The sequence below is a fragment of the Cavia porcellus genome, unplaced genomic scaffold (assembly GCF_034190915.1).
Source record: "Cavia porcellus strain 051 isolate PalLab524CR breed Dunkin Hartley unplaced genomic scaffold, mCavPor4.1 scaffold_14, whole genome shotgun sequence".
Taxonomy (NCBI): domain Eukaryota; kingdom Metazoa; phylum Chordata; class Mammalia; order Rodentia; family Caviidae; genus Cavia; species Cavia porcellus.
Genome location: NW_026947497.1, coordinates 29,086,569 through 29,230,747, shown reverse-complemented (window position 1 = coordinate 29,230,747; position 144,179 = coordinate 29,086,569). Strand labels below are relative to the sequence as shown.

The 144,179-nt window shown below is 34.5% G+C and overlaps 1 protein-coding gene and 2 long non-coding RNA genes across 6 annotated transcripts; 2 read left to right on the top strand and 1 right to left on the bottom strand.

Moving 5' to 3' along the window:
• Window positions 1–33,616: 33,616 nt before the first annotated feature.
• Pcdh10 (protocadherin 10) lies at window positions 33,617–84,128 on the bottom strand. Of its 2 annotated transcripts, none has more exons than XM_003476790.5 (5): window positions 81,498–84,128; window positions 79,858–79,916; window positions 79,232–79,338; window positions 71,679–71,984; window positions 33,617–34,128 (listed from the first exon to the last, which is right to left on the bottom strand). In XM_003476790.5, exons 1-5 carry the CDS (start codon window positions 84,126–84,128, stop codon window positions 34,058–34,060), a joined length of 3,174 nt encoding a protein of 1,057 aa, XP_003476838.3. In that variant the 3' UTR covers window positions 33,617–34,057. The 2 variants fall into 2 exon arrangements, with proteins under 2 accessions (XP_003476838.3, XP_063116841.1); XM_063260771.1 differs by lacking the exon at window positions 33,617–34,128 and adding an exon at window positions 43,240–47,695.
• An 823-nt stretch (window positions 84,129–84,951) lies between these two features.
• Window positions 84,952–96,152, top strand: LOC111753596 (uncharacterized). 2 transcript variants are annotated; one of them, XR_002788367.2, is made up of 3 exons: window positions 84,952–85,239; window positions 86,985–87,058; window positions 87,377–96,152. It is a non-coding gene; the product is annotated as an uncharacterized LOC111753596 (long non-coding RNA). The 2 variants fall into 2 exon arrangements; XR_010051461.1 differs by lacking the exon at window positions 84,952–85,239 and having other exon boundaries at window positions 85,572–87,058.
• A 9,471-nt stretch (window positions 96,153–105,623) lies between these two features.
• On the top strand, window positions 105,624–126,790 carry LOC134478683 (uncharacterized). Of its 2 annotated transcripts, none has more exons than XR_010051462.1 (6): window positions 105,624–105,744; window positions 108,863–108,970; window positions 110,026–110,150; window positions 118,346–118,424; window positions 119,473–119,617; window positions 125,864–126,790. It is a non-coding gene; the product is annotated as an uncharacterized LOC134478683 (long non-coding RNA). The 2 variants fall into 2 exon arrangements; XR_010051463.1 differs by lacking the exon at window positions 105,624–105,744 and adding an exon at window positions 106,187–106,264.
• The last annotated feature ends 17,389 nt before the right edge of the window (window positions 126,791–144,179 follow it).

Here is a 144,179-nt window from a genome sequence, read left to right as displayed (position 1 = left end):
ATGAGATGCATAATATATTTGAGTGTCCAATTGCATTTCTCAGTCTTTGTCAGAACAGAAATTTAGGTGAAGCCTACAACTGAGGAAATGTTTGGAGTCAGTAAAACAAGGTGCCTAGTGTCTCCAGATATGAAATAAGTAAATAAAAGACTACAGAGGGAAAAATGACAATGAGGAATCTGAAGATCTGTACACAGCAGCTCTTCGGTCTGCAGCTGAGTGCACTTCAGCACATGCGTACTAGGAAAAGAGCCAAGGTGGTGTAAAGAACTATCTAAAAAGATTAATAATGGGAACAATACCTGTGTGTCACAGAGAGAAAAGTATAGCTCCTGTTCTCACCAGCTACTACTAAAAGTGAAAAATAAATGAAAAAGCAAAGAAATGAAGACATTATCAATGTGGTGTACAATATCTTTAGTTGACCTCATATGTATATAATTACATTAGATTCCCAGTGGAGAAGAAAGTATAATCACAGGTAAAATGATGGCCAAAAATTTAAACTATAAGGCCACACATCCAACAAAAAATATAAAGAAATCTACATTTAGCGTGTAAAAATCTAATTGCTTAATTAACAACATCAGAATGAGAAACTTTAAACTGAGCATGGTGGCTTATGCTGGTAATCCCAGCTATTTAGGAAGTTTAAGTTAGGAGTTCACAAACTCAAGGCTAATGTTGGAAGTTAAGAGTGTGTCTCAAAAATATATTTTTTTTTTAAATGTCAGAATGTAATTTCATGGTAGAGAATATTTGGTTTGATCTTCAATATACCAGTACTGAAAAAATAAAAATGAAACAATGCAAATCTTATACCAGAAATCATCCAGATAAATGCTTTTTAAAATACTGCACAGCTAGGGGGCTGGGGATTTAGCTCAGTGGCACAAGGCCTTCCTGGCAAGAGTGAGGTTATGAGTTTGATCATTAGTACACCCTCAAAAGTACTCCATGGATGGACACACAGACACACAGCCACGGATGAGAAAAGCAGATTTTATTTTTGTCAGAAAACAAGGGAGTAACAAGTTTTGAATACAAGGTATAAAAAAAAAAAATTATCAAACACCAGAAGCCTGAAGAAAACACCAGCAGCCTGAAGAATACACCAGGATTCCAACAAGTACTAATCACAATGCCATAGAAGAGCTAAGCGTCTGTCACACCCCTGCCCTTGCCGCGTGAGGCACTGTCTCTGTGTCTAGGTGTTGATCAACCTCTTCCAGAATGTTGTACAGTGAAGAACTAGGGACTCTAGAGTTAGAGTTTCTGTTTAGAGCAGAAGGCATATTTCCTTACAGCTTTAAATAATAAGGATGTGTCTCCCTCTGGAAAAAATGGAAGTCTATCTGTGGAATAATAAAAAAAGTTGCATTCACACACATCACTGCAAAGGAATGCTTGCTAACTGTTAAGAAAGATTCAGCGCCACTAAATACAGAATTCCTGGCCTGCAGTGCAGTTCCTCTATTTTCTGCCCCTTGTCATGGAAATGAGGGCTTGGGGAACTAATACAAAAGGGTGACACTCTGGCTACTGCCATTGCTGTTAGTACTAAATCATCTTTTGTCTCTTAACCAACAATATCAAAATATCTGTCAAGGACTACAAAATTGCATTGTCCTAAAGCTTTACTTTGAAAGCATAGCAAAATTGGATGACTTTTTTACAGAACTTCACATTTGAGCACGTGCAATGTGATAATCTATTTGCTCAGTAGGATAATCAGAGTAAACACGGTTAGAAGTTGATCAAATCCTTACATTGGTTCCTTGGCTAGTAGAGTAAGAGATAATAAAATAAAAGATGACCAGTCAGAATCCTTTATACTGAGGGTCTTCACACTTTGACTGTAGCTGCCTGCCTTTCATCTATATTCTATATATGCTTGCATCTCAACATTTCCACTATTAAATAACACTTTTATTTCTGAAATAATTTCATGAGCTCAGATTTTTGTAACAGGCTCCTAAAACTATCATCCCTGGCTCCACTCTTAATCTCAAAATTAGTGGCCAATCAATTCAGAAAACAGAAATGTTATAATTATTCTAAACAAAACAGAAATGATAAAATCCTCTTTGTTTTCAGTCTTCGAAATTTCCAAACTTTTCAGATTTTTAATTTTCGAGCTAGCATAGCAGACAAATTTTGAAGCCAGATTTCTAGATCTGGTTCATTTACACCGTAAAGGGAAACTTGTCAACCACTTTTTGATCTGCAAGTTTCTCTTAATGTTATGTTTAAGTTCAAACGTAGTGGCATTATTTAAGTATTTCATTCCTATTTTTATTGAGATTATTATGAAGTAATAATTTTCTTAGTACATACTATTGATAATATTTTATATTTAAGACTAGCCTAGTCTTATTAATTTAGTTTTAAATTTTTACGAAACTGGGTTTCATTCGGGACTATAGCTGAGTGATAATGTACTTGTTTAGCATATGTAAGGTCATCTGGATTTGATCTGAAGCACAACCAAAAACAATAGAGCAAATGTTAAATCTATCTTTAAAAAAGAAAAAGTGAAAATAGTAATATTAGGCCGGTGAGTAGTACTCACATGCACTAAAAGCAAATATAAACACAAAATGAGTTATTATCATTATTCCAAAAGGTTAGAGAATGATTCAGTGCTCCAGTAGTACTTTTTATAAAGCAGAAATTAAACTTCTTACAAATACATAATAGTCAAAATTAAGGGAAAAACCAAAGATGCAAAAATATATGACTTAGATTTTAAAAAAATGAACACATTCTAAAAGTATTCAAAGGAACAGAAGTATACTAATAACATGGGAAATAAGGATATATAGTAGATATAAATAAGATTTTAACCTAAGCTTGGTAGATGTTTTCAATAAAATATCAAAACATTATAAATAAAATAATACTAAAATTTTACAGAAGAATACTGGAATTGAGAAAAATTATTAATATGTATGTCAGTCTTATTAATGCATCACTGCCAAACAATTTGAAATTCTTTTAGAGAGGCAATCCAAACTGTAGCAATTCATTAACATGAAATAAATTCTAAAAGTGATAAATCATTCACTTATGAATAAATATATTCAGTTGAAATTATTGGAGTTTTAAATTTTGTATACAAAGTCTATATGCTTGGTATTATTAAAAACTGTTGGAGCTGCTAATGATGCATTGTTTCCAGATGATCATACTCTTGTGAGACAAATTCCCTACCACAAAACCACAATATTTTAACAAATTAGCTATATATTTTAAGAGATATATTTTATTGTGCAGAACTGCATATCACTTCAATTTTAAGGGCTTATGATACATATAAGTAGATATCCATAAATTGAAGTTTCCTAAAAGAGATAGTGACACAGTGCAACACAAATGACTGTATATGTTTTCATTGTATGTATATCTTATTTAATTTTTCTTTTCTCTTTTTGATATCAAAGTTTATTTGCGCTTCATGAAATGAGGAAGCATTGAACAATTGTATTTCCATCATGTAGAACCTGTTCCAGCCCATAATATTCAAAAGTCAAAATAGCATAAAAAATGGGAATTTCTAAATTTGAGGACAACACCAAACTATGCATTAAATATATGAATTTTTCTGACATAAGTGTATATAAATGTTTACAAAAAAACGTAAGAGGAGACAAAAATCATAAGCAATGTGCTCTTGTTAAAAACAGTAATTTTCTGATGTTTTATGAAATACATTCAAACTAAATATATATGTTTGAATATATATGTATTCAAAGTGAACATATTTCTTCAGTAAGTGAAAGATTACTCACAAGAAATAAGGTAATACACATCAACAGCATCCAGATACAAGCATAGAAAATGCAATGAATAGCAACAGAGTATTTTGGTTAGTAATTAATTCCATGTTTTACAGGAGTAATAAAGATATAAATGATTACTTCAACTTCCTCTGAAATTATAAATAATATAAAAAGATACAGTATGTGTGTATGTTCAGTTGATGGAAAAACTACTGGTACCAAAAATCAGAGCTGAGAAACAATAAAATACAGGGCTAATTTGCTTCTGTATTGCTATGGGTTGTGTCCCAGGGGTCCCCCAAAGCTTTATGTGGCCATAAGACTTTTTCAGGGATTGAAACTAGTGAGTGATAGAATCATAATGCAATGCTGAGATTAAGGGTTCTGGGATTGAGGGTGGGTGATAGCTGAATCAGTCTGCTGATTGGCTTGCTGCCACCCTAATCCCAGACCCTGCATACCATATAAGAGATAGAAAGAGGCTTCTCTGTGCTTCCTGCCATCGTTGCTTTTTGCTGTCTTCTGCCACCATGAACTATTGTCACTCTGCCATGCCACTGTGTGTTGGATACAGCTGACTATGGACTGAAACTTCTACAAACTTTGAGCTAAATAAATCTTTCCTCTTTTAAACATGGGTGTCAAGTATTTTGTCTCAGCAATGAGAAAAGTAACTAAGACATACATAATTAAATGTAATGACTTTTCTGTCCTAAGCAATGTATTTTGTGTGCATAAAAGACCTAAGTAGAGTATGGAATTATGTCAGAAAGATAAGAAACAACAAAACTGGCAACGTAGGACTATAAACATAAAGATTATAAGAGAGATGAATTGCAAGAAAGGACTTTAAGTAAGACTGTAGCCTATTTCTTTTTCTATTACACTGCCTTCATTGTTTCCTGTGGGAAGGTAGATACTCAGAGCATGCTCCAGTTTACAGGCATGTAAACCTATCCTCTGTATCTACCAGTGCTTACTAGAGTCAGATATCAAAGAGTGCAAGACATCTATCTGAACATTAGAAACCTAAAGGGTCTAGTCAAGGGCTTGGAGCCCAAGGCAACGTCCCTTGCAAGAGGCCAAAGGGTCTGTCATAAAAATTCTCAAAGGTCAGTGCTGGAAGCTGAAGCATTTGTGCCAGAAGGCTAAAGGATTTGCTCTAGACTCCAGGAGACAACATCATAGAGGAAGACAAAGATTGCAGCTCCCATGAAGAAAGACAGTATCCAAAGTTCCTGCAAAGAAAAGCTGCCAAAACTCTCCCAAAGAAAAGAAGCTCTGAGAAAGCCCCTTCAAGAAGAGAAAAAAAAAAAAAAAAAAAAAAAACTGTACAATCACACTTAGGATAGCTAAGATGATTATGCTACAAATTCTGTTTCTTGGAACAAAACAGCTAACATTCATAGGACTGGAACAATTTTGCAAGTTAGTGTCTGGTGATCTGAGGAACTCTTGAAGATCACTATGTAAAATAACAACCCTAGTTATGCTCCTACCACCTTGTTTTGAAGGCTTACATAGTCATTGTTTTGGGCTCTTTGCTATTGTTACTTATTTGTCTTTTTTGTTTGGTGGTTTTCTAGTAATTTGTTTTGTTTTGTTTTTACTTCTAATACAGAAAGGATAGGTATACATGTAGAGGCTAATCTATGCGTAGAACTTCCCCTAAACAGTTTATGAGAATCGACTATATTATGCATGACGAAATGAACAGCTACTTTGAAGGAAAAGAGACATTATGATACCCATTGCTGATATCATATCATCATGCTGTGAAATCCAGTCGTGCTATTATTCTTTGTTCAAAGTGGTTTTAGTGTGTTTTTATCATTTAATTTCAACATACGTGAACTTATGGGCAGCTAATTTGAATAAGAACAAGAGACCTTATGGTAGCTATTGTTGATTTTCCTATTGTCTAGTTCTGAAGGCCTATGATGCCTTCAACCTCTGTTCTGATCAGTTTAATAATATCTTGTTTTGAATGAATTCATTGAATGTGAAGATATGGACAACTGTTTGGAAGAAAACAAGAGGCATTATAGTAACCATGGTACATATACTATTATCTTGCTTTAAAATCTGTGTCACTTACATTGTTTTCTTCTCATCTACTTTGTTCTGTTTTGTTCTGTTTAGTTTTACACTCTTTAAAATAAAAAAAAGAAAAAAAGAAAGATGAGCTGAAATTTTTTCCTCCCATTCTTCTTTTATACCACTCCAGCAACCACCCTGACTCAAATCAGCCAGACATTTCTATTCAGATCGACAGTCAACTAAACCTGAATCCAATGAGCTGATCTCGTCTCTGTTCTGTAACATTGTTTGTACACAAAAGTTTTTATTTTTCTTTGTTTATTTGTTTGGGTTGGGGGAGGACCAAACCCATGACATTTGTCTTACCAGAATGGTGCCTTGCCACTGAGCTATGTCCCCAACCACAAAAGTTTTTAAAAGTTTGTACATTAAAGTAACCCAGTCTTTCACTATTTTATTTGGCATTCTATAATCAAAATATACCTATTTTTTAAAATTTCTATCAAGAAAATTAAATAGAAAATCATGCTGGAGACTCTAGGCATTGCAAAGGGGATTAGTACCTTAGACTGGAGTGTAAGAGGAAAGCTTTTCATAGAGTGAGTGTCATTGGAATTAAGACAATATAATTCTTTCACCATAAAAATATCTAGTGGAGAAATCCAGAGACAATATCCTGAGTATATGAAGAAAAAATTTAGAGTTTGCAGGAAAAAAAAAATAGAGCAGAAATATAGTTAAGGAGATACATAAAATGAGATAAACAGTATCATGTAGTTAAAACCAATCACTCCAAGTGGTAATATAGGAAAAAGCATTGTAGGTACCTTTTGATAAACATTAAAATTAGTTTTCTAAAAAATTGGTTGTATCCTCTGTCGATTTTCCTGGTTAGAAAGCTATCTATTTTGTCTGTACTGAAAGGAGTTCTGCCAATTAGATCCTTTATTTGGAAACAGGAAGCAAAAAGGACACTATTGCCTGCCATTGCTAGATTTTACCAATTAAAAAGTTGGGAATCTTTTGAAAAGTTTTCAATTTGAAGTCTCTTGGGCTTCAGGGCACCAGGGGTAATCTTGATCCAACACCAAACCCCAGTCAGCACATCATGCCCAATCTCCACATTTCCATATTATAGGCATCAATGAGCAGTAATACTTCTCGGAATTTATATAAACTTCAACTCATTATGGGTCATGAAGTTAAATATAAGATGAAAATCTACAAAAATTCAGAAAACAATACTATGAAATTTCCAAGATCTAAGACTAGGCAAATAATTCTTAAGTTATACCACTATAAGTATGCCCTATACATGAAACCAGAAGTTCACAACATCAAAAAGAAAAGACCAAACAAGATAAAGTAGTTGTAAACCATACCTCTGGAAAATGTCTACAATATGTAAAAAAAAAATCCTTACAAACACGAAGTAATAAATATCTAATTAGAAAATAAGCAGAAGAGAAGCAACATTTTTCTTAAAACTATGTAATTGTCAATCAAATTAAAAGATACTCAATGCATTTAACCCATGGGTAAAACAGGAATTAAACTTGCAAAAAATTAAATACATCTATTAAAATTGGTAATAAAAATTGGTGTTACAAACAAGAATTGGTATGTATGCAGAGAAATTATGTCATTATTCCAGTGCTGAGCAGAATATAATATGGTACAGCCTCTCTGGAAAATTGTGTAGTACTTTCTTTAAAAACTAAAAATACAACTATCACACAGAGTTATGAATTTATCTCAGAGAAACAAAATTACATTCATACAAAAACTTATACAAAAATGTTTATAGGGAACTTTGTCAAACACCGTAAAGAGTATAAATACCTTTAAAATGGGCAGTGACTAAACAAACTGTGAAACTTGCATGCAGTAAGGTACAACTCAGAAATAAAGAGAAATGAACAGTTGATACATGACCTAAATTAATCTCCAGAGAACTATGTTGAATGATTAAAAACCAATCTCAAAAGGTGACTACTAAGGAATTCCGTATGTATAACATTCTTAAAATGACATAATTTTAGAAACAGAAATATACTAATAACCACCAGGTGTTAAGAGGTGGTGGAAGAGGGAGAGAGAAAGAGAGAGAGAGAGGAAAACGGGCATGGCTATGGTCATAACAAGGCAAGCACGGGATCTTTTTTTATCTTTGTTTTATTTTATTAAAAAGTAAAATAGAATTTCATAACACAATAACAGTAGGTTAACACATTAAATATTATCATCTGAAAATAGTTACTCATAGTACAACATTTGGGCTCCAAAAAAATCCTGTAATGTGTATAAGCACAGATCTTCCTTCTCAGTGAACTAAGAGACACTAATAGTATAGCTAACTGCATTTTTATCTCTTGCTGTATGAGATCTTTGTGATAACCAAATATGATGGCTAAGCTTAAATTTGAAATCTGATTGGCTTAGCAGTCCTCTGGGAAATAGTAAAACACACTACTGAATATGCCTGGACAGTCAGGAAGTTTGGGATCTAAATAGTATCTTGATTCTGGTTTCTTTGCTTCTGGAACTTTCCTCCTACTATGAATAACATTCATCCCCAGGTTCCTCTGCCTGGTTCCTAACTTGGTGTCAGCTGATCATGAAATGGAATGGCTCAAATCATGAATCAACTAAACTATTTATTACTTTAAATTGTAGTTCTCAAGTATTCAATCCAGTACCAAGAAACCGGAGCAATTCACTAAAGCATTGATGGCAAACTTTCAGAGATTGAGTACCCAAACTGCAACCTAAAACCCACTAATTTATGGCAAAATGATGACGCTGCAATTAAGCCAGAATACTAAAGTTTTAGTTTAGAAAAAAAAAAAATAACTTATATGTCAACACCTTTTATCTTGAAAGAAAAACGGAATAACAGAGATGTCAATGCTACAAATAGCTTTTTTACTGAAAGGTAAACATTTGAACTTGGCTGACTTTCGCACAATCAGTGAGTTGCATGCATGCTGATGACTTGTCAAACTGTGGCTGAGGTGACATGTCTTGCACATTCACGGAGAGGGCTCCTCATGCCTGCTGCACTGTGTTTGCCACAAATTTGGCACCGCAGCATTAAAGTATCCACCGTTGTGACTGTCATTGTCTCTATCTTGGTTATGATACTGTGTGATGGTCTTGCAAAATGTTCACTTTGGAGAAAACTGGATAAAACGTCTGTGGAATCACTTTTGAATAATTTATACAATTTCATCTGAGAGTACAAATATCTCAAAATAGTTTTATTTTTTTTAAGTTAACATTTATAAGGATGCAGAAGAACTCAAGTAGGAATAAATCTAAGAAACAATAAACATGACATCTACAAGTATAGCTGAAGAACATTTGCAAAGAATAACTGAATTAATTGTATAAGATGATTTTCATTACATTGATTTGTGCAATTAAAGCCAGTCAAATAGGCAACATCATGTCTTATGTGGAAACTGAAAATTGGAATTTAAAAATGTATGAAAAAGAAAAGGATAAAGAATTAAGTAAATCATCTTTGAAAGTAATTATTAAGGTCATTATTATCATTTTTCAAAGCTTGTTAAGGAATTATAGTAATTAAGGCAGGTTAAAGTTGCACAAAAAAGATACATAGATTGGCAGAATATATAAGAGATTTTGGAGCAGATTCATTCACATGTGTGCTAATGGCAAAAATTCTCACTGTTGCTCAGTGAAGAAACTTTCTTTTTCCATAAACGCCATTAGATCAGTTGGTTATGTGAAAGTGAAAAATAATCTTGACATCTATCTCACACAGTAATAAGAATTAAAAATAACAATAATACACCAGATGACTATAGGTCTATACAAAGCGAGCTCAACAGTTTTATATATCATGAAAAGAAACTATTAATAAACTATGCTAGGTCACAAGAAACAAATTGTTTACATCAATAAGCATCTTAAAGAGAATGAAAGGCAACCAACACATGGGAGAATGCATTTTCACTTACTCTCTTTGAGGAACAAGTCACAAGAAGAAAATTTTTACAACTCCCTACTAATAACTAGGAATTCAAAGCCCTTCTGAAAAGTGGTAAATCCTTAATAAATGTTTCAGAAAAGGCTATTTACAGATACTATTACTAGTATACATAAAACGGGATGCAACTCATCCAAAAGTTGAAATCAAAACTTTTGTAGATATAAAAACATATAACAGATTAGCAAAATAATCCAACAATTGCAATATCAGCAATGATGGAAGACATCTGAAATTCTCATTTGTCTGTCATCGAGTTCTGTCAGTACCTACTCAGACTGGATTTCTGTAATATAACACAGTGCTGCATGGGACAACAAAGAGGACACAATCCCACAGTGTCTAGTTATTAATCGTCTGTTAAGGAGAACTCAAAAACCTAGGAAACTTGAAGCACGCAGGGCTGTAACACTCAGAAATGAATCCCATCTCAAGAAATTTAGCTGAAAGAGAGAGTCTAAGAAAGGAATACGGCTACGAGCAGAACCCAGTATGATCCACCTAGGTTTGCAGGATAATTTGGAATCATTGTCTTCTCCATATCATGAGATGTATCATTTTACCTAGAAGCCTTTAGAAATGGGGAGGTCACTATCTGATAACTGCAAGAGGTGGCCAGGTATTTACATGTGGACATTTCAAACTGTACCCTGACCCTGATCCTAGTATCAAAAGAACTCTGTAGCTTTTCAAGCAAAAAACAAAAGTTCTAAGCCAAGTGTATTGATCCATGAGACACTATTTTGGTATGCCCTGCTATATTTAATTATTAAAATAAATGTAAGTAGTAATAAAGACATAAAACTAATGATATTTCTTCTAAAATTTTATGTATTAAAATTTTTATAAAAAATAACTTGGAGGATCCAAACTATGCATGAAATAACTATAACCTTTCTATCTAACTCTAAACTACTCAGAAATCAAAGCATTAAATTGTGTTATTGTCATACAATAACTCTAAACGATTGGTGGCAATCACTATAAGTAGAATAAAAAATATTCATACTGTCATGCCATGTATTATTGACTATATTATTGCTCATATAATTATGGAAATAGCATTTTTCATAGCTGTATTTTCCCACTGACATTTTCTAAATAAATGGATTTTCAAAGTGAAATTATCTCAATGTCATGATCGACTAGAAAAGCTAAAATACACATGTAGATCAGCTTTATAAAGTACTGTGTTCACTCTGAAAAATACATCGCTGCCTAGTGAAAATTCAGATACTTCATAATTGCGTTTACCTACAAAAGTTGTTGCTACATACATTTATTGCACTGTAGCAGTAATGTGCTGCATCACAATTGTCTTAGTTACTTTTTACTCATCGCTGAGACAGAATACCTGATGCCCAAAGTTGGGAAAAGAAAGGTTTATTTCTTAGAGTTTTTGGAGGTTTCAGTCCATGCTCAGTTGGCTCCAAGGCAGGGTTGGCATGGCAGGGCTGCAGTTCATGGTGGCTGCAAACAGCGAGGCGGAAACCGGCAAGAGAGAGAGACATACCTTCTTCCTGCCATTACACTGTATGCTGGCTCCTTCCCTAGGTGGATGTAGCACTGACACCATCAATCCAAGCTCTACACAATGAACCAATCACAAATGCATAATGCAAATGCATGAGGCCTTGGGGCCAGCAACATAAACCATGACAACAAGCCTTTATGTCATTATATAAAAACTATTTTAGGAGAGATGCTAGTATCTTTCAAAATCCACCAGTAGAACATAGGAAACTTCATTTTCATTACCTAGCATTGGGTGTAATTGCCAAACTTAAGTTAAGTGGTCATTATCAGATAATCAAATTTTAGAGTTTTGTTTGTCTGTTGTTTTGTTTTGTTTGGTACTAAGAATCAAACTCATGACATTATGCTTATCAAGTAGGCATGGTGCTGCTGAGATATATCCCTGGATCAGAATAATCAATTTTTGAAAAGAAATTATGTAATCAGTAACAAAGAGACAAAATATTGAATGCTTTAAGAGAACTAAAAAGTGATTTTTTTAAACTTTTGAATAGGCATTTTTCTTCTATCTTAATTATTCTGACAGAAACATCATACAAGGTATCTATGAGGAAAGTTACAAATCACATACTGAATACAGTGAAAAACATTTTTTTTTTATTTTTAAGAGAAACACAGATGATAAACTATTAGAATGCCTATTATATAGCACTGCAGAAACAGAATTAAACATAGAGTCATCTTATATTATCTTTCCCCGATAGTATTTCTTGGATTCTCAACTTTTATTCAAAGAAAGAATTACCCAAGAAAGTAATTTAAATTCATTCAGTAAACTATTCAACGTCAATTTAAAGTTGTGGATCATCCTATTAATCAGGTTGCTTTGGACTATAAAGTATAAAACACAACCTCAAATTAATTCAGGATAAAAAAGTTAATCTATTTCACTTGAATACTAAACATTCAATAAATAACATCATCAGTCTTAGAATTCTTCTACGGGCTTAATTTTGCTCGCTTTTAATTTTCTGTGTCTCTTAGTCTCTGTTCTCTCTTCTATAGATAATCCATAGAATCTATAGTCTTCTTGCTGGAGATGGACTTCAGCAACCTCACATTTAGTGTCCTAAACTCCAGGCAATGAGATGCTTTGCAGATAGCGCTACACTCCAGGTCCAGGGTCAACAAACCATAACCCTACGCTGAGGGAACTGAGGAGGAGGCAGAGAGTTATGTAAAAGAGCCACGTTGCTTTCATTTATGAGAAAAATAAAATGAAAAATGGGACTGCTATTTGACTCAATTATTTCTCTTCTCGCTATCTTCCCAAAAGAGTTACATGCATACCCATGTTTACAAAGGCTCAACTCAAAATATCTAAAGCTTGGAAGCAACCTGTATATCCACTAACAGATGAATCGATAAAGAAAGGATGATATTTATACACAATGGAGTTTTGCTCTGCTATAAAGGATAAACATCAGTGGTTTGTAGGAAAATGGGTACTTTGACCATAACGTTAAGTGACATAAATCAAATGCATAAGTTTAATTATCATGTTTTCTCTCTTTCTCTCTCTCTCTCTCTCTCTCTCTCTCTTTTTTTTTTTTTTTTTTTTTTGGTCTTTTTGAGACAGAGTCTTCACTATGCAGTTCAGGCTGGCCTTGAGCTCACTTTGTAGCCCAGGCTGGTCTTGAACTCACAACAATCCTCCTGCCTCAGCCTCCCGAGTGCTGGGATTACAGGAATGAGCCACCACTCTCGGCTCTGTCATGTTTTCTCTTACTTGAGAAATCTATAACATAAAGAGCAAAATAAAAGGTAAACAATAGGAATAAGGGACATTGACCATTTTCAAGAGTAAAGAAGTGGAGGGAGAGGGAAAGAAGACAGAGGAAAAGGGTTGAAAAAGAAGTAATGTGTGCCACGTACATCTGCCAACTCCCCAGTAAATATAGCCATTGTGTATTGCAAACACATACTAGTAAAAATTCAAGTTGAAGAAAATAATAAAATGGATACAGTGCAAAGTAGCAAAGGATTAAAGTAGAGTTGAGAAGAAAGAGATTTGGAAGGAACTTACACAGTCCAGGTTAAAACTGTAAAATATGCTCAATCTGTATTAAGAATGAAACTTTGGTGAACATGCAAGAAAAATAAGTTGATTAATTCTGAACTCTAAGAATTAAATTCAAGTGGAAAAGGAATGTTTCATACAAACACATTCTGATCACGAGGCTGATACTGATGTACTGGATTGCAGATGGGAAAAAATAATAAAGGATGATTCCCAGGTATTTTAAATAAAGAAACTGCGTGGTGGTTTCAGCGAGACAAACAGGAATCAGGTATCTCTAGGTGTTCAAAAAGTTTTCAAGAACTTGGTTTTCAACATGCCATATTTTCAAGTTAGACATGGAAGTGGAGAAAGCCACTTGGTAGTTTTAAAAGTTTGCAATTCTAGGGAAATGTAAAAGGTTGTGTTTCTTTTGCTGTGAATTTGTAATTCAGCAGTGCCTGCGTGATCGTATACAGTCAGTGAACATTTGCTGAGTTAATAAATTAATGAAGCATTTACTTGCCTGATTTTTTATATTAGCTTCCATGTAGCCTTCTAATTATTAATTAACCATCCAATCTTGCACCATATGAGAAATAATGATGACATAAACAGGAAATCTGAATACTTCTCTTACTGCAATCTCCTTAAACAGATTTCTAAATTAAAATATTTCGTATAAATTGAACAGTAACAAAATTTACCTATGACAAGAATATCTCTGGAATAATTAAGAAATTTAAGTTTCTGGTACTAAACCCGATTATTCTGTTTGCCACGATAGGGTCCACCAGTGTTTGGTTTATTTACTCATTTACATGTCATTCCTTCATTGATTTTTGGCAAATATTTACTGAATTTTGCGTCAACCCCAGGAACGCTCCTGTATTAAAGCCATTTGCACAGAAGGCTAATGCATCTGCCTTATAGTCCTGGGCTGGAGCCTAGTCACACTGCAGAAAGAGCAACTAGCATTTGGAATTCAAGAGAATGACAATGATAAATAGTGTAATGATGGAAATACAAAACAATACAATCTAACAACATTCTGGAATTGTTAATAAAATTTCTGTAATATTTTATGTGAAATTGGAGACAATGAATGAAAAGACAAGTCCAGGCAAAGGGAACATCATATTATCTAGTTGGCATATTACCCCCCCCCAAAAAAAAACAAACCTGCAGGTAAACTGAAAATGGTGATTGAAGAGAAAGAAAAGAAAATAAGGAAAAATAAAAGGATGAAGAATTTACACGAATAATCCAAGTGAACTCCCAGAACTGTGGCAGTGACAATTGGGACAGAGTGGCTTCGGAATTTCAGGTTTTGAAATTTGGGAGGCAGACAACACCATTTACCTGGAAGTCTTGAAGTGACCAGAAGCTCAGGGTCATGTACCACGGTGACAAAGAATAAAACCGCAGATGGAGGAGGCAGGGTGCTAGCAAAGTTATGTAAAACAAGGTAAGCCCTAAAGGCCAGACTTAAAAGATATAAAGAAAAGGAAGTAAAAGTCCTGTAAGTCAGAGAGGGCTCTGAGTAGGATACCCAGGAAGGCGTGTCTCTAGATGCCCTCAAGTCTCTTGCAGTCACAGGTGGGAAATTATGCAGGTGCTTGAATGGAGGGTGATGCTAGGATCAAGAATGTGGTATGGGATTGACTCACGGTGGAATGCTGGGATTGAGGTGCCTCGTCCTGGGGGTGAAAATACAACCTCTGCCAAAGGCACACAGCTTAGGTAGAACATAAGGGACAGAAAGAGGGCTGTTTGTCACTGGCTGCTTCTCTGTTCACTGTGCTGCTACCATCTGCCTACCATGAACTATTTCTTCTTTATGATGCCCCTCTTCCATGCCAGCCTGCCTTGGAGCCAGTTAACTATGAACTGAAATCTCTACAAAATGCGAGCTACAGCAAACCTCTCTTCCCTTAACTTTGGGTGTCAGATATTTTGTCTTAGCAATGAGAAAATTAACCAACACAGGGCTTTTTGCTTAGGGGCTTCTAAGCAATTTACAAAGGAGTTTGGGCCTTTGTGAAAGGGACATAATCTATACCCTGCAGAAGATTACATATATTTTAGTATTAGTCTATGTAGTATTTACACAGTTTCCATTCACGGCCCAGATGCCCATGAGCGAATGACCTGCCTAATCATATCTGTGGTGAATATACATAGGAAAATGATCCCTGACAAACATAAAATCTCTGGGTTGAGACAGGTGTGGTGGTGCACACCTGTAATCCCAGCATTCAGGAGACTGAGGCAGGAGGATGGGTGCAGGTTTGAGACCAGCCTGGGCTACAAAGTGAGCTCAAGGCCAGCTTGAACTGCATAGCAAGACCCTGTTACAACAAAGGAAAATAATCCTTGGGTGGACATGGCTCAGCTGACTCCATTTAAGGGTCACTATTCTTAATGCATAATAAAATCTTAAACTCATATTTCACTAATTCCTGTTACATTGAGTGCAAGATGAGAAGGAGATTGGTACTACCAGGCAAAAATGTTTAGTAGGATTCACAGATTTCAGGAAAACTGAGATTTCATCTTTAAACATCATAACACCACTGATAGTTAGGTGTATGACAATGAAAGTAATAACCCAGCAAAAGTGAGAAAATGCTAGGGCAAAGACAGATACTACTAATAGTAATTATTCAGATACAGAGACAAAAGCATGTTTAAGAAATAGTAGAAATAAATATAAAAACAGAAGTAAAGCAATGCAGTTGCATGAAGAGAGAGAGAGGAAGATATTATGAGGAGCTGTGAATTAAGTGTCACATGATACATTTGTATAGTAAAAATGTGTAACATTTTAAACAAATCTTGATGCAGTGAGGCAGAAGAAAGGAAAATATAGTAGCTATCCTGACGTTATTCAGAGTGATTTCCACAATTTTAATAGGACACTGTGTAGATTCTTGAACAATGCAATTCAAGAAAAAGCTCTTAGTGAAAAGTTTGAAAGAGAGTTAAAAAGCTTCAGATTTAGCAACAGGAGATTAAGGAAAGTAGATATCTTCAGTCTATAGAATGGATGAGTTGATGCAGTTTCTCAAGTAGTCATTATCTGAAGGACTCTTAAGTAGAGAGTTTTCTGTGAAGGAAATCCTTGGAAGTCAAGAAGCTGAGACCAAAATATTTCATTGGTAAATGCTATTTTCTACATTAGAAGTCAAGAACATATTTGTGATAAATGGAGCATATGTGTGAGCTTGTTTTGGGTGGGAAAAAAAGTTTAGAAACTAGTGTATCAGGGAACACCAAAGGTTTTCCAACCTAACCTGATATGAGGTGCAGTACAGTTGCAATTTGGCATACTGTTGTTGAAAATCATGAGGTTAATCATTTTTCAATTTAATATGACAGAAATCACACATCATCTACATTAAGGCTGTCATATTATTAGTACTTTGGGAGAATGATCAGTTTACCCAGATTTCAATGCTCAGTTTAAAGGATATCGATATTATCCTTAATTTTGTGGGTTTATTTTCAGAACAAATAAATATGTAAGACTATGTCAGCAGACTACTTACAAGTAACGTCTTATAAGGACTAAGTAATTTTTACTTCTAGTTAGTAAATGAATAATAAAATGCCACTTCAATATTGCTGTGAAGTTTCAACTGTTGTGCACTTTTGTATTTTTAGAAGAAAAAATGGTATGAATAGTATAAACTCTCTTTTCATGTCTGATGGTGTATGAACTTGGACGATAAACTAACAATTAGAATAATTATTTCCTGTTTACCAGGAACTGTGACTTCTAAATTCTGGGAACAAATGAAGAGTGAAGCTCTAATTCAGTAATAAACTTCATCACTAAAGTGCATAGCTATTCTTGTAATCAAAGAAAATTACATAAACTAAACCATCTGATAATTCCGTTGTACTATGTATGTTTACTGACTCCATTAGTACAAAAATTTCAAGAAAATTTTGTCTCATTTGCTATATGTAAACAATTAATCTAGACTGTATAGGAAGATATGATTGATCTTTAATAAATAATGGTTTGTGATTCATTCTTTAACCTTCTTCTATAAAAATGGAATGAGAGAGTGCAGAAGAAAAAGAAACCGAAGGTCTTCCCCCCAGACAGATTTATGATGGACTTTACTATGCTTCCAAGAAAGAAACAAATATCTTCAAGGATGGTCTTCCTGTGTATAAATTTAGACATTATTGATTATATTATGCTCTAGTTGAAGTAACTAATCCCTTAGCTGATGGCAAATGGAAGTAAGACGGTCTGATTATTTCACTTTGAATTTTAAAAGGCATACCGTCAGGATTAAATTTAGCCAGCTAAAAATAAAATAATGGAAAAAGGTGTCATCAGCTGTTTTAATAAAAATAGAAATGTTTTCATTACTTCAAAACTGATGAAAATATGTTTCAGTAAGAAAGGTATCAATATTACATTTTTCAACATTTTTGAAAACATATCATAGAATGATAATATAATCAAACGGAAAACACAGGAAATAAACATTAGAAATTCAAAGCAATTTAGCATAACATATAATAGGGCCTGGAAATTAACTATTTATAAATATTATTATTAATTACACACAAATTTGCCAAAGATTGTTTCCATTAAAGCTTGCATGAAAACAATTGTGGTGTGTATTTAAATCTATACATATATATATATATACTTATGCCCTAAAATATATGAAAATGCAAATCCAATTTATTTATGTTTATTATTGTGTGCAAACCTATTTATTTATAGTGCATATACTTTTTGTAACTTTGTCTCAATGAATTGAACTAAAGAAAATCAGTTGGTGATTTTATAGTTCTAGTAAAAAATGAAATAAACCTTTTATAAATCTTATATGACACTGAATTTAATTAACTATGGCATATTATAAACTTCTACTGAAACACTTGTTACTATGGCTATAAGAAAAATTACTGCAAATGCTGTTTCATTAGAACTTTGTTTTGCACTAAAAAAAAAAAAAATCTAAAGAACAATCGAAACAGAAAAGTGTACTGCCTGATGTGAAGTCCAGCATGAGCTGTAATTTAGCATATTGCTTTTGAAAACTGTATAGCCATTCATTTCCTTTCTGTTCAGTATGAGTAAAATTAATTGTAATATAAACTAGAACAAATGCATCATGAATATTTTGGCTAAACTCAATTGGACCAAATTCCAGTACTCAACTTAAAAATCAGAATCTGTACCATTTTTATATCAAATAATTGAATAAATTTATTTTAAAAAATATTTCCCAGATGTAAAATGATCAAAACTCCATATTTAATGCTAAATCCAAAATTTATTTTGATATCAACCCTAATACAACAATTTAGTTTTTATGTCTTCTTATACAAAACAAAAATTATGAATGAGATATCATGAAAATAGGACTATTGAAAATTAACAGTGGACATTTAAATCTTTAAATAGTATTAGTTATACATAAATCTATACTCAATAAAACTATTATTATTCATGCAATTTTGACCTAAAAGATTTTTTTGAGAATCGCTTACTTATTAAAAAGGATATAATGGAGAACTTTGAAACATTGATGTCAAATGTTACACTTAATACATGCATTTGTTTTTAAAAAATGAAGTTTATAGCTTAGAATCCTGTAAAATACTTAATAGGAAGAGTCATAAAATGTGCTTCTGCAGTCTGAGTGTTCAGGACTCCACACAGATTTCCTCATCTCCCTGCGGTACCTCCAAAGCAATCATCCACGTTGCTCATCTTTCTTCCTCATATCAGGTCACAACAGCTGACCTTGATTCTCCAGATGCATGACGACATTTCCACCTAAGGAGCTTGAAATTTAGGATTCCCAACTTGAGAAACCTGATGTGAAGGGTTCTTCTCTTTCTAGTCGATGGCACCTAAGGTAGTTGCCTTTTCAGTGTACCTGTTTCTGGTCTTACATGCTCAAAGTTTTGTTTCGGGGCAGAGATCATATTTGCATCAAGGAAAATATATTAAAATCAGTCTATACTTTCTTAAAGTTCTTTGCCACTTGAGTGACATAATTCTCAGTTATGAAGATAAAGAGTAAGCAAAAATCTGTTGAGCAGCAAATTAAAGATGCAATTTCTTCACAGAATCTGCTTTAAATAGAGGTGGAAAGAAATTATTGCAGGCAGTTTTGAAAAAGATGAAGGAAGATTCAATCAGGTTAAAAGTGTTTCGGTGAAAAAGGTCAGACATTAAAGACGTATGCAGAGAATCTATTGATAGAAGAAAAAAGACAATAATTTCATGCAAGAATTCCAGAAGAGAAATCACTTTTGGCAGAACAATGAGTTTAGTTTTATTCACATTGATTAAAAGATGCCCATAAAACTGTAAGGGACCAACTGATGATTATTGGGAAATAGTTAACCCTAAGTTGAATTGGATCAAGTAAATTCTTAGAATATGAAAACATATTTAAATACATAGTGGCAAATAAATTTCTTGCAGGTAGAGAACAAGGAGTGGGAAAAAAAAAAGCTTAGGAGACACTTTTAGGAAACTCAAAACTGGAGTAAAGATGGAGAAGCAGGTGAGGAGAAATTACAGCAAAAGATCCAAGAAAATCAGTATAATAATTCCTCAGGTTTCAGGGTATTATTGTATCTTGAGTTATTTTTCTCTTGCTGCTGAGACAAAACACTGAACACCCAAAATTAAAGGGGAAAGGTTTATGTAGTTCAGAGTTTGTAGAGATTTCGGTTCATAACCAGCTGGCTCCAAGGCCAGGTAGCAAAGCAGAGAGGTATCACACAGAGAACAGTTCATGCAGACAAGCTAGGAAAGCAGGCAAGAGATAAGACAAGCCTCTTTCTGTCCCATATGTCATATCCAGGGTACCAGAATTAGGGTGGTGTCAAACCAATAAATGGACTAATCTACTAATCACCTGCTCTTAATCCTAGCAATGCACTAGCTTTTTGAGGCAGGGTCGCTCTATGTAGTTCAGGCTGGACTAGAACTCACTATGTAGCTGAGACTAGCCTTAAACTTGTGGATCCTCCTGCCTCAGTCTTCCAAGTGGTGGGACTACAGGTTTGTGCCACCACACTAAGCTGTTTTTTCTTCTTAATAGGAGCCATCTGTTTCATTGGTGTTATGGCTTGTATCTAGATGTCCTCCCAAAGTTTCATTTAGTCAGAGGTGACTGGATCTAGAGGGCACGATGAGATTAAGGGTATGGATTGCTAAATTAGTCAACTGATTGGTTGGGCATAGTTCTGAGAAGACCACCCTGAGTGTGAGTAAACCTGTCCTAAGGATGTATAGCCTGGATCCAAGGTACAGGACATAAAGAGGGTCATTATTTCCAACTGACTTGCTGTTTGCTTGTTGCCTTCTGCCTGTCCACTCTGCTCCTCTGTGAGGCCACCCTGCCTTGGGAGCCAGCCGACTATAAACTGAAACCTCTCTAAACTGTGAGCTACATAAACTTTTCTTCCTTTAACTTTCAGTGTTGGGTATTTTATCTTAGCCACAAGAAAAATGACTAAGACAATTGATTTTCTTTAGGTTTGTCTTCCTTAGTTGTACATGCAACTATACCTCAACTACATATAGAGATTTTTAAATGTTCTCAAATTTGGACTTTGGTGAATTTGTATAACACCATTTTGGAATTGCTGTGTCCTAAAAGATGCATATGTTGAATTTTGGCTATATTATTTTCTCACAACAGATGAGAGTTTTCCCTTATACCAAATCTTTCTCAAGTACTTACATTATCTGCTTTTAATTTTAGCAATTTAGGGACTTTATAGCATATATCATCGGAGTTTAACCTTACATTTTTTTGATGACAAGTGCAATTCAGTACATTTTCATGATTACTCATATTAACTACTTGGATTTTATTATTTTATTATATGTCCATTTGTTGATATCCATTTATTATATATTCCATTTGTGTATGCCTCTTTCTTTTGGGCTTATGTCATCACTATTAATTTGTAAATGTTCTTTATTAAGCACATAAATTCTGTTTTATTACATCTATTGTATAATGTTCTAACCTGAGTTGCTTTGCATTCTGTGTATGGTATGTTTCAGAGAATGTACACTATTATTCTTAACACATTATATATTATCATTTTTATTTATCGTTACTCAATCTTATATAATCCAATTCATAAAAATACATTTTTTCTAAAATAGTAATTTCATCTGTAAGCGGTTTTTTGTATGTTGTATAGGAGTCTTTACACACACACATACACACACACAAGTTGACCCATTATTTCAGCTTTTTTTTTTTTTTTTTTTTTTTTGTCTTTTTCCTTTTAATCGGTACCAGGGATTGAACTCATGACAGCCTGCTTCCAAGGCAGGCGCTTACGCCGCTGAGCTAAAAAAACATTAATATCGGGCTGGGGATTTAGCTCAGCTACATAAGCACCTGCCTTGCAAGCAGGCAGCCGTGAGTTCAATCCCTGGTACCGGTAAAAAGACAAAAAAAAAAAAAAAAAAATAATAATATATATTTCTTACTATAGAAGTCACTTAAACTTTTGAAACCTTCTCATAATTCTACAAAGGAAATGATATTGCAATAAGTGATGACCATGCCATCCTGAAACTTTCTATAAATAAATAGTTAAAATGGTCCACAGATGATCACTCATTAAATTTGCATTCTCCTTACACAGACCCAGAAAAACAGTGACTCACAAAGAAAACTTACTGTAGATTAAACAAGATATAAAAGTTGTACCAGTCAAGAAACATTTAAAAGAAACGTATTTAGTGTGAGTTTTCTAAAGAAATGAAGTACACTATGTCATAAGATTTTTTGTTTTGTCTATTATTATTTTAGTAAATTTCTCTTTCTTTTTTTTTTTTTTTTTTGTCTTTTTCGTTTTTATCGGTACCAGGGATCGAACTCACAACTGCCTGCTTGCAAGGCAGGCGCTTATGCCACTGAGCTAAATCCCCAGCCCCTATTTTAGTAAATTTCTAACAAGGCTCACATAAATAATAATAGCTTGAAATGATACAAAGTAATTGATCTGAATATAGCAGCTCTATTTGTTTTTCAAATCCTTGTGCTTAATAAAGTGATGTGATCTAAGTGGCCCCAGTAATATTTTTCATATTTTGACTTGTCCTCTGAAAGTGGGCAGCCTACTACAATATCTACAAATAGAATTAAACGTTAAATTAGAAGCAGCATGTTACCAGTAGATTTACATTAATAAATTCAGTAGACTCTTTTATCCAACACTTAAATTAGTCTATAATGTATTTGATGTCTCAAGTTATTTTTATAATAAATAAATTTAGAACATTAAAGGCTTGTTGTGGTAAGTAACATTTGTGGTCTAAGTTATCTATAATACACAAGTAAGTAAAAGGTAAACATTCTCAAAATCTCTTTCTCTAAAGATCCATAGTTAATATTAAAAGAATCAAATGAGTTTAGTAGGCATTTATTTTAACATTTAACAACTTGGAATTTTATTTAACAATATTTTATTTAATTCTATAGATCAGTTAATATTAGTACTTAATTTTTAGCTAGGAATCAACATTTGTAGCCTGAATAATTTAATAAAAATTGTACTAGGTTATTCATATGTTCTCCATTTTATCCTTGATTTCAACAGTGAAAAGTAGTTTGTGTTCTGTGGAGTGCACCATAAACCAAAAGTAGAGAATAGAGAAATATCGTCAGCTCTGTAGTTTGTAAGGAAAATCAGTGAATACACTATTCTTTATTGTAGATAAAAGAAGTTCTTTTAGGATCATGTGCTTATGCTTACATTGTAAGCACAAGGGGTTATGGTTTTATTTATTTATTTATTTGGTCCTACATAATAAAATTTTCTCAGTTCCAAGGTAGTGGTACATTCCTGATTCTGTGGTTTCTAGACTGTGACTGTGGCAGAGAAACAACGTATCTACTTGACATAGAAAAAAACATATTCTCTTAGGTATTTAAGCTTAGCCTTACAGTACAACTTTGAAAGCAATTTTCAACTAAAAATGTCTCTTTAACCCTACCCAAGATTATCTGAGACGCTTAATAACCTGTAATGAATCTCTTTGTGTTTAAAATACTAGAAGGGATGTTTTTTCCTTTCCCATTATTTTCTGAACACAAGCACTGTAGGGCCGGGGTTTAGCTCAGAGGTGAAAGTGCCTGGTTGGCAAACGCTAGGTCATGAGTTTGATCCCCAGCACCAGAAAAACAAAAATCAAAAACAAAAAACACATACTAGTGAGTAGGAGCACTGTAAGAATTAAACACGGTTTAATAGTTTAACACTGTCTTAGTTAATCATTTCTGATTCAAAATACGAACAAGTTAAAGAAAGCAAAGTTCATTTCTGCTCACAGTTTGTAGAGGTTTTAGTCCACAGATGACTGGCTCCAAGGCAAGGTGGCAGGGCAAGGGGGCGTGGTGAGGGGCCATGTCAGAGGCAAACAGTTCATGATGGAGGGAGTACGAGGCAACATAGCAAGTAGTGAATTGCAGCAGCAGCAGAAGCACCCTGCCTTCTTTCTGTCCCTTTGTGTTTTATCTGGGCTACCCACCATTGGACATTGCCACCCACACACAGAGTGGGGTAACCTGAATCCCAGCTTCACACTCTCTGGGTATCACACCCTAGATGTAACCAGCCCTGAAAAGCCCCACCTATGAGTGAATGAGGTTTCAGCAGAACATCTAGATATAAGCTGTAACTAACCACTCACTAACTGGAAAATAGTGTTAGCTACGTTTAGTGAGAATCATGGTTAGAGAGAAGTCTTCAAACATGCTTGAGCCATGAGCTATAGCTCAGTAATTGTAGATGAAATAAGTTTTGAGCAAAAGTGAAGTCAATCTCAATTCCTGGGAATGTTTACATACTACTGGCTAACATTTAAATTTTTATCTTTTAGAATACTTTTATTTTTTTATTCGTACATGTTCATAAAACGCAATGAACACATTCCTCCTGAGGTATAGGTAAAGGACACAGCACATTTAATTCTTCTTTTACCCCTTCACCTCCTATCTCTCCACATTGCCTCCATCTCTTGGTCACTTTCCCACTTGAAAAAGATGTATCTTCTACTTCCTTTGGAACTTAATTTAGTGACAAAGTTGTTATTCTTACTTTAATATTTGAGGCCCTGATGTTGTTTTTCCCTTTCTTGTAATCAGGCAATATCACAACTTCCTTTATGATGGCTGATCTTAAAATAGATCATAGACTATCACCTTTGATGATTGAATGAAAAAGTACAACTCAGCTTCTCTTTGGAAATATCCCAAACGTCTTTATCTCATCATTGACTGAAAGGCAGAAAATATACTCTGTCCTATATAAGGAAAAAGTGAAATTTCCAGACCAGAGGAAGATAATTCATTTCTAGTTCATTCACATCATGGAGTTCTTTACAATTATGAAGACACATTCATACTAGGATTTGAATATGAGGTTGTGAGCATTAGCTCCCCCTTTCTTATAATTGCATAGCATCACCCTAACTAAGATCCTGGTCTGGTGGCTCACAAAACCACCACAGTTTTAAACATTTGTGTTGTCAAAAAAACACACCACAGAGAAAAATGTCTACTGAGTATTGACATTTTATAATTTGCTCATATAACAATGCTTGAGTAAAAGTAGCACAAATCCAAATTTATCCAGGGGTGTGAGATGCATGGTTACGACTATAGCAGATTCCAAAGCCAAACAATGAACCTGGAGTATGGAAAAAAAAACAATTGAATGAGTGAGTAATAGGAAATGTCATTACTATGATTTTTCTTTTTACATTTTACTGTTTTTTGATCTTTTAAAAAAATAGTATGTGGCCAGGTGTACTGTCTCACGCCTCTAATCCCAGCGCTCGGGAGGCTGAGACAGGAGAATCATTGAGAGTTCGAAGTCAGCCAAGGTTACAAAGTAAACTCAAGGCCAGCCTGAACTGCATAGAGAGACCCTATCTTAAAAAGACAAAAAAAAAAAAAAAAAAAAAAAAAAAAAGTACAGGAGTTAAAACTCATGACCTTGCATGTCTAAGTAAGCTGAGCTATACTTCCAACTCCTGAAATACTGGTTTCACTTTGGAATTTCACTGAGTGGTTTCCCCAACCATTTCTGCCGTATTTTCACAAGCTGAGAAAATGGGCATTTCTGATCCTGCTTTTCACAGCTAATGTCATTGTGCCTGATAAAGTCTTCCTTGTGCTCTTCAGAGAAAATAAATGTCCAACAAAAATACCCTGTTTGAAGTCACATTTCTTGCTGTGAGTAATCTGAATAATAGATTTGGAGAAAAAGGTCACTATTAAGAAATGGAGAACTGAGCCCCGCCTGGAAACCAACACCATGCATGGGCTGCTGCCAGAGTGGAGACTGCCACACCCGAGCCTCTCTCCATGAATCAGCGTCATTCATGGACTGTCGATGATGTGGGGAAAGAACAAGGCCTCATCAGGAAGTGATCCCTGCCTAGAAACCATATCATTTTCACTCTTCTGTTGGGTTGGATTTTATTCTTTTTTTGTTTTGTTTGATTATGTTAAATCTAATGGCATGAGCAGCTATTTGAGACGTAGTAGGATATATTATGGTAGCTATTTTGGACTTAGTAATGGCTTCTTTTGAAGTCCTTTATTGCATTCATTGTTTTGTTTTTATTATTTCTATTCTATTCTTTGTTTTTATTTTTACTATGTCAGAGAGTATCTGCAGCTGTTTTGAAGGCATATGGTAACTATTGTTGATTTCATAAGGTTTTGAAGGTCTGCATCATTTATACTGGTTTGTTTTGATTGGTTTTATTCTATTTTCCTTAGTTTTATCCTCTTTAAAATAAAAAAAAGAATAATGGAGAATTGACAAAGAAAAACATTTTCCACATTGTTAATGTAGATTTTATAAGAAAATGACAAATATTTCATGTATTTCTTTTAAATAATCAAATATAACATTAGAATAAAAAACAGTAATTATAGGGGAAAACTCCTGTATGTCTATACAGTTCCATGTACAGGATATATCATTTATTCATAGAATTCATTAAAGATGATTAAGACATGATATGAAGTCAGAATTACAAAGAGTTGAAAAGCTGTCCTGATATCCTTTTGGCTCCAAAGTCAATTTATTTCTACTTTTATAACATGCCAAAAATTATTTCTCAGATTAATGCAGAACATCAACCTGAATTGAGCAGCTTCATTCACAAATCCTTTCAACTTATATTAATCTAAAGTATACTAGCATTGTCATGCAGCCAAAATCCTGGGATAAAAAAATGAATTAGTTTCAGTTCCTGATACTGAGGACATTGCTGTCAAACTAAATTATGGAAATAGAAAATTCCTTTCCTAGTTGTTTAGATTAACATGGAAAAGGAATTTCAAAACATCTTTAGTTTGAATGCTTTAAAATGTCTAGGCATCATTTGGATGACACACAGAGATAAGGGAGTAGCTGATGTTAAGCAACAATAAAAGATTTATTTTTATCAAGTTTAAATTCATTCATGATTTTATATTAAGTTGTTGATTGCATCACCATATTGCTTTCATATGTATTATCAAGTAAAAAGTGAAGTAAGCTCCACAACATTTATATTAAGAATATATATGAATATATATGTATTTATTAGTGATCAATAATAATGGAGATGATCTGTTCATACATCATTAAGGTTCTCTACTTTAATATCCATAAATAAATCCTCTTCAGTAAACTCTACTCATATTTCACTCCACTTGGTTCATGAATACATTTTGCACAATGCTTATATATTATCTCCTATATTCGTAAGCTCTGTGTACAGTTTGAGATGACTCCAAATTATAAATGTCTAGAAGATAGAAGTCTTTCTTCATTTACTTTTGAATCATATTATTCTAGAAGAAATGAAGCAGAATAAAGTAAAAGAAGTGTAGATATTTATCTGAGGAAGTAAAGGTCATCATAGAATAGTCCACTTACAAACCTTTAAGAGGTGAAGGATGAATCTGAGTTCTCCAAATGAAAGGATATCTGAAGATATTCCACATGTAATAAATACCAGGTAGAAGGGGCAAATCACTTGAGAAAGGATTACTCAGTTGGTTGAAAATAGAATTCAAGATTCTTAGACTAAAACATGAAATAAGACAGGGATTTAGCTCAATGGTGTAAGCTCTTGCCTGGCAAGCACGAGGTCATGAGTTCAATCCCTGGGACCAAAAAACAAAATAAAGCAAAGCAAAACAAAGCAAAAAATAAATGTGAAGGAAACTTGGGGAAAAAAGAAGGGTACATGCATGGGTCAGAGTAGGAACTGAAACAATTTATATTTAACCCAATAAGGCAGAGATGTTCAAGGATTTTAGTAGAGAAAATTGTTTTAAAATACATTTGCCATCCTATACATAAAAGAGATAAAAACGAAATTCTAGGAGTTAGAGTGATGAGTCAAATGTACAACTTTTCCTCTTGTAAATTTTTGTGTATCACCCTAGTCACAGTCCAACACAAGTGGCTATTTTTCCTCAAATTAAAGGTTGTGTATGATCCTTGGGTAGTGACTTCACATGCATTTAAAAGCATTAATACATAGACCAGCTTTGGCATTTTTAAAAATTAGCCTTCTCCTTTGGATCTTGAAAAACAGTTTTGAAGATATTTTTCTGCCTCCACGTACAAATGCACTGAACTCTTGGGCAAATATAATTGATGTTCTTTTGCTGTCATGAGTCCTGATTAATACAAACAGTGACAAAATTTTTGCTTTTGAGATGTACGAATAGGTGCAGATGATGGGGAATTATGAGGCTCTTGAAGGATGCAATAGGATCTTCTCTGATGCCTGCATTATTTCTTTGAACTAGGAGGCAATATTATGTACTAGAAGGTGTGGGTGGTGGATGGCACACTTGAGAAAAGTGATAAAAATGATGTAAAATTTCGATAGGAAGGGAGGAAAATAGAATGAAACAACATTGCAGAACAATGCTTGCTCTGTGCAGTAATAGAAATTTAAGCAGAGATGATGATGCCCTCAAGATTATCAAATTTCCTTAAAATCACTCCTCCCTGTATTGTTTTATTATTTAAAATCTATTTTTCTCATATTTTTCGTATCTTCTATTTCTTGAGTTGGGAAAATATTGTTTTATGGTCTGCTATTACTGATAATTACACACATCAAGTATTACACAGGTACATGTTAAAAAGGCTTCTTGTAAAAAAAAGAAAAATCATACTTTCCTCCAATGTTTGTATTCATATCACTATAAAGATATTTTCACTTCTCTTTTAATAAAGAATTAGTGATGGATATAATTTATCAGTCTATAAAATAGTGCTTATTGGCCTTAATTGCAAGCAAAACAACTGAATCAGTTTTTAGAGTATTGCCTTGCACATTACTTCTGAAGGATGGAAGAAACATCACACTTTTAGATGATTAGGTGAAATACCATTATATGAAAATTATGTAGATACAAACCTATATATGTGCTTATAATGGATACATATATATGTATACATATATTTGTAAACACACTCAGCATACTATAATGGTATGCATTTTCTGAATATAACTTTGTAAGAGAATTTAAATTTTCTTGATGTTATAATTAGCAGATATAAAACTATTAAAACATCAAGTAAAAATAAAGTGTATACCTATATTTAATTGTACTTATGTAAAGTAAATTAGTCAAAAATATGTTCCACCACAGTAAAATGTGTGTTTTATCTGTGTAAAGAAAAAGTAGGCACTTACTTAATTTTATTTTCATGTGAGCTATTGAAAAACATTATTTGAAGTCTCTAATTTTCAGAAAAATTCTTAGTAAAAGTGGATTAGATGACTTTTAAACATAAAGAATTTAATTTTCTATGCATATACTTTTTCAAATGTGTTCTCACCATGTAGACTTTGGTTCTACAAGTAGTTTCAAATGTATATGTTAAAAACAGAAAATAATTTTAGAAATGTAAACATTGTCATCAAAAGTTACATCAATTTTCTAAATCTTCCATTATATTGGTATTTAAACACATAGTTTAATAAACTTCAAAATACAGCACTGATTCATAAAACATTGTTCATAATATATAATAAATTTGAAGTCATCTAAAGTGGGCAGTGAAGTTAAGCAATATTTTTCTGAAAAACAAAAGGAATCTATATTGAGAACAAGCATTTAAGTGCTTCAATATTCTTAAAATCACATCATTTTGGATGATACTCTATTGTCAAATATTCTTAAGCTGAAAAATCATTTGATGATCTCTGTGTACATTTAACAATCCGTCTGCTCTTCAATATTTTCCAAGAAAAAATTCAAGTAGGAAATACAAAGAACCAGAGGACCACCAAACTACATAAATGGTCTGATTAACTTTGACTTCTATAATGTAAATTAAAAATGATGATGAAGACTAAGAAATACAGTTTTTATCCAGACTAAACATTCCAGATTACAAATAGATTTATACGGATTTTCAATAGACTTATGAGTATAGTAGTTGATGTCATTATCAATAATGCTGAGTTTAGCTAGAATGTGATGAATTCTGAAGACACATCACCATTTTAAGTATTTCTCACAGGGCATACATGTAATTCATTTATGACAGTGCCCAGAGATTTGCTTTTCTTGAGAGGAAATCTCAACAAGATTGTCTCTTGCTAGCCATGTACAAAAGTGATCCTAAATCTGTGTTTGCAAATCTCAAGAAAAAGATGTGTATAGAACTAGTTGCACATTGTGACAGTATTTCTCCCTTCTTATATAATTCATCTAAACAGATTTAGCATACTGCAACAAAATAGAATAAGTATTATATCTTCCCTTAGTATACATTGTGTTCAATATCAATCCTGTATTAATCATTGGACTGTGCCAATAATCCAATGACGAACGTGAAAGCACTACTCAAAAGTTACCAAAAAGAAAAATAAGGCACAATTTTGTTAGTAATTTTTCTAGACCCAGTGGACTTAGTTCAAATTCTGCAACTGTTTTGGTCACAGTGTTGTAAACCATACTCTTTGGAGCTTAATTTTTCTTCTCTTCAAAATATACTGATTGACATTTCTCAAAACATGTTCTTCCTACCTCATTTTGGATCTTGATTTTACAAGACAAAAAAAAAAAAAAATTTCCCATGGTCATTGGTTAGTAAAAACCTGTTAAGTCACGTTTATTTTTTTCTCCGATTGAAGAGCTTCTGAGAGACTTAGAAAATGCTGAAAAGTTACAAATGTTTCAGAAATGTAAATAGAGTCAAATATCCACTTGGCTGCTAAAGTTTCTATCTGCCAACCCCACCTCAATCCAATCAAAAGGGAACCTCTGTTGGTGAATTTTAGAACAGGAGATCTCTAAATCTCATTTTTCTGCAACTTAATTATACTATACATTTTCTCAATTATTCTTTTTCATTTCCAAGATTGTTACCATTAATTTCCACTGTGTTTTACACAAACAGAAATTCAACATATGAGACATATTCTCATAGTTTGGCAAAGTAGGGAAAGGCATATGATGTACAATTTAAACCTGCAAATTTTTTTATTACTTTCTTTAACTTGAGCCATCCCCTCTCTTTTAATTAGAATACTCTGTGGTTAAAGTGCAGGAGGGATTTGTGTACCTGAAGTAATTTCTCTTTAAATTCCGTATATTGAATATCTATTTTGGATCTCACAAGTGAAGGATTATTCCTTAAGAGTTGGAATTTTACCATGTTCTCCATACTGTCTAAGGGATATAGCACCTAAGGTGCACATGTCAAAGGTCATATCCACGGTCCAATAATCACTAGCCCTTACAATTAAGATATAGGAAAGTTCAATATTCACATAATTGCAGCATTCCTAAATGTGCTAAAGGTATCGTTTTTTCACATGTGTGTTATAAAGATTGGAATAGTGTTTGATACAGATGGAACATGGGATTAATATTAGTTTTCATTATAAGTTTTCCCTTATATTAGTGTAGATTTTAAGATAAATGCTAAAAGTCTATTTATGTTTGTGTATGATTTTTCCTTATATAAAAACTCATTGTAGTTGGGCATAGTGGTACACATCTGTGCTCCCAAGTACTCAGGATAAGAGGATTTCAAGCTTGAGCTCAGCCTGGAGATTGCAGTGATAGTCTATCTCAAAATAAAATTTTAAATAGGGTCTTGGATGTAGATCAGTAGGGGAACATAGAATCTTTTATCTAGTGTGTATAAGGTTCTGTGCTCAATCCTCAGAAGAAGCAAAGGAGGGAGGAAAAGGAGGGAGGGAGGGACAGAAAAAGAGCAAAGGGGACACAGGGAAAAACAGAAAAAGCACGGTAGTGATGCTCTTTTAACTTTAACAAGATAGGGTAACTCATAACACTTACCACAAAAAAGTGGCCATTCTTCATCTGATAATAAGTTAAACCAAATTAGTAGGTCAATAAAAGTGTTGTATGCTTTGGTTTCTTCATTTTTCTTTTATATTTCTACCCAGAATTTCGCATGAATTCACCGAATGGTTATGTCCCCAAATGACAAAATAGTCTTCCTGTAAAATGAAGATTGTCTAGCATCATTGTAACTAAAATCCAATTCATTAAGCATCTGCCTGGCAAATGTGAGGTTGTGAGTTCGATCCCCGGTATGAAAGATAAATAAATAAATAAATAAATAAAACCCAATTGTTCACCAAACTTTAGATGTAAAATTTAATTTGAGGCTCTAAGTTAACTATAAAACTTTGGCCAAGCCGCATGATTTTAAATAGTAAAACTAGTGGATAATCCAGTTGGGAATATGTCAGATCTATCGTGGTATCCTTGATATACTGTCTACATACTTCCTACAGTATCAGTTAACGGGAAGTGATTCTGGCCGATTGTGTATACTGTTACATGTTTGACGTCTTGAATTATTTTCAAATTTATGTCAATTATTTCAGAAAAAAGCATTTTAGTAGATTACAACATTAAAAAGAACTCTATCAGAGCTAATTAAGAATTTTAAGCGGCAAGTTGTGCAAAGCGCCAAACAGTATAAAATTTCTCAGCATAGACTGAATACGTAATTATCACACTCATCAGTTACCCAATTCAACTTGAGTCACTGTTTCAAAATGTGTATTTTCTCTAAATGGTTACCTTTTTCCTCTAATTTTAAAGTTTTCTATTTCATACCTATGTATTCTATAAGCACTGGAATTTAGGGCATTTTTGCCTTGAATTTTAAAATGTTTCTTTTTACTAACAAACTGAGTTGGAGTGGATAGTCCATTTATTTTTTGGAATATAATATCAGAAGAAGATATGCTCTAGACATAGAAAAAGTTTCACTGTCCATAGCTGCTGCAAAAGAAAAACTCTATTATGCACTTGTACTTAATTCAAAACAGTCAGATTAATTGCAGGATATGAAAAATTAATAGTGCCTACGCTTTCAAAATAAAGTTAGATGTTTTAGAATCTATTTTTAAATAAACATAATACTGATTTCAAATTTTGAACATAAAAAAAAAAAATGTTTCTTTGTTTTTTTAGCTCCCTGCTGGTGATAAGAAGCAATGTGTGTGATTTAAATATGCTAGATGTGTCTGTCACTTACAGAGTGAAACTCCTCCTGTGTGGAAAAGACTCGTGTCTGTCACTGGAATCTCTACAGAGCTGAAGATTGCATGTGGCTTTTCTATTGACTTACTGAAATGCAGCCTGATCATCTAGGCTGCCATCTCTCTGGCATGACAGGTTGGGTGAGTGATTCCATCATCAGACCACACTTTGTTTGACCAGTTGGTGCCAGATGTCATCTTTGGGGAAGAGAGGTAAAGCTTTTGTTGGAGAATACTTTTCGTGTTTCATTTAACATGTACCTTTGGTATTGAAAGAATAAAAAAAAAAATACAAACCGATAAGGCTTTCCCCAGGCAGAGTATTTCTGCTATAAGACAGTCTCTGCAGTTACAAAGATCCTTCAATAATCTGTCAAAAACTGACATCACTGTGTAAAGAACTGTTCATTTCTATATCTCATTTTGGATTGATGTACGTGCACTTTTATATCCTTCAGTTCGATATAACATTTGGCCTTTCATGTTCTCAGTTTAAGCTACAGGGAATTCAAAGCTATTTCAAAGTGTAATTATAGGAATCTGCATATAAAAGGCTATATGTCCTACAGAGGGTTCCATGGAAAAGCAAACTCTTTCAAAGAAGAAAATTAGAAGTAATTCCCACAACTGAAACTCACTAAAGTTAATACATCTTTCATCTGATGAGAACAGTTTTATTTTTTAATGCCAAGAGATTAATCCAGAAAATGGTGGGGATTATTTGTGAGGTGGAAGGGAGTAAAGAGAACTGAAAACTGGAGAGAAATGCGAAGGAAAGAGGAGTGTATATTATTCATGTTTTTTGAGACAAGGACAACATCACGCTAATAAAATCAGTTCTTCCTATTACTGTAACACACAATAGTATTCGGAATTACATATTGTATTAGTTATCTGTTGCTGCGTAACGATACTCCCCATAGCATAGCAGCTTAATCCACAACATTTATCTCACAGTTTGTGTGGTTCGGAAATTTTAGCTCAGCTTAGCCGGTGCCTCTGGTTAAAGTCTCTCCTGAGGGTGCAGACAAGCTGTTGGCAGAAGCTGCAGTCTATTCCAAATACTCAACATGGGATGCAGCTAATACGCTCGCTCATGTGGCTGTCGACTGGGCACCATCCCTTGCCACGCAGGCTTCTCCACGAAGATGCCGCCACAACATTTCTGCAAGAATCCAAGAAAATAAAACAGCCATAAGAAGTTGCTCCAGATGGGCCACTTGCCTTTTTTAGACCTGATGTCAGATACTCCCTTCTTTTACCTCTATCACATTGATTTCTTAAGAGCCTTTTATGCTGATATGAATCCCAAAAGGGAGTATTCACTATGCACTATAAGATAGGTCGTCTATCCTACATATTCACATCCAAATTAAATTATCTCTGGTGCTTTTGTATATGACAACTTACATTTCAAACCGCGAGTCTTAGAAAATTCCTTTTTCAACTGAAAGCAATGTTACCCGACTTTTTCAGCTTTGTGCTTTTCCAAATATAATTGTGGTAGTTTAAGAAAGTTTCATAATTTGAAAATAAAGACTTAGAAGTTTAGTTACTTAGAAGTTTAGTCACTGCTTTTATCTTTCTTATGTAAAAACTGGCATTAAAAAGTCACAAACATAATTGTGTAAATTCTCGAGCTAACAAAGTGCTTAGCACAGAAGTTATGTAGCATATGGTTATACTATTCCCAAACAGTAAAGTGTGTCTGTATGTGCCAATTCTTAATTACCAGCTCATTAACACTCAGGTGTCAATTGCTGGTGGCAAAGGCAATACCCACATGGCCCAGTTTCTGTCATGCACTGTGTAATTAAATTGACCTCAAGTACTAGAGCTTGCTAGTTGACTGATACTATTTGGACACTAATTTCAGACACTATTTAAAATGTAGTAATGTGAATAAACCAATGTAACGAGAGGAAAAACTAATTTGGTTTTAAATCTTTCCTTCCTTCCTTCCTTCCTTCCTTCCTTCCATCCTTTCTTTTCTCTTTCTTTCTTTCTTTCTTTCTTTCTTTCTTTCTTTCTTTCTTTCTTTCTTTCTTTCTCTCTTCCTTTTTTGTAACAAGAATTGTGCTTGCCACCCAAGTGCTATGCCACTGAGCTATATCTCTGGCTAAATTGTACTTTCATTTGTAACTATAAAGGTAAAGACAAACGAATAATCATTGCAGCAAACATGGAAATGCACATCATACATTGGATTTTAAAATTATTGTTCTAAAATGCCTTTACATTTCAAGATAATGATAAAATAGTTCCAAAAGAGAAGTGGAAAATACTTTATAATGGTGGCATTTGCGGAAATGATATAGTTTGTGATTTTATTTATTCAAGTGTGATAAAAGAAATGAATTATTTAACTTTAAACATTAGTTAGTAACTACCAGAAATACTTCAGCTTCCCACATATAAATGTTCTATAATAAAGTTTAACAAAATAAAAGCGTATTAACAAGAATCACATATTGAAACTCTCAATAGTGCAAGATTTTCTCTGTTTTCTCATTATGTTAAAACTTGAAATTTCAGCCTTCCGTGTAAAGTGACAAGGGAGATAATACATTTATGCTCTAACTTTTCTTCTAAAGTTTCAATAAAGTGAAAAAATTTAAAGGAAAAACTTACAAGGAATAACAAAAGACAAAAGGAAATAAGTCTGATAACACTTAGAAATTTTGGAGTAGATCAATAAGTTGCAGTTGAATTATTATTATTATTGAAAATATTTACACCTTTGCTGGAAAAAAGGATCCAGTAAAGAAATCCGATTTTTTCCAAATAGAGTTTGAAAGACTCAAGAATTGAAAAGGGAAAAGAGCTCTGCTCTAGAAGTGAGTATAAGATGAAAAGCAGAATCCAACGTGTTGTACAAAGCAGTTATAACTTCTATATGTCTTCAAATACTGCATATGGATAGGTGATCAGCTATTCTGTTTGGTTAGAAGACAGGAGATTTATCCTCTAGTGAATTTAAAGCAAAGAGAATGCCTAGATTAGAAGGCAGTAGCCCTACTTTAATGTACAGTCCACTAAGAAAAGCTTGGATCGCCCCAGATAGACCTCTCCTGATTAGTTTACAGAACAAAAGTGCCCCAGCTTATACTTCTAGACAGAATATCTGAAAATATTTTGCGTCAGTATCTAAACACCTAATGTAGCAATCTTGGAAGTTCTCCAATTAAATGGCCCATTCACAGCTAGACATGGATACTCACAAACCATTTTAGCAGCAGAGATTATCTTTAGCATTGCATAGCACCTTTGCTCCTGATTTTGAGCAGTCAACCAAATACTGCTATTTGTTGCTTGTAGTGCTCAGATCAAACCAGAGCCTCAGGAATGTTAAATGAAGAGCTCTAGTACTGAGCTGCATCCTTAGCCCAGCAATCCAAAAAATCTTCAAAAGATTTCTGGAAAGGCACACTTATCAGCAGAAATAGGTGAATTGAACTATCATCCACATAGCAAGATATGGAAGGAAAAATGATTACATAAAACACATTAAATAAAAATAAATAATAGAAGGTAGGGAGACAAATCTTTTATAAAGTGTGCAGGGACCAAAGATAAAGGGTGGAGGGAGGGAAGGGAGGAGAAGAGCATGAAAAAAGAATTAAAACATGTTATCTTTATGTATCAACCTCCCACAATGAGTGCAATCATTATTCACTGCAAACATATACCGATAAAAAAATTTAAAACCCAGTAAAAGAATTATTAATTTACTGTCTCCACATAATGTATGTTTGAGTTTGGTCAGCTTTTGCAGGTGATCTAGACTTCTGCTCATAAAAGCAGTGATAACATAGCACCTTAAGGTTACACTGGTTCTAGAGTCTCACTTAACCAAGGATAAGCTAGAGACTCTTGTTACTACGTCTAACTTGGTAACTGTAATTAGTGACTTGGGACAGCCAAGTTTATATTATTTGTAATTATGGAACCCATGTACACCAGGAGGAACTCAGGTAATGTATTATAATGTTTGTGGAAAGAAAAGACATAGATATCCTAGGAAGAATTATGGTGCAGAGGTACAGCTATTCTTCAGTACAGGATGATGACTTTTTCCACTCCTATGCAACTGTTTCTCTTGCTGCTGTCTGTCTCACGAGTCCTCCTGACTCCCAAAGATATGAAGGTGCATGTCCACTGTAGCTCACTATCCAAACAGTGATTAAAAAAGATGATGAGGAAAGTTTAGGTGCATTTAGTGTCAGATCCTCCCAACATACTGAAGTAATGCAGAGAATCTAGTGAAAAACCCTGCTGGTGTACTTAGGCTTCTTGTAGCACTGCTGCTTACTTAGCATGACAGAAGGCTGATCTATCACAGGCCTTATCTGCCCCGTAGTCCGAGCGCACACATTTTCTACCTCGATGACATTCAAGTTTCTCAATTTCTCTCACTGTCTATTAAGGGAGATAAGAACCGACTGAAGACTGCCTGACTTTGTAGCCTTCTCTCCCAAGGTTATGTGCCTACTTCACATTCCAAGGAGGCTCTTACATCTCACAAAATTCTCAGTTCATCTTCAATTAATGGCAAGGTTTCAGGGAGTCAACTGTGGTGTAGGGGCTAAAATTAAGACCCAGTATCATGTGTTGACTTTATATCCTACTTACGCAGGCAGTATACGGATGGTATCTCATGTCCTCACACAACCTGGTTTACTCAGCTCTCAAAGATAAGAGTCTCTAATTAGACAACTCTCAACCAGGGGAATCAGCAAGTAGTTCCTTCTTTCCCATTGGCAGGGTTTCTGTCCAGAGTAGCCCCACAGAATTGCTCAAACACTTCAAATCATCTTAGAGCAGAGACCGTTTACTCTATCCAGAGTGCATCCACCTTGTTTGCTAGTCTCTCGCAGGGCATGAGAACATTTGAGACTCGGAGATGGTTTTCATTCTCATCTGTCTTCTTAGTTTTAAGTGTGTGTGTTCCCTGTCCTTGTGACCCTAGGCAGGAATTCCTCACTTTTTATGATGTAAGTAGCTGATAAGCAAAACAATCCTTTACCTCCCTGTACTTCTTTCATTATTTGACTGAATTAATAAAGTAAACTGAGCTCAGTTCAGTGGATTCATTAGGCAGGATGACAGTGATTTTGTGAAGTCAGATTATTTCCTTATACTTACTGAGGCAGCAGTTTATTAAATATGATTTCTGTGTGAGACAGACTCATTTGACTCTAGTTTTGCTTATTCATCGTCAACATAACATGTTGCTGAGCAGGATAAAAATGGACACATTAAAACAACATTAAACTCCTATTTTGCAAATCTATTAAAATATTCAGAACTATCTGGATTTTCTAAGCCAAGTTTAATGATACCTAATATGTGAGAATCATCCCTACAGGAGAACACATGCCATAGGAAGAAAGTTAAATTTTACGTATAGAGTAAGGTTCTGCATGGTACAGTTTTTATGTATGTTTCTGTGTATTTACTCCTGCAATTTTAAATTAAAATAAGACGCAGACGAGAAGCTTACCTGAGACAAATTAAGAATTTAGAGAAAGAGAAGAGTTAGGCAAATTAAGGCTTGTGTTCAAAATTTCCCATGAGTTGGCCTACATGAGTCTCATCTTCTTTGTACATGAGATTATGACTAGAATATTGCAGGCCCTATTCTGTTCTATTATCACAAAGGGCTCATTTTAAGAAAATACAGAAAGTAATAATTTCTAATGAAGGATAGATGACAGTTGATAAATACAGGCACAGATACAAAGGTGTTTTTGATTTTTTAAAAAAACTTGCTAAAATCATTAGAACTCACATGGAAACAAAGGCTAAAGATAAGTTTCTGTAATTTTTGACTGTTATGAATTTTTATTGACATTATTTGTCTTGCTTATGTATTACCATGAGTGTATTACAGAAAACACTACAGGGATTGGCTTAATCTGTAGCCTTTGTATATTGGCGAAGCCACTCTTGCCATACACACTTGTTAAATTTCCTCTAAAAAATGTAAGTATTATAATTGATGTATCATATATTTATAGTTATTGCCAACATAATTGCTGAAAACTTTTAAGAAAAATATTCAAGTAATAAATCTTTAAGTATTATGGAGAAAATAAATTAGAATGCAGAACTGATAATATCATTTGATATTGGAATAAAAATACAAATTTTTCTGGAATTGTTTCAATGTCATGCAGTTTGGGTCCTTCTTGACTGGCAAGCATAGTAATATTTAAGCCACAGGGAAAAATTAGAAAAGTCTTCCACAAACAAGATTAATTCCTGCACAAACTTTTCCCTTTCTTTTACACCATCTTGTTTGAAGGCACCATGTCCTATTTAAGCAAAGAAAATCCTTCGGAGCCACATCTGCTAGCGTCTCTGGCCTCATCGTTAGCCAGCTGACCAACTAATTATCACGGAAATGCTATCTATTTATCCTTTGAAATGGCTCTAGATTTGTCCTTTCCCTTTCAGTTTTTCTAGTCTGGTCTGTAGGTTAATTATGATCAAGTGTTAGCTAGTGAGACATTCACAGCAGTCTTTCTTCTCCCTAATTTCTATTTTGTTTTCTTTAGTGTCATGAGTTATTATCTTACTCAATGTAAATTAGACTTTGCTTAGTTGCTTACATCATTTTTATCTTTTAATTATTGTTATCATATGTGACTCACCCATATAGTGTAAAAAATGTGTTTCTCATATGTAAATATTATATCCTAAACTAAAATTGTGCTTATATCCAATCTTTAAAAATTACTTAATTCACTCTTTTCATTTCCCAGACCGACTTATAGCTAACAACGCGCTTCACATCTCAGCAGAGACATCCTTCACCAAGAATCACAGTGCTGTGATCTCTCAGATCATTTCATGGACGGTTGTGCCGGGGTCACAAGCCTATGGGGGTTCTGAAAGTGGTGCTGGAAATCCTTCCCACTCTATTTCCTCCAATTACCAATCTGTGATCTTGGGACCAGTGCAACATCTTTAAAACAAGTAATATTTTTAAATTTTACTTTTTCATTTTTGCAGTGATAAAGAACAAACCCAAGCCTCCCTGCATGCTGGCAAGTTCTTTACCATTGAGCTATACTGAGCTGCCCTTCGGATCCTGCAAAAGATTTGTTTACTTTGATTTTATCAAAAAAGAAAAAAAAAGCACACATGCATAAGCCATCCCTGTGAAGTTACCTGATATTATATTTTTAAAGAAATATATCTCTTTTCTTTTTTCTTTCTTCTAGGGCATAGCATACCTAACTTTATTTTATTCATCACATTTGAACTAGAATTATTGGATCAGCATGTATTCTTCAGTCTTCTCTTTGTTTTAATTTTAGGTATTAAGATGACATTTTTGTGTCTCTGTCTCTGTTTCTCACACATATGCGTGCACGTGCATGCACACACACACACACACACACACACACACACATCTCTGATTCAACTCGATTTGTTAGGTTTTATTATGATCATTGTGCTGTCTCTCTTGGTGGACTTTCTGATCCTACCTAAGAAAGGAAGGTTTTCACACAATAAAGAAAATACTAATTATTGACTTCATAGTATTAAAAATCCTAAGTTATCATCTTGACAAATAGGTACTACTGCAGTTTTGATATTTAATGTCTAATCTATACAGAGGGTATACAATAGGTGTTTACCTACTAGATGACTGTGTCTTTTCATATCTTCCTTCAAATTTCTACTTTGTGCTTATCAGTACCCTCACTCATCACTCATGAACACTCACACACAAACTTATTTTGAGAGGCTTATATTACAAGATGACCTTGAAATCTGCTGTCCACGGCATTGTTAATTAGGAAAAAAAACAAGAATTAAAAACTCTCTCACTTTTGGAAAAATCAGTGTTTTAGGGTTATTCAATTATCATGCTAATATTTTCAGTCTTCTTTTCATGATCAAGAACTACTCACATTGAGAAGACAAGGCAGAGGATGGAGTTGGTGGTACAAATAAGATGATTATGAAATTAATAAATGTTTCTTACTCAGACAGATTATGCCTACAGATTATCAAAGTCTCAAAAGAAAATGAGAAGTAAAATAAAGCAAAGCAAAACAAAATGTTTCTTGAACCATACAATATTCTCAGTACACATTCTTACATGAATGAATTATATTTAAAATATAAATGCCCCTGTAGGAGCATTAATTTAGTCATAAAATCATATAAACTACCTTATTTTCACTGAAATATTTAAAATTTAAATTTCATGAAAAGGACGTAGAACTTTTAACGGATTGAAAAGGAATAGAAAATTTTAAGAAATATTTTAAGCAGCCAAAGAATAGCTTAAGCAACAAGGACTGCAAACATCAAGCAGTCTAAAATTAGAAGGATTAAAGCAATCCAGTTTTATTGAGAAAATACTAAGTATTGCTCAGTTCATTTCTAAAGTGCATGGTGGCCATAGCAAAAATAATTACAGCATAGTAGTCATTTGAAAACTATCATAACCAAAAACATATGATTCTATATAATATGGAAAGTCCCCCCCCCCAAAATTAATTGTATGGAAATAGATACTCAGAAAAGATATTGGCATCAAGAGAAAAAATTAGGTAAGTGTTTCCAAAGACAATCATGGGAATATGCACCGTTTTCAAATTAGTGCTTTCAAGAGAGGAAGAGGAGGGAGATAACGAGAATATGGGCACCCTTGAGTTGCATTTCTGGGTTTTACACCAACACTGAATGGAGAGTTACAAGTGAGGAGATGCTGTATGAATACCAAAGGGAACGTACTTTCGTCTTAAATTTTGGAAACTAATAGTACTGTTTACACCCACTCTGGAATTGTGAGAAAGGAATTAGTTCCATACCTTAGACTGTATTATATGCACTTGGTACCCAAGAACAGTGGTGAAGAGAAAAGTAGCATTAATAATACCTACCACTCACGTGTTGTTATTATGCTATACATTTCACAAAGTTCAGTTAACTAATTTTGTCTACATCCTACAACTAGCGTATTCATATTTTCCAAAGGAACAAGATATTCTGATGTGAAGCAAACTTTCAGAAATATTTTTCCTAACTTTCCAAAGCATCAAATACATTTAAATGAAAAATAGGGTTTGTAAGCTGTAGTGTTTTTTAAACATTTTGGGAAATGTTTTCCAGTATGAAATATTTGTAAAATGTGATCTGTTTAAACTTGAAAAACTTTTCATGAAGGGTTTACTTTCATATGAATGACATCTTTAATACAGTGCTACCTACTTCTTTATATTACTTCTGTTATCTTCATTTACTAAATTGATCTTATATCCCATTAATGGCTTTTGACCACAGCTTTTCTCACTTAATTATTTAATATTATTGTAGAATTTCTTTGGTCCCCAAAATAAAGCAGAACCTTTTTTTTTTTCTGAAGGCAGATAACATCAGACCTTGTTACATCACCTCACGGTAAGACTTCAACTTGTAATTAATAAAATTTAATTTTACTTCTAAAAATGTAAAATCTTAGTTTAATGAAAGAGTCAATGATGTGGTTCCTTGAAAGTGAGAAACTGACAGGGAGTAGGAGCATACTTGGGAACTGAGATCGTCTGCACTTATAGCTGATGAAATTTCATGAGTATCTTTCATTCTTGTGTATTTTATTCAGATTTTTCCACCAGAAGGTTAGAAATAGTGGATGTTCAAGGCAAAAGAAATACCTACGCTTCCTCTTTGTTGACTTACAGAATAAACATTGCATATGTAGACTGTGTAGTTTGAATGCAAGAAAATTGATTTCACAATTACACATGAGATGAAGAAGCACAGCATTTTTTCTGTTAGCTTTTAGGTATTTTAGAGTCTAAATTGCAGGAGTGGTAATTCAGTTTATATTAACTTTATAAAGACTACTTATACATTAATTTTCATTTTAGTTTTTGAAAATGATACCCAAATGGACTTTAGTTTTTCTTATAGTTCTATCAATTTTGTTTATAAAAAGATATGATTCTAGAATTTCAGATACAATTTTTTATTGCTTGAAGGCATTCATGCATAAACTTATATTAATTTTGTGGAATGTTAGTATTGCTATTAATCAAAAACACCTTTAAAATTATAGTGGAAAAACTAGACACTTAAACTATTCATGTGGGTACCATTGGAATCATATAGAATTAAATGCCTATATGCAAAACTGTAAATATAGTGAAACTCCTCAAAATGCAGTGTATGTAGCTTCAAATGAGAGTCGGTTTTAAACAGATGTCCCCTTAGACCTGTTATATTAAGACTAAAATCAGTAAATCAGCATTAGTTGTTTTTAAGCATAGGGCATTATTTTGCCACTTATTTTTATTCAAAGCTCCTACAGGCGTCAGTGGAAGATCCATCCATGGAAAAAAATGGTATGATATGTATCCTAGTTTTATTTATTTCATATGTATACAGCAGTATAAAATAATATATTACATTTACACTTGTTTTACTAATGTATTATAGCATTCACAGTAACAAACACTATAGTTAAGATTGAAACTCATCTTTTGTTATAATACCCTGTTTTCACTCACAGATAACTGTCTCAAAAGTGTGTTTAGAGCCAAAATTCCCTGCTTAGTTTCAGCTCAAGGATGTATGGATGTATTAGAAGTCTGAGTTCTGCTGTTCCGAAATTTTTGAGTCTAAAGTGAAAACTTTTTTTTTTTTTTTTTTGCATCTTGGATGCAATGTTTTCACACAACTCAAAAATATCTGGAGAGTAAAACTTTAAGCATGTGACAAGTTTTCAAGAAATAAAAGTCAATTTTCCTAGTTATACAAATACTTAGAAAATAACAATGATTAGAAACACATGCATGCACACTAAAGATATTAGAATTTTAGTCATATTATTGCCTGCAATACTCTGGCGGCACCCACCTACCAGCATTCTCACAGAATGCTAAAATCTAAGACCTACGCCGAGTTTTTGAAGAAAAAAATATCCTACTGAACAGTTTCACAAAGTACTGTATAAGGATTTTGTTTGACTCCACAGAGGGATATTCCTTCACCTACTAACAATATATAAAATAAGTTTACTACTCCATGGTGTAAAAAATATGGAATTTTGTTACTTTCTGTTTTTCCTTGTTAAAAAGGAACATAAAAAAGATGTTAAGTGCAAAGCCTTTACCACTACAAAATTAGACTTGAGAAAGATAAAGAACTCAATATATTGTAATATGAAAAATAGATTTTCAGAAAAATCAGGTATACCAACGTTTTGTGTATTTTTTAGTTCCTTGGGTATTAGCACACACAGAGAAATGCAATAGAAAACATATGAGTTGGTGACATAAGTATTGTAAGACAATAACATAAATATTCCCCTTATCCTGCTTAACATTGGTCATGTTCTTGTTAACTGATTGTATCAAAGATCAACTCAACTGGAATAAATAATCTAAGAGAGATAAAATGGTAAAATTAGTTTGCCGTTATGACAGTATGTTGAAAATTGTGAGCCTTTTTCTTGTCACGGGAGAAGCAGTAAGACTGTTAAATTGCAAGTATCTCATGGCAAGTTATAACAAAGTTATGTAAATCTCCTACTATAGTTCTTAATTAGCAAGGTTTGATAAAGGCATTGCATTTAATATCTTCTGAAAGTAAAATGTATGTATTTCCCTAATATTTTCCAAGCAGAGGGGATATACTCAGGTTGTTGACATCATGATACCTTTAAAGTGATTATGATCCAGTATGGTGATATTTGATGGAAAACAATTTCACAAAATTATCTTCACAAGCTTAAAATTAGCATTTTACATGTGGATGAGAGATTTCTAGAAACTGTCATTTGACATACCATTGAAACATTTAAGACACCATTTCCACAGGAAAATTTTTTTAACTTGTACTGTTCTATAACTAATAATGTCAGCAAGTAAACATCATGATTATTATTTCTAAAATAATAATAATATTGATCAAGGAAATGTTTTTAATAAACTGAATATTGTTTTTCTTATATGTGTATAAACATGTAAGATTGTCTATTAAAATGATGAGAACTAGAAAGCTTATACTAAAATTTCTTGACATGCTAACTTAGGAAATGCTTGTTTGGAAAACTTGGTTATTAGTTGACATCTTTCCTGTTTTATAGTTGCATTCACTGATGGATGGCATTTTATCCAGTTCGCTAAGATCATTTTTTTTACTAGAATTTCTGACTCTTTCTGAATACAATAGTTGACCAAAAACCTAATCATTTAGGGTTTTACATTTAAATATGTCTATATCCCCAAAACTAGATAAAAAGTTTCGTTTTTGTTTTTGTTTACAGAGTGATATGTAATTTAAGTAATAAAATGTAAAATTTTACCATGAATTACCAGCATATAGCTTTTAACATAGTCGATACACAAATGTATGATATAATAAGTTTGCTTAAGTGAGTCATACAATGATGTAAAGGAATAAGTAATTAAGGAAAGTGTCTTCATATCAAATGAAGTAATAAAACCTTATTTCGATTCATGTAATAAAAAGGTAGATGTGGATTCCCCCCAAGATTATAAAATGATGTATGAAAGTCCTTAAAGCAGAGTGATTCACCAAGAAAATCATTTTCTTGCTTAAACAGCAAATAGAACAAACAGACTTTTGTAGTTAAATAACATATCAACATTTTCTTACTAAAATAGCCTATCATTCAAAATATTAATGTAGTAAATGCCAGAAGTTTGAGAAAATGTTACTGCACTTAGTGAACATATGTGCTTTTTGTACTACACGATTGATTAGCTTCATCTTTACAGAGTTCCTCAACACATTGCAACATTACATACTTTTTTGTTATATAAACTGACTGCAGTTATGACATGTTATTATCTAATTTGTTAACAGCCAAATGAATGATACCAAGATGTCATTCAAAACATACATCAAGAACTGATGAGTACATTTATGCATTTTAATGTTAAATCTAAGAAGAAAACTGTGATATAAGTTACATAAAATTAGATGGAGAACACCTGTTCCATTTTAGTCTTTTTTTTCCCTTTGTTTTATAGTGCTGCAGATCAAACCCACGTCCTCCAACTACATCCCTAGCTGTAGTCTGTTGTTTAATAAAATTGTGCAGTTCAAACTCCCACTGAACATAAGATTGGTTAGAAAATAAGGACGATACTTCAAAGTACTTCTGCAGTTTGCGCTAGGCAAACATTTTGATGTGATGTTGAAAGCTTTTTTAAGTGGGAAGAGACCTGTTAATATTATTTTCGCTTGGAAGATTACCTCACATTCTCTGATTGTACCTTATTTAAATTGTATTTTAAATAAGCAGTAGACAAAAGTAAAAATTATGTAAAGGACAGGAAGATTTAACCTTGTTGACGTAAAAGTGAAAGCGAAGTTTAAATCCTAGGCTGTCTCATGAAAACTTTTCACCACATTTAAGCTACAAAATTTTCATATAATGATACTGAGACAATAGTGTACCGTGTTCCTATCTCCAAATTTATTTAGTTTAAATTTAGAGATCCTTTATATTTTATATTCTTTGCCAGCTCGAGTATTTATATATCTCTATATATTTATATAGAGTTATAAATATCTTTTATATTCATGTGTAACTGAGGGTCAGAAAACTATGTAAAATAAAATTCTGTGTGAGTTATATGATTGAGGACTTCTTAAAATAATTATCTTCAGTTACATACTTACACCACAAAATGTACAGACACCCAGTTATTTTTTTCTAACAACAAATACAGGTAATTTATAGGCTATAAAATCTTTAAGAGATTCTAAACTTGAAGCCATAGAAATAGAATTAGAATCACGTAGATTGTTAGATACTTTGATAGTACATATTCAGTGCTCCATCAGATAATATGAACAGCTACATCTTTGGCATTGAAAATTCAGTATGAGTTCTTCACAAAATTTTGTAGCTTAGAGCTTTGTTTGCTTTTAAACAAGGAAAAACAAGGTTGAGTAAGAGATGAAAACTGGGAGGAAATATTAATGATTTGTTTCTCAGGAAGTTTATCTTTGGGACCCTGAATTAAGTTTTACTTTATTGTATGATGTGGACTATGAATCCATTTAAAAACCAACTGATTTGTACCACATTTTAGGAAAATTATATAATATAATATATATATTTTATATTTATTTAGAAGCTTTGAAATAGTACAGTAAACACTTTGCAACACGGTGTATAAACTACAGAATGTCTTTGATATTTTGTGGGTCTTCATAATACAACATATTTTATAACCCACATGTGAAAAGAACATAATCACAATCTCTCTTGTAAAGTTGGAATAGTCTGGGGAACACTTGATCACACAAAAATAATATAAAACAGTCAAGTTTAAAACAGTGATATTGCATTTATAATGCACAAATTTCCTTTCTTTATGACTGGCTTCTCGTGGTGAATATAAACATCTAAAGGGCTCAGTGACATTTGGAGAGAGAAAGATATATAGTGCTGTAAACAGGCACACACTGATCGGAGAGGCAAAATCAGCTGCCTCTAAAGTTTCTACAGTTCTGCACATTTCAACTCATTTCTCAGGCCTGCTGAGAGCAATTAGGTCCTATAATTGGCCACGATGACTCCGCCGGAAATCTAATACTCAGTTACACACAACTAACGGGATGGCCAAGATAATGAAGTTGAAAAGTTGATGCTTTTGTTGGTCGACTTTGTGCAAATCATGCTGCTTCAGGTAAGTTCTGTAGAATTGACTAGCATATCCTTTTCCGTGCTGTGAAAAAGAAAGAAAAATACTCTAAGAAAAAAATGGTTGACTTTTGGAGTTTAGAATTGCACATCATTGTACAAGAAATTAATACACTTGAAAATTAGCTCTACTCCCATACCAAACACATGTAGCGTGAAATTAGTTTAGTGCTCCCTTGGTTTGTAGTTTTGCATGGGAAATCTATGTTGTATGTACTAATTACTAATTATAAGGAGAGTAAAGTTATCTACAAAACAATCCCTACCTTACTATTTATGCACAGAGATTAACGGAGAATATATGATTTTTACTTATAGAAGAAATATTTAGAAAATGTACAATTAATTTGTTATATATTTAATATAATAAATTTTAAATAATATACTCATCAATTTAAATAAAATTATACCCAAGTATTTTCATAGGTCAGAATTCAAAGATAACTCGTGTTTTCTAGGTTTACTTTATTTCATCTTTAAAACTACATTACCACATCATTCTATGGCCTAAGATTTTCTTCAGAGTAAATTTATCTCCTAAAAGGAAGCAGGTTCCCCATAAAGAGAAAGCCAAAGGGAAAAAATACATAATTTTTTGGCCCACTCTTGTATTAGTCTTATATTTATGAAGCAGAATGCCGAGATTCAGGGGTTCAGATTTATCATTTAAAATATTTAATGTCTATATAGTAATAAAGGATATTTCTTCCCTACATATATGTCATAAGATCTAACCACGAGTAAAGTGAGAATAAAATTGTATCCTCTGGATCAGTATCTGGTACAAAGCAGATGTATAATTTTTAAAAAGTTTTGGAAATTAAGACAGTTTAATTGACTTAAAAGTCACATATGAATATCTAATTAAAATTTAATGACTACCTTGAACTAATTTAATGTGCTAACAGTTTTTTAATCTTCAAAACTAAGACTGCGTTGATCAGTTTAATCCTCCTCTGAAACTCCTTCGCATTAAATGTAGGTTAATTTAATTATATGGTTTTCATAAATTATTTTACCATACTTCCTCATTTATTATTCTTCAAAAGTTTCAGTTTCTGGTCAATGACACATTTCTTTGTAAGTTCTATATTTAGCAGAAATGTCAACTGAAACTTTAAAAGTCAGGTACTTTTATTACAGATATTAAAGTGAAAATGATTATTTACATGTACTATGTACTGACCAGTGCTGAAAGTAATCAAAATATTATGTTTCATACTATCAGATGCAACAAATTTTAAAACAGATTTGCTAGTGTAGTGAACTATGGGTAACTCTTGTAACGTAATCATCATAAAGCTGTAAAAATTATTCTACAAGTAAATGGAAAGTTTGTTATTTTCACAGAACTAAATCTCATTTGATTATATCCTGGAATTCAAACTCCCTGTTTCACAAAGAGTTTAATTACAAGTAACTCAAATATATGTTTAAATCAATCAGAACTGAAAATTATTCAGTGAATTAGACTAGAATAATCATACAAATTCAAGCATATAAAATAAAAATAATTGCATTGACTAAAATTATGATCCTGATTAAACGCTTTGATGTTTAAAAGGAAACTATTAATAATTATATAAAATTATATGATCTCTTGACTAACCTAGGAAATAGAGTAACTTTACAATTACAAACACTAGTATTTTTTTCAAAATAAGTTAGAGATGTTACTTAATGGTTGAAACTTTTTCTGATTTATAGAACATCAGTTTACTAATTCAAGGACAAAAACTCAAAAGTAATCGGTATTCAATGTATATACTAACTCATGTAAAAAAATGCTGAACATTACACTTCCTAAAATGTAGAAATGGAGCAAACTAGCATGCATTACAATAGTAAAATGTAATTTCTTATTAAGGAGTAAATTAAGGGAAAAGCTATCGACATAGTTATATATTCGTTTAATTCAGTCAAATATAAAAGAAAATTGTATTATTAAAATGGTTTACCACTATGTTTAGAAGTTTATTGCATGTTATACCAAATGCCTTAAATATAAATTTTATTTAATAGATCTATCTTGAATCCTGCTCTGAGGTACATTGTATTGCTTTTGTCTAAAATCTACCTATTTTTGAAGTTGTCTATTAATATAACCACAAATTATAGGCCTCCCAGCTATCTGTCAATTACAAAAAAGCACATCTGAATAATAAAAATATGAAAGCTGAAGTCAAAGGTCAGAAAAATCAAATTAAAGAGAGAAGCTATCCTCTGTCTCAGAAGCTAACATCACATGGGAATATTGCCGAGATAGCAATGCTTTATACTCTTATAAAGTTATTGTCTCACCCACTTTATTTCAATATTGTAAGAGTGTAGTATAAGCACTGAATAATCCTCATGCCTTCAGGGCTAAATGTGTTAATGTTGTACAAATATCAAGCAGTTTATTATACATAAAACCAATGTAATTCCACAGAGTCACTGCCAAGAACAATTATTCCATAGCGTTAAGTGTTATGGTCATGCATTTGCCCACAGACTTAGGCTGGATGGAATGAATCAGATACATTGAGTTACCAAACTTCCTGTTGTAATCTATATAAAATTATCAAAGCAGACTTAGAAAAATTTTACTTCTTTATTTTCAGTTCATAAATGCAGTTTTTCTAGCTATGCACCAGCGTATGTAGGAAATTGAAGAAATGGGTATTTGATATTAGATAAAGATTATTTTCCAGTCAAATTAAAAGCAATCGAAAATGAACTATTTTCCTTTTGAATTCTATTTATTCATTGTATTTTTTCATAGTGCATCACAGAAATGTTAATTTAAAAGATTTATGATAATATCTGAGATATAGTTTAAGTACTCAATGGAAATACATACTCTTATGTCTGTATAATTTAGCATATAGTTTTAATGAAAGCAGTGGTGTCTTTTTCTTGTTATTTTGGAATCATGCTGGCTTTTATAATTTGCAAAGTACATATTAAACTGTGGAAAAATTAAAACATTTAAGTCAATAATGATTTTACATTAAGCTATTTAACTAATGACTTAACTGCACTATAAAATGTTACAAAATAACTGTAAAACATTAATACCAATATACCATTTATACTATACAATTTCCTAGTAAGGCCACCTTTACATGACACATTAAAAATCACAATTTATAATTCAGATATTCACGTTCTCAAACTTGCAAAGAGAGAAACACAGAGATCTCTCTTTATGACAATATAAAACAGAAAAGCTAAAGCAATAGATTATGCTTGTGAAGTAATCTAATTTGTTTCTGCAACTGAAAGAAAGAACAGCCTTCAAATATATCAAATGATTGAGATTCCACTACAGTGAAAAATTTCCAGAGGCTAAGATCAGTAACCTACTCCAGAGCGCATTCAAATGTTTAATGAGCCTCACAGTCAGGGCATTTTTTATACATAAAGTGAATCTAGCACATAAAAATCTGAGCCCATTACCCCCCGTGGAATCCAGAATCACCTGCCCTCTGTTCTCTGTGTAAAAGCTTATCATAAACTTAAAGGTAGTTTGAAAGTAAGCCTCCATTAGAGACTTGCCCAGTTGAATAATCAGTTCTTTCAACTTCCTTGTGTCTTATTCTTGAAACACTTTTGAGGATTCCCTTTAAAATGTTTCCAAGGACTTTTTTTTTCTGCTTAATCTTTTTTCCAGAAATGAGCCCATAATTGTTAAAACTATTAAAAGAAAATAACTACTTTGTCTTGTACCTTCCCATTTAGACGCTTCCACATTAATTTTTAAGATACTGTTTCAAATTTTTCAGACTGGTATGGAAGTCATGTTTTTCACCTCACAAAAACTACAAATTGAGTTAAAATGCGTATGTGTGTGTGATTTCATGTAGATGCTAGTTATGAAACAATAAAAAAAAAAAAACTGAAGCCTTCCCTTAGTATACCAGGTAATCTTCTGCCTAAGAACAGTTATTGTCATGTTAATTTGAGTACTTACTAATTTTTAATGTTCACAGCATCCCTAACGCAAAATTTCTTTCCTCCTTTTCATCACATACTATTCTTTTTTTCTAATTCTACCTAGATATAATATGTATTGGCAACAATAACTATTTGGATGCTGTTGATATTATAGAATATATATTTACATGTTTAAGTCTTTTATAAAGGAAACTTTATGGCATAAATGATACTAACAATTGATTAGACAACTAATGTAAGAAATATTTAGTAAAGCTGTTAGTCTTATTTAATCTGTGTTAGTTTTAGTTTCTATATTTATAAATGCTTACGGCATAATTTTCAATTAACATTTATCAAATTAAAATATAAATTAATGAATATTTTAAAAGATAAAAAAATCGGCAATTATGTTTGTATTTGTGCATGAGAAGATAGTGTGCAAGTAAATAATTTCTCACTAAAACAACAGTAAATGTATAACTAGCTCACTAGCAAATACTGTAAATACTTGGTAATCATATCAACTATCTTTAATATTATTAGCAAGTTTGGTGCAGTTAAAACCATCCAGTTTTTTTGCTTTTAAAATACATCTAGCTATACTAATATAGAATGCATTGGACTATGGAAAAATCTGGTGCTAATACTTGTCTTTTAGACAAATCCTTTAAATAGTACTAGCTAAAGCTAATTTGCACAAGATTTCCAAAAACATATCATAATCATTTTTAACTTTCTCTTTTGAAAAATGAGAACTTTCAATATTCAAAGGAACTTTTTTAAAAACTCAGAGATATTAAATTTTTGAATTGTAAGTTTTATAAATGTTAAGATAATGTGCTTGTGTAGAAGTTTGTAATTCTTCTAGTTAGAATTTCTGTGAAAATGCCCAAAATTATGCCTCAGAAGTTTGAATTTCCAAAAAGGAGGAAAATCCTTTGGCCACCATGGCAATCTCTCTTTAATAAATGACACCCCCTTGCTCCAGTATCCTGAAATCAAATTTGGAGACTGAATTATAATTTACATATATCACCATGTCTTGTTTGGCTAGGAAACAAAATGTAATGTATTTCCCTCTTTGTAAAATATTTTGCCTTTTTTTTCCAAATGCCTGATCATACTTCCCTAAAGTAAAACGCGTGATTCATTCTAGAGCTACTTGAAAACTGCATTATTTGCACTGATAATGTAGAAGTGCACCAGAAACTATTCCAAAAACAATGCACTCAATCATCCCTTACTTTAAAAATGTCAAAGGATAATTTAATTTGAATTAGACAAATATCAGTATTTTATTAGATAACGCCCATATCTGAATTTCTACATGTACTTTAATATTCTTTTAAATAATTTGTTGTTCTTTTTTAAATTAGGGAGTTGATAATATTTACTTACATTTAGATACATCAACCTGTTCCTTTAAAACAACATAAAAAAATCAATTACTTCTCTAAATTGAATTAGCAACAATTTTTCAAAGCAGATAATACATATTACAAATGGCTCCCTGGGATGGGTCACCCTTGTAGAAACAGGGATGGTGCACCTATCTGCAAAACTATACTTGTGTCAGGTGTCTACTTCAGCTTTTCAACAAGCGTATGACTTCATTTTTATAACAAAGGTCCAGCGAAACTTCCAACAAGGTGTGCAGAGAAAGACATCCAGTAATACGAAACAATTTTATCTTAAAAATACAGTCATATCTAATTTGTTGACCACTAAAAACTTGATTTAAAAAGAGTAAGGTTTCCAAATAATTTCACCATAAGTTTAGAGAAATAAGTACTGAAAATCTTTTGAGTTAATAAATAAAATACATGTAGCAGTTTATTAATGCTTATTTGAAAATGGACATAGCACACATGATTAAGAAGCTATGTAAATAAATGGCTATTTTTAAAATATCTTTGATAATATTATTCCCCCAACATAATTCAGTTACTTCTATGTCAAAGCAAGTAAAGATGAAAACCAAGAAGCACAGACTCAGAGAGTTTGAAAACATTTACATAGAATGAGAATTAAGAGAACAAAAGCTTACACTTAAAAGTGGGTTAGAAACTCCAAATCTATACATTTTACTAACCCTCAAGTAGAGTTGCCAGATACAGTGTCCAATAACATTTAAATGTCAGATAAACAACTACTACTCATTAATATACAGGTGCCCATCCACTATTTCAATGTCACATATTTATATTTGTATAGTATGTAAGGGCGCTTCTGTCCCCATGGCATCTGCTTCTTGATAGACACGATAGATGTTACTTACCAGGAAAGCAAGATAAATGCTTTACTATGGTTTCTAGCTACATTTAAGACAATTTCAGTAATATGCTTTCCGTGTATTTCCATTCAAAATCATTTAAATTTTGAGGTGTCTGCTGGGCTATGTCTTACACCAGTCCCAGCACTCTGGCAGGCTGAGGTAGGAGAAGTGAAAGTGTCAGCTAGCCAGGGTAAATGAGACCCTGTCTTCAACTCAAAACTAGAAATCAAACAAGGGCTGGGGAATATAGCTTAGTGCCAAAGCCCTTGGTTCTCTCTCTTGTACCTTGATAATAAAAAAGACAAAAACTAAATGTGTTAGGCTATTATTATTAACTTTTAATGCTGGTTTTTGAGTGAAATCTCTTTTTTTTGGCAGGTGGATTCAACCCATGAAATAAAATGTAATCTTTTTCTCTGCATAATAAACATAGGTTTAATTACTGATTCTACAAAGCTAGATACAAATTTAGCTTGGTTTTATCCTAGGCTCACTTAAGTTACCTTCTTCTTCCTCTATGCCTTAAATCTTTTATCACATAACAAGAGATTTGAAAACTGATGTATGATGAAATGAACAATGATGAAAAATTGAAGAATTCAAAATTCTTGAAGTAATATTATACCATGCTTATTAAAGATTAAATTCATTTTAGTTATACATTAGTTAATTCCAAGATATAGATCTCTACAGGTTATATTATTTTTCATAACTTAAAATTGGGTTCAATTAAGGTTGTTTTTAATTATCACAAATATTAAACCACACAGCAAAGTCAAAAAGTTACACTGTTTTCACAAAATATCACAATAAATTCAATAAAAAGTTCAACTTTTACACAAAGCTTTTTTAAAGGTAGTAAAGAATTTTGGTTAAACAGTAGGGATAATGGTACTGATATCTAAAATATATGCTTAATTATGAAAATCCTACAAATATAGGAACCATGGGTATATCAAAATAATATTCTTGTAAAAATGAAATTTGTAGTATTTTTTAAAAGCAGTGTCCAGGAATATGTATCAGTTAGTATTTTGCCATAAAACAAAAAGCTATCTGAGAAAAAAATTTCAATAGACTCTAAAATAATAATGATAAGAATACTACAGACTTAAAAAATTGTTATGGGAAAAACTTAAAACGTAAAAAAGTTTTAAAAAGTGGCCTCCAGTCATAGTTGCCTATACTATTGACAGCTTTGTATTCATAATGTTAACTTATTTTTATTTACTTTCATTAATATTAATTTATGTTTACTTAACTTTGTATATGCTCATTGATGGAATGGTACAGACCACTGTCTGCACTTCAAAGAAAGAAGTTCTTGAGCATGACAGTGATAGTGAAGCAGAAGGCTTAAGGATTTGTGAAAGAGAAACTAGTACAACAAGTAAAAAAAAAATAAATAAATAAAATGACCACAGTTAAAGTCAGAATAAAAGCATTAAAATTACGTAGGTTTGAAAATGATGAATTCCAGGAGGGACTACCTAGGACAGAAAATGAGGAGGTTTTTCTTTTTTTGCAGTAATGGAGATTGGTCCCAGATTCTTCACACCACTGAGCCATGTTTTCAGCCCTTTAAAAAATTAGTTTTTCTTTGTCAACACAGATTCTCTTAAGATGGAAAATTGCTCAGGCTGGGCTTGAACTTCCAACCCTGCTGGCTCAGTGCTCCAGAGGGGTGGGATTACAGGCATGTGCCTCTATACCTGGCTTCCACGGAGAAGAAATGCTCGCTGCTCCTTGCAGAGTGCTCACTGATTAACACCAATACAGGCTATGAGCATTCAGAGCTGTTCCAGACGCACACACTGCTGCAGACACAGTTCTGGACATGGAACTCTACAGCGAATGCACAGGGCTATTGCCCTAAAAGATTTTTCAGTCTAATGTGCACCTACTTTTTACTATTTCAAAGACAGAAACTATGATAGATTATTATCTATAAGATGTTACAGGAACAAAGTATATATCTCTTTGTCAGGGGAGATTTAAAAGATAAAGTATGCTGAATCTTGTCAGATGAGTAGGCTATGGCCATCCAAATGGGAAGAGCAGTGATGAAAGCATTCATTTTAGAAGTAGAACAGAATGTATAAGCATTTGAGAAAATTACAAAATCAATAAACAGGCAAATCATTAAATGCCATGAAACAGTAAATGTAGTAGTGGCTTAAATAAAAAAAGACTTTAAAATCATATTATTTAGATATAAATATGAATATTTCTTTGGCTATAACAGGCAACCCCTAAAATTCTTTAGAGGGTAATACTGAGTTAGATGTTTTATAGACATATTTGAATTAATTGAAGCAAGGTGGAAACGTAGAGGCGTAATCATTGCTTTCCATGAAGTAGGCAGAGAACCCCAGATTTGGAAATACTATGCATCCCAACGATCTGAATCTTCAAGATATAACAAAATGATCTGTAGCCAAACCCACTGCTGGACTGCTTGGAGGTGAACTTAATCCTAAGGAAAATTGTGAAATAAAAAAATAGCAAAATGAGCTGCTCAAAAAATGATTCTACCCCACTCTCCCAAGCTTTAATGAAGAAAAAAATAAGGCAGATAATGATCACAGTCTAATATTAAATTCATTTTATAACAATGATAGTGAATCTTTTTTATTACAAAAGATTGCTTCTGGGTTTATTCTTTCATACAGCAAAACTTACAAGTAAATCATATCCTATGAAGTTCTGGTCTGTAACTCATAGAATTGTGAAGACATTGAGAATATTTTAATTATAGCATTTCCAATAACATTCAAAGTGATTAAAAATCATACGTATTTGGTCAAATCTATCCTATACAAAATAACCCTTGCTATGTCTCAATCTACTAGTGTTTTTAGTTATCGCCTTTGTCTACTGCTCATTTTCCAAAATTTAAAAAAAAAGTACACTTGTTTTTAATATTGCCTCATAAAAAATCAAACATAATTTGATATCTTTCCCATTATACTGAAATGCATTTCTAAATATGTTCCTAATTGGGTATCAGGTTTTTAATCAGAACTGAGACCATAATGAGTATCCCATTTTCATTACTGTTGTTATTATTAATGCGATCTTTCTTCCATGATACCTTCTCAGGACTACCCTTGATAATTATTTAACTTTGGGTTGCTTTTATAATTCTTTCTATCCTAATACACTAATTCCTTCACCTTGATTCCCCAGCACAGTTATTTTTCTTGAGCTCTCATTGCCACAGTGTTTGACAACTGCAATCATAGTCTTATTAGTAAAACAGAAACACTCTCCCTGAAAACAAATATTTACTGAGTTCTGAATAATGTCCAACTTCATAATCCTGGGATCAAGCAGCAAATTGGTAATAAGCAATTATTCAAAAATTAGATGATCTCAAAAAATTTTTAAACGGTTCTTTTTTGATTTGCCATGAGATTTACAGGGATAAGTGGGGTATCTTTCTTAATTTTTAAAACTCTAACTTGGGGATAGTAAGAATACCTGCATCCTTTGATAAAGTTTAGGTGAATTCATTTCTGAAAAGATCATAAATTAATGTCAGGATCATAACACATTTTCAATCATTATTAGTAAATGTTTCTAAGGGTATTATTATTCACAGCATGTATTCATTTATCCAAAATATAACTTTCAACCCTTAACTCCTCTCTACTTCTGCATTTATCTTGTACTCTTGGTAACCTAGAATAACCACTTTTACATATTTGTTATTTGCTCTTCAGTTCTGTACTTTTCTGGATGTAATTCTCTGCACCTAAAACATCATTTATCTCTGTCAGTTAAAATCATACAGATGATGCTCTAATCTTGGCACCAAAATGAACCCCATAAATCTTGATTCTACTCTAAGAAATATTTACAAAGGATGACTAAACATTCTTTACTCAGATAAAGTAATATCTTGTTCCACTGTGAGATTAGAAACTTTAAAACAACACAGAATCGCCGAAAACTAGTACAGAGGGAGGCAAATCTAATTGTAGTTAAATATGGCAATTTCACCCTCAAGCTAATTAAAGGCAAAACAAATTACATTTGTTTTAAAATTTCATTTCTTTCATAGCATTGTTGCATGCAAGAAGTTTTATCGTTTTTTTCAAAACGAGGAATATTCTTTTCATGAGAATTTAATCAGAAATTAAAAATCAGACTATGATTCTTAAAATTGGCACTGTAACTTAGCTTTAAAATGTGTTTGTTGTTTGAAGCAAAATAATGATACTTAGCAAAACTGATGTAGAAAGTAGAAGACAGAAAACCAAGCGAATCATAAAATCATGAAAATTACATAGCAAGTCCAATGAATAAACCTTAAACAGAAAGTCAAGTTTTTGCAGTGTCTTAAGATTTTTTTCAAATGGGTTACGACACCATTTGCTGGTTCTACTTGATGTTGAAAGAAAATGATACAGAAATACAGACACAAGGAAAAAAGACGTAAGCAAACTGAATTTTTATGTGTTCAAATAGTGATTCTATTGTATACAATGATATCATTTGTATATCTTACAGAAAAATACAGGCTTCATAATAAAAGATTATCAAGTATTTGGGTGATTTTAGGGCATTGTGTCTTTTACACAAGAATATTACATCTCTTTGGGTTGAAAATATCTCCTTAAACCCAGAATTCACACTAATCACCGAGTATAATTGACAAACTATGAATGAGTCAAATTATATATGGATATTTGATTTGTGTAACAGTTTAAACTCTTTACCTGAAAAAATATAAATCCTTATTTTTTACACTCAATAAATATAATATTATATTTCTTATACTGACATACAAATCTGTTGTGTCAAAAATGAGTATTCTTTGTCAGATTATTTCAAGTATCTTTACTCATTAAATATACAAATTAAGAAAAAATAATGAGATTATGAAATTTCAAAAGGCATAATCATGTGTTGTAACTGATATAATCATATAATGAATAAAACTTAATGTTTGCTGTGTATATTGCCTCTGTAATATCTGTCCCACTGACTTTTAATGGATTAAAAAGTAAAAATAGGAATACTGTACTTTTAAAACATATGCCATATGAAAGAATATATTTACTGCAAATGCAAAATAGTGATACATTGTGAAAAAAGAACACTCGGAGCCTCATTTTCTCGGGGAGTAAAAGAGCATAATTCGTTCTTTTTAAGCCCAGAATTTTAATTTTGTCCATACCCAGGCTGACGTCATTGCTCCAATTTTAACTGAATATATGGGCTGCTTTCAGCACTTAATCAGTGCTTCCTCTGAGCCACGCACTCTTTGCTTTAAATACGTTAAATAATTTAATCTCCACAATGAGCTTTTGAGGATCCTTGTCACAGTGAGAAAAGGGTGTCAGAAGAATCCTAAAGAAATTCCAGAGCTCACACAGCCAGCGAGTAGCCAGGTCAGCATCTGACCCACAGCCCGCTGTTCTCCTAAGGAGAGCTCTTCTCTATCACTTCTCAGATGTGGCAGGTGTGGAGTCCACACGTACAAATCAACAGAAGTATAGGAGTTCAAAGAAAGTAAATGCAAGAAAATCAATGATCAAAATTTTAAAAACCAAGTAGGCTGGTGTGGTGACATATACCTACAAGCCCAGGACTCTGGGATGCTAAAGCAGAAGAAGCAAAGTCTGAGTCAAGACTGTGCAAGTTAGTTACTTAATAAGATCTTGTTGCAAAATTTTTAAAACAAACAAACAGGAAAAGAGCTCTGAACGTTGTGGGTTCGATTCTCAGTAGAGGGTGCGGAGGAGTTGAGGTGGGGTAGAGGGATCCAAGTAATAACAAACTCAAAATGAATAAAATTAGTAAGGTTTAAGACAATCTGTTCCAAAAGAAGTAAGATTTTCAAGTATTTAGTAGGATGCCTTATTCCAACCATGTGAGCAGAAAGTGTTTTGTACATTTTAAATGAAACTGAAAACTTAAAAATACTAAACTATGCATCAGAATGGTTGATTCATTTCTACAAATATTACCTCAGAGGAAGCCTGGTAGTTTACATGGGGTCTTCGGTAGAGAAGTGAGATATAATGATAATAATAATAATAATGCTTTTCCACCTTTCTAGGCAGACCCTAAGCAGCTGACACTGACGTGACCAGATCTGAGTACTTTTATCTGGTGGGAGGAATGGCTCACTTATATCAATTGAGGCTACACGAGGCTCTGTGTGATCACCACTAATTAAGTGCATCTAATTTCCTTTACGTTCTCAGCCAGCGTTTTGATAGTATTTTTAATTTTCCCCAGGAGATCTCTCAGGAGTATTTCTGTTTATTTGGTTATTATATTTGTACCTTAATTTAAGTTATTGATCTTTGTATTTACACAGGAGTCTAGTGAGTCTAAAAGCCATGATCATTTTTGTGTGTACCATAGCTTCAGAAAATTACTTTCTAAGATACAGTTTTGGGCCTTACACAGTGAACATCACAGAACCTAGAATACACTGGTGCTCAACACGAAGTTCTTTTTGAACATGATATACACTCTTTTCTTCAGTGTTTTCTGGAGACTTGCTTAAAATATTAGTTACAATTTTTTAAAAAATAATGTTTTTAGTTCTAGGTGCTTCTTTATGCTAAATAATAGTAACAAAAATAATCCGACCCTCTGAAGTTCAATGGAAGTTAAATCATTAGAAAATGGATACAGATTTACAACTGACTTTGCTTTGTTTTCATTAAGGTGAGGTAATCTTTGTGTATATTAGAAGTTTTGGTATACTTTCTATAAGTAAGCATTAGAAAAGATAATATTAATGAAGAAGCAATACAAAACTAACAATTTAGATTATCAAAGTTCATGTTAATAGATCTCAAGCCAAATTTTAATTGGGAGAGATGAAAATTCAATTTTCTATCTCAGTTACTTCCTAAGAATGATTCTAAGCTGAGTCTGAATTAAAAGAATAAGAACAATGAGAACTTTCCCTAGTAATTTCAGTGAGTAAAGAGGTGGTTTTTACAACTAGACAAATAGTGTTCTTCATAAAATTCCAAAAGTGTAGATTCTCAAATTCTTTGATTAATTTAAGCGTTAAGGAATTACAATTGAATTTTTCCACAAAAAAGAGTTTGTACGGTCTACTACCAGACAATCATTTTGATTACACAAAATTAGGTATATAATTACATATTGATATGTAGTACATAAAATATTCACATACTTGTTTCCAAAATTACTTAAAATAGCTTGAGTTTGAGAGGTCTTATTCTATGACCCTTAACTGATGAGATTTGTTACTCTGTAATAATTCATAAGATTAGTGAATTTATTATATTTTATTTCATCTACTCATTCCTATAAAGTGATACTCTATATGTAGTTATCCTTGTTATTATTAAACTTCACATTAAAATACAACTAATACAATTACTCATTTTCTTTTCATCTTAATTTTTCTTAAGTGTGTGATTTAATTCAAACTTCCACATTGCCAAACAAAGACTATATTTTATCTGACTCCCCAAAATATCAATTCAAAATATAATTATGATATATGGCATATTTGACCTGCTTACTATATTTTTCAAAATGATAATTATGTCACATATTACTTTTGGGTTTAACAAGAGCAGGCAATTTGACCTTGAGTATTTCTTTTTTATATAATTCGTGCCATTTCACAGTGCCAGCGTAGATTTTTCTTAAAATTCAGCAGAAGGTAATACAATCTAAAAACTGTAAAAATCTCATAACAGAAGTAACAAAAGACTGGGTATTTGACAATGTAAGATATTTTACATCTCTAACACATCTGCTTTCATTTTATAAACTATTATTTTATTTAGTAACTATCTGAAAGCTTCTTCTCATGCATACTTGTAAAGAATAAAATTTATGCTAATTATCGCACATATACATAATTAACACACGCACACGTAGGTTTTGTACTCTATACAATTTATCCTTGGACATTTTATTCTCCATTTCAACTCCATGAATGAGATGGGGTGAAAAAATGTTAAAAAACCAAAATGTTTTCCTCTTTAGGTGTCTGAAGGGAAAGTATAAAATATCAGACAAACAGACACAGAAAAGAAGGGAAATAGAGAAAAGCCAAGGCTTTCTTAGTGGCTCCCTTTATCCTCTCCTAAGTCAAGTCTCTTCATTCCTTGGCAGATCGGCTTGGAAAAAAAAAAAAAAATTGTGGGAAAAGCAACATCAAAGGCCACCAAGTGTTATTCACCGAACTGCAGGGGCACATGCATACATCCTAGTTAGTCTCTAACACTTTCTAGGCAAAGTGTTTCCCTATCCCCTGGAGTAAATGACAGATCAGGGCCAGGCTACGGTCCCCTACTTGTGTGAGTTCACTCTTTTACAGTTCCAAGTAGATCCTTTTCTTTTCTGCTGTGCTTCAAGGCAGATTAACTGATTACTATCTTATCTGTGTAGCATTTATTTAAATACTTAACATTTATAATGTCATTTCCCCTTTTTTCTTCTCAATTCACAGTTTCTCAATCCTTTTAAACTCTCTTCAGATATGTTATTTCCCAAAATGTTAATCTCTTTAGTCTGTCAAAGACTCTTTAAGTATCAAGGTCACAATTTGTCACAAGGCTCTATAATCTGGCTTCCAAGAAATGGTAAATACAGGCATTTAATTTCCCTATTGTTCTTTAATAATCAAAAGTTATTTATTGACTAAGTACTCAAATTAACTTATTTAGACATTTGATGCTATAAAAACTAGTAAAAAAAAGATCATTTCCATCAATAAGGAACTATAGAGACAAACATCAAGCATTTTTGATAGGTTTAAAACTGAACAGAAATATTTCAAAGATACTAAGAAAACTCGCATCCAGAGTGAACACTCAATAACTAAATTGCCTTTTCAGTTTATACATCATGACGGTTTCCTTATACTATTACATAGATAACTTGGTATTGAATTGTAATGGACCTCAAACGTACTCTATTATTTTATTTATTCTAATAACATAAATTATATAAAGACAAACTAATCTTTGTTTAGAGACCAGAATAGTATTGATGCTTTAAGCCAGGCGTAGGCAGGATGATTCATTTCTTGAAGTACTTCTAATGTTTTGGCTGCTAGACACAGTACCTCGAGATGTTTTGGTCTCTGATAACACAGGTATTCTCATGAAGAGAAGGCTGTTAAAAAATTGGTTAGTATTGGAAGGTTATTTTAATCAAACAACTAAAAGGTAAATAACACGATAAAAGTATGGAATTTGAATAATAACTAAAATATCACTGTGTAAAGAAATTCATTTTGAAGAATAAATATTATTCTTGTTTTGTTAACAATAAACTTTATCTTCAATAAACCTGTGTTATTATATTAATGAATTAATCAATAGCAGTTCAGGATTTGACTGAAAACTTCTGCATTTGTATTTGCATGAAAAAAAATTTAGCCAAGCATTGATGGAAAATAAGGAAAATTTAGTACACCAGCCTCTATATCTGTGTTTTTTTACAATATTCTTATAAGAATGTTTTACAATATAACTTGAACCCTACAGATTCGGTATAATACCATCATTTGTGGCTCTTATTACACTTGAACTTAACCAAAATGCAAAGAAGCAATTTTATCACAAAGATTGATTTAAATTAACAAGCAAGTTACAGATACTGAAACATATCTAGATTTTACACATTTCAGTATAATCATGTGATGCATAATTCTAAAGAAAACAAATTCAAAATGGCATTATTAGAGTTGTATACTAATTTTTCAGATGAATCTCTAGCTTGCATATGCATTTTCTAAGGATACAATATATAGCAACCACAAAATACCACATGAACTCTCATATTTATGGAACTATTTCTAGTGCCTGCCACTCACATTAATTTTATATATAAAACATTGTAGTTTAGAAACAACATTAGATATGTATCATCAGCATAACTTTATCTACTTTGTCTACTGGTGTCATTGTTGACTCTGAAGCTTGTGATATGTCACAGTTTAAGATACAAACCTAATGACAGGTTCAACTTGATCTAAAAAAGGATAAAAAACTCACCATTTTTCTTACTTCCTTATCTAGGGTTCTTTAAAATTTAATCAAGAAACTATTTGCAATTGATTTTACTAATGTATTGTTTTATGTTTAGGTATTTTTAAAAGATATTTATTAGACAATTATGACAAAACACTTATAAGTGTACTGTTATGGAATAAAACACACATTAATTTTCAGGTCCAATATAATTATTAGCATATATGACTATTAAAATGCTTGACAGCAAACTAATTTTCTCTTGTTAGTTGTCTGATAATTAAATACCCAACACAGGTCACACTACAATCTCATGTGAAATTCTGGCTAATACCTACTTTATAAGGGGAAACAAGCCTTGACTACAGCAATATTACTAACAGTTAAAAATAATGTGTTCCTTATAAAACAGAAGTACTAGAGCCACAATCCTATTTCTTCTACAGCATCTTGGTTAATTCACTGCACTGAAACATTTTGAACTTGTCCTTAAAGAGTACAACCAGACTTTAAAAATACAGGAACAGACTAACAAGGATCACGTCACATAACTTTCTCAAGGAGCACCCAGCTGTCACAATAAAAGCTTCTGATGACAAAGTAATCATGATGGAAATAAATTTATTCATGTATGAAACAAAATCACAGTCTTTTCTTTCTATGTAAATAATGGATATACTTAAAAATCAAATTTAATAGACTACAAATACAATGTTTCCTTCTGTGAAGTGTAAGGATGTGTGTGATTGTATCCACAGAACTGAATCATGATACACTCTTCCCACCTAAACAGATGTAAGTCAAGTTTCTAATGCTTACAGAGTATTTTTGGGCCTCAGAAAGCATAAAATTTCAGATATTTTTTGCTCTCTAGATAACTTTAAAATGACTCATGTTATAGTGACTTTAGCTTTCTCTCAGTAATATTATTTAAGTTTAAACAATAAATATCAGAGTCCAAAATAGTTTCCAAACTGCTATCTAAATGACATCAATTCCTACAAAAAATGTCAGAAGATACAGACTCACCCCCCAAAAAAGTCTAGCACATTGAGTATTGCATAATGTTTAATAATTTTTATATGCAGTTCAATTTGTATATTCCACTTTTATTTACAATATTTTTGTAACTTGATGTATTAAAATTTTGACTCATAAATCTTCAGTATGATGAGGCAGGAAAGTAGATATTATTTTTCTCGGGATAACCCTATTTATATTTTAATTTGTAATCTTCCTTTGTTAGTCTCATAGGATGGACAAATGCTTACATGGGTTTACTCCAATGAACAAAATAACAAAGAAGATGAAAATGATCTGTAATATAAAATAAGATATATAAAATATTAACATGCTAAGTATCTTCTCAGTAAAATGAAAGTATACAGATAATAAAAGATAAAGACTGTAAAGTAATAAATAAAAATATAATTTGTCTATGGTTTTCTCTTTATATCCTTAAGCGACAATATTCTGCTTTACTATAAATTTGTCAACTCAAGCATATGATTAAGAGGCATCTACATAGGCATAAAAGTAGAAAAAAGTGAAAAAACCTAGAAGAATATACACATCTACTAGCCTCAAAAAATGCGAAAGGTGAAAGCTAACACGTGGAGTCATTTATATATTAGCTACATAAAAGAAAGGCGGTTTCACACGTTAGGGTTAAAGAAGTAGCAGTTCAAATCCTAAGAGAAGCGAGAAATACAAAGCAATACTTTTTCTGCACAAGATATAAAATAAGCTCTCAGAAAAAATCAAGCTTAAAATTTGAAGATAGCAAAAAATTATCTCATATTTTAAACGCTCATGTTAATGCATTTGAATATCTTGAATTATTTCAAATTCTACTTCCATTATAAAACCCTGTAAGGACTGGTTCCACACCACCCCCCCCAAATTTAAAAGTTAAGAAAAGTTTTGAAAGTAAATAATATATTCAAAGAAAACTGCATTTGTCTGCATGTATTGTCTTGTGTGCTTAAATGAAGGAATGGTGACAGCATTAAAGAAAATCCAGAGACTTTAAAATTTCCCATTCATTCATTACCCATCACACAGTTAGTTAACATTTATAGTATGCATAGCTGGGCAAATGGGTATAAGAGAATAACTGTTTCAAGAAATAACCCATAGTACAGCAGAAATGATTTTGGCAAAATTAATAACTGGTGAAAAAGTACATGCAAAATATGCTCCCTAAAAATGGTCAGGTAAACTTCATTTTTAAAAAATGAAGGTTTGTGTAAACCACCGATCAAACTATTGCAATAAGCTCAGTTCAATTTGATATTATATTAAAATAGCACTTAAATATGGTAGAGAATTAGAAAGTGGGAATGTGGATAAAAGAAAATATGAAACTGTTCCTCAATGGAACAATGGAAAGAACATGAATTTCTTTGGTACTAATTAGTTTCAAATCATCCCAAGCACAACCTTTAAATAAATGAGGTAGGTGATGTCTAAATAAGTTAAACAAAACAAACAGATGGATGGATGGGTGTCTGAATGTAAAGTGAATAGCTCCATTCCATTTCTCATGTTAGCAGGATTCTTAGAGCATAAGTATCACATTAGTTGATTAAATCTTATTAGCTGAGGTGGATCATTACTCAACAACTAAAGAAAAAAGAAAAGCAATATAACATCTTATTTATCTAAAGTTACAGGGAGGCTCCAAGCAACTGCTGTGCCGGATCACTAAAGATAATAGAAGTAGAATACAACACAATTCGGCGAACATTAAAGTCTAACAGTAGATACATAGGAAATATGGTTAGAGTTAGGCTCTTTTCATTTCTTTTTTTTAATGATCCTGAATTATCATTTGTTTGCTTCACACTGAGTTAAAGTGAGTATACTATTTGATGAAGGCTTATTCATAATCTCTCAATAAAGACAGGTAATGGAAAAATAAAATGACTAGTATTATTTTAAACCAGAGATTTGTCACAAGGCGAAAAACTGAAAAAGCAAGGAAATTAGGTTCACAGATCTAGAATGTATACAAAGGATGAGGAAACAGTACAAAGAAAAAAATTTCAAAAATAAGAGAATATAAATAATGGGATGAACTTGAAGGAAAATGAACATAAATTAACATAGTTATTAGAAAAGTAAAAAATAAGATCCTAAAAACTGCTCACTCATTTAATGATGTCTGTATCTAGAGTCAGAATAATTTTTAATAGAACTTAAATAAAAATATTTATTTGGGATGTTTACCATATCTATAATATTAGAGGAAGAGACATATCTCAGGAATAACACTACATAGCTGCTCGTAAATATGAGATTAACATAGCCAGGCACCATAGTAGGTATAACCCCACTGCTCTAGAGGCTGAGGCAAGAAGATTGCAAATTCAAATCCAGCCTGGGTAACTCAGTGAGAACTTGGCTCAAAATAAACCTTTAAAAGAAAATAGAGTTGGCGATATAGCATAGTAGTAAACCACTTACACAGTGTGTACAAAACCCAGGTTCAATCCCCAAAAGGAATAAAGATATTAACAATAAACATGAGAGCAATGTGTATCAATAAAATAAATCATATCCTTGTGAATTTTATATATGCTCTTACCATATTATTGAGCTCAACAAGTTATGAAAACTTATAGAAGCCAAATTGACATAATGAAGAGTTGGGAAGAAACATTACCAAACAAAGCAATCTACAGTTCCAACCAATGAGGGACCTGAAGTGCTCATAGATAAAATTTAGATCGATGTTTCCAACATTATCCCCATAATGAGGTTTATTGAAGAAGTGATCTGGATAAATTGTCAATATATTTAATGCAATTCTTCAAAAATATGATGTACATTTTGTTCTCTTGTGGGTGAGATCTGAAATTTCAAAAGCATTCACAAGCTCACAAAAATAAATATAGGCAACTTAAGTGATTCTTTGGTGTACATAGATTAGTCTCGATGTTAGTTAATATGAAGGCAGAATGGACTGTGACACTATTCAATAATAAATTATTCCCTGTAGCTGTGTGATTCTACAAAATCATGGATTTGGAAATTTTAACATTGTGTCACATTAGTTTTTCCCTTTACTCAGGATCAGTTATTACTGTATAATATTTTATACACCTGAAAAAGTTTCATGAATGTATTTTTGTTGGTAATTTCCTTACTATCTTCAGGGTTGACTATGTTAACTGTCAAGAAATCAACAGATTTCCCAGTAACAATTGCTTATGTCTTTATAATTATATTGTTTAGCCTTACTGGAACTGTGAACATTCATTCACTGTCAAAAATATTGAGATGAAGCTCAAAATGTAAAGAAAAATCATACACCAAAATGACTGCAAAAGTGAGTATGGGTTCAATTATTGGAGCTTTTTAAAATTATATAGATAACTTTTATAAATTATATCACTGAAGCTGCACTTCTTATTTTATGAGACTATTCAGATGTTTTATGTAATACATGATGCCATTTGAAAGATGAAATCATTTTAAATATGATGTCTATAAGTCTAAACAAATCCTAGGCATATTGATGACAAAAATACAATGTTATTTCAAAGCTCCAGAGAATATTCTGTTTCATTTTAAAAGGGCTGCAAACAAATTTTAATTAAAAATTGCAATATTTTACCACCTTTTATTCTAATAAAAATTAAAGGCGAGGAAAGCTAAGATGAACATTTTTATCTAATTTAAATATAATGTTGGGAATATATGGTCATGTTTTATATATTTAAATTTGTTTTCAAATCTTCTCAGTGTATCCTTTTGTTAGAAATTTAAAGCACTGTGCCAAAGATAAGGGAAAGTAAGCTCATAAAATGCCCGTGACTAACTGAGGAAGTACTGACAGATGTGTTCAAAATTACTCTTAATTTTATAAAGGATTTCATAATTAGACACATCATGTATACTTTTCAAAGATCTTTGCTTCTATACCATAAAAAGGAAAAGTGACTCGACATTTTGAGACATTAAGACTTTTAAGCATATTTATGCTTAGTTTTGTGTAAACTTTTATTTTTTGTAGTTTTCAATTTTAACAAATAGTTTAGAAATGGAGAGTTATTGGTATAGACAATGATCTTATTTGTATTTTCAACCGTATTTCCACTTGCTTGTCATCACTGTATGAATGACAGTGGCAGTTTCATTAGGCTTATTCAGAGCTTTCTAAAAGTAACTAAATATACAGCTACTTTCCTGAACATTAAAATGTATATACCATGTTCATTATAAAACTAAATGTATATTTAGCAAAAGAAAAACAGCAACCTCAATAATTATTTAAACATTCTGATTAAAGGCAAGTAATAAGTGTCACTTTTTTAGCTCCTTCAAATACATGAGACGTGCTTTTTAATTTAGAAGTAAGAACATTTCCATTCCTGATGATAAATGACACGAATATTAACAATTATCACCATATGGGGAGGGAGCAAATGGTCAGGAATATTTTTGATTCTCAGTCTATACAATGAGATTAGCAATAAAAGTGACTATGCCTATTAAATTAGAGTGAAGATGTAATTTTAATGATAATTGGATGAGTCCAAAGTGACATTAAATAGTAAAATTTATTTAAAAATTTAGATATGTTTAAAATCATAAACAGAACTAAGGACAGCACAAGTACAAAGAACGTTTTCCTGCTATTTTTTTCATTCAGGTAAGACTCCTCCCCAAAACCTAAATTTTGGGCAATCTTATCTGGCTCAAACAGATAAAAGAAGACAGTTATTTAAAACAAATTTATTTCAACAAATACATCTGGGCAACTGACAAACTAATCTGAATTTATCCGGTAAAAATCAGATACATTCTTTGATTTCTAACAACACACGTATACTGACTAATTTCATCATCTTCGAAATTAAGTCTCCAGATGAATGCACTACATTTTTAAGAAGCAGAGAAACTTGCACTGAAATGTATGTGTCATTATTATCTTATTAATAAATATTGCTGTTTTAATTCTGACTATTTAAAATTCATTCAGTGGAAAAAAATTATAGATGAAGATTCCAGTTAAAAATATGTCAGTGCAATTTACTAAGCTTTGTGTCCACTAAGAATAAAAGAAGGCAAATTCATTTTCTATTATATTTGAAATATTTATCTGATAATATATTCAGAAAATAAGTATTTATATTTATTTAGAATTTTCAACTCCTCTGAATCATATGCTGATCACTGTTTTGTTTTGGAATTATTGATAATATATTTCCACAATCTATGTTCTTATTTTAAGTAAAACAATATTAAAAACTTGGAAAAGTTTTATTTTCAATTACAAGTCAAATCTTAAATCTAGATTTCACCTAAGGGGCATAGAGGTCATTCTAGTCTTCACTGATTGAAATATGATTTTAGGCCATTTTAATTAGGTCATGTACATGAAAATGTGAGTTTAAGACTCTTGTACACAAATTACAAAGTATGGACCTCAATACGACACATAATTGTGTTCTTTGTATAACTCTTTTTTAAGCCAATGAAATATTGGTGATTTATAGAAAATCATCATTATTTGTTTGTGATGTCTTAAATTTCTACGTCATGCTAGGACGATAGTGTTTCTAAATAACTGAAAACGTTAAGCACAATTGTTCACAAAACACAGAATGAACACTGCTGCCCTCACAATGCACACAGCTGATGAAAGCCTCCCTGATTTAATCACATAACACTTTCCTGTTCACATTCTCAACGTCCAAACCAGCAGCCAGGGCCTCCATGAATTCAGCCCATGCCTTTCACATTGTGCATGCACCAGGGCTAAGCTATATGTCTCCTTTGTTTATTTTTTTATGGCTATGGTTTTTCCTTTCCATTTCATCAGTCATAAAAGCAAGGCTTTCTCTATAAATGGTCTCATCACTTGTTTCTACCTTATGCCATTATATTTTTGCACCATATGATGAAAGAAAATATTAAATAGAATGGATTTTCAATACAAAAATCACCTTTTGATTGAGTTGTGATGGGCTTCACCTTTGTCAATTATTATTTTTGTGGTTTGACTAAGACATTGAATTGGAAATAGTCTTTACCCATTAACTAAAAGGAAAGGGTTCCTACTTAGCAGAGAATAAGTGCGATAATTTCATTACCAAGATTCTCAAAGGAAATCTGTTCCAGAACTTGAGACCATTATTATAGTTTATAATGGCTGAAAACTGTAATGCATTCAAACCAATATGTTTCCAAAACTGAAAGATCTGAGTGCAACTATTCCTGTCTCAGAAGAACTCATTTTTGTTGAGAGAGGAATTCCACTTCCCTCATATGCTTCCATCACAAAGCTCCTCTGGCTCTGATCAGAGACGCAAACCCATACAACATGCTATTAATCATGTTGAAAGATAAAAAGATGCCTTCACTGCCTGTTGGACTTGGCATAATGTGTTTAATATCACTGTGGGGTAAGAATGATTAGGCAATAATGTAATCAGCCTTCAGTCAGAAAAATGAGAGCTTTCAGAGACTCAAGGGTTAACTGATACATTATTTCACCTAAATATAACTCTTCAAAACAAACAGAAACCAAATAAGCAAGAGTGCCACATCCTAAGAAAATAGAAAGAACATTTGAAAATGTTCTAAATAAAAGCAAAGTTGTCCTTTATTGCTATGACTATCCTGACAGCAGGCCATCTTATTGTCAAGTATATTCATTTTTTCATATTGAATTGCTACCTGCATCCCAAAGTCACCTTTAGCCTTGTCTCTAAAGTCACCCAGAACTTTGCTTTACCATGAAGAAGGATATATTGAATGTTATTTCCCCAAAAGAAACACTTTTACGTAGCCTTTAGTGCAATACTTACTCAAATATGGTGGTTTGTAAGGCGCTCGTGTATTAGTCAGCAGTCCGTCCAGCTCCTTCCTCTCCAGAGTGCTGTGTAGGGCCTTCTCTTTGCCAAAGGTGGAGAAGGACCGCTCTGCCCCAGGCTGGGCTTCTGGAGCTTCAAACACTTCAGTGTCTGGAACAGAGTCCATGCCAGGAACATGCAGATTGCTGCGATAATCAGCAGCCTGGCGTCCATCAGAAGGGACAAAAGAAGGCATCCAGCACCGATCTGAGTGGCCCAGTGCTTTACATTCCTCAGTGCAGTTGGAGAACAGATCCATACCTGTAAACAACATAGAAAGAAACTACAGATGTGTTTTCACCGACAACAGCTGCTCGGTGGTGAAAGATTGTGGATGTCATCAAGAGTGATGGGTGAATCCGTGTTAACAAATTTCTTTTGTCTTAAACTGAGAAGAACCAAAAATCTCTTTTTATCATTTTCCTCATCGTTTTAAAAAGATAAATGACCTTCAAGTTGCACTGGATAAGATTTTTTTGGCAAAGATGCCTGAGAGAGAGATGATTCCAAACTACTCAGGATACTGGGGGGGGGGGTGTGGAATGCTGGCTCTAAACGATCTTTTTAACTAATATAAAAGGGTGAATAGAAGAAGAATATGTTTAAAAAATTCTCATAAAGTTAATAACAAGAAAAAAGTCAATATGTAAAGTCTTTATGTAGAAAAAATACTAATGATGATACAGATTTTAGAAACTGAGTGGAATTCAATGAAAGTATGACACACACATAAACCAACCAGTAAATAACAGGAATTAAACAGATTTCACTAGGAGCTAAGAGCATGCTTTCTTGGGTCCTGGGAAATGACTTAAAAAGGTACTCCACACTGATACTGTGGTAGTCCATATCATTCATTAGAAATCACTTATTACTTATTACCTTAGACAAATGCAGAGCAAATGACCACAATTAGTGAAGCCAAAGTAAACAAATATACTGTGAATCAGGTATAGATGCTATTGACAAATACCTTATTACTTGTTCTATACTGTAAGTACTCATCTTAGTCAAGGCAAAAATGCTTACTAAACCTAAAATGCCAAGATTTCAAAAGACAACTTCAAATATTGTCTTCTTTAGATTAATAACATTTAGAAATATTTGTTATCTCATTATGATCAAGACATCTCTCCCAGTATCTGGTGCAAGTCTTAACAGTTTTGAAGCACTGCAGAATACTATGTGATCCCATTTCAATATAGAGCAATATACAGAAGAGCAAACAAAGATAACATTTTAGTATTTTTCTAATTTGAGTAACATTTATTGAATATGTTTTGAAACAAGATTGAATTGAAATAACTAAGGTATGATTCATATGTAGAGAAAAAACTCTTGAATATATCCCAGGTTAGGAAAAATTGGAAAGTTTTTTTAACCAACACAATGGTATTTATTTAATGAACATATTTGATTGTTACTTCTATAAATAACATGAGTGATTTGATCTCTGGACCAATTTTTAATTTTTAAACTTCTGATGGTATTGTATATGTACTGATTTATATGAGTTTGTGAGTGCATGTCAATGCTTTTATATGTAAAATAATTTTTCAAACTTAAGAAAATTCTAGTAAGCACCTGCCTAGCAAGCTCAAGGTCTTGAGTTTGATTCCTGTTACAAAAAGTTCTAGATTATACATAAGTATATTTGAGGCAAGAAGAGCTGATTGCATTAATTATTTTTTAAAATAACACCAAGTCTTATATATTAATGTCACTTAGTAATGCCTTTTTGTTTTAAATTAAGTTTTATATAATGTCAGGTCTTCAAGTGTAACATATTTGAAGCTTATAATTGCCATGCATAAGGGTGGATTTGAGTTCCTGCTCAGCGAACCGTTGAGAAGCACAAATGTGTGCCGAAGCTGGGATGAAGGAACCTGAGAACAGCATGTAGAACAAGCAAATATTGCTGTGAACACCAGAGAGCTCAGTCCGTCTTCCCACTCCCGCAAGAAAATATGTAGGAAGAGAAAGAGAAAGGGAAAGTGAAGGCTGGTGAAATGTTTGCACAGTACATAGGGAGACCAGAGAAGAGACTTGTATTTAGACACACTCTGCTTAAACTTTGCCTATTTATTAGTGTGGTGGATGCACAAAGCCTGTTACTTCATAGAAGAACCTGTAAGTAAAATTATTATGAGCAAGTATTTAGCTATTTTTAAAATAAATACAAGATATTTAACTGGAAGAGATGATAGAATTGTTTCATTGGATCCTGGTAAAGTCTGATGGTAATGCAATATTTGTAATCAATACAACTTTTTACATGACTGATACATATTGTTTTAAATATGCTAAATAAGAACATACACAGTATTTCAGGGCATGTTTGCATACATGCTTACTTCTGTAATTCTGAATATTATAATCCTACAAAGAAAGATTTAATAAACTAGTATTGTAACATTAGATACTGCTTCCTGATATGACAGGATACTTGGGTAGGGATTATTTTTATAGGTAGCTTATAATTAATTGTGCCCATTTTATCCTTTTCCAACCAGGTATAATTTTTCTCTAAATTATTATAGGCTTGCAAAAATTTCTTTAGATGATGTAATAAAGTTCAAGTTAAGGGTACATACAAAAATATAGCATGTGTACAAAAAAAGAGTGACGAATATAAAAGATTTTAACTGAAAGAACGATGTCATGTGGAAAAGAAGAAAATTACAAAGTTTTTAATAAGTTTACCAATGGATTTTTCAGAGTAGAATTCTCTCAGCAATAACATAACTAGAGTAAAAAGTAAGATGGTTCCCACTGTGCCTGAATGTTTCACTGGCTTTATTGATAAAATGAGTAGAACTACCTCTTTTGAGGACAAACCAGACACAGAAATGAAAATTAAAAATATAACACAATTGGTATGTTTTAAATAAAACAGACATTGGTTGAATTTTTTTTATTTATAGGTGTATTTTAAACACAAAATAAATGTATGATGCTACTAGTCCTCACTTTAGGGAGTACTATATGACTACCAATACTCTTAATAGTTACCACTAGCTTCTTTAAATATCTTACTTTATTTAAGTAAGTGGAGGTACACCTAAGTCATTCTGTGAAAAATGACTACATGATACATGAGGGTGACAGATGCTACAGTGCCTGTGACAGTTTAAAATGCATTTTTTTTTTTACATTGTCCATGCGATTTCTTAGTGCTTCAAACGGGAGGCTCCAAACTTAATAAGTTTAAATTGAAAAACTTTGTTTTTCTCATTCCGATGTCCTTACTATAAACCTGTGGCATTTATGTAGCAGGAAAAATGCAGAGCAAACCTTATTTTTCAAATTTTGGTAATATTTAAGAAATGTTTCAACCTATATTCTTTACTTGTAATCTCTTTTTCTAGTTATTTATTTTTTCCACTTCTCAGAAATGATCTGTTCTGCAAGGCATGACAGCTGACGTGATAGACTGCCTGTTATGCAAAGATATATTTAGACAAATTTTAAAATATGTATTTTTAAACTTGTCCCTTATAGTCAGAGACAGTTGACATTTCCATTGAGAATAAACTAAAATTTTCAAAATATTAGAATTGTATCCAGTTGGTGCTAGTTTTTGATGTAAATAATAATATATTAAGTATATATTTCTTTTTCATTCAACAAAGCTTTATTAAATTATGATAAATCACCCTTAAAGATAGCAACACTGCATTTTTTGAGCTTTCCAGTCTTTTATTAACTATATAATAATAAAAAATTATGAGATTAATTTTAAGAATTGGTACACATTTTTAAAAAATATGTTTTAGGGGTCAAATGTTTATCTATAAAATTCATTGAAGAAAAAACAAAAATTAAATATCAACATTGTATCCCCACTCATCTTTCAAAATATTTACGGTATTTCCCATTTTCTGTCAGTAGTTTGTCTTACATATTTTTCAACTACAAGTCTCTATACATTATCAAGAGATAACTTTGAGATTCACCAAAAATTTGAATAAATTTTGCAAACAACTGGTGTAAATTCATCTGGAAAATATTAATTCAAGTAATTGTACTTTTTAAGTTTATAGCCAAATTTTCACCAGGCATAATAAAATATCTCATAAATATCTAAGATCCAGTCTTATTTAGAAGATACTGTAACTGAAAAACAATTTTTACAGGAGAAACTTGGCAATTTTCAGTGAAGTACAACAAGTGAATAATTCACTTATCCAATTCTCCTGAACATGGTTTTTTACTAGAATCAGGAATTCAAAACAGAATCATGATTAAATTTCTCATTATTTGTAGCATAGATATTTAATGGAAGATAATATTCTCATTATTGAAAATTTCCTTAAACCTCAAAAAATGTTAAAATATAATGTTAAAATTATTTTAAGAATATTCAGCTAAAATGTTCTCTGCATTCTAAAATAGAAAAATATCTTTCACCTAATAAATTTAACAAATAAGATGAAAAATATATTCTTGGAAAGTCTGCTTTTAGCTCTGTAAACTGTGATTAATTCGTTTTCCCTCCTCTGATGGCTTATGCATGTATTTACCACATCTCCTTGGACTTGTGCCATATCAACCAATACATCAATAGCACACTGAAAAAAACGGAAAGCACCTTGACAAGGCTATAGAAAGAAAAGTGCCACAGAGCAGTGGTCAAGCTGAAGAATTTTACACATGAAGCCAGGTGCAGTGGGAAACGGAAACAGCTTATGTGATTCTCCGTGCAGCTGCCTTGGTGCTTAAAGCCCTTCTGTGCACAAGATTGGTGGCTGCAACTGCAGCTCAGAAAGGAGAGAAGCACAAAGGGGAGAAAAAGCACAAAAACTAAAACTACTCAGAATAAAGAAAAGGCAGAGATAGTAAGTGTGGAGCAATGGGGGAAAAGTGGAAAAACAAACATTTAGGAGGGTTAAACAGGTGAACCACTAAGTTCAATCACGAATATCCTACAGTATGAGACCAATTATAAACTGAGAGAGAGAATGTAGAATGCTTATCTTTTCAATATTATATTCCTTGATAATTTTTAATGTTTCCTTCTAAAATGCAGTTAGGTGAGACTTGCTTATCAGAAAGATTATTTCATAAGCTTAACCTGTAAAGAGATATGCTATGAATAATGCCATCTAATTTGCAAACTTGGAGCTTAATTACTAGCTGGCTTTACAAAGAAATAAAACAGATTTACTTGAAGCAGGCATGACTTCTTTAAAATAGCCTACCTACTTGCTGTAAAGTTTACAACAAATAACATCAGTATGGAATTTTAAAAGTCAGTAATCAATCAAAGACTCTACATTTGGGTTTTATACTTGAGGAAGAAGCCACTTCTTACAGAAAAATTAAGCATACTGGATCTGATTATAATTCAACGCCAAAGGTGCAAATTAATTCTTACCGTAAGTGCTTCACTATAATCCTACAATAGCTATTATTGTGCCTAGCATGTTGCGTTGCTATGTAACTACTAATGAAATAAATAAGTGGGTTAGCAACTCCATGATGCTTTCATGCATCCAAGAATTAGAAATAGGAAATAAATTTCAATATTTTGATTAAGAAAAATGAAAACGAGTTACTTTTTAAAAATGTTTTGCCAGTATACATTTCAGTATTTTAATATTCCTTTAAAGGATATGACATTTCAACTAATTTGAAAGAAATGTTAACAAAACAGCCACACTAAGTACCTGTAAAATAAAATTACCACTGGGAAAGTGCACTGATAGGTATAGAATCCTATGTAGTTTCCAAATTTAGATCTTTGTGCAGATGCTCATTCATTTCTCTTTCTTTAGTTGGACTATTATAGCTCATTATGTCTAAGGACTAAACTAATTGAAATGTTCATTGAGATTAGAGTGCTACAGAAAAAACAAAAGGAGGGTGAGTGAGAAAGGAATCAAATGCATCCAAAGAAACATGTAGCAGTTTTTTTAAATCAAACATTTTGTTTTAAAAGTTTCACAAGGCTGAGAGTTAAATTAGAAACTCTGAAAAAACTCCTAAAATGAACAATTCTACATGTACGGTTTTTAAAAGATAACAATAAATCATATACCATATATAGGCCAAAAATGAAAGGGACTTTGTACTCAGATATAAACTTCTGGCAAGATCTGGTTTGTTGTCAGGTTCCCAGACACTAAATAGATGCTCTGTTCACTTAGCATGAAGGCCCACAAGGGGCAGGGACCTCCGGGGATTCTTGGCAGTTCTCAAGTCTCATTAGGTCTGCATATTAATGACTTGTAGCAATATAAAGAGACCCTTGAGCAGCCTTTTCCCTTCCTCCCGCCTGGGTTTCCCAAAGCTCAGGCAGCCATAGACACAGGGCACATTAGCCAAGGGAGAGGCTTGTGGGGAACACTGCTGACAGATCACCATGGGGTGTAGGCTGCCCTTTGACATAGGGCCACAACACTGTTATACCCAGGGTGCTATGCAGGGTGCTTTGCAAAGAACTTCCCAGTCACTCTATGATGATGCCATTACCGGCAATAAAAGATAAATATTCAGTGAACTGAGTAGAACCCACAGACAGTCTGTTTGAGAACCTACCAAAGTTGACTAGACTGTTGATCTTGTCATGTGTCAAGTAAACACAAATGAATAAAGAAAAAGTTAAAAATTCAGTAAGCATGCCTTCGGAGAAGAAATTTAAAGAAAACTGGAAGTTTCTGAGATTATTTTCATTTTAAGGTACATTTTCAACTTCTTATAGGAGATTTTAGGGTTAGTGGATCTTGTAAAACTTACAGGTTGCACTTACATAGAAAAGTATTAAAGGAAAATAAAGTAAAAAAGAAATCCTATATATACCCAAAAGTGATACATATCGTTGTAATTTTTATCAGCGACTACCAGCATACACACAAATTCACTCATAATTCAACTTCTAACGGATCTTAAATCCTGTCAAAATTATAAAGAACCCTAAAGCTCTAGAAAATATACATCATCTGCTGTTTTTTAGTGTCCTGAAGCCCAAAGACTCATGATGGGAAACTGCTCTCAAGATAGTCATGATTATACTTATCACTCCTGCCTTCACTCAGGACTTTGTGGTATGAAAAACGCATTGCTCTGGAAAGCACACATTTGGATTCCAGTCCCCAATCACTATTTTTTCCCCTGTGCCTTTGGTCAATCAATTTCATTTATCTTCAGTTACTTCATCCATAAATAAGTCTAACAGTGCGAATTAACCAAATGTGTAGGGACTAAAACCAGATTACAGCTCTATAGCTTTTTGTATACAATATCATTCCACTAAAGAATATCGCCGAAAGAAGGTGTATTTCACATTCTTACCTATAACACAAGGAATTTCTAACTTCAACTCTCCAAAGAATCCTGTATCTTTTCAAGACTTAGATCATACTGTTACCTACACAGGATGACACTGTCTTTCTGTAGCGTTGCCAAATTAAACAGACTAGAAAACTACCCAGGATGTCATCCTTTCTAGATTATTTTTTAAAATCCCTACAAAATCAGCACTTAGGATGTCTTTTAATGGCACTTACCAGCTGACTGGCCGCGGTTGGTGGCATCATGGTCACTGTCTCCCTGCTCACTGTCCCCATGACCACTATCCTTAGAGCTTACTATGTCCGCTTCCTGGAATGCAGAACTAGAAGCACAAAAACGGGAATATTAGAATGAAAAAGGTGAAGAAGCAGGCAAAACATTCTTCTGCCACCACATGGTCACAGATGTGCTCTGCAGACTCACAGTCCTCTCAGGTGACTGCATGTCTGCATGAAGCAGTTTTCATAATCCAATGCTACTTTTTTAAAGATTGAGCATTTAGCAGTCAATTTGAATACTTAGACATGAAAAATTTAGGTATTTTTCTGATCAGGACTAAGCATATGTTTATAAGACAAATAAATATATATGGAACAGTTATGACACCTATTAAAATCCATGTAGGAGTATAAACCCACAAAAATTTTATGTAATTTTTGTAAAAATGAAATATACCTTTTAAAATACAGAAAAGACTGTAAATGTTGTAATCTAATTTAAAATATTTTATATACTTTAGCTTGTGCTCTCAAGCATTATACCTGATAAAAAATGTACTTTGTACTTTTACTAGGTAATGAACTGTCTATGCGTCAAGCTAGGGAAATAAAAGAGTTCATACCTGTTAACTCGACGAGGTCTGTCAACTAGATAGCTGAGCTCTGCTCGCTGGTGTTTGGTCTAGGAAAAAAAATAAATATATATCAAGAGCATTTGAATGCTAAAAGTTTCATTTATAATGTTTCTGGTTTTGGAACTACATGTAGTTTAAACTATATGTTTATATTATAAATTTCCAGGCTTTTCTAAGACCTCAGCCTAATGATTGCTGGGTAAAGGCAGGGACTTATGAATTTATTTTTTTTTTTTTTCAGTTAACTGTAAAGGCTTAAACCTATATTGGCAAAATTTAAGTGTGTTTGTTGTTGTTGTCATAAGTTTTAAAGGGAAAATGCTAATAATCCCAGAGCTAAAGCTTCTCAACCACTGTCTCTAAAGAGTCAACCTAATTACATTCTCAGTCTTTTCCTTTGGTGGCCCAAAAAAGTGTTTAGGTGCATACTGGTTGACACAAGAAAAACAGCACGCTCAATAAGCAAAAAGTTTGGATGTTTCATGGAATTATTTTGTTGTTTATTTTCAAAATGTACTTAAGATACAAATGAACTGTACAAATAGTCATGAAAGTCAATGAGTAATATCTAAGACTCAAAGAAATGAGATAAGGAGCTGAAGAGACAGGAGTCCATATTCCTACCCCACAACTCTTCCCCCTTCAAAGGCCCTTGGTGCTCTCCCAACCTCCACCACCCACACACCTTTTTCAGATCCCAGTTTTGTTTCACATAAACCAATTCAGTTCACCATCCCCAATCCAACTTTGCCACTTCTCCATCTTTTAAAAGCAAATTAGAATTGACAAGCCAAATTCTTTGATGTAGGAAGCCAACAGCAGGGATATATCAAAAACAGTGGCAAGAAGGTAATTATTAGCCAAAAGAAATGTTTAAGACAACAATTGTTTAAGCTTTTGGTTATTCTTACAGGGGTCTGTGCCAAAGCAACTTCATTCATATTCACACTGTGTGGGCGTTAGGCTTCAAGAGCTTCTGTAAATGCTGTCCAGAGCAGAACCGAAGGCTTTTTTTTTTTTTTTTCCTTTTTTTTTTTTTGCAACAGGAGTTCAGAGGATAAGGATTTGGTAACTTGTTCACTTACACATGCATTCGAGTTTAAACACTGTGGAAAGTTAAACAGTCTATAGCTTACTTGTACACGGGACTGAAAGCAGCGATCACGAAGCAAAATAGAATAAACTTTATTAACTCCTGGGACAGATGCAGAGAGAACAGGATGCTGGCCAGTGCTGGCAGCCCCTCCCCCACAACTCTCTCCCTCCCCTTATTTTCCCTTCTTCTGTCAGATTTTCTGAACAGGAAAAGGACCCACAGAGAGCTCAGCTTCTAAGGGAAAGATGAGAAGAGAGGAAAGAGGGAGCCTCAAGGTGCCAAAGCACTAAGAGAGGGAAGGAAAATAAATATGGAGGGGTGGAGCCCAGAGGATTAGAAACACAGGAGAGTTAGGTTACACACGAAGGGGTAGGAAAAAGACACCCCACATCCCCGCCCCGCCCCACAATGATACAAATAAGCTAAGATCTTAGAAGTAAATACACAGTGCACCAGAGATACAAGGGCCAGGCTAGAGGAGGCTTTCGGATGGAGGAGATGATAGATGGTGGTCCTTTCGCTTCAGCCTTACCTCGTTGGACAAAATGCTTCCGTTGGAGATGATGTCTGGCTGCTGGTCGCTGTAGCCGGTGACGATGGCCCCGCAGGGATTGTGCTCAGTGTCCGTACTCCGAGAAGGGCTGCAGGGCTTAAGGAACATCAGGTCGGTCTTAGCGGACTCTGGGGTCAGGCAGACCTGGTAGCAGTAATTCTGGTTGTGATGGTGAGAGCCAAAGCCCCCGGACTCCTCCACAGGTACCTGGGCAGGGTTACTCGGGACGTTGGAGCTCTGCACCAGCATAATGTCCGACTTGCTGAGTTTTTTCTTGCGAGCCCGGGCTTGGCGGCCACAGCAGGTCGACCCCCCACTGCCACAGCAGCAACAGCAGAGACAGCAGTCGCTGGCCAGACACGTGTAGATGTTGAGCTTTTTCTCTTTTTGGCAGCGCACAGCCAGCACGATCATGGCCAGCAGGAAGATGAAGGACACCGAGCCCAGCGCTATGATGAGGATGAGGGTGAGGTCCAGCGAGGTTTCCCCGCCGCCCGAGCGGCTGGGGCGCTGGTGCTCCCCTGACCCTCCGCCTCCGCTCCCGCCCCCGCCCTGGGGCTCCACGGCGCCATCCACCAGCTGCACCACCAGCGTGGCCGTGGAGGACAGGGGCGGCTGCCCGTGGTCGCGCACCTCGATCACCAGCTCGTAAGGCCGCTGGGGGTCGCGCTTGGCTGGAACCCGGCGCGCCGTGCGGAGCTCGCCGGTGCGCCAGTCCATGCGGAAGAGGTTCATTTCGTTGCCCCTCACGATGCTGTAGGTGAGCCGGGCGTTCTCGCCGTCGTCCGCATCCACCGCGGCCACGCGAGTGAGCAGGTAACCTGGCTCCGCCGAGCGGGGCAGCACCTCGCGGGCTGGAGTCCCATTGCGCCCGGGTAAGGGCGCCACGATGGCAGGGGCGTTGTCGTTCTGATCCACGATGAGGATGTTGACGGTGGCGTTGCCAGCCAGCGCCTGGGGGCTGCCGGCGTCCCGGGCTTCCACCTGAAAGCTGAAGTCCTTGAGCTGCTCGTAGTCGAAGGATCGCAGGGCGTACAAGTAGCCGTTCTCAGAGTTGATGGACACGTAGGTGAAAACGCTCATGCCCTGGATCTGGCACTCGAGAATAGAGTATTCTATCTTGGCATTGGCCCCCTCGTCGCGATCGGTGGCGCTCACCGCGTAGATGTAGGCGCCTGGCACGTTGTTTTCGGTCACATACACGTCGTAGACCGGCTGGCTGAAGCGCGGCGCGTTGTCGTTCACATCTGACACTTGCACTTGGATCGATTTACTGGTGGAGAGCGCCGGCTCACCCCGGTCCCGCGCCACCACGGTCAGGGTGTAGGAGTCCCCGGCCTCTCGGTCCAGGGGTGCCTCGGTCACGATAGTGTAGTAATTCTTGAAGGAAGACTTGAGGCGGAAGGGCACGTCCCCCAGCAGCTCGCACTGCACCTGCCCATTCTCCTCTGAGTCGCGGTCCGTCACGCTGAACAGGGCCACCACGGTGCCGGGCGCCGCACCTTCACTCACCGCCTCCTTCACGGTGCTGAAGCTGATCTCTGGCGCGTTGTCGTTAGCATCCAACACTCGTACCAGCACCTTGCAGTGCGCAGGCACAGCATTGGGGCCCAGGTCCTTGGCTTGCACGTACACCTGGTACACTGGGCTCTCTTCATAGTCCAGCTCACCGCTCACTTCCAGCCGGCCGGTGCGCGGCGAGAGTCCGAAGAGCTCCCGAGCCCGGGGCGAAATGTGGCTGCTGAAGGAGTACACGACCTCTCCGTTTTGGCCCTCATCCGGGTCGGTGGCGTTGAGCTGGATCACTAACGTGCCCGGGGGCGAGTTCTCGGGTAGGGACACAGTGTAGACGGGTTGGTCGAAAGCCGGCACGTTGTCGTTGGAGTCCAGCACTCGGATGGTGAGTAGGGCCGTGCCCGTGCGCTGCTGCTGGGGGGGCAGGCCCGCTCCCCCTCCGCCTCCCCCTCCTTCGCCGGCGCCTCCCCCTCCTCCCCCGTCCACCGCGGTCAGCACGTAGCGGTGCACCGCTTGCTGTTCTCGGTCCAGTGGCTTCTCTAGCACCAGCTCGGCGAATCGGTTGCCATCCCCCTGGGTCTGAACGTCCAGGGAGAAGTAGCTGTTGGGGGTGATCTCGTAGTCGCGCAAGGAGTTGGTGCCCACGTCTGGGTCGAACGCGCTCTCCAAAGGGAAGCGGGTACCTGGCGTGGCGCTCTCCGAGATTTCCACCGTCAGGTCCGGCTCTGGAAAAGAAGGGGGATTGTCATTTATGTCCAGCACCTCAATCTCCACCCGGAACAGCTCCAGGGGGTTCTCCAGGAAGACTTCTAGGTGCAGGACACAGGAGGGGCTCTGCTTGCAGATTTGCTCGCGGTCGATCTTCTCATTCACGTACAGCACCCCAGTTTCCAGGTTGAGGTCCAAGTAAGGGGTCCGTGAGTTGGGCACTGTCTGAAACCTGCGAGCTGAAAGTTTTGTAATGTCCAAGCCCAGATCTTCAGCGATATTCCCCACGAAAGTGCCATGTTCCTGCTCCTCCTGCACCGTGTAGTGAAGCTGGGAAAAGACTCCTTCCACCATCCAGCGCAAGGCAAAGAATAATAGCACAATCATCTCCAAAAGGAACAGAAGCAGCTTCCCTTAGCCAGTCAGCCACCCAGTCACCTCCCCCACCACCACGAAGAAAATCTCAAAAAAAAAAAAATACAAATAAAAGTGTACTGCATGGGGGGGGGGTTCCTGTAGCTTTGTGTCTTTAAAAATCTTATTCCTTTTGCTTCATTTTAGAGCTTCCTCCAATCCAGCCTCATTTTTCAATCTTAGCTCAGGAAGGGTGACAGATGCCCCTTTCCTCATCTGTAATCTTCCTCTGACCAATTAATAAAATAATGATAATACAATAGTCAGCGTCCTTTATTCCGACAGTCTTGGCGCAACGCGGCGCTGGCAAATCCCAAGGAGGAAATTTCGATGTTTCAAGACTGTCCTCGGTTTGTCTTCTTGCTGATGGGAGGAGAATGAGGAGGAGGGAAAGAAGGAGGAGGAAGACGAAGAGGAAGAGGAGAAGGAAGAGGAGATGCAGCTGGCGCCGCTGAACATGCCTCTTAATGTCAACGGCTGGCAAAGGCAAGAGGGCTTACAAACAGCGAGAGAATACTGTGCCGGAAAAACAAGGAACGGATCTGCAGCATGAAACTTTGGTTCTCTTCATTTCTCCGTTTGAATGTTCTTGACATTGTTTTTCCTTCTTCTTTCGCTCTATTTGTAGTTTTTGGCTTTCACGGTCTTGTTTCTCTCAGTCCTCATCGCCGCCGGTAGTTGTCTCCCTGTGAATGTAACAGGCAACCTTTCTCCTGCTCTTTTCTTCCCAAGCCTATTTCCCTCTAACCTGCCTCTTTTCTTTCCAGTCCTTCCTTCCTCCTGCTTTAGCCTCTGAGCCTGAGATCTCGGCTGGCAGTTTCTGAGCTCAGAGCGCTCGGCTCCTCTGTTTTTGCGCAGCGCCCTCATTCTGCCAACCAATCGCCGGGAAGCACCACCTACTAACCAAGCGCTCATTGGTCAAATATGCTGTCAAACACATACGTCACGCGGCAACCGGGCGGGGCGGGACAAAACCCGGGTCCCGGCTGCCCGGTGAGTGTGAGTGTGAGAGCGTGAACAGCCGCAGGTCCCGAGGCGCCGGCTGGGGACTCTACCGCGGAAAGTTCCCAGTCCCCAGCCGCAGGTAACGGGGAGGGAATTCAGAGGTTCCCCTGTTTGCATCAGCAATTGTGAAACCATAATAGCAACAGCTGCGGTATCCTCTCCCAGGAGCGGGATTTCCAATGATGCTAACGTTCTTTTTCCTTTAAGGTATTTTCCCAGCTACTGATCATGGAAAGAAATCACCAAGAAGGGGAAAAAGTTGCACAAGGGCCACTAATTGGCGGGGGTTACCTAACGTAGGATCTCTCAGCGAGACTGGCAAGAGGACATTTAAAAAGTGGATAGAATGTGACATGTGTCAGTCTAGGAGGGGAGGGATGGGGGGGTCTGCACCGCGAGGAACCAGGCGGTCGGAGCGGGGGACGGGGTGGGTCCTAAAAAGCGGAGGGATTCACGCTAGGAATGTGGGCTGGTAGAGCCTATAGACTTGCAGAGGCGTTAGACGTGCCTATTCCCGCCCTGAACGCACATCCCACCTCTCGCCAAGCAAATGAACTGATTTGGGGACCTGGTTTTGAGCTGTGAGTGCACAGATCAAAGCTCGGAGAGTTTCATTTGTGCTATGCCAGCAGCCCGGCTCTACCGCCCGGGTTCTGAGCAATACCCGGCTTTGCAAGGCGCCTCTGATATCCCTGCGCCTGGTCTGGTCTGGCCGAGTGCCACGCAGCGGCGGAGAGCGTGCGTTATTTTATGCCTTATTATTATTATTATTATTATTATTATTATTATTATTATTGGTGACAGTTGGCTATCCCATCCCGTCCCGCCCCGTGATTGACGAGGGCACCATGCTTGCCCAGCCTCGGGTCAGCTGGCTGGGTGAGGACTGCCTGGCGGCTGCGAACGCGGGAAGGGCACTGATTCGGTTACACACGCGGAGCTCCGAGTGTGCACTGCTGCGGGTCTGTGCCAACACGTCTGCACATTTTCGGTGCCCGCGTTCCCCCATCTGGTCCCAGGCCTCCTGAACGGCGTGCGCCCTGGCAGAGTCGCCCTAACACCGCTGGACGGACGCGCTTGGCCAGCTCTGTGCCCACTGGCGAGGTGCGGGGGCCAAGCGGCACAGCGGCGCAGCCAGTTCCCGTGAAGTTAAAACACAGCGCGAACTCTTCAGTGCTGGAGAGTGGATTGCATGCCGATCTTCCAAGGCAAGATCCATAAATTCATGTACTTAGAGTAATTCATGGGCTACTAGCAAGGAATACGTTGTTTATTCACTAAAGCAGCCCGGGTTCAGTTTTCTTCTTAGGCTAGAGGATAGGAAGGTTTCCTAGCTGCTTTCTGGTAATGAAAGACCCAAGAGTAACACCGCCTCCACCTGCGAGGAAAGCGAGTCCTTTCTGACCCAGAGGTATGTGCAGTGCCATTCCCTCCAGGCAGGGAATTCCGAGGCGCCAGCGTCCACGCACGCGATCGTGGGCCGAGGCGTGCTCCTGCAAGCCCCGCGAGTTCGTGTCCACCGCGACCGCCCCCCACCCCCGGACTCTTCCGGGAGATGGGTCCTGCCTTCCCGCGGGCAGAAGGAAAGGATGCCAGCAAAAATGGCTAATCCTTTCCCAGCTGCAGTAGATTGCCGACTGGGCAAAGCCAAGGGAAAACCGCTGCAGTTAAAATGATTCTAGCGTCACGTCTCTGACTGCGAATGGAGCGGCGGTGCACAAAACGACCTGTGGATCGATGAATAGAAGATTATAGTATACCCGAATATTAATACAGTGTTGCGTCTCTGCTTCCCACCCTTTCCCCTTTTTTCTTTTTCTTCAGATCTGCACGGGGGCAATAAAATGTTTTGTCTTCAAGCTGATTCATCAGAATCATGGAGCCGTGTGAAAATGACGGTAATTTTTTAATATGCTCGTTTGTACGTGTGGAAACACTTGTGTGTGGGCGCGTGAGAGACATGCGGCTGAATGACAATGCAGATCCCGAATTTGTTTGGGAAGGCAGGTTTCTGCATGGAAACTGTACCGAGAGTTTTTGCCGATTTAGGGCGTTTGCTGAAAGCCAGAGAGCTTGCAGAGAGGGTGATGAGAATGTGGAGAGATGGCCAGATTTCCCTGTAAATAATCACTACATCCACTGTAACACTTGAACTGCACGATTTTTTTTTTTTTGTAGCAGATGTGTGTGAATGGTGTCTCTCCCCTCAAACGTAGGTCACAGGCGTCTCCTAGCGGCGAAAACGGCATAGAGCAAGCCGGATCATTTTGCTTTGGAGCTCTCCTCGAGTATGGCTCGCCTGTTGGGGGCTCTGCTGGATTTCTTGGGTCACCGAAGTCTGTGTCCGCGCCAGCGACGCCAGCCCAGGGGCTTCCAAAGATCTACTCTCGTTGACTGTTAGTCTCTGTGGCGCCAGCCCATAGCCGTAATGGTGGGGTCTTCAAGGGAATGACCGGAGCCCAGCCTCCCCCACCACTCCCTGCGAGGCACTCTCCTATGACCGTTGCAGAAGCGTTTTATTTGAAGCCCAGATTTAGATACCGACATTAACAACCCTTTCTGCCTCCTTACTTTTGAGGCATTAACATAACCCACATAACAACCCTGTCACCCACAAAGCAAATCAATTTAAATTTGCATTTTAAAAATTATTTTAAAAATCTTTTTAAAAATACAGCAGGTGTACATTCTCTATGGCTGTGGGGCCCAGCAGCTCCTCCCCACTCCCCCCGCCCCACTTTCCTACTCTTAGACCCTAGAATTTCAGAATTGAGAGGATTCCTGGAGTCACATACAGCACCCTGAGTAGGGAGGTCGATGAGCTGCTTGAATGGGTAGAGTTTCAAATATATCCTGCGTTTGCAGGAAGTGGAAAGGGAGAAGTAAATATACGCATAATCCTTCCCTCCCACACCCCCTCGCACCAGGAGCTCCAGCCTTCTGAGTCAACAGACTGCATCCCAGGACAAGGCGGAAAACAAGGCTGCATCATGTGGACAAAGATTATAAAAATCAGTTTTCATAAAAGTCTTGGTTTATATATGAGAGTGATAATGTACATTCGTCTATATTGGGGGGGGGCTCTAAGTGGAGCAGAAATAAGGGACCATTAAGGTTCTTCCAGTACATTTTACCAACTTTGAAACGAGGTTATGAGGTTGCTTTCTTTTCTCTACCCTTTGCTGAAAAGGGCGGAAGGGAAACAAGTGTGTTAACCAGCTTGTGGATAAATGAGTGTTTGCAGTGATTTAACACGACTCAAAAGCAATTTGTTTCTAAATCCTCTTATTATTGCAGTGTGCCCAGAGCTTTGAGAGAATAAGCTTTTTACCCCTTCTTTTAAAGAATTGGAAGGCAAATTTTTAATTTATTAATAAGAAGCGTTTCAAACTCCAGAGTGGACCAAGATTGAGTTAGATGGTTCCTGGTGCTTCCCATTTCCAGCAGGTGTACCTCAACGTTCAAATGCCAAAGACCCAGATGGACTGTGTGTCCTATGTGTGACCATGAAATGGGTTTACTCGTGGTAATGTAACCCAGCTTAACTGGAGAAAAAGGAAAGTTTTGGAGTCACACAAAGCCAGTGTGTTAGCTTATGTTTATCTGCAGAAAGAGTGAATAACAACTCGAATTCCTGGGAAACTTTTATAACATATGCTCTTATAACTATTCAGGTAACCTAGTTACTGTGTTATAATGTTTTGTATCCCATAAAGAACAATCTTTTTTGAACTGAGAATATTAGATATTCCATTAAGTACCATTGTTTTGGTGTTCAAAGTAGAAATTATTCAAAGCAGAAATGTGCCTCTCCATTTTGTTTAACCTAGCTGATATTGGTGTGGCTTCACGTTTCAGTGTCTTCTCAGTGATCAAACAGGGCCAGCATTTTGTTAAACTCTAAACAGTGAATTAAAAGCACTGAATGAGCTGAAGCAGCCCTCTAATGCAAAATGACAAATTGCACTTAAGCAGTACATGAACAAGAAAATGATTTATGGATTTTTACAATGGCCTGTGCAAATGAAAGCAACATGAATTATACATCCTAATGTTCACGATGTCATTTTCTAATAATACTGTTTCATTTGAGATACTATATCCCTTTCAACAGAAGTTGACCAATGAAAGGTCCAGAAATATTTTTAAAATAGGAAATGGCTTTGACAAGGATTCTGTGTGCATTTGTGTATGTATATAGTATATATTTGTAATTATATGCATAATAGATGTGTGTGTGTGTGTGTGTGTGTGTGTGTGTGTATTTTCCCTGGGTATTGGGATGAGATGAGTAATTAATACTGAATACATACTTGTGCCAGATCCTTTACATATCATATTTTTATAGTAAGTTGTCTCTTGAAAACATAGTTGTTCCACACCATCTTTCAGAATTCAAATGAGTTAGAATGCCAGTCTTTAATGGCTAATGACCTCTATTTCCTGAAAACCACAATGCATTACCTCCTCTTACCATTTCTCCCATTGCTTTAGATATTGAAAATCTTATTTCTCAAATATGCCTTTTAATTGTTTCATATTTTGTTTAACTATTCTTTTCAAAATTTTTCATTCCTTAGTGTATTAAAAATACACGGGTTAATAAAAAGGTTGTACAACTTCTTTTCTCTCCTCTTCCCACTTTTCTTTTACCTTTACTTTTTTACCTTTAGTAGACAAAAAGTATCCTATGGGGTGTCTTTAATTAAAAAAAGTCAGTCTAATAAAATGTATGTGATGCTTGTGTTGTAAACTAGAAAAATACAAAAATGTAGTTATTGCTGTTATAAAAAGCACTTCTAATATTTTTATGTAGCCATTTGTAGTTTATACAGTGGGTGTTTTTCAGAAATATGTACAATTCTAAGTGAAGGTAATACCTTTACTGTGTTGCATATTTGACCACAGGAAAATGCTCATCACCCAGAGGCCTCTTGAGCCGCATTATGAAGCTTAATATTAATTATCCAGTTTTATAAAAAAAAGAAAAAGTGAATCCTAGTTTCAACTTTGACAGCATTAATAACCACTCTTACTGAAAGATACTGGAATCGGTGATGTGATTAGGATTGTAAATGAGACCTGCAAGACATTTAAAAAGCCAGCTGCTTTGCTAACAGGGAGAGGTGGTGAGTTTTACTGATGGAGCCCAGGGTAGAAAATGAAGCTTGAGACATCGAGCTCGATATAGAACAATTTCAAAAATTAATTGCAAGTCCTGATTAACTTTATTTGAGTAGAAAGAACTTGTCCAAAGGTTTTTTGTTTTTTTTTTTTTTTTCCTTCCCCAGTGGTTTCACTTCTTATCTGACAGTTATCCAAAGCCAATGTAGTATTAGTGTTTGTCTGGCAAGTGTAAATTGTTTCCTTAAAGGAAGACCCTTGGTTTCTAATACAGAATTAGATTGTCCAAATTGTAACTGAAGTTACAAGCCATACCAGTTTATAACACAAGTTGTATTAAGAGTTTTAAAATATAATTGGAGACAAGCACTATGGAAAGAATGTCAAACATAAATTGAAAATTGCATTAGTGATTAGAATTAAATTAGAATTATGACAGGAAATTACAACAAACAATAAATAGGTCCTTCAGTTTAGAAAAATCGCTTTTTTATTGTTCAGATATACAGCTCTTTGTGTAAGAAATTTGATTTTCAAGGTACTTTATAGAAATGAACTTATAATATCATAGTATAAATGTTTTATTGCAATTTTAGGTGAAAGTAACCAGTGGTCTTAAACTACTATATGTCAAGAATTCTTTTATGTTATGATACTTGATTTTTCTTATGCCTATAAATATTGTGTCAACATTATAGACAAGGGCACAACTAATGTTTGGAATGAAAGTAACTCATCAGATTCATACAAGATTCAAATCCAGGCCTTTTGGTGTTCCTGTTCAAATTCTTTTTATTACACTATGATGTTTCCTGAGTCTATCTGAATGGACAGTGAGTTGATGTAGACATGTGATCCATCTGCATTTTTGCACTGATAGGAGTACTGATTTTTCTTATCGTCAAAATTGGCTAGAACACCACTAACTTGTGTCTCCAAGGATTTCATAAACATGTTTTATGTTTAAAGCTTTATTTTCCTTTTTTGAGGTTATTATCAACGTACTGAAGCTTGAAGATGGTTTCTTACCAGAGAGTGAGGCTATAAGCAGTCGTGTCTTTCTTGTGCAGAACTACCTGACATGAGAAGCATAACCTTTAATAAAAGAACAAGGAAACGGATAAAACAAACATGACTAAAGGAAGGCAGTTATGTTTCATCCATATCTGCAAATCGTGGTGTTGATCAGTGGTCTCAAAAGTACTTGTAACTTCTCTAAGTTCATCAGGGGGTAAAAGGAAAGAGAAGCAAAAGTATTGTCACTTTCAACAATGCAAATACCAGAGTTTAATCTTCTGTACATTTCTAAACTACTCTTTAAAAGGTGAAGTAGTTTTGTTGAGTGAACCTGCTTATCATTTTATATTAATTTCTTCTTCAATCGTGGTTTAAATTGGCAAGTTTTGTAACGTGAACACATATATTTAAAATTCTCAGAAATTTAGAAAAGTTAAATATATGTATCATGGGGAAAAATGGAACACAACAACTTTGAATTAATTTTAAATTTGGGAAGAAATAATCATAAGAAGATGATAATGACACTATAATTACTCATCATAAGTAAAATTTGATTTAATCTTTTGGCAGTAAAAACTAATGGAAAAAGATTTCTTCGACAGATATACTCAGTAATTCAGAATATATCTAATGTCATCTCAATAGGTAACTTACAAATCTTTCTTCTGAAACCACTCAACGGAGATAGGAGATGATATTATAAGTTATGAAGACCGTAAACTTGAGAATTAAACAAAACTGGGCTTCATTTTTGCTTCTCCAAATATTTGAATATGGACAAATTATTTAACTTCTTTGGAACCCTGATAGAATGTGCCATGTATTCCAAACATCTGCACAAATGTAATGGTATATTGAACTTGTTAAGTCATTGTGAGGTTTAAACTGCAATGATCTCTGTGAAATTCTTTGTCTACAGTGTAAGCTCAGCAAATTTAACTATTAGCTTACAAAATGTTTTTAATGAGGTCCTTAAATGAGCTTTATTGAGAATAAACGGCATTGATTTTCTTGGTGGTTTTACTGCTTTTATCCACACAAAGTATTTACTAGCAGATATAAGAACAATTTAAGATTTTCCCTATTTTACAGGAAATTATATTAGTTTTAAGACTAAATGTAAATAATAAACAAAAAAGACTAAACTAATTATAGGCTTAAAACCATAAAAGCCAATTTTGATCTTTTCTTATAATCATATTGTTATATATTTAACTTTTATTTGCTATGAATTTTAGAAATTTAGTGGTCAAAATTTATGTGATAAACCAATAAACAGATGAAATTTAAAAATGGTTGAGATAGGAAGCTAATTCTTTAACTTCAAATACCATATTCTTATGTCTGTATTTGTCAAAACTTTAGAATTAATGGATTAATTAATTAATTGATGTTCATTTATTTTTCTTCCAGTTCTTTAAGGTAACATTTGTGTTTATGCTGACTAGAAGTAACATTCTCAAATTTAAAAACAAATTGGATAAAATCAGTCACTTGAAAATAAGATGAGTGCATTAGGGTGTCAGGGTCTGAACATGAAGCCGCAGTTGTGTTTGACTTTCTCTTCAGAATAATCTTCGCAGTGTTCGGCCTGTGCTGGTCTTCTCAGCCTTCTCTACCAGCTTTTTACAGCTGAAAAGTGACAACTTTCCAATGCATGCTTTGTTGCTGAAGTGACAGGAGCCCAGCCATAGGAATACTGAGAGTGGAAAGCAAATCAGGGTCACTGTTCAGGGTAGTGTGTTTCTCAAAGATGTCACATCAGTTTCATAAGGAACGCATTCACTGAGCAAAGGTTTTAATAACTTCAGTAATAAGAAGAGATAGTATTTCAGGAAACAATGACTGTGAATGTAAATACGTGGAGCTTAAATGAAGGATGTGAATGAAATACAATAAGCAAATATTTCTAGAGCATTGCAAGTTTTGTTGTGGTTTTAATGGCAATGGCAGCAGATATTGATGGAAAGAAGTATCAGGAAGACTTGAACCATAAAAATATGGAAATGAGGCAACAAGTTTTCTACAGATATCATAGAAACAGCAAATCAATGTTCTCACTTAGACCCAATATCCTGTCTTGACCCAGTATTTTAAATCTTATCGCCGGCCATTATCCTCTGTTGATTTACTGTTTATTTTCACTCTCAGCGTAGCCAAACTTAAAGTCAAAGGAGATAGGTGAGGTCCTCATTCAGCTTTCAGACTTGAATAACAGCTTTGGTGTATCGTGGGCCAGCAGCCAGGGTTCAGTCTTAGGGGTTTGATAAAACCTAATATTATCATTTTCTTACCAATATGTTGGAGATAGTTAACTGCTGCTAATAAAGTGCCTGCTGCTCATTTTCTCCAGCCATTTATATATCTGAACCTTCATATAGCCACACTTTGTAACCAGTTATCTAATGCAGCTAGAATACATGTACATTCTGCTGAACAAGACAAGTAATGAAGTATTGTTTATTTGAAAAAAAAATGTGTAATGGGTTCTTTAGACTCATGGAAACTGTCATTCAGTTGAATGGTTGCTTTATTTTCTTGGATTTTTTTGACCATATAAGCAGTACTTTGTGAAGATTTGCTGAGTGAACAGATATTTAACTTTTTAATTTTCTACTACTATTAATCTTAAAAGATAATTTCTGGGATATTATACTCAATTCCCCAAACTGTGTTTTTAATGATATATATTTAGGAAATGTCTTTTTAACTTAGCTATTTCAAAGAAACCTTACATAATGGAAAATTCTCTGTGTATTACTACAAAAGTGTTAAAACACTTTACCTCTCACAACTTTCTATTAAAATATAACTCACTAGACTACGGTTACTCAAAAGTGACACTTTGTTTTATAATTTTCCTTCTTTTTTTCTTATTTCATGTATACAATTTTTAATGGCTAAATATGGCTAAGACAGATACCATACTCAGTGTTCTGAATTGTTTTTCTCTTTTTATAAGGTCATGATAATATTCTAAGCATGATGCCTTGCTAGGAAAGCATTTCTTTCAGATTGAAATGTCAGATATTAAGAGTACCTATGATAGTAAGCATTCTATGGTAAGACAGGATGTTTGCTAACTGACTTGGAATTGGGAAGTATAATTTTGAAACACGTTGGAGGGCTATGTCAAATGGAAAGAGCTGATTGTAGATTCAAAATGATGTTTGGAATTTAAAGCCAAAAGATACAGTCTCACTGCTAACTTCTCTTTTCCTCATTCTTCTTAATTAGAGATATTTTTGCTCAGAAAGGTGCTGTGGTCATTGTGATATATTTTAATTTTTTTTTCTCTTGAGTTGATGGAGAGCCATAACTTCTTTATTCTGTAACTAAATGACTCACATTGTTTGCAGTGTTGATGTTAAGAAGTTTAGGAATACCTTGGAATTTTGGCTAGTGATTATTTATACATGTAGGATTGAGAGTAATCTTGTGACACTTTTCACAGGCCAAGAGAGTTTAGGTTATTAGGCAAGAATGAAAAGATTAAAGTGGAATAGAAAATACATGTGCACCCACACAATAACATATACCTGGTGGGATTTCGGAGAACATGGCGTACAGATAGCAGCAGCTACAGAGGCTGTCTGAGAGACCCAGCTTAGAATCCAGGAATGGTGCGGAGTAAGGAATCCTAAGCAGGAGGAGATATGCCCTGCTGACCCAAGAATGAACTGGGCTGAGAGAAACCAACTGGGAATGCAATCCTGGTGCTATAACAAGAACAGAAAAGCCTCAGTGTGGAAGCTGGAGCCTGCGCGATTGGATGCCGCAATTTGGGTTTCCCACTGCCGCTGCTGTGTCTACATCGTCTTCGCAGGGAGAGAGACATGCAAAAGCCCTGAGAACGGGAATCGGTGAATGGAGTTGAAAGCAGGATGGGCCGGGAGCTGTGCATTGACCTGCAGTGAGTGAGAGAAACTGGGACTCTCCCATGGTCTAGGAGACTCCAACAGAGGACATTCTGGGACCTGGCAGACTTGCAGGAACAGGGTGCTGTAGTGACTTCCGTCATGTATCCCCCTCTCAATCGGGATTGGTGAGCAGTGCCTAGCCTACGTGACGCTGCTGGCTGAGAACCAGTAAGCTAGCACAACCCAGGTTCCAGTGCCTGAAGGTGACCTGGAGGGGCCGGCTGCCTGGTCTGCAACTTCCTGGTGTGCTGCGGTGGGCGGGAACACCTCACCAGCACAATTCAATCAGACTGTGGCTGACAGGCAAGGAAGCTGGGCCTCCTGTATATGCTTGCATATATAAGGAACAAAGAATATGGGAAGAGGGAGTAACAAGAAAGGCTCCTTGGCCCCCAATCCTGAGAAAGAGGCAATAGCAGACACAGCACCAATAGATATAAAGCGCTATCTGCAGAGCCTCATAGATGAGTTCAGGAATGAAGTAATTAATGACCTGAAGCTAGAAATAAGCAGAATAGTTAGAGAAATGCTAAGCACCACCCAAGAAAAAACAGATGGTGGAATGGAAGAACAGAAAAAGAGGGGAGAATTATTTGATGGAGAAAATAGAGAAAGCATAGAATGCATGAAGCAGGTTCAAAGAGATTACCAGGAAACTAAAAACTCTATCAAAAACTGGGATAACAGTTTGAAAGAAACTAAGGACAGATTATCTGAACTGGAGGGCAGATTTTTAATATGGGAGCATGAAATGAAAAACTTCTTAAAGATAACAAAGAAAAAAACAGCAATAATACAAAGACTAGAAGATGATAAGAGGATCTATAACTTAAGAATTAAGAACATAGAAGAAGTAGGGACACAAACAAATGAACTACAAAAGCTACTCACAGAAATAATGCAGGAGAATTTTCCTAATTTAGCAAAAGGTAAAGATACTCAGTTATATGAAGCATACAGGACCCCAGCCACCTACAATCCAAACAGAGCTACACCCAGGCATATAATAATCAAAATTCCAGAAATCCAATACAAGAACAGAATATTAAAAGCCATCAGAGACAAGAAACAGATCACTTACAAGGGAACACCCATCAGAATTACAGCAGACTTCTTGGCACAAACCATCAAATCATGAAGAACATGGGGGGAAATAATTCAAACTTTGAAAGATAATAATTTCCAGCCAAGATTGATATATCCTGCACAACTATCCCTGGAAATTGATGGAAAAACAAGGTGCTTCCAGGATAAAGAGGAACTAGGGGAATATGCAACCACCAAGTCAACTCTACAGAGAATACTGCAGGATATTCTAAAAAAGAAAAATACCAAGAATCCAGAAATAGTGGCAGAGAGGCCACAATGAATGGAGCAGAAAACAAAATGAAGAAGACAAACTGACAACTAATGACAGAAAAAGTGCTCAACAGAAATGAGGCAGAGAAAATTGGATGATAGGTACAGCTATTTTGGAGAAAATGATGTCATAATAGGTAACACTGATTTAGTATCATCTTGTTTTGAAGTCTTATCAAGCTTTTGTTCTTCTGTATCCATTGGTCTAAAATGGTTGTATCTTATTGGATTTTATTATATATGATAGTGTAAACAAAAACTTTTATAGACAAGGAGATTATACAGAAACCATTGTTCATTTTCTGTTAGTTGATTTTAAATACCCAGTAATACTGTCATTCTCTTAAATGGTTTTACATTGTTTTGATATATTTGATGCTACGGTATACAAAGTTATACTCAAAGATTTCAAGGAAAGAGACAATATGGTAACTACTTTTATGTCAGGATTATCTTGTGGTGAAACACTATTTTGCTTAAGTGGTTATGTTTTGATCTGCGCTGTTTTGCTGTTATGCCCTCTTTTATCTCAATCTCCATTTTATTATTTACTTTTTATTTTTATCCTTTTAATTAAGGTAATAATGAAAAATAGGATACATTATAGTAACCCACTTTGACTTTCCATTATCATGATTTAAAGCCCTGTATTGCTTTCACCATCTTGTTTTGACTGATGTCCCTCTATTCTGTTTTGCTTGATAGTACAAGGTTCAAAAGTTTAGGCAACAGCTGTGAAGATAGTGGGATTCACTGTCAGCCCATTCTGGTTGGCTATGATCTACTTTTGAAGACCTATAATGTCTCCAATGTTTTGGTTTTGTTGGTTTCATTCTTTACTGTTTTGTTCAATTTTATTATAACTGATGATATAGGCACTTCTATTAGAGATAGCAGAAGGCATTATGGTAACCATTGTTGATCACCTTGTATTATGCTTTTACATTATCTATTATGTCCATCCTTTTGATTTGACTGACTCTGTTTTGCTATGTCATATTTGGTTTTACTCTCTTTGAAAAAAAGTAATAAGAACTGTGGGAGCAACAAAACCCAAAAATGTAATTGGCACTGTACAAAAGAGAGGAAAAGAAAGTGCTCTAAACCATATAACTGCATGTATATTTAAGTGTATAAGATAGATAATGATATTACTGAGTTTTGTTGGATCATTGAACAGAACTGTTTGCAGTCTCACTGTTGGAATGTCCACTTTATAAGCTTTAATTGTGTAACTTGAACAACTATTTCTAAGATGACAATATGTAATCCATTAACTAGTGATTTCCTACTGTTTATTTTTTTTCTGCAAATCTGTATAACTTTTACCCTTTCTCTGCTTTTTTTTTCTTTTTCTCCTTAAATTAAAAATAAATAAATAAATAAATAAATAAATAAATAAATAAATAAACCTGGTGGTTAAACCATGCTTTTCACATAAGAAAATATAAACAGATTTGGGAAAAAATGAATCACATAAAGTCAGATGCCAGTAAATACAGAAGTTTACTTGGTTTCCAAAGGAAAACTTGCACATTTGTTGTAAAAGGAAAGGCTTAGTTTAAATGTTATTTTACTTAATATAGAAAAAAATCAATTCCAAATCAAAATTCACACGGTTCCTCAAGTGATGGATGCAATAACAATAAGGAGAGGAAGGAAAGGGAATGGAAAAACTCATTTAGATGTGCTATGTGTGTGTACCAACTTCACATAAGCGATGTAAAGTATTTATTAGCCATTGCAAACGCACAAATAGATAAATAGCCATAACTGTATACTTACAGCATGGAATATTTATTTCATTCTGGAGATGTTTCTAAAAACAGGAGCTAACCTTGTGCCTTTAAGAGATATTCCTGAAAGTAGGAATAACACCCCCCCACACACACACATAAATATATATATATGAAGGACAGCAGAAGTGGCAGATGTTTACCAAAGACACCAAATAAAGCCTTCTTAGGAGTTACTCCTCGATAGCCATTGTCTCCTGATACTGCTGATGATGGTGACTGAGAGGATCTGGACAGGGAGATTGTCACATGAAAATTTTGGAGCTTCTTTCCTAAGAGTCCCTTGCGACCTTGGTACAAGAAGAGACATGATTATTAGCTTTTGGATTTATTTTTATTTAAAGAATTTTTAAAGTCCTTGTTTTTGGTGTGAAAATTCCAGAAAATCTAAAAAGTTTTACTTTAGGTGAAAGAATGTTTACTACTAAGTTAGCTTATACATTTGAGGTGAAGACAATTTCTCTCTCTCTCTCTTTTTTTTTCGATATCTTGAGAGCTTTTACTTCTAACATACATAAATAGATTTTTAAAAAGCATTTTGCTAAGTGGAAAGCCATGTTTGCTAATTTCTTAATGCCTTTTACTGAAATTCCTAGTGGAATTTTAAAAAAAAGTTTTTGTTTCCTCTTTTATTTGTGTATTAGTATATTGATCTTAAAATTTATATATTTAGAATTAAAATAAGTAGGACCAGTTTTCTCAGAAAGTCAAAAAGTAAGCATTCAACTTAGAATATACAATTTAATTAAAAATAAATTGATCTTTATTGTTTTTCTTAGTAGCATGTCAGAGTAAAGCTATGTTGAGGTTGAAATAATATATTAAAACTCCCTACAAAAATGATTTTCTTGTCTACTATGGTTAGAAATTTCAGTATAGGTGATACATTGCTAAATTGTGTAATATTTAAAGTATAGCATGCCTGGGAACATGAGATCTGAGTCTTCATTTGCAAACTGTAAGAACACCTTAATTTATTACTTTATCCTTAAAGTTGATCCTTAAAGTATCTGAGGAAATGTTGTGTATTATAGAACAAAAACGTAGTGAGTCTTGCAGTTTTAAATTTAACTATTGTGAATAAAGTATAGAAAGGAAAAATAAAGCCTTTGATATTTAGTGACATTTAATAATATGGTAAGGTTGTCTTAAACTGTCAATAATGACCCAGTGCCTGAAGATTTTTTTTTTTTATTATATACAGGGGTATTTGTAAATTTCTTACTTAATCTGAGATTAGGTTGCTATATTTCAGTAAATTGTAGGTGGCAGTGTACACAGCTGAATTATATGTGTTGCAGCAGATAGATGAACATTTTTTTCAATTGGTTAACTAGTTTATTTTATTTCATTTTATTTTCTTGGTTCCAGGGTCCTGAAAGTAGAGCTTTGTGTATGTTAAACACTGAGCTGTATTCCCAACGGTGGCTCACAATCTGATGTTGAAACTTAATGTCTTTCTAGCCTCCTTTTCAACTCTTTCCATTTTTGTTGTGAGTGTATAAGAACAACAAAAGAATTCTGTCAAATAAGAGCATGCTCTTGGGAGATGTTTTAATCTGAAGTTTATTCTGAAAGATAGGAATTATTTAAAAACATTTTTATTAAATAAAGACATATTAGAAGTTGCATAATAGTCACTGGCCAGTTGACTTAGTACTAAAATGAGAATTTAAAGCAAAATGACTCTGAACTACAATGCAGTGACAAAGAATTTCTTATTCTGTCCCACTTTCTGATTTAAAAGTAACAAGCAAATGTGATTTGACTGCTAATTTGTAATAATGTGAAGCCTTCCTACTTTACCGCCCTGAGGTGTAATGCATACCTTTGCAAAAGTGAAATACAAAATTGCTATAGTTTATTCCTGATACATACCCTGAAAGCATTATATTAGCGGGAACCATCATAAAATTATATATGATGTAAAGAAATAAAATAAACTGTAAGCTCATAATTGATAGCTTACTGGCATCTCCTGAAAATAAAAATGTCAGGCGTTAGAACAGGATTTTGATAAAAATCCTCCCAGAGCTCGAAGTGCACCTGGTGTTTTACTGGGAGATGTACAGCCTGCAGCGTTGTGGCTCGGGAGAAGAAGTGAGTCACAAAAACAGGTTCAAATATGTGCGCTCCATGGCAGTTTTCCTGCTTTTATTTTTTCCCCTACATATAAACTTTATGGGACATCTCACTTTCTTTTTGCTATTAAACTGAAACACAGATTCATCATGTATGGAGGAGGTAATGGCTCACTACAGAATATTCTCTCTGACAAAAAAGCAACACTCATCCTTGTTTTGTTTGTGTGTTCTTGAATATGGACTTACGTTTGTTTGGCTGTGTTTATCACTTTGCATCATAATTTGTTGATTTGTGTTAACACAGGCAATGTATTAAATTCTTTGCTGTTATCAGCTTATATGTATTTTTTACCTAAAAATGTAAAAATTGCATCTATACATAGGTTACTATGTTACTATGTGAACTTTCAATAAATACATGTATATATCCTCTTCCTCTTTTTTAAGTATTATTGGGAATTGAACCCAAGGAGAGTTGAGCTATGTTGCCAATTTGTCTATATATATATATATATATATTTTTTTTTTTTTTTACTTTCAATGAGGGTCTCACTAAGTTGCGCAGGCTGGGCTTGAACTTGTGATCCTCCTGCTTCAGCCTCCTAAGTAGCTCCGTGCATCCCTGTATCCAGTTTACAGTCTATGTTTAAATTTGGTTAAACCCATCCGTCTCTTTATTTCTTTGTGGTAAAAATATGTAAAATCCTTCTACCTTTTTGAAATATGTTCTACCTTATCAATAATCATATTCTCACCTAGGCACATGCATGCTGGTTAGTAGTTTTGTTTCATTTGATAATTAACACAAGCAGATACATAAAATATTATTAATTATTGTGTAAAAACATTAGACGTAAAATTTTTCACATTGAAAGTATTTCTGAAAACTTCTTTTCTGCTGGTTTTCTAAACCACATATCCTCAAGGCTTATGTCTCTTAAGTACTTTTCAGTGAATTTCACTCAATTCTTTGTTGTTGTTGTTTGTTTGTTCATCATTTGTTTTTTGATAAGTTAGAGTTATATAGCATTTGGAAATCTGGCCACTCTTCAGCATTTGAAGTCTCAGAGGTAGAGATCCAAGGTGACTATGGTTAGCTATAATGAGTTAATTCTAAAAATAAAGTGAAATCATGAAGATCTATTAAACAAGAGAGATCAGTTCTAAGTCTTGCATTTGTGATGGAGACATGCATTTGGCCTCAAGTTTAGTTATCACTATCACTGACTGACTTACACTCCTGGATAGCTGACTCAGTGTGTTGAGAATGAGCATCATTTTAGCTGAAATAGATTTTGTACTTATAGAGTTACCACATTCATGACAGTTATGTCAGCCTAAAAGGTGTGTGTAAATGTACTAGTTGAGATTTTAATTTTTGTCACTACTCAAGCTTATATTTTAATTAAAAATCATATTCAGCAGTGGTGGATATTGGTCGATAAGTGCGATTGAATTCTTTGGAATATTTGATTCTGGCTTAGGGAAAAGTTTATTTATTTAGGTTATGCCTGAATGTACCTATATAATAGTCTAGGTATCAGACATGTTTCCTTTTAGAATTCATTCTTATATTGTATAAAAAGGAAGTTTAAAACTTCTATTTGAAATGAATAATGAGGAGAAATGTTGAATTCCTGATTATTTATTCAATATACAAGTATATATTGAGCATCTTCAATGTACCAAGATATTTATGCTACACTAAATGAACAATAATTTTGCCTCATTTACCTGTATGCATAAAGGTAATAAAGAAAAAGCGTATTAATGAAATAAATCACTTAGCATATTACAAGGTAAAAAGTGCTTGGAGGAATGGAAAATTTTAAATAGATTTAAAAGGATCATTTAATTTAGCACTAAGTACTTTCTCAAATTTGTGAGGATTATAGGGCCCTGGTATGAGGTTGAATGGGAGTATTAGTAAGTGAACTGTAGTTTTTATACTATGGGAAGATAAAGAAACACTCAAAAGACAAAAATTTGGCTGTTCTTTTATCCTTCAGGAGTTGCTTTAAAGTTAATTTCTCATTAACCACTAAATAGAATGTTTTCCACAAGGCAGTTTGCCCCAAACACCAAATTAGTGGAAATGCCACTAAAATAACTCTGTCACTCTGGTTGCAAAAGGCTTTTAAGGTAAAGGAATGTTTAGATGGAGAGTAGGTTGCTGGTTTTTTTTTTTGTTTTTTGTTTTTTGTTTTTTTTCTGTGTGTGCATGCGTTCATGCACACGTGTGTGTGTGTAAGTGTGTGTGTGTGTGTGAGTGTGTGTGTGTGTGTGTGTGATAGTTACTTTAATTTTTGGATAAACATAACATTTTATTTAAGAATTTTCCAGTGGAGCCAAAACATTTGTTTAAGAAGTTGAGCTCCCAGCAGGAAGTTTTTGAGAAATTTCTTATTTAGCCTAACAAAAGCCTTGCTATCAAGGAGACTGGATAAACAAAAGCAAGGTTAAGAAACTGAAAGTAAAGAAAAATCCAGTTATTTTCATTTGGACAGCAAATTTCACATAGACACCAGTAACACTTAACTTCATAAAACTTGACCACCCTGAGTATGCTCTCATGGATTGGCCTTTGCAAAAAGTTAATTTGTCATCAAGTGACAATGAAAGTACTAAAAATATTGAATGTCAATTTTATGGGCTCTTCTGCAATGCACTATGTGTATAGGTTTGCTACCTACCCATTCTTTACAAGGTTTTTGCCATGCTTCAGTTATGTAATCAGGTAAGTAGTGATTTCAGAATTAGTCCAAGTCTCTGTGCCTGAAAAATCTATAACTACAAAGTGCTCATCTCTTGTCCTGCTCTGGAAAATGTGCTGCTGGAATTCATTATTTTATGGGTATGCCTATCTAATAAGCTTACCTATTTGCTTCCTTAATATCTTCATGCACATATTTATCCATTTATCAAAAAATATGAAACAAACACCTATACACTGGAGGTATTACATGCCAAGGTTAGAGACAGTTTTCTTGGATAAAAATGTTCCTGGAAAAGAGTTAAAGTGAGAGAGTGGGTCTGAGTACCTCATCTCGAACTGCCATTCACTTCTTTCTAGGATACAGCTGCACATAGATGAGATGAGGAATGATGTCTGGCAATGAAGATACATGTAGAAATGGCATGTGTGGTATCAAGCAGAAACTGGGATAAAGTCAGGTTAGTGCATTATACTTAGTCCTGTTACCTGGTCTTTGAATTAAGTAGAGGCATTTTTCTGGTAGTTCAGTACAATCATTCCCATGTATCTAGTCAATCACAAATTATATTAATGATCATTTCGGTAGTTTGTGAAGTCTTTGATTAATTACTTTTATGGTTATTTTGTAAAGAATTTTCATGGGTATAGCACATCATTACAGATTATGTGCAATCTAGTTTTTATGTGGATATAGTTAATATACATATTTGCTATACTGACGCTGTGAATCTGATTTTTTAAAAGTAAATATTTATAATATAATATAAATTATGTAATGCATTAATATGTTTATAATTACAATTCATCATCATTCTGATTGTTTCAAGAATCACATTTAAACCATTTTGCCTCTATCTATGAGCTCTAGTTGAGCAGGATGAACTGAGAATTTATACATATATCTGTGTTGTATTGTTTCTCAATTTCATCATAAAAATTGAATGTATACTCATTTCTGTAGAAAGATTTGTAAATGACATTTATTATCTTCCTCCAAGAAAGGAGAATAAAGTAATTAAAAAATAGTGTAACTTAATTAGCCTACTTGTATCCTCAGAAGAATCCTTACGTGTGAAAAGTATAAGATAGCTTGCCTTTAGCTAATTGAACTACAGGAATTTTTTACGCATTTGTATTTCTCCTTACTTATCTGAGTTAGTTTTGTTCACCCCCAAGTTAGCAAACAAATCCCATGCTATAGAGTTGCATCTAGGTAATAGTTTCTTGGCATCTGTAAATGTATAGTCAAATCTGAAGTTAATAATCAACCCCATTTTGTTACAAAACAAAGCAAAAACCTGCTGCACAAACTTTTACAATAAAGGAATTTTAAAAAGGAAAATACAACATACTCACCTATAAAATTTAAAGGTTTAACATTTTGACATCTAAGAGTTTAACATTGAGATTGAGATTGGCTTAATTTTTCTTTACTGTAAATATTACTAAAAATCCACAAGTTTTGGGATCTTGGTTTGCATGCAAATCCTTTCTTCCCAAGGTAATTGTAGTATTTACTAAGCAGAATTTACCTATTTCAGTTTAGTGTTTCTTTGAATTCAAGCCTCTGTTTAGAAGCCAGTGAATAAAAGGCATCATGCCTCTAATTACTTTTAAAAAGAACCTATTCTTTCTTCTTTGAATACTCTAATTAGATTAAACTTTTTGGGGGAGAAACAAAGCAGAGGGGAGCAGCCAGAGAAGAAGTGTTTTAATGCCAAATGTAAGTTACCAGTCCTTTTACGGACTAAAGAAAACTAAGAAAAACAGCCGCTGCCATTTCGGCTCAATAACTCCAGTACCTCCTAGTGAAGTCATTTTGAGATTGCTGAGTAGAAATACTTTAAAGGTCTATTGTAAAAGAAACAAGAATTTTATTCATTAATTAGCCTCCTCAGAGACTGCTTTGAATTTGCAAAATTGAATAACCTTTTATTCTGTGGTTATAGTTAAAACGTTAAGCTCATTTGATTTCCTGTGTCCCATTTGATTTCACTTTAAGGTTTCACCTTTACAAATGCCTTACACCAGCCCAGTTGCATATTGTTTTTATTTCCTTCTCACTTCAGCAAAAAAGCAAAGAGAAACTTTTCTTAAAATTAACACATGGCAGAGGGTATATGAACTGCAGAATTTAAAGTTCTGGATAATACAACAGGCAGCATAATGGAGAAAACACTTTTGTTTATGCTTTTATGCTTCTACCTTAGTTAGATAATGGAGACTCTTCCCTTGGGAAGAAAATCCTAATAGTGACATCCTTTGCTTGTGGTGCTGGTGATCAGGCCCACAGTTTTGCACATGATAGGCATAGCTCTTCGCCTGAGCTGTAGTCCCACCTTTTAACAATGACGTTTTTGTGTTGTAAAATATCAAGTTTTTAGGGAGACCGTTTTCAGGTTTGGTACTTTTGGATTGAAGTTGATTTAAAGGTAGAATGTAAATAGTGTCCAGGGTTTTGCTGCTAAGCTTACACCATACATTACTTCACTGTTTTAGAATTCCTAAACATTTGAACCCCATTGAACTTTTCTGACAATGAAAAAGAGGATTCTATCCCCAGGGGTAAGTACACTGAACTTCATAAGACATTTTTTTCGTATTCAGCATATCCTTGTATCTTTTAGTTTATTTTCTATTTTTATGTGTATCTATTAATATCTGAGAAGAGAAACATTTAACTGCTTATGCATATGGAAGCACATCGTTTTTACTTTCATTATGTCAAGAGTTTTGCTTTGAGTTTTGGGTAAAATACTATTCAGTGTTTATGTTATTATGAGTATGTAAATCTTCTGGTATCCAAATTAAGTATTATATTTTGAATAGAATGTTTTCTTGTGCAACTATTTTTGTCTGAAAGTTATAGCTTGTTTTCTTATGTGTTTAATTTGTGTATAACTATCAACGCAGCACTCCGAAAACATTATGAAACCCTCTCAGTATGAATATATTGGGTAATCAAAGTCCTTCTTCTTTCCTTATTAATTTATTTATTTGCCTGCCAGCATCCTACCATATTCTTCAGCAGTTGGTCTTGAGGTCAGTCAAACAGCTGCCAAAACAAGTCTTCTTTCACCATCATGTAAGGCATTCTTTTTTGTGGTTTTTTTTTTTTCTATGTTCAGTCCTTTTTAAAAATCTATTCTAATTTATTCCATAATTTTAAGTAAATAGGGTGTCATGGTTTGTGTTTGAATACCCCGTCAAAGCCTCATGCAATCATGAGGTCAAGCTTCTAGAGTTTGTGAATGATTCGTGATCCAATGCTGGGATTATATGTATGAATTCTACCCTGAAATGAGTATGGCTTACATACAATATAAGCGACAGAAAGAGTGTTCCTGTGTTCCTCCCCTTTTTGCTCTTGTTGCTTGTTCTGTTGCCCTCTGCCATGTTCCACTTGGCTTTTGAGTCAGCTTATTATGGACTGAAACATCCACAAACAATGAGTTAAATAAAGCTTTTTTTTCTAAACTTTGGTTGTCAGATATTCTGTCCCAGCAGGGAGAGAAAAGTAACAAAGACATAGGGTGATAAAAAACATAGGGGATGTTTAAGTAAAAATATAGTATAGTACACACTGAAATTAATTCCCCAAGAACAGTGGAATAATCTCCATCATTTTTGACTATTTGGAGTTTTGGTTGCTTAAATATTCACCACATGATTCTTTTGTCTGCTTATTTCAATTTTTTGTTTGTTTTTGCTTTTGTTCTATGTGGGGTTTTTTTGTTTGTTTGTTTGTGAGACAAGCTTTTGCTGTTTCGTTCAGGTTGTCCTTGAACTTGTTATGTGTCCAAGGCTGGTAATCTTCTTGCCTCTGCCTCCCAAGCACTGGGATTACAGGCATGCACTACAGCACACTGCCTACCACGTGTTTCAATCATGCCTTGTAAATACATTCACTGGTAACTGGTGAATGGCTTGTGGCATCCCATTGTGGAGATTCTGCAATTCTGAAACAAATTAAAGACTACCATTTTTTTTTTTTTTGTCTTTTTCATTTTTATTGGTACGGGAGATCAAACTCACGACCGCCTGCTTGCAAGGCAGGTGCTTACGCCGCTGAGCTAAATCACCAGCCCCTAGACTATCGTTTTTAACTGAAGATAGAACTATAGTTTAGAAATTGATATTCCTGTGAATGTTGAAGTGTCTCATTTCCTCTACCTTGCAGTGTTTTTCTTGCAAATTTTATGACATGCTGATTTTAAATGCAGACCTATTCATGTTCATTTTTAGAAGAGTGTAGGATCATCTTTTTATCTATGTTATTTTGGAATTTCAAGTTGATACATGTTCCACTCCTAACAAAAGAAAACAAAAAATATTTCCTTCTACTGAGTATTCAACATAACTTTTTCCATTGTAAAAATTGTGTCTCTTATTCTTTGAAAATATTTTAATTTTTTTATTTCCTAATTTCATTTTTTCTATTTCCGTTTTGTTCTGTCTTATTTTTCCCTTGAAATGTCTTCAGTGAAAGAAGTGCACTACTTTTATTACTGTTTTCATATCTATTTTCCAGCTACTTTTAATTTTCCTGGTTTCTAAATTTTTTTCTTTCCTTGATCTTCTAAATTTTCTATTGGATATTTTTATGTATGCTGTATGCTTAAATTGTAAAGGTTTCTTGTTTTACACTAGATTTACTTTTAATATAATCTCACTGTAGTTTTATGCATTAGCTTTATCTCTTTAAAGAAAAATCTAATATTTTCTTTTAAAGATTGTTCTTCTACATTTCTCCTCTTTCTTTAAATATCTTATTTTATGTTTGTTGATTTTTTTCACCACTTTTTTAGAAGATTGCTTTATGTGTGATGCTTATGAACCGTCCATTCGGTTTTAAATACTGAACTAAAATGTCAATTTAATGCTCAAATAAGAAAATAATAAAAAAGAGATCGGTGTACATGGCTGAGTGTGTAAACAGTTGTACCTCACGGGAGGGAGTGTCTATTAAGGGAAGATTCTGTAGTGTCAATTTCTAAAGTTCCTTTATCTTGGGCTCACGCTTATTGAGCAGAATCTTCTAATCTTCTGCAAATCAGTATATAAATGAGCTAGAGAATTTCACTGTTGACTACTCAGACTTTCTTGTTTCCCTCTTATCTTGCTATATGGGTCTAGTTTTCCAAAGTTAAAAGCTTTTTTTGTATAATATCTCCACAAAATTAATGTGTTTTTAGGAAAGAAGCATACTTTTAGAATTGATGGGAAAGTTAAAATAAAAACAAAAAGGTCAGAAATAAAGGCCAGCCCTCTGTTCTGTCTTCAAACAAATTTTCTCAATCTTATCCCTTTTAGTTCTCTATGAATAGCCTGTACCTCCATTTCTGAGCAATTCAGTGATTTCCAAAGAGGTGCTTGAGTTTCCTCATATTGTTTTTCCCTTGAGGGCATTTTGACATTTGCTTTTGGAACTACACTCTGTTAGTGATCATGCATCTATCTACTTTCCTTTAAAAAATTCCGATGTCTCTCATCTATTATAGTTTCCTTTTATTCCTGTGTTTACGTGTGTTAATGTGTGTGTATTCTATAGTCATTCACTTATCAATTGAATGAGGTTTTGCAAAAGAACAGAAAGAAGAGTCATGTTTGAGCAAAACTCAAATAATGCAACTTCAATTTTTAAAATGATTCTATAACTCAAAATTTTCTTTTTCTTTTTTAGGTGTTCATATGAATGATATTCTGCATTAGTTGAACTAGAAAAATGTGAGGAAATGATTATTTGCTGGCTTTGGAATTCAAAACTGATCTTTCTTTCATTGATGCAAGGGTAATCTAAAAATGAGTATATCTGTATCTTATTGAATCGCTTAAGCAGTAAAGAAATATCATGAGCTTACCACAATATTTTCTACAGTAGTCAAATGAGACAGCTTGTTGATAGGATCACCCTCTATATTTGACTAATTGATAGAATTACTGTACTGCTGTTATATAGATTTTAGATATCATTAATGACTATCAAAATCTTGGTATCACTGACCAATCTCATAAAATATTCTAATTAAATATATAGCACTCAGTAAATATATTAATATACAATAATAAATTTCTGTCACCAATATAGGGATTAAAAAGAACATAGTGTTAGCATGGAAGTAAACTCAAAGGGATGAATTTAAAAGTTATTTAATCATAGTATTATTGGCTAAGCTTATATTTCAAATTAGAAAGTGGTTAGGATAATGTAGATTTGCAATAATGTAGATGTGGGCATTATTATTTCATACAGGGAATGTAAGAAAGACAATGTTGGCAGGAGCAAATGTTGAATTTGGTTCTTCTAAACTATTCAGTAGCATCCTTTAATATAGGATTGAGTTCATCAGAGAGGTCTGTGTGAAATACACAGAAATTATTTGATTAGCTTAATTGTAAAGAACAAAATAATTCCTTATTATAAGTGTTTAATTAAGACAGACATTTATTTCACTCTAAAAGAACCCTAGTAGAGAGAATTTAGGTTAATGTGAGCTCTACAGTCAAGCTTCTTGAAGATATGCTCTGTTTTGATACTTTTGTTGATGCTGGGACAAAATACCCAATACTCTAAGTTAGAAGATGAAAGGTTTTTTTCAGCTCATAGCTTATAGAGGTTTCAGTTCATAGTTGGGTGTTTCCCAAACAGGGAGGCATGGCAGAGGTGAAACAGCTCATGGTGTGCCAGGCCCAAGGCAGCCAGCAGCCAGCAGTGGCAGAAAGCCTGCTTTTCCCTTCTGTCATATCCAGGCTGCTAGCCTTTTTGGTGATGCCACTCAGAACAATGCCAATTTCAATCAGTCAACTAGTGCCACACAACCTTAATCTCTGTATCACTTAACTTAGATCCAGCCATCTCTGAAAATCTCCAACTATGAGCACAGTGACTTGGGGAGGACATCTAGGTGTAAGCCATAACACCTTCTCATCGCTGGTGGAGCACTCCCCCCACCAGGTACAAAGTGTCTGAGGTAAGTGCTGTCTCACAGCTCTGCCTTCTGTAGTTAAATGGAGAGGGAAGAAAGAAGTCCTAGTTCTTACTTAACTTGCAAACAGACTTTACTAACTCTCACAACTATCTGTGCTGGGAACCATGAATTATAAATTGACATAGGATCTCTCCTAGGCTCTCCTTATTCTGTGTGCTTGTGATCCGTTTTGGAACCTGGAAATCCCCTCCTTCTATGTCAGTGTAGCATCTAGGTGTGGAGATGGATCTTGGCTTGTTTCTTTTATGATGCTAAACTTGCCCAGTGCGCCACTGCCTCTACTACCCCTCCTTATGTTGGCTAACAAACAGTGGCAAGCTGGAGATTCACAGCCTTTTTGTTCCTAGAGAGCAACCGGTGGTCCCAGATCTCTGCCATGCAGCCCTCTACTTTGTCTCTTGTTCTTTCTTTCCTTTACAATCCTGTGCTGTAACCCAGGCAGGCCACTGGAACCCATTTCTGGGGTCTCCAATAATGATACCGTTGTGAAGTGGGAAGGGTCTCTAACATATTTTCTTGTCAAGAGTTTGTTGTATCCTACCAAGTTACCCAGAAAGGCTGGGAATGTGGTCTTTCATTTTATCTGATAGCACAAAGGACTAAAAATTGTCATTCTGTATTTAGATAAAGATAAGAAGAAGGAGAATGGATTACACACCTGACAGATAAATTAAGTCACTGGTACATAAATTGAATTTCAAAATGTAGATGTACATGAATCATAAGAAGTATATCAAGATCCTTGGTTTTAAGTCTTACTTTATGGGTTGAGCAGAGACTACTAATAAGGAACTAGAAATACAGAGAAATTCTTAAAGAAGCTTAGAGGAAGGATGAGAGAGCGAGGATTATAGCTCAGATGTTTGGGGTTTGAGCATAAGGAAAATGAAATCAGAGAAAGGAAAGTAAAAATTTGAGGATGGTAGTTTATCGGTTAATATTTACAATATTAAATGATTCTTTATATTGATTATCTACTGAAAGATTTTTATGTATACTACTCCTTTGTTATAGATATTATTATCATCTTCATTTCATAAGTAAGCAAACATGCCTGAAATGTTAATTAATTTTAAGTCCAGACAGAGTTGTAAGTACTAGAGTTGAGACTTAACCTATGTTCCTATTACATGTTAAAATCTGATATATTTTACCTTTCATTTTGAACTAAGAATGTCAGTGGAGGTCAATAGATGCTTTTATGATTTTAGTCAGAGTGAACAGTATGTTAGAAGTAAAATTTCAGTAGAAACATCTTAATGGTCACTATTTTCAAAACAATTTTACCTAGAAACAGGATCAGATGCCCAAGGAACATATTGTAATTACATTTCCACAGTAGAAATTGATCATATTTTTCCAGTGAAAGACTTTTTTTATATTTAAAAACATTACCAACCTCCTTCCAAAATATCCCTCAAACAAGAAAGTAGATTCAGTAAAATTTGCAGTGAACATACACCCAGCAAACATCTATTTTTGTGAAACTGGGGCGTCTTTCTTGAACAATTCCCAAGTGTTCTTTGGAGGCCCCTCCAAAGTCTACTCTTTGCTGTTTGGAGACAAAAGACACAGAAAATGTGAGATGGGAAGTCAGTTACATATTTTTTACATTCTGTATGTATAAATATCTTCATTAAGATCAAAATAAGAAAGTAGAACTTGAATGAGAAAATGGAAGGCTAGCCGAGTTTGGCATTTTCAGAATTTACCTGACAAAAAATATGAAAGAAATTAATTCTATGGTGGGACAAAAGATAAGAAATGACACCAAATGAGAATGACAGAGAAACACAGATGCCTACCGAGGGAAAGCAAAGGGACCTTGATGGGAGTCAGTTTATGCTCTGTGATCTGTCACAGGGGTCAACAGGACCCCTCTGTTCTGTTTGCATGCACCAGAACTTTCCCTCCTCATTTTATTGACAGCTGGTTTTAAGTCTGAAGTTTTTGATCACTTGGTGCATGAATGAGTGGTGGAGATTTTAAGGACTTGGAGGGCATTTTAGGTGTGCACAGGGCCATCATGAGAACTAGCCATGGTAGTGGGCAGGGCACAAAGGTCTGCATGGAGCTGGTTCTCAGCAGTGGCACTGTTGTCCTTTTTTTTTTTTTTTTTAATTTTATTAAGGAGAAAAAGAAAAAAAGCAGAGAAAGGGTACAAGTTATACAGATTTGCAGAAAAAAATAAACAGTAGGAAATCACTAGTTAATGGATTACATATTGTCATCTTAGAAATAGTTGTTCAAGTTAAAAAATTAAATCTTATAAAGTAGGCATTCCAACAGTGAGACTGCAAACAGTTCTGTTCAATGATCCAACAAAACTCAGTAATATCATTATCTATCATATACACTTAAATATACATGCAGTTATATGGTTTAAAGCACTTTCTTTTCTTCTCTTTTGTACAATGACAATTACACATTTGGGTTTTGTTGCTCCCACAGTTCTTATTACTTTTTTTCAAAGAGAGTAAAACCAAATATGACATAACAAAACAGAGTCAGGCAAATCAAAAGAGTGGACATAATAGATAATGTAAAAACATAATACAAGGTGATCAACAATGGTAACCATAATGCTTCCCGCTATCTCTAGTAGAATTGCCTATATCATCAGTTATAATAAAATTGAACAAAACAGTAAAGAACAAAACCGGGAAAACCAAAACATTGGAGGTCATCAAAAGTAGATAATAGTCAACCAGAATGGGCATCATAATGAATCCCACTATCTTCACAGCTGTTGCCTAAACTTTTGAACATGGTACTATCAAGCAAAACAGAATAGAGGGACATCAGTCAAAACAAGATGGTGAGAGCAATACAGGGCTTTAAATCATGATAATGGAAAGTCAAAGTGGGTTACTATAATGTATCCTGCTATTTTTTATTTATTTTTTCCTTAAAAAAGGACAAAAATAAAAGTAAATAATAAAATGGAGATTGAGATAAAAGAGGGCATAACAGCAAAACAGCGCAGATCAAAACATAATCATTTAAGCAAAATAGTGTTTCACCACAACATAATAACAACATAAAAGTATTTACCATATTGTCTCTTTCCTTGAAATCTTTGAGTATAACTTCGTATACTGTAGCATCAAATATATCAAAATAATGTAAAACCATTTAAGAGAATGACAGTATTACTTTGTATTTAAAATCAACTAACAGAAAATGAACAATGGTTTCTGTATAATCTCCTTGTCTATAAAAGATTTCCTTATACTATCATATATAACAAAATCCAATAAGATACAACCTGTTTAGAACAATGGAGACAGAAGAACAAAAGCTTGATGAGACTTCAAAACAAGATGATACTAAATCAATATTACCTATTATGACATCGTTTTCTCCAAAATAGCTGTTCCTATCATTCAACCTTTTCTGTCTCATTTCTGTTCAGCTCTTTTTCTGTCATTAGTTGTCAATTTGTCTTCTTTATTTTGTTTTCTGCTCCATTCATTGTGGCCTCTCTGCCACTATTTCTGGATTCTTCGTATTTTTCTTTTTTAGAATATCCTGCAGTATTCTCTGTAGAGTTGGGATTGGTGGTTGCATATTCCCCTAGTTCCTCTTTATCCTGGAAGCACCTTGTTTTTCCTTCAATTTCCAGGGATAGTTGTGCAGGATATATCAATCTTGGCTGGAGATTATTATCTTTCAAAGCTTGAATTATTTCTCTCCACACTCTTCGTGATTTGATGGTTTGTGCCGAGAAGTCTGCTGTAATTCTGATGGGTGTTCCCTTGTAAGTGATCTGTTTCTTGTCTCTAATGGCTTTTAATATTCTGTTCTTGTATTGGATTTCTGGAACTTTAATTATCATATGCCTGGGTGTAGCTCTGTTTGGGTTGTAGGTGGCTTGGGTCCTGTATGCTTCATACAACTGAGTATCTTTACCTTTTGCTAAATTAGGAAAATTCTCCTGCATTATTTCTGCGAGTAGCTTTTGTAGTTCATTTGTTTGTGTCCCTACTTCTTCTTTTATGTTCTTAATTCTTAAGTTATACGTCCCGTTATCATCTTCTAGTCTTTGTATTATTGCTGTTCGTTTCTTTGTTATCTTTAAGAAGTTTTTCATTTCATGCTCCCATATTACAAATCTGCCCTCCAGTTCAGATAATCTGTCCTTAGTTTCTTTCAAGCTGTTATGCTAGTTTTCAATAGAGTTTTTAGTTTCCTGGTAATCTCTTTGAACCTGCTTCATGTATTCTATGCTTTCTCTATTTTCTCCATTAAACAATTCTCCCCTCTTTTTCTGTTCTTCAATTCCACCATCTGTTTTTTCTTGGGTGGTGCTTAGCATTTCTGTAACTATTCTGCTTATGTCTAGCTTCAGGTCATTAATAACTTCATTCCTGAACTTGTCTCTGAGGCTCTGGAGATAGTGCTTTATATCTATTGGTACTGTGTCCGCTATTGCCTCTTTCTCAGGATTGGGGACTGAGGAGCCTTTCTTGTTGCTGCCTCTTCCCATATTCTTTGTTCCTTATATATGCAAGCATATATAGGAGGCCCAGCTTCCTTCCCTGTCAGCCACAATCTGATTGAATTGCGCCAGCTAGGTGTTCCCGCCCACTGCAGCACACCAGGAAGTTGCAGAAGAGGCAGCCTATGTGAAGCTGGCCCCTCCAGGTCACCTTCAGGCACTGGGACCTGGGTTGTGCTAGCTTACTGGTTCTCAGCCAGCAGCATCACGTAGGCTAGGCACTTCTCACTAATCCCACTTGACACGGATACATGACTGAAGTCAATGCAGCACCCTGTTCCCGCAAGTCTGCCCGGCCCCAGAATGTCATCTGTTGGAGTCTCCTAGACTGTGAAAGAGTCCCAGTTTCTCTCACTCACCGCAGGTCAATACACAGCTCCCTGCCCGTCCTGCTTTCAACTCCATTCACCAGTTCCCGTTCTCAGAGCTTTTGCTCATCTCTCTCCCTGCCAATTGGATGCAGATGCAGCGGCAGCGGCGGGAAACCCAGATCGTGGCTTTCAATGACGCAGGCTCCAGCTTCCACACTGAGGCTTTTCTGTTCCTGTTATAGCACCAGGATTGCATCCCCAGTTGGTTTCTCTCAGCCCAGTTCATTTTTGGGTCAGCAGGGCATATCTCCACTTGCTTATGATTCCTTACTCCGCACCATTCCTGAATTCTAAGCTGGGTCTTTCACAGAGCCTCCGTAGCTGTTGCTATCTGTCCTCCATGTTCTCCCAGAAGTCCACTGTTGTCCTTTTCATCTGTGCCCGGAATCTCTTGAGTATCCCTGACCCACTACAGCTTGGCACATTGCATCTCCTATACCAAGGATAAGACAGTGTGTGCTTTTCCTAAGTCACAGAAAGTAGATCCGACTGTTTTTCCCCTGTCTGCATTTCCGTATATGAATTCATTCTGCTTTGATGCATTTAAGCATTCTTGAAGCCAGCAAGGACAGAGGGAATGCTGGTACTAGAATGGCAAACCCAAGAAGTAATAGCACCCAACACCCTGTGCTGGAGTCACAGGTCAGGGGAGCTGTGTGAGGATGCGTGGAACACTGAGTCTTTGCAGACATTGCCGAACCTGCTGAAAAGAGAGCACTGGACACTGAGAAGATGACAGGACAGGAAGTTTCTCATCTGTGTGCTATCCCAGGCCTCTGCCAGGATTGTGAAGTCTGCAGTTTTCTGCTTGTCTTTTCTATACTGTAGTTGTTTCACCACTTCTTGGTTCCTGGATGGGTTGAGGTGTCTCCTAGTATTGTAGGCAGCTAAATTAGATAACATATTATAGGTAGTCAGGTAGGGCTTGGCCCTAGAAAGAACCAGTACAGAAGACAAAATATCTTGCAACTGTGGGGGAGACAGACATCTCTGCTGCAGGACAGACCTCAAGACAAAAGATAAAACAAATGCATCCACATACTCCTTAAGGATAAACATCAGAGATCAATATTCTAAATAGATATCCATCACTTTTAGGAAGCCAGGAAGAGCCAATAACTCAACTCCATATAGGAAAAACCCATTCTATATTCACGCCTGCTTGCTATGTGACTTGCTTCCATATTTGATCCTGATTTAATCAATTTTACCTGAGCAAATGTACTCACAACCTTTTTGGCGGACATTAGTTTTGTGTCACCTCATGCCTTCCTTGCTATTTCCCATTTTCCCCCACCTTGTACCCACCCTCACATCGTGGATTTGCTCTACAAAAATGTCCAGAAAATGGAGAGTCTTTGGTTACCCACTGGGGATATCTGCTGGCTGTCTCTCAGACAGAAGCTTTCTTTCTCTCAGTAAATGTATTCTGCTGTTATCCTCTGTTGTTCCTAAAATTCTTCTTTGATTTTAGAGAACACAAACCTGTACCACACACCTAGCAGGTTGGAAGTTTCTTCCCTATATCGCTACCTCTGAGCTGAGCCAGGGGAGTCACACTGCAATATAGTAACACAAGAGACCTCCCTGCACAAACTGGCTTGCAGGGATCACCACTGGTTGCTGAAAAGGCAGCAGGGCCAAATTTGAGTCATTATTTATTCATAAATGATAAGTCCTTGGAGCTTGCTGAATGACAGGGCTTTGCATCTGCTCCCCTGTAATATTTCTCTGGATGCTAAGTGAGCCCTGTGCATTAGCCATTTTTTCCCCATAGAATGTAGTTGCCCCTGTCCGTTTTTCATGTAGACAGGGACAGGGAGACTGCCTGATCTCTGCCTGCAGTTGCAGTCCAGGGATCTGCTCCTGAGTGCTTCCAGAAGAAGGATGTTCTCAAAGTGGATGCTATGGGTTATAACTAGATGTTCTCCTATAGCCTTAAACATTCGCATGTAGAGCCTTCGCAAGGTGATCAGATTATGAGGACTTATGGCTGCTTTGCTGTTAGAAGCAGAGCCCAGCTGGATGATGTAGGTCACTGTGTATGACCTGGAAGTTTGTACATCCTTTCCTTGCTCCTCTATTGATGCTTTTTGCTTCTTGGATAACATGCAATGGCAACTATATTCTTAACTATACTGTCTATAAAAACTGTAGGTTTTCTCCCACAAGAGAATCAGTGCTTAGATTTATAGAATATTTGTAAGTTTTGTTGGTTTCTCATCATTTAGAATTTACGTTACTGCAAAATTATACTGTGTATAATAGGACAATATTTTCCTTATAATTAATTTTGTTTTTATGTAAAAGTACGAAGGTGTTCAGCATAGTTGACTGCAGACTTGTGTTATTTTTTTTTTTCTTTATATAGTGCTCACAGCTTGGCAGATCAGCTAAGTGAACAGAACATGGAAAGGCTATGGCTTCTTCTTGGAGAGCAGCCAATAGTTTGTTTATGAAAATGTCTTCATTTAAGTGGATTTTTTATGGTCCATGGTTTCATTTTAGAACTTGATATGTTTTAATATATTGAAATTATGTCTTTGTCTGGTATTTTTACTGATAATGAGCACAAAACTGATATATACTAGTAGTGTACTTTAAGTAAAATGATAAATATTGAATTGAGGCCAAAATGTTGAAATATTGTGTTACTCAAAAAGTCTCTTTACTTAGTACGTTAAACCTCTGCCAGGTCCTATTGCTTAGTGTTCTTGAAATGAGACTAAGAGAACTTAATTTATTTTAACATTTTACATGATAAACTAAAATTATCTAATGCATTTATAGTCTATTATTTGTGGCTCATTGTGGGAAGAAAGTATAAGTGTGTATAATTACTTGGGCCATAAATATGTATTGAGGTCTTTTAATACCCTTATTTACTGTTTGGTGCAACATTTTGAAGTTGATGCTAAATTCTCATTTCCCTGAGGTTAAAAAGATTATGATTTGTTAAAGGCTTGTAAATGGTTGAATGTGAATTGTAACCAAGGCCAACTCCACAGCACAAAGTCTAAAAGACTCATTGTAAATTTTGTTCATAGGAATTCTTGTATTTGTTTCCTAGGGCTGCTTTCTCAAATCCACCACAAAATTTGTGACTTCAGGAAGCAAACTTATTTTCTCACTTGAGGAAGTGTGAGGTTTCTGGAGAGGTTCTAGTGAGGAATTCTGTTCCCTCCCTCAGCTGATGGTGTCTCAAGAATTTCCTTGTCTACGCAGCTTCAGTCTCTGCTTCTTCTTTCACAGCTTCTCTGTCCTATGTCTCTTAAAGCTTATTTTTTTTTTTTTGTCTCCTGTAGGGAAACTGGTTATGGGATATACGATGTTTCTCAGTCCAGGATGATCTCTTCCAGTGATCCTTCTTTGTTAGACTTGATGGTAATAACTTCCTTGCTTTTATTTAAAATTTTATAGTTCATTTAATAAAATGACTGCATTTTACACATTTTGGAATTTTATACAATGAAACAGTACTATATATATGACTTTTCAGTGTGCATCCTTCAGTTAATATTTTAAGAAACTTACAGGACTGAAGGTGGCTGTGGTTAATTTTCCTTACAATGTAGCTATACTTTTATATTATGGAATGTGTGTTATATTCTATTTTTGGCTATAGAAAACACGAGTTCTACAGATATTTTTATATATTTTTAAAATACCAAATTAACTGCTCAGCTTCATATGACATATGTAGTCTCTAGATGAAGACAAATGGTTTTTCAAAGTAGTAGTAGCAGTGTACCTCTCATTAGCAGTTTTATGAGAGTTCTCATTTTTCTCACACATTAAATAGCAAACGATATTGGCTGAAATTTCAGTTGCTTACTATTTTTATAGATATGTTGCTATATTTGATGGTCATTTAAATTTAAATCTCCCCAACTATCAAGGTTACTGAATGTGTTCATGGATATACTGAATTTATACTTTTAAGAACTCCCTGCTCAACTGTATTTTTTCTTCTTTTTTAATTTGATTATGTTTTGTTTTTGACTTTCTTCTTATGGTATAATTATGGTTTGGAGTTCATTATTGATTACACATATGGAAACTATTTTTTCTCTCGTGATGTTTATCTTTGTTGTCTTTTTCTTTTATGTTTTGATGAGCAGAAGTTCTTTTATTAGCGTAGTTAATTTTATCCATCATTTACTTTATGATTAATGTGTAGTGCTCTAAAAAATTTCTTTCCTCCTCTTTGCTGCTCATGTTTTTTTGTAATTTTGTTGCGTGTATTGATCACCAGCTAAACTCTTTTCTGATTAACATTTTTTAAGAGATGTTATAACATATAGCTTATAATCAAGCCTTACTTTTTTAGCATAATTCTGTCACTTTAAGAAATATTCTGTAATTAGTGTGCATAATTTTTTTTAGATTAACTTGGGTACCTATCTTAATTTACTCTTTTTTGTCTTCTTAGGAAACTTATTACTGTGAGCCCTAGCTGTCCAATAAGTATGAATGAAAGAGAATTTGTCTTGAAATTGATTTGCTCCGACAATGCTAAAAAAAAAGAATCTCCATAATAGATTTCCTTGTTGATCATGACATGTCATATTAGTCAGGTAATTGACTACAGGGAAAATTTGACCACTACCAAGTATTTTATATGTGACATGTAAATAATTTGTCTGATGAAAGCTGTAAATACAATATAACTGAGATAATTTTATTGTTGAAGACTGAGATTCAGACACTTTAAATAACATAGTCAAGGGCAAGCTAGGAAATTAAGGGATGAAATATGAAGACAAATATGATTATATTTTTGCTTCCCTGTAAGTTCTTTCTTTAAATGCAGTTTCAAACTTTAGAGTGGCAAACTCACTTATTTCAAATATCATCAATTTAAGTAAATGAGAGTTCTGTTTGAATCTAAACTATTCTAGACTTTGCCCTGCGAGCACTTACACGTTATCCAAATTCAAGCAGAATCACTTACTTTGAAATTCTTTTGCAACTTCTTCCTGTTATTTTATGTTTGTAAAATATAAAGGCATTTTTCCCTTTTGGTGAATTTTAGGGTGAGGCATAGGGAAACTTCAGAGACATCTTACTTGTGCAATTGAATTCTTAATGGTTTAGATCTTAGTCTCAAAAAGTCCATGTATTGAAAGCTTTATTGATGGTTGGTGGCGGAATCTTCAGTAGGTGGGGCCTAGTGAAAGAAAGTTACCTTATTCTGCATCCACCTGGGAAGACTGTAGTGGGGCTCTGTCCCCTTCTTTTCTCCTTGCTCTTTGGCCACCATGAGGTAACCTTACTCCCACCATATGCTCTTCATCATAATGCTCTACCTCACCACAGACCCAAAATAATGGAAGTAAAGGACAATGAACTGAAACATGATACCATAAGCCAAAACAAATCTTTCCTTCTTGTAGATTGTATCAGGAACTTGGCCACAGCACTAGAAAGCTGACTAGCATATGGACTTCAATTTTTTATTTAATTTTTCACACATATAACATACATGTGATTTATATCAGTGATTTAAGGAAAATATGGGCAAGAGAAAGGAAAAAAGATCCAATTTGGAGACATTCGCTTACAATTGTTCTGTAGTATTACTTGAAAGTATAGTTGCCTTTTCGAAAACTTATTCCCAGGAAGATAGTTTTTTTTTGTTTGTTTGTTTTTTGTTTGTTTGTTTGTTTTTCCCAGTTACGTTAATATAATCTTAGGAAACATAAATTTCAGTGGTTTAAAACACAGCAAATCATATTTATATGCTTGTAAAGGTCAGATTTCAAACTTCTGTCTCAGAAATTATTTTTTAGAAACAGACTCAGCATTTCCAGAAGCTTCTACTAGCTACAAACTGAACAAATAGATACCTGTGGATCTGGATGGGATAGAGAAATATATAAATGTAGGTCTTCTGACTCTAGTTACAAAACAAGAGGAGAACTTATTAAACAGGGAAGATTGCAAGAAAAAATTTTAAATGCAATGTCAACATTAATATAATACTTGAGGTTTTTTAATCCCTTACTGCCTTTCATCGTAGGATTATGGACATCTTACTTTTTAATTAATTCTTAAAAACTGTAATATCCACATAGTGATGAATTTTTGTGCAACTTTGGATATTCAAATTAAAGCTTAACTTCTCAAGCTGCTGTTAACTACTAGGGAGTAAGCCATTTTTGCAGGTCTTACTTATGATTTATTTTTAGCTATTTCTCACTTTGAAAAATTTCATTTGTTCTGAGATTTGAAATCTTAGCATACATGTGTTGCTTAAATAATTTGTTATGCTTTATAGTGATAACCATATTTTTTAGATGAGAAACAATAGAGACTACAGTCGTGGTATGCCAATCTCAAATGGTCTCAGGATATATAGCTGTTGTCCAAATATATGTGTTAACTGTTGACATCAATGAAAATCTAGATCATTCCACTGAGTGGTAGAGAAGAACAATTTGCTTAAAATCGTACTTTTAAGTTTCTTTGAGTCTATTTGATTCTCTCTCCTAGTACTGAAAGAAGTCCAGAGAGATTGAAATTTCCCAAAACTTAGATAGTTTTATTCAGAACATGAATCCTACATGAATCACTTTTGCCTTTAAAATGTTTATTATAAAGCTAGAATACGGTATGTTTCCTCTGATTTGAGATACAGATGGCAAAAATCTTTAGTCTGCCAAGAAATTTTATTTGTTTCTAAATTCTAACTGTCCATTATATGACTTTGTTATATTAAGATTTTAGTAGTGCAAATAAGGGTCAAGGCTTCTTTGTTGATGAAATATTAAATCACCCTTTGGCTTTTTCACATCTGACACTTACTTTCTACTTAATCTTTAAAAGCGGAAGTTCATGAGCTTTCCCTTAGTGGAGTAGTTGGATTTTATTCATGATCAAACTCATTGAAACCTGCCAACCATATAAAAACAGTTGCCAGTATGGGAGAACTCTTCCTTGTGTTGTGATTAAAAGGGTTTCACTGTTTAAAAGTGAACTTAAAATAAATATGTATTCCCCCCACTACAAAGGAGTGCTTGCTGTTTGCCACAGGTGGCTTTCTGTAAGAACAAGAAACAGAGTAGACTTGTGTCACAATATCTCCAGCTATGTTTTCAAATTCTGATTGTGTGCGCATGTTCAGAATAGTATTTTTTTTAATGAGGAATATTTTAGCTGAATCCAAAATAAAATGAGATAGTGACCCATGAAACTTTTTTGGGAGGAAAATGGAAGCTTTTACAAACTTTTGCCTTCTAAGGTTTGTGGGAATATGTTTAATAAGGCCATAGCATTATTAAGCAGTAGCCTTTTATCTTGCTCCAAGGATTTTTGATCTGGGTCCAGAATGCAATCAGAAGCATAGACTATTAAAGCTAGAGACAACCATGCACGTCATCTAATCCATTTCCTAATTCTAAAGGGGAAGTACCTAAGATTTAGATAAGTTAGTTGATTTGTTTTAAATGACGATGTAACATGGCAGTTAGAATCCTAGCTCCTTGTCTCCTACTATTTTCTGTAGGGCTATATTTTCTGAGTATCCAAATAGAAATGAAGAGGACTGATATTAAAATTTTTTAACATTTAATACTTCCTAATTTTCTTTAGAAGGTTTTTAATATTCAAGTCTTGAATAAACCTTGTTTCTTTTCCGCTACCCAATGGAGTCCATTTTGTCATTCAGAGACCTTTTTGTAATAGTTTCACATGAAGATATCATCTCAGTTTTACTCTAATTGTAGGGGGAAACTATTTTTAGCATTAGAAGCATAGCAATCACAAATATCTATAGGTGCATGCACATTTATGACTAAACAAAAGTATTCCTTTGCCCAGTAGCATAAAGTCATGCATTTTCATTGAATTACACCTGTATTTCCTCACTGTAGTCCTGAGGAATCGGTCTGACAACTCAGCAGAAGGTAGCTCAATAATGCATTTTTCTAGAACATATTCAAGTCATGAACTCATTTGCTTTAAGTAAGGACAGTTGTTTCAGTGCTTTATGGGATTCGAGTTCATGGGACATTATTCAAAATTTATAGCATAGCATTATAATTTTATTACAGGCATTATATCATTAATGTATAGTGAGTTTGTCAGGTTAACCATTATTTAATAGTTTTTAAAAATACTTTGAATATTTAAATTGGAGCTGTTGAAAAGATAAACATGTATGTTATTGTACACAATTTTGGAGAAGAAATTATTTTCTTGCTAGAGCAATACTTTTGTTTTCCAGGTATCTTTTGTATTTAATAGCTGCTCCTCTTTAATTTGTTCACAATTAAATCATTAAATGAATTTAATACTGTATATGTTTTGAAATACACAAAAAAATTTTGCCAAAACTTTTAAAAGGCATTCCATGGCGCTAAAAATCTGCTTTTTATGGCTCCCTTTGGATGTGAGCCATGACAGATTAGTTTAGTCTTTATGTCTTAATCATAATTTATCCCTAAGCAAAGTCTTTGTGAACTTTTTATTACAATCAAAGATGCAGCATAATAAATGACTTTTTCAGTAGTTAAGACAGAATACGTGTACAAATGAATGATAATACATTATCAGGGCAAAACAGTCTTTAACTAAAGAAAACATGACATTTTTATCACAAAAAAATTCAGCAGCACTTTTCCCCACAAGTGAAATGCATTTGGAGTGTCCTAAATTTTCATATCATGTATCCTTTCTGCTGCTCTCAGGCTAATGGTTAATGGCACTCTTAGAGGCATGCCTGAGTGCACTATTAAGCTCCAAAAGAAAACGTGGCTGAATAATATATTAAAATACACATGATTGAAATGAAAATGTTTACTTTTCTAAAGCATGAGATTACTAATAGAATGACAGAGTTAAAGGTCAGTTTTGGAGTAAGCTCTCACACGAATTTTATGAACATATCTTAGAAGATATGAGAAAGAAAAATCAACAGTGTAGCAAAGTGGTCCTCTTAAAGAAATACTTTATAGTTTCCTTATAAAAATAAAGAAAAAACATATGAACTTTATTGAGTGCCAGGGTATAGTTATGGAGATTTTAAAAAAATTCTCCCTGTGTAATATGAAGAAAAAAGGAATGAAAAATATTCTAAAAAGGAAAATAGAGTAGAGAAACTTGAGAAAGCTAGGAAGATGATGGGGTGTATATTAAAAAATGCAATCACATGGAATACCAGCAGAGAAAATGGTGAAATGCAGCCTATCCTTTTGTTCCTGGGATCAAAGCCTTTATTCCTGTAGATTGGTGGAATCTTTTTGATTCTCAAGGTCCCTTAACCAACACCTAAAATGAAATTAAACCATATTCTGTGCCATTATAAGCCATCTCTCTTTCTGAGTATGATTTTAAATTTTATTTTTTTAAATATCAAAGAAATTACATGACAGAAATAATTCTCAAAGCACTGCCTAAAGTTTAGCTGTTTCTTTTTTACTAGAATCAGAAGAAACAGAGTATGTGCTCTTATTTATTTTAATGAATTCTTTTATTACAAAATTCGACAGAAGAATCCAAGGAAAGAGAGGGGAGAAAAACCCTCAGAGACTTTTTTATTTTCTTAGCTGACAGGAAACCATATGACTTTCAGTAATTTTTTTTTCCTCTATGTTTACTGAGTGTAAAATCTGTCTGAAACAAGACAATGCAGCAAATGCACATTTAGAGTTGTTGTTTTCATCGCCATCCTCACTGTCCTGTCCCCCCCGCCCCCGAAAGAAAGGGTGTCATTGCAGGTGATTGCCAGGGTAAATTTTTTTAAAGTTGCAAATTCTCTGAGATTTAATGTGCACTGTGACTCTTACTAAGAAGGGAAGGGGTTTGGAAGATGGAGATTCCAAACCGAAGTTTGTGGACCTGGACTCTGGGTGCTGTGAGTTACAAACACTGGAAAAATTGGATGGTAACCTGTTATGAGCACTGCACACTTTACCTGTGTCTGCCTGAAAGCTTGTAGCTCTGAGGATTTATGGAAAAACAGAGAAGGCAGGATGGCATCGCCTGACATAATCCATCTCATTTCCACCACAGTGAAACATATGTTAGCAAAGTAGTGGTATAAAGTTGACAAGTTCGTTTTCAGCAGTGACATTCCCTAGATATTATTCCTCCCAGGAGGAAGCTGGGTAGTTAGCACAGAGAGTGCAGAAATTAGGAATGCAGCTCACTGCTACTGCCTGTTGGATACATAAGATTCTGCTTAAAAGATTGATGCCCAAATTAATATGTTTGTTAAATGAAAAGAAAGAATTCCAGGTAGCCATGACCTGTGTATACACTTCAATAAAGGTGGTGACTTATAATTGAAAATATTTGATCATCCACAGATCAAATCTCTTTGAGGTTGCCAAAGACAGGTTTCTTTTGTTGCTGTTTTCTATAAAACCTTATTTTTTTGATATTTCTTCAATGAAAGTATTATTTTATTTTAACAGTAACAAAATTTCAAATTCTGTACCACTCAAAGCAATCTTGGGAATATTTTGAGGTGAAAAATGACTGCAACTGTGAAGTATACAGTCACATTAGTTCATTTCAAACACTAAAATATAACGTGTAGTCAGGGATTGCAAGGAGAATAATTACATACAGGACACATAATTTATAGCATTATTAATAATGGTCACACAAAAAAATTAAAAACAAAGAAAGTGTAGGACATTTGTCCACACACTAAAGACCTAGGAAATCCAGCTGAGGGTCTGAATCCCATGGCAATAACCTGCATGATTTCAGCTGAAAACCCAGAGCCCACAATAATGATCAATGTAAGTCTGTCCCATGTGTGTGTACCAGGAAGGCCCAAAGGTCAGAGGTGAAAGTCAAAATGTCTATGCCAGCAGGAAAAAGGATCTGTGCCAGTAAGATGAGTGTTCTACACTGAAGCCAAGAAGTGACATTCAAAATAAGGACCAGGACTCTCCTGTGAAGCACCACTGTCATCCTCAGCAACAATGAGGTTCAGAGCTCTCCCAGTGACAACAGTGGAATACATATCATGAGGCTAGCATGACAACCTTCCGGAGATTGAATAGCATGCATCATTCCTTCCAAGACCAGAAAACGATGCTCAAAGAAAAGACTAGAGCCTCCCGCCCTCCCAAGGGAACCTCATCCATCCTCAGTGACAAGGTTCCAAGCTCCTTCAATGTGAATAGCAGAGTTCATATCAGAGGCGCGAGCATGATAAGCTCTTCCTAGAGAACCAATAGCTCCAATCAACAACAACACTAAGGAGAACCCACAATGCTACTCTTCCTCTCGAGGTCTCCTTTTTATGCTGGCAACAGTCCTCAGGTGGGCCATCTACACTCAGTACCATGCTGACTCAGGTCAGCTGGTATTTAGGTTGACCACCAATTACCAATCCATAGTATCACTTATCACTTTATTGAATGTAGGAAATGTGGTGTGTAGTTTTTACATAGATGGTGCACTATTTGCAGCCTTTTCTCTGCTTGTCTTCTGGTGTGCTTTTGCAAATATTTCTTCAATGCATATGTGTAGAAGTGGAATTGTTAGATCAAATGCATGTATTCAAAGATTCTTCAAGAAATGTAGAATTTTTTTTTCTCTTTACCAGTTATGATACTTGTAACCGCTCCACACCATTAGAACCAGCTGGTGTTTTCAGGCTTTCTGTGTTGGAACCAAACTGGTGAGTATTGTGGCATAGCAATTTTAATTTGGAATTTCTTCCTCACCAGTTAGCTTGGGCATCACTTATGTTTTGAGGCCATTTGGATTTTGTCTTCTATAATCTTCTTGCTCCCATCCTTTATCTCACTTTTCAAAATTGTGTAGCTTATGGCTTTTAATTGATTTTTTCAGGTTCACTTCATATTCAGAATATGAATTCTTTATCAGTTTTACATGTTGCAAATATCTTTTTCTTTTCTGCTTCATCTTTTCACTTTATGTTGTCTTTGATGATTTCATTAAAGAGAAAAAGTCATTCATTTTAAAGTGCTTCCTGTATTTGCTTAAAAGTCCTTTTCAAGATTCTGAAGATGCTCTTCTCTAGTTTCTTGTTACCATTTTAATGCTTCTCAAGGTTGTTTCATTTGTATGCTTTTATTTTTTTTAATATCTAAGTCTATAATTCACCAGGTGTCACTTTTTGCTTAGTGTAATTGTTATGTTCTATTTTATTTTTTCCATACATATCCTATGTCTTAATACATCTGATATTTTTCTCAATAATTTCCTTACAAATCTGAATTGCTTTCTTTCATTAATAATCTCTCCACATATGCAATGGTCTATTTGGATTCTCCATTATTTCTCTGGTCCATGGTTATCTTTGTGCCTGTACCAAGTCATCATAATTATGCATCTTTTTTAAAAATTCTATTTAAAAGGAAAAAGAGAAAACAAAACAAAACAAAACAGTGTAAGGGTACAAGTAATACAGAACTACAACAAAAATTAAGAAATCACCAGTTAATAGATTACACATTATCATCTTAGAGATAGTTGCTCAAGTCACAGGATCAAAGCATACAAAGTGGACATTCAAACAGTGAGACTGCAAACAGTTGTGTGCAATGATCCAACCAAAATCATTAATATGGTCATCTATTTAACACACCTAAACACACTTGCATTTGTATCTTTTAGAGCACTTTTTTTCCTCTCTTTTTTACAACAAAATTTACACATTTTGGGTTTTATTACTCCCATAATTTTATTACTTTTTGTGGAAGAGAATAAAATCAAATATCACAAAACAAAGCTGTCATTCAAAACCATAGCACATGTTGTAAAAACAGAGTACAAGGTTATCAACAATGGTTACCATTAATGCCTCTTGCTTCCTTAAAAATAATTGTCTATCTCATTAGGTATTATAAAGTTGAACAAAACAGTAGAGAACAAGACCAATAAAACCTAAACATTGTAAACATTACAGGACTTCAAAAGAAGATAATAGTCAAACCAGAATGGGCATCATAGTGAATCTTATTGCCTCCAAAGTAGTTGTCTATAACCTCAAACTTGATACTATCATACAAAACAGAACAGAGTCTAATCAGTCAAAACAAGATAGTGGGAGTATTACAGGACTTCAAATCAAGTTAATAGGAAATCAAAAATGTTACTATAATATATCCTGCTAATTTTTTATTTTTCCTTTTAATTAAAATAATAATAAAAATAACTAATCTTTTTAATGAATAAGGGAGAGATTGAGATAAAAGAGGACATAACAACATAACAATGCAGGTCAAAGCATGACAGTTTCAGTAACCTAGTGCTTCACCACCAAATAACCCAACTTAATAGTAGTTACCATAGTGTCTTTTTCTTTAAAATATTTGAATATAACTTCATATACTATAACATCAAACATATCAAGACAGTGTAAAACCATTCAAGTGGATGAAAGCATTGTAGGGTATTTAGAATCAGCTAACAGAAAACGAACAATGGTTTCTATATTATCTCTTTGCCTATAACAATTTTTGTTTATACTATCACATATAATAAAATCCAGCAAGATACAACATGATAAAATCAATGGAGACAGAAGAGCCATAGTTTGGTGGGGCTTCAAAACAAGATGGTATTAAATCAGCACTAGCTATTATGATGTCTTGTTTTCTTCAAAATAGCTGTTCATTTCATCACAGGCAATAGTATCAAGCAGCCCAGAATAAAGCCATTCTAATTAATAAGTGAAAACTTTATAAGGCTTCAAGGCCACATAATGGGGAATAATAATTACCGCATACTTTTATATATTTGAGTCATTTCCTACACTAGGAAAACTATTCAGTATTCACACATGTGAGTTTGATTTATTTCACTTATAAGTATGGTTTCAAGCTGCGCCCATTTATTGATAAATATCTCAATGTGATCCTTCTTTTTAGCTGAGTAGTACTCCATTGTATAGAAATACCACAACTTTTTTATCCATTCCTCAGTTGATGGACACTTGGGTTGTTTCCAAGATCTGGCAATTATAAATTGTGCTGTTATAAACATAGGTGCGCATATATCACTGTGGTATGATGCTTTCAGTTCTTCTGGGAATATGCCTAGAAGCAGAATAGCTGGAACAAATGGGACTTCCAATCCCAGCTTTTTGAGAAACCTCCAGACTGACCTCCACAAAGGTTGTACCATTTTACACTCCCACCAACAGTGAAGGAGAGTTCTTTTTCGCCACAGCCTCTCCAGCATTTGTTGTTGGTGGTTTTCTTGATCCTGGCCATTCTTTCAGGAGTGAGATGGAATCTCAGTGTGTTTTAATTTGCATTTCTCTAATGACCAGTGATGGTGAACATTTACCTTAAAATCAGGCACAAGGCAAGGATGTCCTTTATTACCACTCCTATTTAATATAGTACTGAAAGTACTAGCCAGAGCAATTAGACAAGAGAGAGAAATAAAAGGGGTAAAGATAGGAAAATAAGAAGTTAAATTATCATTGTTTGCAGATGACATGATACTCTACATAGAAGACCCCCTAACCTCCATTGAAAGACTCTTAGATATAATAAATGAATTCAGTAATGTAGCTGGATACAAAATCAATACTCAGAAATCAATAGCATTCCTATACCCTAACAACAAAATCACAGAGAGGGAAATAAGAGAAACCACACTCTTTACACTAGCAACCAGAAAAAAAAAAATGAAATATTTAGGAATTATTCTTACGAAAGAAGTGAAAGACCTATACAGGGAAAACTATAATACACTGAAAAAAGAAATTGAAGATGATCTCAGAAAATGGAAAGACATCCCTTGCTCATGGATAGGAAGAACAAACATTGTAAAAATGGCCATTCTCCCAAAACTGTTATACAGATTCAATGCAATCCCAATAAAAATACCATCAACATACTTTATAAATCTAGAGAAATCACTCCTAAAATTCATCTGGAACCAGAAGAGACCTAGAATAACAAAGGCAATTCTAAGCAGCAAAGGCAAGGCAGGAGGCATCACAATCCCTGACTTGAAGTCATACTACAAAGCAACAGTAGTAAAATCAAAATGGTACTGGAATCAAAACAGAGCAGAGGATCAATGGAATAGATTAGAAGATGCAACCACAACTACAAACACACTCAACCACCTTATCTTCGATAAAGGAGCCAAGCAGGTTCACTGGAAAAATGACAGTCTTTTTAATAAATGGTGTTGGAAAAACTGGCTCTCCATGTGCCCAAAGCTAAAACTAGACCCATGCCTCTCACCATATACTAAGATAAAATCTAAATTTATCAAAGATCTAAATATTAAAACAGAAACACTAAATCTATTGGAAGACAAATTGGGTAGAAACATTGAAGACATAAGGGTAGGTAGAGAATTCATTAACAGGACTCAAACCGCACGGGAAATACTTCCCAGAATCAATAACTGGAACCACCTCTTATTAAAAAGTTTCTTCATGTCAAACAAAATGTCCAGCATAGTGAAAAGAAAACCCACAAACTGGGAAAAGATCTTAGTGAGCTCCTCCTCAAACAAGGGACTTCTGTCTAAAACATATAAAGAATTAAAAAAACTCAGACCCCCAAAATTCAAAGATCCAATCCAAAAATGGGCATCTGAGATGAATACACACTTCTCAGATGAAGAAATACAAATGGCAAATAAATACATGAAAAAATTGTTGTATCTTTATAACATGTTATTATATTATCTAAAAGAGTATGTAATTTAATCTTGTCAATATCTTTGATCTTGACTGTTTGATTTCTAGATAAATGTTTCAGTTAAATGACCAAGTATGCTCCCAGTCTCAAAATTCTCTTTTCCAGTTGCATTTTCAGTTTACGTATTAAGATAATACCTCTATCTACAATATAGATATTTTATTCCATGAAAATACTGTATATCTGGATTTATTCAGTGTTTTATTTTAATATCACTCAATAAAATACACAAAATTCTACAGCAGTTTTATAGTCATTACTAACAATTTGATAATGTTATGAATGACATTCAAAGTGGTTTTCACTGGCTTATTGCTGGTACCGGAAAATTCAGTTCAATTTTGCATATGATTGTCTTTCTTGCAATGTTGCTGAAGTCATGCTGACTCAAACATGTTAACTGTATGCTATTGGGTATTTTCTTAGAAACCAATCACATCACCTTCCTTAAAATTTATATATTCTGTTTCCTCCTCTTGTCTTACTTACCAGAGATTCCTATTCAGAGATTACTGCAAACCTTTTCGTATTCCCAATATCAAAGGGAATGCTTTCAAAATTAAATATGGTATTCATGGTAATGTTCTTAATGTATTCTCCTAATTTCAAGGAACTTGTCCCTTAGAATCTGGCCACATACTTGTTGTTAATTAATTTTATATATTATCAAATGCTTTGTCTGCATGTCCCGTATGATTTTTATTTCCCTTTAAAATTTTAAGGTGGCTAACTACACTTTTTTTGGTATAAATCTGAAGTAATCATATGTTATTCTCTTTATATTATCTTTTTCTGTGAATTTTCAAATTTTCTAAATGATTTCTTACTTGTATTTATAGATGGGATAAACTTGACATTTCTTTTGTCAGTTTTTCATATCTAAGCCAGCGGTTTTCTTTGTGGGAGGTTTTCAATGATGTTGCAATTATTAAATTGATTGACTGTAACACAAATATGAAAGATTGATTTACTGGTCATGGGAAAAACAGACTTTGCACTTACTAGATTAGTTTTGTTAAGTTACACTTGACTAAATATTTTTCCATTTTTAAAATTTTAAACGTATTATAATATTTGTCCATAATATTTCATCATTTTGTCATGTGTCTCCAGGTCATTTATCTGTTTGTAAGAGAAAAATAGTTTTAAAAAATCATACCGTTCTAGAAGACACTTTGATTCCTTGTCTCATTTGCTAGAATTTCTTTTCTTTTTTTTTTTTTTTTTTAGTCATATGAAGCTATTTTAGTGAAAACTGCATGATAGTGGTATAACAATAGATGTATTGGTGCATGATAACATTTATTCTTCGTTATCAGAAGCTAATCTTTGCTAAGGATTGTGGGCTTTCTACAGTTGGGTTTCACTAACAGAGGATTTGTTTCTTCCTTGGTGACTTTTGCCGTAAATACTTCAACAATTTGTTTAGTGATACAGAATGCATATCAGATTAGGGAGGGATTGGGGAAGCTGGAAGGGAGGGAGAGAGAAACACAGAGAGAAGGAGACAGATAGAGACAGAGACAGAGAGACACACAGAGAATTGAATATTTTCTAAGCTGATTGGAATTGAAACTGCAACTCTAGTAACTGGAAAACTCTTGATTACTTTAGGAAAATATTCTGACTTCATTTGTTTTTGTTTATAATTTATTTGAATATATGACTTGAGATTACAGTGGTGATTTTAGTTTTTAAGTCCAATTGGGGTTCTCTATAAGTAGAGAAAGATTATATATTGAAGAAATATGCCTTATCTCTACCTAATTTACTCTGAATGTGTATTGACACTAACATAAACCTCTTGTTTCTCTAAGCTATCATAAGGGGATGTTAGTGGCTGTAACAAAAAGCCCAGAAAGTTAATGGTTAATGTAAGAGAGTAATTTATTTCAGCAAGTTTATATGATGTAGATTGGTGCTCAGTTTCCCAGGAGACGAAAGACTATAAAACTGCGACTTCAGACTGGAAGGCATACACATCCCTTTTGCACGCAAACCATTGAAATGACTAACTTTGATTATTTAGTGATACGCCATAGAAGCATAAGGGAGTTTGCAGTATAGTTGACTTCCATATACAGAACATTTCTGTAATTGGAGAGAAGATGAGAATTTATTTTTGGTAGACAGCTTATAGTCTACTATAATGTCAATCATTGTTTAAAATCAGTGTGTATGTCAGAAAAAGAAACACATGTAATAAATCATTTGAACAGAATTTTATGTTTCCAAGAATTTTCTGTGACACTCAAGGTTTATATACGCAAAAAACAATGTTTCTTAGTTTTAAAGAAAACTGAACACTTTTATACCTGAGCAAAAATACTGTTGCACTGTAGTGTGTAAACTATTTCATATGTCCAATTTCTTTCAAGTTTAGAATATATTCTTGGTTTTGATGAGGATGCCAATATTTTATAGCTGGGTGGTCTCTGTTCATTTGATGATTGTAGGAAACATTTCAACGTTCAGGAAACTGCTATTTGACTACCAAGAAATTCCTTGCAATTGATAAATAAATTGACAGGTTTTCAGGCTGTTTTTGCTCTTGGTTTTTTGGTTTTTTTTTTTTTTTTTTTTTTTTTGGTTATTACTCTACATTATAGTGATCGAATGTGGTGAGAATACTTTGATAGATCACAGGTACAATAAAAAGTAGGTAAAATGCATTAAAATTAAAAATGCATTTTGGAAGGAGAAACTGATGACATAACATTCTTATTTGTATTCTGTAATACTTGGTAAATTGTAATGTGTGAAACCCAGTAAAAACAATCTTTCTGTTTGACATGGAAAAGTTTTAGAACAACCCCAGATATATCATTTCACTGTTGACCAAGTACAACATACTGGTTTTGTGATTTACTCTTATTTTTGTGTCATCAAAGTTTTCTCCTAATATGTAGCTTCATATGTTGAAACTACAATTAGATTAGAATTAATTAGATTTAAAAATCTAATCTGTTCTGTGTTTAATTTTGTAACTCATGAGAAATGGGAGGCTACTTTCATTCTTTCAGCTATGAATGTCCAATTGTCCCCATATTATTTGTTAAGACTGTCTTTTTCTCCATTGCACATTAGTCAGATGTAGGATTCATGGCTATTCTTTCAGGTCTTGTACCTGTTCCATTGGTCTGTGCACCAGGTTGGTACCAGTACTATGTTCTTTTGAATGCTTAATCTTTGCTGAATGTTTTAAAGCCAGGTAGCATAATGCTGCTTGCTTCTTTTAGTTTATATTGATTTGTTTATCCAAGGGTTTATGGCTCCATACAAATTTTTAAGGTTTTTAAAATCTATTCTTGTGCATAATATCATTCATATCTGAGTAGATATTGCATTAATCTGTGGATTGCTTTGAGTACAGCAGATATTTTAACAATATTGAGTCTTTGAATCTACGAACATGGGATGTCTTTCCATTTTTGTGCATTTAAATTTTTCCTAAGTGTCTTAAACTTTCATAATATAGACATCTTCCGTGTGGTTAAATTTCTTACTGGGGACTTCTTTTTTATTTTGAAGAGAATAAAACCAAACAAAATAAAATAGAATAGAGTCAATCAAAGCAAAACAATGAACATAACTTCAAAACAATACAAAAGTAAATGATTTATGGTTACCATAATTCCTCATTTTATCTTCAAAATAACTGCCGTACCATCAGATACAATAAAACCAAACAAAATAGTACAGAATGAAACTAATAAAAACAAAACAATGATGCAATACAGAACTTCAAATCCAGATAATAGTGAAACAGCATGGCTACCAAAATGCCTCTTGTTATCTTCAAAGTAGTTGCCTATACCATCACACATAATACAATCAAACAAGACAAAATAGAATAAAATCAATCAAAAGAAAACAATGAAAGCAATACAGGCCTTCCAAACAGGATAACAGGAAATCAATAATGGCTACCATAATATGTTTCATTATCTTTGAAATAGCTGTCTGTACCATGAAATATAATAACATTAGATAAACTGAAATGGAATAAATCCAAACTAAACAAATCGATGAACACATATGATTTCAAATCATGATAGTAGCTTAACAGTGGCCATTGCCTTCCCTTTTAGACAATTCCTCCCCTCTCAGTTTCACAATATCTACTATGCATTTTTAATCCCACAAACCTCCAGTTTTCTACTCTATGGAAACAGCATGTTATTCACCCGCATGACTCTGAATCATTTCACCCATGAGCATGATCTTAAATTGGATTGATTTACCTACAGGAGCCTTGAGGTTATCTATCTTTATAGCTACGTAACTTTCCACTGTATAAAAATCGTATGTCTTTCTTGTCTGCTCTGCAGCTGATAGGCAGGCTACCCCTACCTCTTTCTGGTTCCCTGTCACATGGAGCATTGTTATTTCTTCCCTGACTATCAGTTTATAAACCTCCTTTTGAGTTGAATGTGTTTCTTGTATAAAGTATATTGCTGGATCCTATCTCCCGAGCCACTGTACCTCTGTTCTTTTTCTTGGTGAATTGAAGCCAGCTACTTTAATGGTTATGGCCAACATGCACTGCCTTGTGTCTGCCATGCTATTTTCCTGCCATTGACTGTCTACTTTTCCCCTCCAGGCAACTGTCTGCCCCATTGGGTAATCCCCCTCTGTTGCTGTTCCTGGAACTGTGGTCTTTTTTTTTTTTTTTTTTTTTTTTTTTTTTCTCTCTTTAGAATGTCCTTTATTATTCTTTGTAGGGTTGGTTTGACAGTCATGATTTCCTTCAGTTGTTCTTTGTCCTGGAAGTATCTTATTTCTCCATTGATTTTGATAGATAGTTTTGCAGGGTACATCAATCTAGGTTGGAAGTTGTTTTCTTTCCAGACTTGAAATGCTTTACTTCAAGCTCTTCTTGACTTGATGGTTTGAGCTGAGAAGTTGTAAGACCGGTGTCACGAAGAAGACCCCAAGGACTCAGCTCTCATGTCAGAACAAAGGGGTTTTATTTTCTGCGCGTACAGGGTCCTCCAAACAGGTGGGAATGGAGAACCCCTTACTCGAGCAGGGCTGTGCCTTTTAAGGCCTAAAACTGCAAAGCAAGCAAGTGTTGTTACAGAAGCCAATCATAGAGATTGGAGCTGGGCTAATTGTGAGCTGTCCTCAAGGGATTGGGTTTCTTTGTGGGGCGAGGGGGTCATCTCACAAGAAGGGGTGGCACTTCTTAGGAACAGGCGTTTGTCCCATGACTGAGAAAACTGCCTGTTTATCTCAAATGGCCCGGAAACACTGGGTCCTGTGCGGGTGGAGCTGCACATAGTTTCGAAACTCGCACCACAAGGCCTCCTGAATAGAAAAGTCTAACAGCAATTAACAACCTTAGTTACCTTACTTTAGCACCACAATCATTCTATTTGTAGAGGGCAACAATGGTTAGCATATAAATTAGGTAAGATTTTACAATTCTTTACAGAAGAGAGCATTGATTAACATATCAATCCTTTGCCCAGAGGAAAAGGAAGACATACATTTACAGTAAGGCCAAGTTACAGGTATTGCTATGATATAAATGAAGCTATTTTTGTGAAGAATGTACATCTAATACAATCTGATGCAATTAACACAATTTGTGACGGGGCTACCTGGTAGGGAAGACCCGGGTTGTCAGGAGTTATTACCTCAGGCCTTTGTTTTATGGCCTTTAGGAAGTTAAAACTTAACCTACTTAGATTCGAAGGGAGAAGGGGAGGGGAAGCAGCAGATGGAACGAGCTTTCTTGGTCTCTTCAAAGTCTGTCATGATTCTGATGGGCTTTCTTTTATAGATAATCTGTTTCTTTTCTCCAACAACTTTTAATATTCTGTTCTTATGTTGAATTTCTGAAATCTTGATTATTATATATCTGGGTATAGATTTACTTTGGATATGCTTAACTGGAGTTCTATATGCCTCACTAGTCTGAATGTCACTTCCTTTTTCCTTGCTTGGGAAGTTTTCTGGTATTATTTCTGTAAACAGACCTCTAACGTCATTTTTTGTTGACCCCTGCTTTTTCACTCACACTTATTATTCTTAAGTTATGTTTTTTGGGGTTGTCTTGCAATAGTCAAATTGTTACTTTCTGGTTCCTTGTTATTTTTAAAAGATCTTTCTTTTTGCAATCACAACTGCAAACCTGTCTTCAAGGCTTGAAAGTATATTTTCAGTTTCTTTCAAGCAGTTTTGCCAGCTTCCAATGAATTTTTTAATTATCTGGATATCTTTTTGAATCTGTTTCATGTACTCTAAATCTTCTTTTATAATTTTCATTCAAGATTTCCCTCATTTTCCTATGCTCCTCTATTTCTTTTATCTATGTCTGGTTTAGAGGTGGTTAGCAATTCTGTTGTTGTGTTTTTCATTTTTTCTTTTACTTGAGATAGTATTCTGTTCTAATTTCTTTCATGACCTCATAAAGTTGTATCTTTACTTCAGTTGCCATCATGTCAGAAATTTCAGGTGTGCAACTCTTAATCTCTTCAATGTTTACATTTGATGGATCAGCTCTGCTTGTATTGGAGGCCAGAGACTACCTTTTGTTTCTCAGTCTTGATGTATTTCTGGGTACTTCCAGACAAGTGGATAGTGGGGTCCCAGGCACTTCCTACATTGGCTACAGTTTCTCTGCCAGTCTAGCTGGCTATGGGTATCCGATGGCCATTAGGTGTGCTGGTGGAGGGCTGTCTGCTGCTTTTCCCATCCTGCACTGGCACTCTAATTGCTGCTGAGTGTGAACATGGGCTAGGCCAATTTCCTCCTCCAGACCAAATTGGTTACCTGCAGAGGAGAACCTCCACAATGGCCACTGTAATACATAAATGGGTGGGACTCAGTCTGAGCAATTCCCACCGGCCTGAACCCAGCTAGGAGTTCCAGGAAGAAGCCAGCAGCAGTTCTGGTTTGGGGCTTATCTCGATGACTCCAAAAAGGTTCCTCGCCAGTTGCTCTCTTCAGTGGGGAAACTGAGTCCTCCTCATTCACTGCTAGCCAGTGCACCCTTCCACTTCCTCATTCCCCTCCTCTGCCATGTCTGTCTACAGAGGCCTTTGGAGTCACCAGCCACGACTGTCACCATGACTATGCATCCCCAGGTTCCAACAGCTCCTCTTGTACTGTGAGTCCAGCTCTGGGTGAAGGTGCTACCAATTCCTACTTCTTCTTCAAGTTTTTTTTTTTTTTTAACTCTTTCTGTGGGCTTCAATTCTCACTTTAGAAGCTTCCTGGGTCCAGGGGACCCACTTCCAGCCTTCTTGTCTTCCCCACGGTGCTATATTCTAGTGTCTGGACTGTTTCGGAGAGACTGTGTACTCTGCTGCTGTTTCACCATCTTCCCGGAAGCCTCGGGCACTTCTTTTTTGCAAAGTATTGTAAATAAAGTTGCTTTTCTGATTTTTATTTCATATATTTGCTCTTGGCATATATCAATGTTACTGATTTTTACATTACATTAATTTTTTTTGCCTTTTCACTGTGCTTAATATATTAATGATGTTTCCTTCATTATAAATTTTATTAGGGCATGCATACAGTACATAATGTTTACATTCATCATCATGAATTGGTAGATAACACATCATAATTCATTAATTTATCAAATTATGTATCTCACAAAGGGTTAATATCAAGAAAATATAAGAAACGCAAACAAATTAGCACCACATAATTTAATAAAAAACTGGCAGAGACTATGTAGTCTTTTGCCAAAAGAAGATACCCGCAGGGACAGCAGGGTTATGAAGTGATAATCAATATAAAAATCACTAGGGAAATGCAGATCAAACCACAGTGCACCACTATAGGAATGAGTGCTGCAAGAAAGACAAAAGCTAACAAGTACTGAATGAGGATATAAAAAAAGGAAACACATTGTTACTGGCGATATAAATTAATATATCTAGTTTGAAAAGCACTAGAATTTGCACAAAAAGTTAAAAATTGAAATGGGTTTCAGCAGACCCATTTGTGGTTATATATCCAAAGGAAATGAAATCAGTAAGATGAAGAGACATGAGCATTTCCATACTTATTGCAGAGCTACTTAGAACAGCTATAAAAATGAAGCCAGCAATCATGTCCATCAGTTTAGAAAAGGATAAAGAAAATGTAATATATTCACCTAAGGATGTACTCCTCACCTGTCAAGAAGGATGAGATCTTACCATTTTTAACAAAATAGAACTGAAGATCGTTACATTAAATGAAATAAACCAGGTACTGTGGCTGGGGATTTAGCTCAGTGGCATAAGCTCCTGCAAGTGCGTGGTCATGAGTTCAATCCCTGGTACCAATAAAAAAGAAAAAAAAAATTTTTTTAAAGAAATAAACCAGGTACTGAACTGAAGTATCACATGCTCTCATTGTGGTTGGTCAATTTTCCTTTACTGTGAAAAAAATACCTTAAACAATGAAAAAACTAAAGAAGGAAAAATTTGTTTTATTTAATAATTTCAGAGATTTCAGCTCATGGCTGGTCAGCTGCATTGGCTATGAGCCTGTGATGAGCTTGTTCATTGTGACAGAAGACCACAGTAGGGCAAAGTTGCTCACCTCATGGTGACCATGAAAGAGAGAAAAGAGAGATGTAAACAACTTCCTCCACTTGAACCTCATCTTCTAAAGTTCCAGCCACTTCTGTGGCTGGAATCAAGCCTATGACTCAGGAGGGACTTGCTTCTGTGAGAAATTCCAGAGTTTAACTATAACACTCACTTCTATATGGAATCAAAATTAGCAGATCTCATATCTGTTGATAGAAACATGTTGGTTATCAGAACTTGGGCCTGTGGTGGGAAACGAATGATGGGATGGGCTGATCGGCACATATTAAATTAGAGTTAAAAAGGACAAAGGAGGTCTAGTGTACCATTTCACAGTAACCACAGGCAATGACATTATGTTGTATATTTCAAAAAGGTAGAAGAAAGAAATTTGAGCATTTTCACTATGAAAAAGTGATAAATATTTGGAAGATATATTTAGTTGTATTTGAATATTATACAATGAACATATGCATTGAAAGATCACATGAAATTCTCATAAACATGTGTATTTATATTTTTATATACTGTTAAAAATAACATTTACACATTGTTAAAAATATTTGCATTATAATAAGGAGTTATACATCACTGAGATTTGGTTGCTCTTTAGAAACATTAAAACAAGAATCTAATTTTTTTTACTTGAAGTAATCAAATATCTTTCTTATAAAGTATTTGTTTTTACAAATTTTATGATATATATTGTCTAATTTCATCTCATCTTTATTAAAAATTTATTTTCTCACTTACTCTTGTTATAATTTTCTTGTTACAAGATTGTTTGCAGGAAGATGACCTTATTTCACAGGATGGTAAAATTTACTCTTTATCAAGTTTTACAAGGAGAGAACAATATTTAACTTGGTTGATAAAACTGAGATAAGTGATTCATATTTATTTTAATAGACTTCTGTGGAAGTTTTATGTTTACTGCAAAATTTAGCAGAAATTAAAAGGACTTCCTGTAAAACTTTCAGTACTTATGTATCACTCTCCTCATTAACTTCTCTAACTTGCTACCCATGACAGCTTGACAAACCTAGATTTACTCCAAATTTCTAACCAAAGTCCATATTTTATATTGAGATCACACTTACTATCGTATGTTCTAAGTGTCTGGATGGATTTATAGTGATATTTATCTGTCATTGTAGTATCATGCAGTCATGGTTCATTCCACCAAAACTCCTCTGCCACTTCCTATTCATCCTGCACTCTCCCCTGACACTTCTCAAACACTTTTTTTTCCTTTTTTAATCTCCATGGGTTTACTTTACCCAGGCAGCAAAATAACTGATGAGGAAGTTCACTGAATTTTCTGATCAGTTTCTTTCACTTAGTGATATGCAGGGAAGTTAAAATAAATTTAAATTTCTCCATGTTTTGGCACAGTTTGACAGTTTTTTTCTTCTTAGCACTGAGTAGTATTCTATTTTCTGGTTGTTGCCACAGTTTATCCAATCACCCACTGAAGTACATCTTTGCTGCTTCCATATTTTGTCAATTATGAACAAAATTGCTACAAATACACTTCTGCATGGTTTGTGTGAACATAAGTTCAATTTTTTGGGTAAAAAACAAGGAGCATGGCTGTTGGATTATGTAATTAAAAATAAGACTTTTAAAAACTGCCAGACTGTGTTCCAAAGTACAGTACCATGTTTTATTTGTAGCCAACATGTGTGAATATTTCTGGTTCTCTGCACCTTCATTAGCATTTATCGTTCTGAGGTGTGGCCATTCTAATAGATGTGCAGTGGTATTTTATTGCTATTTTAGTGGACTTCTGAATATTTGTGTAACACAACAGTAAAGTGAACTAAGATTGTTGCTCTCTTGGTTTTTGTTTTAGTATTTTTTTATTTTCTACCATATGTGTTAAATATCTAAAATAATGATATTTCTTCCAAATCAACTTAACTTGCACATTACATTCCTAATATCTGAGTTATAGATTACTTAGTTAGATGTTGTTTGTATTGCTGGACCATATAACAAATATGGCTAGCATTTAAGATATATTTAAATTGCTATCCTAAAGTCAACCAACATTCATGCTTACATTTTTAGGAGTTAATCATATATACTGATTTTACCTTAGTATAAGGTAGTAAAACTTTTCTTGTATTTACTTAGGATTTCCTAACATAAACATTTGGAACAGGCTATTTTTGACACTTTCAGATTCTCCCAGAAGATATTCATTCTGGATGCTAAAATCTAAATGCTTTCTTTACTAATGATTGTTTGTGATACTCAGCCTAATATTTACACATAATATAATAATGCGCAAAAGCTTACCTTGCAAATTTCCTCTTACAAACCCTCCTACTTCTAACACTTCTCTTCCTTTTCTTCTTCTGCATTTTTTCATATTAAGACTTTCATTTAATAGTTGCTTCACTTACTTATTAAATTTTCAGACAGGATCTTGCTAAGTAGGTTTGAACTCTCAGTCCTCCTACCCCAGGCTGCCTAGAGTGTTGAGATTACAAGTGTGCAGCACCACGACCAGCTTTTCTTCTCATTTGGCAAATGTGAGGCAAAAATTGCTAATGCTATGGACCTACTGAAATTAATCTATACCACTTGTCTGTGTTCCCTTTTTTAAATAAAAGGAACACATTATTTCTGCCATATTCTAGTCTCATTTCCACCCGATTACCTACTTTCAAGTCCTACTTTCCTCCACTTTTATGGATTGGTACCTTTTGCCTATGCCAACTCTGTATTCATGATTAAGAACTATATTATGGGTTATATTTTCCACTTTAATTTACATCTTATTATAGGGTTAAGAAACAGGAAGCCTATACCCTTGGACTTTATTCAGTGCTGCAATTTGATGTGTCTTTACACTCTCAAACTCCATCACATTATTAATACTTGGTGAGTAGGCACAGTCGGGTGTGGTGGCATGTACCTATAACCCCAGCACTCTGTGAAGCTGGGGCAGGAGGACAACCAGTTTGAGAATGATTGGGGTAACTTAATGACTTAGCTAAATCTTGCTAATAATAGATAAATAAGTAAATGGCTGGGGATGTAGCTTGATGCAAAATCCCTGGTTCAACCCACAGTAACGTAAAATTAACAAAAAAAAAAATGTGTTGACTCCATCCTCAATTATTTTTATTTTGTTTTGTTTTGTGATATTTAGCTGACAGAATTTGCCACACTAGAAATTAGAACACACATTGTGTTAAATATTTATATGACATGTTCATATATGTAATATAAAATTAATAATTTAAATTAAAAAATTGATATGAGTGGCATTGTTTTGCATTGTCTGTTAATGTCTTTAATATCTGCTTTAACATAAATGAATTTTCATGTCTGCATAGCCATTCACTGTGTAGTGATATCATGTTTACAATGAGAGAAAAAGTGGAAAAGTCAAACAAAATTAAATTAGAAAAATATTTTTTTAACTTCTGTAGAACCCCTGAAACAGTGTTGGAATCTTTGGAAATCCTTTGACTACACTTTGAGAACCACTGGTGTTGAACAACATTATCCTGATCATGCAAAAATGTTTAGATATATCTCACTCCATATCTATTAAAACCAATGATTGTGATTTAATTTTATAGTGCATTACCAATAATCCTAAGGTTCAGGTTAGGGATGTCTCCTGTGGTACAAGCGTTATTCCCCCTGCTAAGGAAGCACTTGCTTAACTTTCAAATACTGCTCAAATGTCACCTCTGTGAGACTTTCATCACTCTTTGTCTTCTTTTTTATGTACTTCACACATACTTTTATTTTTTTCGAAACCAAGCAGATTGTAATTAAAGTCTGCAGCTCAAAATGTGGACAACATGCTCTTTTCTTTTCTTTAGAGCTTAGTTTTACTTTCATTCTTAGCTTCTTAAATTCACAGGAAATTCTATTTCCAGCTTGGTCACATTGGACACAAGGGATGGGGCACAAATCTGCGTGACTTGATGACCTTGCTGACATCCTCACTGCCTGCCCTATGGTGGTCTGATCTCTTTCAGCTTCTCTAACTCCAACTCTGTGCTTGAAGTGTGAAATGTCTGTGTTGGCTGATGACATAGCAAACCACTCAGTTCTTCTCGGAGATCTGGGCCAGCCCCTTCCACTGTCTGTAAAAGTGAAAAATGTGATTTAAGGTGAACTCTAGCATATTTCCTTTTTTCCAAGACACTTATAACATGGCTCTTGCCACTGGAAGCTATTACAAAGTAAATGTTAGGATTTTGGCAGTTTATTTTTCACTTGCAATATATCTACCCTTAGTACATGAGCTATGAGACTTTCTACTTTCTTGGAAGGAAGACAGGCAAGCAAAAATCTTTGATATGGAAAAGATAACAATAATTACTAAATTACTATAGCCAAATGTATATATATATGAAAGGGTTATTTTATTTTTTGGGTTTTATCTCTGTATTTCAGCTGCCAACACACTTAAATTTTATTTCAATGCTAGTTGTGAGGGCCTTAATCGAAGTATAGTCCAACACCAAGCATAGTGACCAACATATTGCAGGTCTCTAAAAAATTTGTTACAGCAATCTGAAAAGTATGACTAAGGTCTTTCAACTATCAAAATTCTGTGTGTTGCCTGGCAAGGGCAAGGTCTTGAGTTTGATTCCCCATACTCCCTCCACAAAAAATTCTATTTTAATCGTTTAAAAAAAGAATATAAGCTTTGTTCTTGTTTGAGTTAAGACGCTGAAGGATTTGAAGACCACTGATAAAATATTGATAACTTTCTATATGAATTTTAATAAACTAACAAGTTCTAATATGCTCAGGACATTCACTGAATATCTGTACATGGCATACTTTTTATTAATGTACTAGAAGAATGAAAATACACTTTTGATCTAGAATTGTTTACCAAGTTTTATTTTCAATTCTGGAAAAATATAGCAATGTAGTATACTTCACTTAGTAGGCACACT

Bases quoted from the DNA above. Each gene is read 5' to 3' on its own strand.
- Pcdh10 (XM_003476790.5), bottom strand. From the start codon at position 84,128: ATGATTGTGCTATTATTCTTTGCCTTGCGCTGGATGGTGGAAGGAGTC. The intron at 79,339-79,857 runs GTATGAACTCTT...TTGTGCTTCTAG, and splicing joins AGACCTCGTCGAGTTAACAG to TTCTGCATTCCAGGAAGCGG. The intron at 71,985-79,231 runs GTAAGTGCCATT...TGTTGTTTACAG, and splicing joins CAACCGCGGCCAGTCAGCTG to GTATGGATCTGTTCTCCAAC.